The sequence below is a fragment of the Bidens hawaiensis genome, unplaced genomic scaffold, assembly GCF_021521415.1.
Source record: "Bidens hawaiensis isolate Kalapana, Puna unplaced genomic scaffold, B.hawaiensis_p1.1 tig00025843_1, whole genome shotgun sequence".
Lineage (NCBI taxonomy): Eukaryota > Viridiplantae > Streptophyta > Magnoliopsida > Asterales > Asteraceae > Bidens > Bidens hawaiensis.
In genome coordinates this window covers 10,414-136,709 of record NW_027494154.1, presented here as the reverse complement: position 1 = coordinate 136,709, position 126,296 = coordinate 10,414, and the positions used below count along the sequence as shown (strand labels likewise).

The 126,296-nt window shown below is 35.3% G+C and overlaps 9 protein-coding genes and 4 pseudogenes across 13 annotated transcripts in view; 8 read left to right on the top strand and 5 right to left on the bottom strand.

The window, feature by feature from the left end:
* The first annotated feature begins 4,949 nt into the window (after nucleotides 1–4,949).
* LOC143572429 (receptor-like protein EIX1) lies at nucleotides 4,950–7,926 on the top strand (annotated as a pseudogene).
* Nucleotides 7,927–40,323: 32,397 nt separating this feature from the next.
* On the top strand, nucleotides 40,324–43,313 carry LOC143572418 (IQ domain-containing protein IQM2-like). Its single transcript, XM_077057589.1, has 8 exons — nucleotides 40,324–40,947; nucleotides 41,032–41,146; nucleotides 41,237–41,302; nucleotides 41,382–41,470; nucleotides 41,578–41,668; nucleotides 41,756–41,995; nucleotides 42,087–42,188; nucleotides 42,568–43,313. The coding sequence occupies exons 1-8, from the start codon at nucleotides 40,562–40,564 to the stop codon at nucleotides 43,237–43,239; spliced, it is 1,761 nt and encodes a 586-aa protein (XP_076913704.1). The 5' UTR covers nucleotides 40,324–40,561; the 3' UTR covers nucleotides 43,240–43,313.
* Nucleotides 43,314–47,600: 4,287 nt separating this feature from the next.
* Nucleotides 47,601–50,585, top strand: LOC143572428 (G-type lectin S-receptor-like serine/threonine-protein kinase SD3-1). The gene has a single exon (XM_077057597.1). It carries the CDS (start codon nucleotides 47,797–47,799, stop codon nucleotides 50,206–50,208), a length of 2,412 nt encoding a protein of 803 aa, XP_076913712.1. The 5' UTR covers nucleotides 47,601–47,796; the 3' UTR covers nucleotides 50,209–50,585.
* Nucleotides 50,586–50,694: 109 nt separating this feature from the next.
* On the bottom strand, nucleotides 50,695–52,354 carry LOC143572427 (annexin D5-like). Its single transcript, XM_077057596.1, has 6 exons — nucleotides 52,233–52,354; nucleotides 51,973–52,118; nucleotides 51,529–51,747; nucleotides 51,211–51,426; nucleotides 51,024–51,113; nucleotides 50,695–50,940 (listed from the first exon to the last, which is right to left on the bottom strand). The coding sequence occupies exons 1-6, from the start codon at nucleotides 52,306–52,308 to the stop codon at nucleotides 50,737–50,739; spliced, it is 951 nt and encodes a 316-aa protein (XP_076913711.1). The 5' UTR covers nucleotides 52,309–52,354; the 3' UTR covers nucleotides 50,695–50,736.
* A 1,150-nt stretch (nucleotides 52,355–53,504) lies between these two features.
* Nucleotides 53,505–55,452, bottom strand: LOC143572426 (annexin D5-like). The gene is made up of 6 exons (XM_077057595.1): nucleotides 55,078–55,452; nucleotides 54,843–54,988; nucleotides 54,390–54,608; nucleotides 54,065–54,280; nucleotides 53,877–53,966; nucleotides 53,505–53,794 (listed from the first exon to the last, which is right to left on the bottom strand). Exons 1-6 carry the CDS (start codon nucleotides 55,151–55,153, stop codon nucleotides 53,588–53,590), a joined length of 954 nt encoding a protein of 317 aa, XP_076913710.1. The 5' UTR covers nucleotides 55,154–55,452; the 3' UTR covers nucleotides 53,505–53,587.
* A 2,321-nt stretch (nucleotides 55,453–57,773) lies between these two features.
* LOC143572417 (uncharacterized) lies at nucleotides 57,774–59,520 on the top strand (annotated as a pseudogene).
* A 4,490-nt stretch (nucleotides 59,521–64,010) lies between these two features.
* Nucleotides 64,011–65,698, top strand: LOC143572434 (uncharacterized). Its single transcript, XM_077057603.1, has one exon. It carries the CDS (start codon nucleotides 64,011–64,013, stop codon nucleotides 65,682–65,684), a length of 1,674 nt encoding a protein of 557 aa, XP_076913718.1. The 3' UTR covers nucleotides 65,685–65,698.
* Nucleotides 65,699–81,136: 15,438 nt separating this feature from the next.
* LOC143572416 (peptidyl-tRNA hydrolase, mitochondrial-like) lies at nucleotides 81,137–82,624 on the bottom strand. Of its 2 annotated transcripts, none has more exons than XM_077057588.1 (8): nucleotides 82,425–82,624; nucleotides 82,258–82,346; nucleotides 82,106–82,173; nucleotides 81,970–82,020; nucleotides 81,789–81,862; nucleotides 81,630–81,688; nucleotides 81,460–81,536; nucleotides 81,137–81,379 (listed from the first exon to the last, which is right to left on the bottom strand). In XM_077057588.1, the coding sequence occupies exons 2-8, from the start codon at nucleotides 82,325–82,327 to the stop codon at nucleotides 81,227–81,229; spliced, it is 552 nt and encodes a 183-aa protein (XP_076913703.1). In that variant the 5' UTR covers nucleotides 82,328–82,346; nucleotides 82,425–82,624; the 3' UTR covers nucleotides 81,137–81,226. The 2 variants fall into 2 exon arrangements, with proteins under 2 accessions (XP_076913703.1, XP_076913702.1); XM_077057587.1 differs by having other exon boundaries at nucleotides 82,262–82,346.
* Nucleotides 82,625–87,780: 5,156 nt separating this feature from the next.
* On the bottom strand, nucleotides 87,781–93,278 carry LOC143572425 (putative serine/threonine-protein kinase PBL3; annotated as a pseudogene). Its single transcript, XR_013142254.1, has 6 exons — nucleotides 93,029–93,278; nucleotides 92,641–92,948; nucleotides 91,288–91,422; nucleotides 91,071–91,207; nucleotides 90,840–90,963; nucleotides 87,781–88,379 (listed from the first exon to the last, which is right to left on the bottom strand). The product of XR_013142254.1 is annotated as a putative serine/threonine-protein kinase PBL3 (transcript).
* Nucleotides 93,279–99,362: 6,084 nt separating this feature from the next.
* LOC143572424 (uncharacterized) lies at nucleotides 99,363–107,679 on the top strand. 2 transcript variants are annotated; one of them, XM_077057594.1, is made up of 20 exons: nucleotides 99,724–99,873; nucleotides 99,932–100,816; nucleotides 100,988–101,191; nucleotides 101,991–102,095; nucleotides 102,196–102,261; nucleotides 102,350–102,514; nucleotides 102,652–102,726; nucleotides 103,128–103,282; nucleotides 103,350–103,485; nucleotides 103,561–103,630; nucleotides 104,012–104,139; nucleotides 104,457–104,513; nucleotides 104,639–104,824; nucleotides 105,076–105,168; nucleotides 105,273–105,425; nucleotides 105,499–105,565; nucleotides 105,678–105,814; nucleotides 105,897–105,988; nucleotides 106,067–106,133; nucleotides 106,957–107,679. In XM_077057594.1, the coding sequence occupies exons 2-20, from the start codon at nucleotides 99,950–99,952 to the stop codon at nucleotides 107,119–107,121; spliced, it is 2,988 nt and encodes a 995-aa protein (XP_076913709.1). In that variant the 5' UTR covers nucleotides 99,724–99,873; nucleotides 99,932–99,949; the 3' UTR covers nucleotides 107,122–107,679. The 2 variants fall into 2 exon arrangements, with proteins under 2 accessions (XP_076913708.1, XP_076913709.1); XM_077057593.1 differs by having other exon boundaries at nucleotides 99,363–100,816.
* An 8,033-nt stretch (nucleotides 107,680–115,712) lies between these two features.
* Nucleotides 115,713–117,201, top strand: LOC143572415 (ethylene-responsive transcription factor ERN1 pseudogene; annotated as a pseudogene).
* A 3,468-nt stretch (nucleotides 117,202–120,669) lies between these two features.
* On the top strand, nucleotides 120,670–124,072 carry LOC143572414 (uncharacterized). Its single transcript, XM_077057586.1, has 7 exons — nucleotides 120,670–120,728; nucleotides 121,559–121,629; nucleotides 121,721–121,826; nucleotides 122,495–122,680; nucleotides 122,865–123,272; nucleotides 123,574–123,663; nucleotides 123,740–124,072. The coding sequence occupies exons 2-7, from the start codon at nucleotides 121,582–121,584 to the stop codon at nucleotides 123,802–123,804; spliced, it is 903 nt and encodes a 300-aa protein (XP_076913701.1). The 5' UTR covers nucleotides 120,670–120,728; nucleotides 121,559–121,581; the 3' UTR covers nucleotides 123,805–124,072.
* Nucleotides 124,073–124,366: 294 nt separating this feature from the next.
* Nucleotides 124,367–126,296, bottom strand: part of LOC143572423 (tubulin alpha-5 chain) — a 2,412-nt gene continuing 482 nt past the window's right edge. Inside the window, exons 2-6 of one of the 2 annotated variants that reach the window (XM_077057592.1) lie at nucleotides 126,000–126,214; nucleotides 125,716–125,915; nucleotides 125,121–125,629; nucleotides 124,781–124,901; nucleotides 124,367–124,695 (exon numbers count right to left, since the gene is read on the bottom strand). In XM_077057592.1, coding sequence (XP_076913707.1) covers nucleotides 124,579–124,695; nucleotides 124,781–124,901; nucleotides 125,121–125,629; nucleotides 125,716–125,915; nucleotides 126,000–126,214 — 1,162 coding nt within the window. In that variant the 3' untranslated portion in view covers nucleotides 124,367–124,578. Of the gene's footprint in view, nucleotides 124,902–125,120; nucleotides 125,630–125,715; nucleotides 125,916–125,999; nucleotides 126,215–126,296 lie in introns of both variants that reach the window. The other variant, XM_077057590.1, reaches the window with a different exon arrangement.

Sequence of the window (126,296 nt, the reverse complement as noted above, 5' to 3'; positions counted from 1 at the left end):
ATTCATCCGAAATCAGTTCAAATCGGATAGGAACACCTATAATTCGAATCGGATTTCGGACAGGGTCCTAAAAAATTCAAATCCGAACTAAATAATCTATTATCTAATCTTATGAACACATATTCGCTCTCTCTCTCTCTCTCACACACACACATATGCCGCCATACCAGTGTCACCATCAAGGGTGTCCAAAATACCCTAACCCAAATAGCCCGATTTGAACCCGAATAAGCTAAATAGGGTCGGGTTTAATAGGGTCAATAATTATTAATCTTCTGGTTTTCCGAATTGTTAATGGGGTCGGGCTTCGGGTTCATTTTTGAAAATTTTGAGTTTCTCGTTTACCCGAATAACCCAATTAGTGGTGATACTTAACTTCAAATACAATGATGAAAATATGAAATAAGCATTGAAAAGTAAATACTGAAAGTGTAACAACTCGGTTTTTCCAAATCATATTACCCGGCCCGTTTTGTGTTCGGGAGATTTTACCGATAAAAATACATCGTTTATCGAGTCATTATTATTTTAATAATATACATTTTATGCCCCAAACTAAACTTTCATCTATTATTGTTTCCATTCCTAAACTTGAAGGACCAATCTGCAAATTTTAATATAACACCCATTAACCCACCAACCCTTTTACCCAAACCCGTAACCCGATGGTTTTCTTGGTCCTTAATCTTCTCATCATAACTGAAATTGATTACACAAAATCGTTTATATGTATATTATGACCTCACCGACGCAAGTAATTATGGAATCTCAATCATCTTGATCTCGTTTACTTGATTAACAAACCTGTTCTTACCTATATATCGATATACTAGTAAAAGGTTATTAAAACCCAATTAAACTCGTCTGCAGCTCTTCCTTCCCCTCGCTAACATAAGCCCTATGATTAACTGTTGTGTTATGGTCTGCCGGGGTCATTACTAATCGGGTTTTCGCCGTCGCTGTGGCTTTAGCCGTTCTACATCAACACGTCGTGATTTCTGGAACTCTTGACGTTTCCAGAAGAAATTATCTTTCTCACGTCATCATCATTTATATTTTCGTTCATCCGATCAGGTGAGTATCTCACTCTCCATTTTAACTCATTTTTAAACGTTTTGGGGACATATGCGTTCTATTTATCTTATTACTATATATTACTCAACTTGCAACTGTTGTCACTTGTGTTTAACAATTTATACCTTATTTGTTTATGTGCTTACTTGCTTTATATGCTTCCGCATTCGGAGAGGTCCAACATAATCTCAGTCTAGTATGATCATACGACCGTCGTAGTGGCCGGCGTTCGACGCATTGACAATGGTTTCACCGACACCTCATTTTTGGTAACCAATGCCCATTCACATGGCAACGGTTTAGCCCTTTCTTTATGGTTTGATTGATTTGTTTATATGCTATGGTTAAATTGCTTATCTCACTTGACATAGTTTGCTATCTTATTTGGTATTATATAAAATCATTAAAGTCTGGTGTTTTACTCACTCAACATTGTGTTGACAAAACTATTTTATTTTCAACACATATGCAGGCCATCGTATCATGTATTTGAATTTAGAAGATCGTTTAAGGACTTATGCTAGAAGAAATTTAATGAGACAAATAAATTTTATGATTTTAATTTGTGTTTGTTTTGAGATATTGTAATGAATAATTGTTTTCTTTGAAATTATTAAATAGATATTGAAACTTATAATGTTGCATGATAGTAACCTTGTGAGCTGTGACAATCAGCTCACGTCCCGACATTTCAGCCGTAGGTTGGGGTGTGACAGAAAGTTTTATAGATGGGTTAATTATTCTGTTTGTTCATGGCCGGAAGTTCATTTATGTTATGTTAATTTAATTATACGAACGAACATGAACACATGTTTCACTCGTTCGTCTATGTTCTTGATCGTTTGTTTATGATCGTTCATCTAAGTTTGTTTACGCGTGTTCATGTTCGTTTACATATTAATAGAAAATTATTAAATGTTATTTACATTGAGAAATTATGTCACCCTAATGTTTTATATTTGTTTGTTTGAGTTCATTTAAATTCGTTCATTTATGTTCGTTTATGCATGTTTGTGTTTGTTATTGTATGTACATACATGTTCCTTCATGTTCGCTTATGTTCATGAATTGTTCGTTTATATTTTAAATAAATGAACAGAAACGAACACGAACATGTTCTTTTTCTAACTAACGAACATGAACACAAATATTAGTTCAATTACGTGCTCGTGTTCGTATAAAGTTAAATAAACGAACACATACATGCCTTTGTTCAGATAATGGCTTGCCGAAGAGGGAAAAGTTATGGCAGTCGTGCATAGAAAAGAGGAGATGGGGAGGTGGGGTTGAGTATTTTGTTTGAATCAATCAATCAATCATACCCAGTGGAATCCCACCCATAACAAAGCTATAAGTAGGGTTTGAGGAGGGTGGGATGTAGGCACACCGTACCTCTATTCGATAGGATAGAGAGGTGGCTTCCAGTGAGACCATCAGCTCAAAGTAACATAGTATGTGAGAAAATAAGTGGCATCAACGTACAATAGTAGTAAAATTGATAATAACACTTAGTAAAATTACCAATACATGAATAGATAACCATATAGAACTATATGAGAAGATAAACATAATGGTGTGTGACCAAAATCATGTAAAGAAATAAAAAAACCTCTAAGGTATTCCTTTCTCCCTAAAAATCCTTAGCCTTAATTCTAAGTCTCCAAAAATTCTTATCCTCAACCATGTCCTCTGAGAGGTTTAAGTCTAGCAAATCATGTCATTTCTCTCGTCCCAAGTCAATTTAGGTCGTCCTCTACCCCTCCTCCCCCCTATAGTAATGTTTTCTACGGATCTAACAGGGTTCGTCAACTGTCTTCTCTTCACATGTCCAAACCATCTCAATCTCCACTCTCATATCTTGTCGGATATGTTAGCCACTCCTAATCTCTCCCGAAACACCATGTTTCTTATTCGGTCTAACCTTGTGTGCCCACACATCCAGCGTAACATTCTCATCTCTGCTACCTCCATTTTCCGCTCTTGTACCTTCTTGATGGCCCAACAATCTATTCCATATAACATTGTAGGTCCAAATGCAACCCTATAAAATTTTCCCTTTAAAATGTTCGGGTTTGTTTTAATCATTTATATATATTAAAATGTTCTGGTTTTTATAAAGTGACTTTTTTAAATGGTATTTTTATGCAGGCATGCCAGCTCAAGCATAAAACGTCCACAACAACATCTTAACTAACGGAATTTGGGTCCGTTAAGTTTAGGAGTGCCATAAACAAATAGGATTGAAGTTGAGAGTGGTGAGTAATAAATCAAAAGTTGAGAATGATATCATTATCAACCAATAGGTGAAAATTATAAGCATTAAAAACCAATATCCCCACTTTATAAATTCACACACATCCCTAATACCATTATTATGCTTGAAAACAAATTACAGAAGTGAAACAAACCTAACAAATTGGACATATATAATGGTTTGAACGAGTCAATAATACGATAACTTGACCAAGTATTTTACACGGTGTGGTGGAAATTAATGGTTGTGGTAACGGAGGCTAGTTTTCTTTACAAGTTGCATACACAAGCTTCTATATTATGATGATTGCGATATATCACTTTTAATTGAACCATAATTAAACTTCAGTCTTCATTAAAATTTATATTATTATAATCTATTAACCAAATAAATTACAATAAATTTTATTAGCTATGGACTCACAATTTGATAAATTTGATAGAGGTGCAAATGAGACGAGCCGTTCGCGAAATACTTGACTCGGATTGATAGAAAGCTCGAAAGAAACCAAGTTTTTTCGAGCTCGAGCCGAGCTTCAAATAAAGCTTGTTTAGTTATCGAGAATAAGCTCGAGTCTTATATGGGAGCTCGTTTAGACTTATCGAGCATTAATGAGTCTTGGGTATGTTTTATGTTTTTTAGTTTTACCTCTATTATACTTCTATGTATTAATTTCATACTATAGAACCAAGCTTAGGCTCATTTAAAGTTTTTCTCATAAAAAATATATAAAGAATTAAAAACTTATATAAATTAATTAATAAATAATAAACTAGCATGGGTATAAAAAACAGCTCATGAACTGAACTCGAGTTTTTAAAAAAGAGAGCCGAGTTCGATCTCGAGCTCGAGCTCTGGCAAGTTAAAACGAGCAGAGCTTGAGTCTAATTAAGCTCAGGTTCAACTCAGCTCATTTACACCCCCAATAGTCTACAGTCTACACGCACATGGGTTGTTGGCTATCAACATAGTTACATCATGTTTCTCCCGAAACACCATGTTTCTTATTCGGTCTAACCTTGTGTGCCCACACATCCAGCGTAACATTCTCATCTCTGCTACCTCCATTTTCCGCTCTTGTACCTTCTTGATGGCCCAACAATCTATTCCATATAACATTGTAGGTCCAAATGCAACCCTATAAAATTTTCCCTTTAAAATGTTCGGGTTTGTTTTAATCATTTATATATATTAAAATGTTCTGGTTTTTATAAAGTGACTTTTTTAAATGGTATTTTTTATGCAGGCATGCCAGCTCAAGCATAAAACGTCCACAACAACATCTTAACTAACGGAATTTGGGTCCGTTAAGTTTAGGAGTGCCATAAACAAATAGGATTGAAGTTGAGAGTGGTGAGTAATACATCAAAAGTTGAGAATGATATCATTATCAACCAATAGGTGAAAATTATAAGCATTAAAAACCAATATCCCCACTTTATAAATTCACACACATCCCTAATACCATTATTATGCTTGAAAACAAATTACAGAAGTGAAACAAACCTAACAAATTGGACATATATAATGGTTTGAACGAGTCAATAATACGATAACTTGACCAAGTATTTTACACGGTGTGGTGGTTGGCTATCAACATAGTTACATCAGACATTAAAACCCCTCTCATAAATACAAATGGACTACAGTCTACAGAATATAGACATCCAATTTGATTTTGGTTGCTTCAAACTTGAGCTTATCTATACAGTTTGAATCAACATAATGAAAAATACTATTTGCAAAAACAATCTGCATCTTGTTTTGTTTTTTTTTTTTGTCACTCTTTTTGTTATGGCTGAAGATTACAGCTGCCACTCCTCTTGGCCATCAACTGGTAGAAGAAGGAGGTGGAGCTACTAACTTTAAGTGCAGCAATAAAGAGAGAGATGCACTTCTTCATTTTAAATCATACATTCATCAAGACCCTAAGGATCGCCTCTCTACATGGACAACTGAAGAAGCAAACGATGATTGCTGTAAATGGAAGGGAGTCACGTGCAATAACCATTCCCGTGTCACAATCCTTGACTTGGGCTTTGGAGATCTTAGAGGTGAGATTAGCCCTTCATTGCTTAACTTAACTTACTTGCATCGTATTGACCTTAGTTCGAATGATTTTATTGGAACCATTCCCGTATTCATTGGTTCCATGACTCAGTTAAGGCATCTTGACCTTAGTTCGAATGATTTTACTGGAACCATTCCTCCAGAACTTGGAAACCTTACAAACTTGCAAGAGCTTTCGCTTGGATGTCTTGGAGGATGTACAGTTGAAAATTTGAATTGGGTGTCTCAAATGTCACATTTGGAGACACTCTTTATCGGAGATATTTCCCTATCCAAAGTAAATAATTGGGTAAATGTGATTCTAAGTCTAAAGAAACTATCAAACTTAGTTTTATATCGATGTAACCTTTCACACGTCGTGCATCCATATTCTTATTCATATTTTAACTCTTCTTCCTCTATTGCTAGACTTAGTCTCACCGACAACAATCTCAACTCGTCTATGTATTATTGGTTGTTCCCGCTAACTAGCAATAGACTTGTAAATCTTGATCTCTCTAGAAACAAGTTAGATGGGATACCCGAATATTTTGGGAATCTTTGTAGTTTGGAAACTTTACATTTTGAAGAGAACTCTATGCCTGTCATATTTTCTGATTTCATGAACAAGTTTTCTGGTTGCACGTCAGTAAACTTACAAGGACTGTCTGCTCGAAGTAGCCTATTGATAGGGGCTTTATCTGATGATATCCGAAAGTTTTCATCCTTACAAACATTAGATCTCTCTTATAATCAATTAAATGGAACTATAAGTGAAAAAGTGTGGCAACTTCCCAAGCTTCAATATCTTGATGTTTCTTTTAATTCCCTTACATTTTCCATATCTCAAAACACCAGAAACTTTGAGAATTTAAGCATGGATCTCTCCGAAAGTTCGCTCACATTTGTTATATTGAGTTCTTGTATTCTAGGGCCTGTCTTCCCCAAATGGATTCAAACACTGAAAAATCTTGTGTATCTGGACATTTCAAATACTGGTATTTCTGATATGATTCCAATGGAGTTTTGGAAAGTGTGGCCTTATCAGTTGGCATACTTAAGTCTCTCTTCCAACAACATCACTGGGAATGTAACAGATTTGTTATCAAGTTTTGAAATTTATGATCCGGTAATAGATTTAAGTTACAACAATTTTTATGGTCCTATACCGAATGTTCCTTCTAATATACAAATATTAGATCTATCAAATAACAAATTATGTGGAGGGATCTACTTTTTGTGTGAAATTGCAAATGGGTCTTTAACTTCTCTGGATCTATCCAACAATTCACTGACAGGACCAATTCCAGACTGTTTGTGGCATTTCGGAAGACTGCAAGTTCTCAATCTCGGACAAAACCATTTTTCTGGAAGGCTTCCTGCATCTATTGAGTATCTAATCAGTCTTGAGGCTTTGTATTTATACAATAACAACTTCTCGGGGGAATTGTCTTTATCTTTACAAAGTTGCACCAAGTTAACCTTTTTACATTTGGGTGCTAACAAATTTTCTGGCCCAGTGCCTATTTGGATAGGGGAAAAGTTTTCAGGGTTGTATGCTTTTAGCCTAAAATCAAATAACTTCTACGGAACCATCCCTTTAGAATTGTGTTATTTAGTAAATCTACAGATTCTAGACTTGTCAATGAACAACCTTGTTGGAACAATCCCATCATGTCTCAATAATATCACTACCATGGTTCAAAATGGATCTTCGATTGACAAAAATGTGCACCATTATTCGTGGGGTACCTTTATCAGTGAGTATGATGACCATGCGATGATCCAGTGGCAAGGTAGTGCACGTGAATTTAGTAGCACTTTAGGATTATTGAAGAGTATTGATTTATCATGCAACAATCTAGAAGGATATATCCCATTTGAACTTATGGATCTCCATGAGCTAATTGCAATGAACTAGTCAAACAATGCTCTACTTGGGGAGATTCCTCAGAAAATTGGCCAGATGGTTAAACTTCTAATTCTGGATTTATCTAGTAATAATCTTACAGGAAGGATACCATCAAGCATGTCTCAAATGACTTTGCTAAGTTACCTTGATGTGTCACATAATAACTTGTTTGGAAGAATTCCATCTAGCACTCAACTTCAGTCCTTTGAACCTTCAAGATACACAGGAAATCCAAGACTATGTGGACTTCCGCTGACCAAATATTGCCCTGGGGATAAACAGCCACATGTTGATCGAGGTGAGGGTGGAGATGATGACATGGAGGATCTTCGGAGATGGTTTTATATTGGCGGGGCTAGTGGCTTTGCAACTGGATTTTGGATAGCATGCTGGGCTTTACTTGTCAATCTCCGTGGAAGGATTGCTTTTTTTCATTTTCTAGATGGGTTGAAAGATTGGGCTTATGTAAAGACGATGACATCCATTGCAAAATTACAAAGGGCCCAACATCCATAGTTGTAGGTTGTATTTCATTCTTCGTTTTGATGTAAAATGTGATGTAAGACAATACACCTTTATGCTGGTCTATGAATAAAATTGTCACCAACACCATGGGTGGCCATTTCCTTGGATTGTGTAAAACCGGAGGATATCATGTAGCGTAGAAGCATGAGTTACAAGTTTAATTTAATGTGATACTTTTTATTCTTTTAACTAAGTATTTACAGTATCATGATTATTCTTTTATGATTCTTTTTTGACCTGGACTTTTTACATGATTGAAGAAACACGGATCTACTCTTTTTAACGGGTCTTAGATCCAATAAGTCCACAGGGTAGGATACGGTTAACTGCCAATACGATATGAACTCAATTCCCAAAGTCCAGTGACGTAAACTTGCAAAACAGACCACCGTGAGCTCGTTACGGGAAGGACAAGGTGGAGGGTCTTCCCGTAACCACCCTCCGGCGTGAGAATAAGTACAATTCTGACGAAGATAATGCACTTAAGTAAATAGTGATAGTACAGTGGGAGTGAATATGAATACCTCATGATGATTGAGAAGGTATTTATAGCCAAAGGGTGTGGGAAGGTGATTGGGCCAACTGTCTCCTTAGAAGATGCTCTTATAACCACCTGGATACGTGTCCTCCTATGATAGGTTCAATTTATACGTTGCATGTGCATGCATAACGACCTGGACACGTGTCCTCATCTGATAGGATGGTATACAACCTTGGCCATGTGCACGGTTATAACGGCCTTGCCAGGTGTCCTTTTCTGGTTGGTTGAGGGATCACGTATTGCTCAAGAAAGCATCTTGATAGATCTTCTAGAATGTTACCGGTTAATGACAGCTGTCTCGGGGCATTACCTCATAGTTATTTACGCGGACGAATGTTCCGTCTCGCGGATGACTTCTGAGGGTGCCAGGATGCTTCCGCATGCCTTGTGAGGGTGTTTCGTCTGCCAATAATTATGTGGGTGGTCCATATGTCCTGCTGGTGCCTTACGAAGGACTTCTGGTTGATCCGCGGGTAATACTTAAGGGTATTTTGGTCTTTTTGGTACCCTACCTCTATAATGATTAATTACAACAACTTTTTCCTCCACAATGCGCTGCTCCTTATTGCATATTTGCATAATAGCCCATATATGTATTTAATTTTTTAAATATTAGGGTGTGGAAATCATTGTTTAAAAAGCTAGACTTGAATTTTCTTGTCTAGTTACAAAAATACGTACCTAGCAACCCGAATAAATTATTTGGTTACAAATGTTTTAAAGATCAGTGGACTTAATGAGATGTCTTACCTGCCTGCATGACCCTCAATCTAAGATTCTCTTGCTTTACTCCTATATGAGGGTGGCTAAGTTTTTGTTCGGACTCCGAACATGCCAACCTATGTTTGTTAAAGAAGTTGTTTCCGTTTTTAACAAAGGGTTTCGAGCGGCGATTGAGGATATTGTGGTATGTGGGAGTACGTTTTTTTGGGGATTTTCAATAGAGACTAGTCTCTCTCCCTATCTGTTTGGTGGTTTAGGGTTATATTCAGCTGAGAACGTATCCACCTATGCTTTCGTAGCCTCGAGAGCACAATCTTGGAAGTTACAGGACCACAATTTGCGTGATTGTGGTGTTGACGGGTTAGATTCCGATTTTGGGTGTGCGTTGGATTGTTTGCACAACTTTATACCCGATATTGATCTTAGCGGGTTCGCTAATAAGGACACCAACCCCCCCCCCCCCCCGTGCCCCCCGAAAGTCCAAAATGCTTTGGCGAGTGACCTTTATAGTAAAACCATCCAAAGTTTGGGAGAAAAGTTTGGTATGTCCTCTCGTCATACAGCGGTATTAGAATGTCTTCAGGCTCCTCATGTTCAAGACTTTTTGACTGTCATATCAAAGGGCTAGGCCAGCACATGTCAGCAGTGGAGTATCCGGCCATTCTTAAATATCGTTTAGTGATCTCCCTATTTCCAGTTGATGATCCCCGCCCGGTCTGTCGTAAAGCTTGTTTAGATAATTTTTGTGAACATGCGGTTCATTGCAAAGAACTCCTAAGGTTTAAATATAGACATGATTTGATCAGGGATATCCTTTATGATGTGTTAAAACCGGGGGAATCTCAACCAAAAAAAAAGGCTTTTGTGAATTTCTTGTCGGATCCGCCGTCTGCGGGAAGGAAGGTCTACTCTCCGACCAGCGGACATTCTTGTGCTTGGATGGGGGGATCATGCTTGTGTGGACCTTACTGGGGTGTCCCCTCTTGTTGAGCTTAGAGATACCGGGTTTGTTGCTAGGCAGGTCGTGTCAAAGGCAGAATCATGAAAAATTGTTAAGCACGAGAAGGTGTGTGTTATGAATCAACACGCCTTCATTCCTTTTTCTTTCGATACATTTGGGTTTCTTGCTCCCGATGCTGCTACGTTTCTAAAAAGAGTTCAACGGGTCATGCACAGTAACTTAATGACGCCGAAGAAAGATAACTTTGTTTTCAGTATAATCGGTTTTGCCATTTAAAAGGGGGTGACGATGCAACTTGTTGTCCGCTTACCTGCCACTCTATTATAATTGGATCTTTTTATTTGAATCAAATCATTAATGGTCTTCATGTGGATAAAAAGAAGAAAAAAAAATCATATTATGCCTAAAAATGACACGAATAAAAGCAATCAAACAAATTATTTCACCCCAAACATTCATATAAAGTTAATTCTACAATAAAGATTTCTAAAGAAACTCATATATTCAAAACTAGGTTAGAACCCGCACGATATACGGGTTAGTAAAAAATATATAATAAAAAAAACATATGTAGTACACAGGGTAATAATAAAACAAACCGATAAATAAATGATAATATAAACAATTACAAACATTTTTGTTAATATCATAAAATTACCAATAATATGCGCGTAATAAACATTAGTGTTTTGTAGTAGTTAACAAACGTTACAAAAACTTTAAAGTTTCTTAATTGGTAAGCTTTCATGGAGACTATATATATATATATATATAGGTAATGTTGTACAAAGTTATATAAAAATCTGAATAGAACTCTTTAATTTCAAACCAAAGTAATAAAATTTGAGAAGTTCCATTTCATAAATTGAATTTAATTAAAGAACCAAAATGATATAAATCGAAACCCATGTTTTTACCAACGAAACTCCTATGAATGTTTTAATTTTGTGTTGCACTCAATAAATCGATACCCATGATGATGAATATCGATTGAAACACATATAAAAAGAAGAAATCAAACAAACCTTATAATTCCAATGCAGAAGACGAATGCAAAAGCAGACGGCGATCATTAATTGAATATGTATAGTCTAATCGCATTTATACTTTGAATTAGGGTATAATCATTATAGAATTAGGGTTAAGGATTACATATAATTGTTAGGTTTAAGCCTGAAAGATGAAATGAAATTGCTTTTGACGTAATCTGGTTGTTTACAGAACCCGTTATATGTAAATTAAATTTTAATTTGAATGAAAAATAAAAAATGAAAAAAAAATGCCAAAATGCCATGTGACAATTTAAATAGATTTGATAGAAAAATATTTTAATGAAAAAGAAAAAAAATGCTAAAATATCATGTCACAATTTAAAGAAATTTGATGTAAAATATTTTAATGAAAAGAAAAAAATAAAAAAAATGTCAAAATGTCATGTGGTAATTTCAAAAGATTTGATAAAAAGTATTTTAATGAAAATGAAAAAATAAAAAAAATGTCAAAATGCCATGTGGCAATTCAAAAAGATTTGATGAAAAGTAGGAAAAAATGGTTGTTGAAAATCCACTCTTTTATTATATTGTTAGATTAGATTAGATAATGAAATGTTCAAACTAAATAAAACGAATTTAAAAATTTCCGTGTTACTTTTTAGTCTTCTAGACCAAATGATAGCAATATCACCGTTAACGAATAGAAATTGAAATAGAAACTAAAACGGATAGTTCAACGACTGATTTCGGATACAGATTCACCACCGAAAACAAACCGTCGGGCTACGATCCTTAACCGAAGATACAGATTCACCACTCCGGATAACAAATCGCATCTAAGATCACCACTCGAGATGCCAAAATCGATCTAGCATAGACGAATCAATTTTACTCAAAATCTATTGAGAAAATTAACCAAAAGAGTTTTCAACATAAATCATCCGCACATCCATTCCTTGAGTTTGATTACATAGACAATAATGAAAATAAACTACCCACGTTCCTACCATTTAGGAAATAAACTGACTACTACATGCTAACCAACTAAATAGAAATGAAACAAACGAAAACTAAATTAAAATAATAAAATAAACAACTTGGAGATAAACGTGGGCAGAATGTGATGCATGAATGTATCCCTTAGCCACTTTCATGGGTATCCAAATGGGTAGTTGAACCAACCCGGTTGACCCGCATAAATGGACTGGTCTCACTTGTAAATATAGGCGTGTTTTCTTCGTCCCTAACGGCTAGTGGCTCGTCGCACATGAGGTTGCTATCACCAAACCTCCATTTTTGTCACCCGTTAACATTGATAACCGTTTCCTTCATGTTTTCGTTCACCGGCCTTATTCATACTCAGTTAAATTGGTTACGGTTTATTTTTATTTTTAATCTTAGTTGATTTTTCGTTAAGTCATTCAAAAACTCAATTAACCTAAATAGTTGGCATGAAGTAGGGGTATTGTATCCACGATTGATTATGAATTAAACTTGGCGTGAAGTAGGGGGGGTACTGTATCCACGATTGATTATGAATTAAACTAGTATTAATCTTAACTGCATATAAATTAAGAAAGATAAACAAATGATTGAAGATAGGACACTGCAATCAAATTCGGGTTAGGTTTGAAAGCACATTATGTAACCTGAATCTCTAAACCAGTTATTGAAATTCTATAGACATAACTTTGATTAAAGGTATTAATGAAGGGTGATAGAGACCAATTCAAGATAGTCAATCTCCCGATAGACGTGTAAAGTGAATTAGGCTCCAAAACAAAAGAAAAGAAGATAAACCAAAGTTGATACACTTTTCTTGATTATTTTTCTTATTCTTTTTCTTAAACAAAAATTACGATATATAGGAAAACTAGGACATAAAAATATGAAAAGATAACATTAAGGAAACACAATTGGAATATAATACGGAAACAAAATAATAGTTAAACTTTAATTAATATATTAGATTGTATCAATTCCCCACCCCTTCAAAACGTCCTTGTCTTCAAGGACGGAATGACGTCGCCACGATGGTCGCCACTCGCGTCTCTCCGTGAAATATGGAATCTGTGTTTTGACAACGAAGTATGGTGTCGTGGAAGCTATAAACGTTGAAGTTCTTGAAACCGAAACCTTGTAAGAAGCTGTGATGAAGAACAGGGGTAGCACTCTTTGAGTACCCATGTGGGGCATCATATGGATTGCAGATGCAACAAGAGTTGGGGGTGATGATGGCGATGAACTTTTCTTTTCTATGATGACCAAGTTCAAAGCATTTGGTAGCAGTTTCCTTGTCTTTTTCGGTCCACCAGTTGGGATGGGAACAAAGTGTTCCGGTATTGGTGTGAGTTTTGGGGCTGGTGCGGTCTTAGAAGTGATTGCGGGTGGTGGTGGCGGTGTCGGATTAGGGGTGTAAGGTTGGGGGTTATGCTGGAAATGTTGTTGAGGGCGGCGGTATGATTTGCGGTTATTTGGTTCGTGGTGGTAGAGGGAGTCAAACTGGAACTTGGCTTGGATGGCGCTAGATTCTTGCTGGATCAATAGCCGATCGATGTTGTCGACCAAGGCCATGATCAAGTCTTCACGCGACGAAGGAGGAATGAGGACGATTGATGAAAGCACCAACTAGATGTAAACTGATTCGAGATTTCCAATCCCCCGATATACCCGTAAAGTGGGTTACGCTCCAAGAACATATATGAAAAAGAGAGAACAAAGTTAAAGCAATTTTATTGATTATTTTTCTTATTCTTTTTTCTTAAACAAAGATTACAATATATAGGAAAACCAATACATAAAAATAGAAAAGATAAACAATAAGGAAACACGACTGGAATATAATACGGAAACTAAATAATAGTTAAACTTTAATTAATATATTAGATCGTATCAATTCCCCGCCCCTTCAAGACGTCATTGTCCTCAAGAATGGAATGACGTTGCCACGGTGGTCGCCACTCGCGTCTCGCCATGAAATATGGAATCTGTGTTTTGACAACAAAGTTTGGCGTCGTGGAAGCTATAAATGTTGAAGTTCTTGAAGCCGAAACCTTGTAAGAAGCTATGATGAAGAACAGGGGTAGCACTCTTTGAGTACCCATGCAGGGCAGCACATGTTTTGCAGATGCAACAAGAGTTGGAAGTGATGATTGCGATGAGCTTTTCTTTGCTATGGCGACCAAGTTCACAGCATTTGGTAGCAGTTTCCTTGTCTTTTTCGGTCCACTTGTTGGGACGGGAACAAAGTGTTCCGGTACTGGTGTGAGTTTTGGGGTTGGTGCAGTTTTAGAAGTGATTACAGGTGGTGGTGGCGGTGGAGGGATTAGGGGTGTTAGGGTTGGTTTTGGGTAGGTTATTGGCAAGGATATGCCAGGAATTTTGTTGAGGGTGGCGGTAAGATTTGCGGTTATTAGGTTCATGGTGGTAGCGAGAAAGTCAAACTGGAACTTGGCTCGGATGGCGCTTGATTCATGCTGGATCAATAGTCGATCGATTTTGTCGACCAAGGCCATGATCAAGTCTTCACGCGAAGGAGGCATGAGGACAATTGATATACCCGATATACCCTTTAAATGAAATTCGGGAACACCTCTTTTAAATTTTCCTTCATTTTCCTTTCTTAAATGAAACTTGGAAACACAACATATTTTTTCCATCCCTCCTTTTCCTTCCCTTTCCTCAGTTAAATGAAACTCGGGAACACAACCTATATAACTATATTTAAGGTTTTGTAAAATGATAAGCAATGATCAGACTCGATCTTCGCCGTGCCCAACGATTATGTGAACAGCCTTAAAGGGCTTGAGCCCCATTCGGTGGTAGCCCAATTCGTGGGCCTTTAGTTAATTCCAAATTGTGCATAGACGAATTACAATGGATGAATGGATTAAGCCGAACTATATAAACTAACCAATCAAAATTCATTAAATGACTAAAGGGTCATAACAAGAATAAATTGATTTAACTTGGCTCAATGAACTTTTATTTTCATTGTTCATAATTTTAAGTAGCAGTACACTCACGTATAATGCCACTTCATGCACGTATATTCATAAATGGTTAAACATATCCACATACCTTTCCTTATCATTTTGTATAGTGCCGTTCAAACTGCTCGTCGCTTGAACTCGCTCGCCGCTCGCTCGAAAATTGCTCGGTAAATGCTCGCTCGTTTTTTCGCTCGATTGTAAACGAGCCGCTCTGCTTGGTCCGGTTTGTAAACGAACCAAGAAACGAGCATAGGTCTGCTTGGTTCGGTTCGGCTCGAATATTTTTAATTAATTTTATATATAAGTATATATGAACAAATATATATATATAGAGAGAGACAAAACACATAAATATAAGCTTACAATTATTTCAACCCCTTTAAATTTTTCCTATTCCGTCAGTTTTATAGTTTTATTTGTTCGCTTCAAGTATTTAGAATACTATAAGTTTGTTTATATGATCATTAAATCTCACTTAAAACTGATTTTTAATAAACATTTACAATCTATTACACGTTTATCTTAAAACTACTAATTTTAATTATCTATACTATATATAATACACCAAACAAGGGTAAATTAAGACATCAATTTTTAAGTAATTTACAACACTTAAAGCATGAGGTACATGTGTTAGTAAGGGTAAATATGTCTTTTAAACATAATCTATTCAACTTACAAGTTTGGTTCCTCATCTTTAACCATATTATGTTTTTAATTTAACTTGTAAACTAACTTCACACCAATGATTTTTAAACGACTATAGCCTTTTCATACACTAATATTTTTATAAACAAATTGCACCATAAAAACGAGCATTTTATTCTCTTTAATTTGGATATAATATTGTTGTAACTTTTTTTCATTTTAAATAAATTAATATGTTACGTATGGGTGTTCAGTGTCGGTTTTGATGGTTTTTAAGTTAAACTTGTGAGTCCAACCGTTAATACTGATTTTTTGTCGTCCAAAACCAAACTCAACCATTGAAAGTTGAAACCGAATCGTTACTAACGGCATGGTTCTGTTTGGTTTCACAGTTTAAACTTTAATAATAAATTTAGTTTAAAATAATTAATAATGTAAATGTACCGTCAATGTTAACTAAAAAGCCAACATAATATGATACTTGATATGTTCATAAATAAAAAATGATAATTTTTGCCACATAAATGGTAAATATTAATGGAGATTTTGGACGTGAAACAATAACAACAAGTATTACAAAAAAATCATACTGCAATTAGGTTAATTTACAGTCTTTTATGATTTCATATGGCCAGTTGCCGATATAAACCGCGAACCAACCGTTCACTACGTTTTTAAAATTTTGAAACCGACCAACAAACCGAAAGTAAAAAAGAAAAAGAAAAAAGAAGTCAAACCAATGACCGGTTTAAACGATTTCAAAGTTTTAACCGAACCATAAACACTCATAGTTGTACGTGATTAATAGGTTCAAACACCCGCTGCATCGCGCGGGCACCCGTCTAGTAAAATATATAATTTACAACCTTCAAACTTGTTTTTTATTGAAAGGTTTAAATTGAAAAAGAAATAAATAATGCTCGAAATCGCTCGATATTCGATCGAAAAATGCTCGATTCAATTTTGGCTCGTGTTGGTTTTTGCTCGGTTCGAATTTCAGCCGTTCGGTTGTAAACGAGCCAAGAAACAAGCAAGCCTTCGCTCTGTTTGGCTCGGCTCGTGCACAGCCCTAAATTTTTGTACGACTTTGATCTTCTTTGGTTTTCAACCTTGGTTTTATACAAGACAAACTTGCCTATTGTTTCATCCTTACCCTTAACTATATTGATGTTCTAATTTAAGAATGACACTTATTGGAGTGGTAGTTGTCATGAGAGCCTAAAAGGTTAGTAATTGAATTCCCTCTTGTCGCCATTGTTTTAGTTATTTTAGCATGTTTAATCGAATAAGTTCCATTATTTGGCACGTTTTGACCTTTTAACTTTTTACTTGTTTAGACCACCCATTTTAGTTTTTTCTACCTATTTTGACTAACCATTTTTTTTACCCATTTTGAATGGTCCGTTTTTTCCGCAATTAGTGAAAAATCCTGGATCCGACATGGAATGGGCGTATGTTGTTTTTTGTGTAATCATTATTATACCATTCTAGCTATCCAGAATTTGAAAGATACCATGATAAAACTAAAGAGTTATTTTTGGTAGAACAGTAACATGAAAGGAATCTTACAATACAGGTTAAAAGACGTAGTAAGAATGTTAGATGAATGTGTGTTACCACTCGTATGAATCTATAAACCAAAAACTGGTTATTCGACCTATAATAATCAAGTTAATAAAATCTTCTTGACGTTACTAAACTGATTATTATGACTTAAAATTGTAATAATCAGATAAACCATCTATATACTTATTCAGAGCCATAAGCTAAAGTTCTTAATTTAAAGCATGTGCCATTGTATTAGTGTAATCAAATATGGTTGGTACTTGTAACTAATTTGGCGCATTTTATATGTGCATGAAGCATGCTTTCAACCAAAGTTTCACAAAAAGAATCAAAGGGTGATTTGTGTCACATGATAAAGGCGTATATGCCACCATGTATACACGGTGTGTTTTGACTTTTTAGAACCCACAACAATAGTGATAAGATTGAGTCATTGAACGTTATTTTCGAAAGTGGACCTAGTTTTACAAAAGCCGAAGTGGACCCCTGGTTCCAAAGGTTAAATGTCACACCTTACGTCACCTAACCATCTATAATTCGTCGGTGTACGGTGAATAGAAGTGTAGATTACTAGAATAGATATGTTTTGGTGTAAAGGAACTTAATGTATATTAAAAGGATCAAAAAGTGAATTGTATATAAATAGTTAAACACTAATTCGTTTTACGTTCAGAGTCAATGCATATTTATTCAAACAAATATATAAATAAATAAATTATAAAAATATATATACTTGGAAGCTTAATTAATTAATGAAACTTTGAAGAAATCTATAAATTAAAGGTGAGCAAATATATAAATAACTTATTCCAACAAACCAAACAAAAATAAATAAATTAAATAAAAAGGCAAAAAAGTACATTTTTATAACATAAATAAGTTGTATAATTAATTAACAAAATTTTAGTCATATTTATAAGTTAAAAGCAACAAAAATAAAAATAAAATGAATAAAGAAAAAAAACAAAGGAAACTTACCTTTTATAGCGTCATGGATCAAAACTGCAAACAAAATTAAACGTTATGGGCTAATTCACATGATCGGTGCCGCCGCATGCATGCCGCATCCACGTGAGGTAGGGGTGTGTTTTTAACCGTATCCGAATGAGAAATCCGAACTGAAGCGGCCCGAGACCCGAATAACCCAATCCGAATTCACCCGAACCGATTAAACTCCTAACCCGAACCCGAAATAAAATATTCGGGTCGGTATTTGGGTTGAAATACCCAAATTCGGGTTGACCCGAATAACCCGAAGTATGATACATCGATGTATGTATCCCTAATTTTTATAGGGTAGTTTAGCGGTGAAGTAACATAGTGACCATATGTATTCTTTTTCAGCTATTCTCAAGACTCCAATTAATATTGGATCTATCACATTGGATCCCAATGTATTAATTGTCATAAAACATGTTAGAGCATTCACATTCCGTTCTCCATCCCCATCTCTATAATTACACTACAAAACACTATATTTCTCTTTCCTGTTTAATTAAATAATACTTTTATCATTACAGTTTTCTCTCCCCCCTACTCACAACCAATCCAACAAATATTAAAAAATAAATAAGGGCAAACAATGTTCCCTAAATGTTTCCCCAAATTTACAAAAAATCACCACATTTCTCTCTCCACTCTATAATTTACACTCACAATCATTCAAAACTCATCCCTATAATTTACCAATCCCCTCACATAATTATGGGGGATGGGATGGGAATGCTCTTAGGAATGTATATTCAATTCGAAAACTTAAATAGTATAATATTTAAACCAATATGTATTGAGCATGTTTATTTAATTTACACAAGTATTGATCCACAGGTTACAACACTTCATCCCGACTCATGTATGCTTGTATGATAAATTTCATATTTTGCTAAATAATATATGTTATTGTTATATATGGTTGTATATTATGGTTTTATAACGGCTTGAAATATGGTTTTTTTTATTTATGATATTGTTAAAAGTGATAATTTTTTTTAATTCGTCAGACCCGAAACCCGACCCGAATATACCCGACCCGTTTAACCCGAAACCCGAACAAACCGAACTTATTTGGGTCGGTTCTTGGGTCAGTTTGTTTTAAGCTCAAACCCGAATAACCCGACCCGAACAACCCGAAACCCAAATAAATAACCCGAAGAACACCCCTAACGTGAGGTTCCACCAGCAAACAAATAGTTGGTGGCATCATTTTACTACTATTTTTTTAACACACATGTATTAAATAAGAAAAAATATTTGGATGTTATAAAATCTACTAGAGGTTTTTTTAACACCTGGTCATTCGTACACTATGACTAGCTCCATCTATTATTTTGACATCTGGCATACTCTCCTTTGAAGTGTTACTTTGACTGTTATTTCTTGAGAAGTTGTGCAGTTATCACCAAATGGTTTCCTCCCTAACGTGATTCCCACCTTCCACCCATAGTGGTTTTCTTTATGTATTCTCAACTCCTGAATTAACTATTCGTATTTTCTTTGAGATTTGGAAGTATTTGTTTGATAATTCTGCCTATTTGGTATGCATCTCATTTTGCAATTATATAGTCCCTTAGTTTATTGCTTAATTCAATATTAACTGTTTGATAAATTGTCTCAATGAACTTTGTGTTGCTATGTCATATGATATGCTTTAGAGGTTGGATGCTCCTATTTTATAGTTTAATTTATCGTTAGATTGTGTTAGTTTAAGTTATCATGTAAAATAATACGGTTTTTTTGCCTGATTTGTGCAAAATTCAATGTTAACTTCTAATTGATGGTCATTTTAGTTTATTGCGGTTTTTTTAGGGTTTGGTTTATTGGAATTTTAAATGATTTGTAAATTGTAAAGTTTAGTTTATTGTAATATTCTTATCTTTTATATTTCTTTTTTCATAATCAATTTATTCAATGAAACCACATTGATTTTGAATACAGTGTTAGCTCATTCTTGTCAACACGTATGTATAAATTTTGAACTTTATAACTTACAGGTGTCTAAGAAAGTAATGTCCGAAATAGTCACAAAACTTCTAGAAACTAGAGAATCTGGAGTGAGCATTTTGCTATTTTATGTTATGAAAGGATTTTCATCAAAGTTACACCCGGCCAAGTGCCAAAGTTATAACTCCAAAATCCAAATTGAAGTTATGGCAAATGGTGACAAAGACCCGGCAACTTCTTTTACCTTATTTATATTGTGTCACTTGGCTAATTAGTTTAATTTTAATATTTAACTCTTTGATCATGTATGATACCTAAATACACAATGTTGAGAATTTTTATGATATTTTCTCACTTTGATATGAATCCCTTGCAGGATATAACATGAGATTTCGTTGTTCTGAAATTTGGAAAGGCAAAATCTGCTCTGGAAAATAGTCTTATATGGTTCAACAAACTATTGATTATCAGGTAGTAACAAAATCTTAAGTTCTTGAATCTCTTCAAGGCAACTTTTGTGTTGAAACTTGAAACTGTTGATGGGGTAGATGTTCGGGTTGGATAATAGGTTATGTTTGAAATAGTCTTTATTTAGTTCACATGATCCTATTTGTGTTCATTTGTTAATTAAGTAAGTTGTGGGTTTCTACAGGTCAACGATTAGTTTTTTTACACACGAAATAATTTTGGTGTCAAAAGTATAATATTTCTAATAAAAAGGTTAGTGTCAATACTTATATTATGCTTGACCTTTTAAGTTCAGAGGTGGAACTGATGGTTGGGTTCTTGGTTGCCTTGGCGAGCTTCACAAACAAGCTCGAAACCCCGTTCCACCAACAACAACTATTCCTCTTCGTAAAGGGAATGATTTGTCCATGATGGGTAGTTTTGTCTTTTTCTTATATATCGATTTTCTGTTATTATTATTATTATTATTTTGTGTTTTTTAAGGTCGAATCAAACTTATTTTCAGGGTGGTTTGTTTTTTAGCTGAAGAGCTAAATTATAGTTATAAAAGACTCTTGATATGCCAACTCAAGCACCAACCAACTTAAGTAATTATTTTTTTACTTTTTTTTCCTTTCATATTTGTTAGTTATGATTTCTGAATCGATTTGGTTTAGGTTTCATTTTAAACGGGTTGAGTGGGCCAGTTACATCAAATGGTTCTAGGCCTAAGGCCTGTAAACAAATTAACAAACACAAACGGAAGCATGCTCGTTTAACTTTAACCGAACACGAACATATAATCGAAACATTTTTTTGTGTTCATGTTCGTTCATTAAAAACAGGCATGTTCGTGTTTCATTCGTTTAAAATTTTAAATTAACAACTCATGAACACAAACGAATAAAACAAATTTAAATGAACATAAAAGAATAACCATAAACGAACACAAATGAAATTAATTAACCAAGAATAACAAAGTATACACACACACATAATTTAAACAATCATCCTCTATGTTTATATTTATATAAATATATTATTTAAACGAACATAAATGAATGAATATAAACGAATGTTCATTAATATAAATGAATAGTTTGTGTAAATGAACAAAAAGAATCTGTTCATGTACGTTTGTTTATTTAATAAACGAATATAAACGAGCTTTCAGCCTAAGAGATTATGAACGTTTGATTCGTAGGCCTAAATTGGTCATTTGTGTTCAACGGATCGAAAAAGTTTTCCTAAGCCTATTGTTAACATAATTTGATTATAATTGTGATAATATTCATTTTGTTAAAAAATCAGATTTGTTATTATGATTTATGAATCAGTTTGATGCTATTTTATAACCTTAAATGGTTGAATGTTTCAGTTATATTAAATGAAAACATCGAAATATGTTTCAGTTATAGTGTGATTTCTAGATTACACATTATAAAATAGCAGGTTGTATAAGGGATATTATGAAATTCCTAATTCAATTGCGGATTGTATATTTTAATTACGAGTCATTTTTTTGGAATTAGAAATGCAGTTTTGTGATATTGGTTCAGGTCAGATTTTAGAGAAAAGTTTCAGGTCAGATTGCTTGATAATCACAGGTTTAATCAACAAGCTTGCTCTGTCGAGTCAGTTTAGCATCATAGTGAGAAAGGTTTAAGGGTTATTTTTTCAAGCTGCAAATTTCGGAAATATCAGTTAGAACTGAAAAACAGATCAGCAGCTGGTTCTACTAAATTTGACACCAAGGGGCAGTTTATGAATTTTGACAGTTTGACGTTTCGAAAGTCAGAAGCAGCAGATTAGTAATCCTCAGTAGTTCACAGGTCAACGAGTAGTTTGGGCAGCTTTAAAATTTTTTGGTATTGGACTAGCTTTTGGCAACTGGTCACAGGTTGACTTTTAAAAGTCAAAACGTAGCTTTAAAAGAAACAAAATACTGGTTATTAGAAAATATGCTTGAGATAATTGTACCATTAGAATAATTCAATTAAGTACATGCATATTGTATATTTGCTACCAAAACACTATGTCAGATGACTGGTAACATTTTATATCTTTACTGAAACTTTAATAGTCAATTTTGAGTTGCAGATTTTCCTTGATCTTCAAAATTATTTAGACACATCTTTTGGTTCACAATTACAGTGGTCTGCTTTTCTTTTCTTTTTGTATCAGGACTTTTAATTACCATCTATGTTATATATCATGTGTATTTGTGTTTTAGTAAACAATCTTTATACACATATTATATGCTATTTAGGTGATTGCATAGTTGTTATTTTCAACAAAAAAAAGGAAAATGTTGAGTCTTAACTAAGGATAACAAAGCATCACATGACGATGAATAATGTAAAAGGATATAGTATAAGGTATAATCAAGTTTGTGAATATACCATACACTTGTATGTGAGTTTTTTTTTTTTTTAAACTGTGAATTTCTTTTGACTTTCGTTGTCTGTGGCCCAAGACCTCCCAACCCAACATTTATATTGTACTAAGTACTAACAATATTGTCTATTGTAGTAATATTTGAGGAACTATACAGTTATCGTATTTAGTTTATCATTTCCTTAGTTGTTTTAACAAATTCAGGTGGTCAACAACAATTAAATGCCATGATACGCTTAATACTGATGATGTGGTTACACAGAACCCATCAGCTTAGTGCCATGATCTGGGTCCACAAGCAAGAATCCGGGAAGTTGTCGAAATCGAGGAAGAGTTCACATAAGCCCAAGCATATTAAGTATTAACTTTTATAATTTGAATTACATTAATTTTTAAAATTCGAACGGTACCGGCACAAAAAGGATTCTTGAATTGTTGAGAATTGGTTGTAGCTTTCATTAATGATAATCATTTCTCCATGTTACAAAATAATTTTTATTTATATATTTTAACTTTTACTTATGTGTTACTCAATCATGTTATTAAATGGTTTGTTCTTGTCAATGAATCTTATAGATGGTTGTTTATTTCAAATTTTTTTGTATCCAATCCCGTGTATCACACGGGTTTATAACCTAGTATATTTAATACACAATAAGTTTTTTACTAAACTAGTGTAGTTGGTAAAATTATTTACCAAACTAATTGAAGAAACACTAATCGACCCCGGGCAGATTACGGATAATCTGGGGGTTAAATAGATGTTTCCCACGAGGGGTTAGGTCCGGCAAAGATGGTTCTTCTGATGACCTGCAAAACAGACACCGTGAGCTCGTCACTGAGAAGGGGGGTACCTCCTTGTGACCACCCTCCGGCGTGAGAATCAGACTAGATTGCTCTTGAATATAAGTGTATATTAAGAGATTGCTAGAGAAGATAAGATAATGAGATATCAGATAATGTAAGGTAATGTAATGTGTCCATACCATTCCAAGGTGTTGGAGTATTTATAGCCGAAGGTAGGTTTCCAAGAAGGTACAGCCGGCTGAATAGTATTCCTGTTCTGCCAATTGTGGGCTACGCACATGCCATGCTGGTAGTTGGTGGGTAGGCAGCGGCTGATAGTGACCAGGCCGGCTGTGTACTATTCTTTTCCACCAACTGCAGGCTATGCACGTGCTACGACAGGTTGGTGAGTAGGCAGCGGCTAATAGTGACAGGGGTTGGTGAGTAGGCAGCGGCTGATAGTGACCAGGCCGGCTGTGTACTATTCCTTTGTCACAGTGAGCTGTCGCTGCTTTGGTCAGACCTTTTGTCCATACCTCGTCAGGTACAGTACAAAAGGTCCTCCAGTAGCGTACGGACTGGCTCATTTGGGCGGGAGTATTCCCGGCTTTGGGCGGGAGTGTTCCTGGCTTGCTCACTCTTTCTTCAGGTGACATTACTGAATTATTTAAGAGTTAAGTGCCTTGTGCGTGTAGCCTTGCTGCGCGGTAGCCTTCCCTGATGGCTAGTATCCGTTACTGCGGGAACAGGCGGAGTGCGTCGACCATTGGGAGGCTTTTCCTGCGGGAACAGCTTGCGTACTGCGCGTAAGGACGTCACGTCTCTGAGCATGGTGGGTCCTGCGGATCCAGTTGGTTTCTGCGCAGACGTCTCTCTTCAAGGTGAGTCTTGCGAGTTTAGCCTTTGCGCAGACGTCCCTGTTGAAGGTGAGTCTTGCGGTTTCAACTGCGCAGACGTCCCTCTTTGAGGTGAGTCTTGCGGGTCCAACTGGGCTCTGCTGGAACCTACCTCTTCACTAATGTAATTTGAAACTTAATTATCAAAATAGATATTTTGATATTTTTAGTGGGACTCACCACCCACTCATCCACTTCATCTTCTTCCCTCTAACCACACTTTCTCTCTCGACCACCGCCGACTTTAGTATTCACAGCCATCTCAGGCGGCCACCGATACCTCTGCCGGTAATACGTGATGCAGTGATGAAAACATTACACAAAAAACACAATGAAGTTGATATATTATAAAGAGAGAAAAAGAGAGTAAGTACCAGCTGTAAATTGATATGACTTTCGTGGCCGATGTCTAAAAATAAATATATACATTGCACACCGCCTTTATCTTCATTTTATGTGTGTTTTTAATTTGAGGGGTCAACTCCGGTTAAGCTTTTTTAGAAGAATTGGAACGACCGTATGTATGTATGATTTCGGAGGATTGGAACGCCCGTGTTTTTTGTGTGATGTTTTCACCACAGCATCACATATTATCAGCAGAGGTATCGGTGGCCGCCAGAGATTGTTGTGAACATTAAAGTCGGCGGTGGTCTCGAGAGAGAGAGAGTGGTTAGAAGATGAAGTGGGTGAGTGGGTGATGAGTCCAACTAAAAATACCTATCTTAGTAATTAAGTTTCAAACTACACTAGTTTAATAAATAATTTTATCAACTATACTGGTTTAGTAAAAAAAACTCTAGTTTTTATTGTTACAAAATGCATTTTTCTTAACCTTAGCTTGATATTATTATTACCAAAGTCTGATATTATAGGTTATTAATATACTTTGTAGCCGATAACAAATGCAAAATTGATAAAAATTTTAATCTATGCAGTTATCTACCAATATAATAAAAGAGTGATTTTCAAGCAACAATTTCATACTTTTCATCAAATCTCTTTAAATTGTCACATGGCATTATGACATTTTTTTTTATTTTTTTCTTTTTCATTAAAATACTTTTCATCAAATCTTTTTAAATTGTCACATGCTATTTTGGCATTTTTTTTTTATTTTTTTCTTTCATTAAAATACTTTTCATCAATTATCTTTAAATTACCACTTAACATTTTGACTATTTTTTTTAATTTTTTTATTTTCATTAAAATACTTTTCATCAAATCTTTAAATTGTCACGTGACATTTTTTTTATTTTTTTACTTTTCATTAAAACAAAAATTGAATTCACATATAGCGGGTTCTGTAAACAACCACACTATGTCAAAGGCAATTCCATTTCTATCTTTCAGGCTTATACCTAACAATTCTCATTGGCCGATGCTCTTCTCAATCAAAATTCATTTGTAATCTATGTCGTCAACTTTAATGGTAATCATTCACCCTAATTCTTTGATGACAATCGGAATTAATATGTAATCCTCAACACTGATTCTATGATGACGAACGTTAATCGTATTTTGATGTTATCCGATTGGACTATACATATACAATTTACAGATTCTATTGGAATATACATATTCATATGTAATCCTTAACCCTAATTCTATGATGATTATACCTTAATTCAAAGTATTAATGCGATTAGACTATACATATTCAATCAACGATCGTCGTCTGCTTTTGCATTCATCTTCTACATTAGAATTATAAGGTTTGTTTGATTTCTTCTTTTTTTACATGCGTTTCAATCGATATTCATCAACATAGGTATCGATTTATCGAATTCAACATAAAGTTAAAACATTCATAGGAGTTTCGTTGCTAAAAAACATGGGTTTCAATATATTAGTTATATCCTTTCGGTTCTTTGATTAAAACCAATTTATGAAATGGGACTTCTGATCAAATTTTATAACTTTGGTTTGAAATTAAAGAGTTATATTAAGATTTTTATATAACTTTGTACAACATGGCCTAAATTTGACTCAGTCGATACGATGATGCAATGGTTTCAATTCATCAAAATTTATCATGTTTATCTAACTCCGTGCTATAAATTAATCAAATAAACTTTTGATTGTTACAATTCTTATTGGTAACGTGATTTAAAAATTTATGCAGTTTTTAAAAAACAACAGGGTTTATTAATCAAATAAACTTTTGATTGTTACAATTCTGATTGATAACGTGATTTAAAAAGGTTGTCAAAAACAATAGGGTTTCGATTTTGAACAAATAAATGAAGAGTGTTGAGGAATTCGTACGTGGCTATGGTTCAAACTTGCTCAATAAAAGGAATTCAGTTTTAAAACCAACTTTATATCATTATGATATCCTTTTATGGGTATTATAGATCCAAGTGATATAAGTATGTTGGTAAGTTAACCATTTTATCCATTAAATGTCAATTATGATTTATGCATTATAAAGTTTTGTAAGTTTTGTAACGTTTGTTAACTATTACAAAATACTAATGTCTATTACGTGTATGTTATTGGTAATTTTATGATATTAACAAAAATGTATTTAATTGTTTATATTATCATTTTTTATCATTTTTATTTTATTATTACCATGTGTATTATATGTGTTATTGTTTTGTTTTTTTTTAATTATATATTTTTATTAACTCGTGTATCATACGGGTTCTAACCTAGTAACTTATAAAAGATGGCGTTCTACAACGTCTTGTAGTTAACAAAGGAGGTAAATCATTTATTGTCAAATAATATCAGACTGATCTAACCTTTATAAAAATGTATTTATAGAAAATCTTTAAAAATATGTATATGCTTTTAGTTTTTTAGTGACACACTAAAAAATGCTTTTCTTAATGATAATAAGCAACTTCCAAATAACAAGTAACTTATAAGAAAAAATAAATTTAACTAAATCCAAATTATAGTTGAATAACTAGTAGTATTAACACCACCCGCGTTGCGGCGGGGTGTAAAACCGTAAATTTACATATCCACTCAACTCGAAAGCATGAAGTTACCATCATTACCAACACTGCAATTTGGTCACCTTCCCATCGCCAACGGTGAGTCACTTTCATTAGCCATTATGAAAACCGAACAAAAAGTAGAGGTAATATTGAAGCACGCACGCTCATTTGCGTCGTAAAATTAGACTGAAGCATAATATATAGAAAAAAATAACCAAGTCAACTTAACATCTACATGTTGTGACGGGACCTTTAAACGGGAAAAATGGACATAAAAACGATGAACCACACACACACGTTGCAACGTGTTAACTCGTTAAATTTAGACCAAAATATTAACAAAAAATTGTAAAAAATGAAAAGTATATGAGACAAATGAAAAATGTTAAGGATTAAAACTAAAAATATTATGACATATTTGAAAACTATGAAAATTGTTGTGGTTAAAAATATAGAAACAAAAAATTTTTATTAACATCACAACAAATAGGATACAACAATGTATGCATGAAGAACAAATTTTAAAACACAATACTCCCATTTTTATTATTATATAAATATGCACCATACTCAGTTACTCAATCTGTGCTCTCCAGCTTGCAGTTTTACTTTTTCTTTTAAATTAAAATCAAAGGAATAAATATAAATTTAAGTATTCAAAATGAATATAGTCAAATTCCCGTTAACTTCTAAACAACTTCCATGTCGCCACCTCCTGCTTCAAGAACATCCATGAAAAATCACTCTTAATTTTATAAATTAGTTTGTAAATTAGATACGGCAATGGTTATTCATACACCCTTTTTGGTTATTCACACACCCTCTTAACACACATCAAATCTATACATACACTCTATAAAGGGTGTATGAATAACACATCCCTTATATACTTTCTAATGATAATGAATCTCAACTATTTACGATTCACATGCCCTACAACCATTTTTAAATTCTTTTTACGCCTGAAAATATGACAGGACTTGTTTTGTTTTGTTTTTTTACGATTTTCTTTATACACGTTACACATATAAGTTAAAAATACACAATCACACATGTTAATGTTAAAAATACACAATCACACATATTAATGTTTAAATTAAAACTAGACAGGTGCCCGCGCGATGCAGCGGGTGTTTGAACTTGTTAATCACGTAACAAATATAAGTGTTTATTGTTCGGTTAAAACCTTAAAAGCGTTTTAAACCGGTCATTGGTTTGACTTTTTTTTTCTTTTTCTTTTTTTACTTTCGATTTGTTGGTAGGTTTCAAAATTTTCAAAACGTAGTGGACGGTTGGTTCGGGGTTTATACTGGCAACCGACCATATGAAACCAGACCAGACTGTAAATGTTGAATGCATTTTAATGTTTTTTATTATTAATTATTAGATATGTTTTGTAATATATATTAGATATAGTTAAAATTATATTGAACATAATATTTTTATTACAAATAACTTGGCTATACAATTTCAAATTAACCTAATTGCAGTATGATTCACTTTGTGATCTTTTTTTGTTATTATTTCACGTCCTAGATATTACATTAATATTTACCATTTATGTGGCTAAAATTATTATTATTTTTTATCCTCTCAAGTATCATATTATGTTGATGTTTAGTTAAATTTGATGGTACATTTAAATTAATAATTATTTTAAACTAAATTTATTATTAGAGTTCAATCTGTGAAACCAAACTGGAACCAGGCCGTTAGTAACTATTTGGTTTCAACTTTCAATGGTTGAGTTTGGTTTTGGACGACAAAGAAATCAGTATTAACGGTTTGACTCACAAGTTTAACTTAAAAATCATCAAAACCGAAATTGAACACTCCTACGTAACATATTAATTTATTTAAAATCAAAAAAATTATAACAATATCATATCCAAATTAAAGAGAATAAAATGCTCGTTTTTATGGTGTAATTTTTTTATAAAAATATTAACGTTTGAAAAGGCTATAGTCGTTTAAAAAGCATGGGTGGGAAGTTAGTTTACAACTTAAATTAAAAACATAATATGGTTAAAGATGAGGGACCAAACTTGTAAATTGAATAAATTGTGTTTAAAAGACAAGTTTACCCTTACTAACACATTGACACCATACTTTAAGTGTTGTAAATTACTTAAAATATGTGTCTTAATTTGCTCTTGTTTGATGTATTATATATAATATAGATATAGATTATAACTTTTTAAACACACATATGAGTAACTGCTACTAATGCACGTAATGTACTTAACAAATGAACATGGATTTCATCGGTTACCTTCAAGGCTTCATATAATTACCCTTCTCTATCATTATTTACTTGGATATTTTATTTGACAGCAAGTAATTGATACATCTGGAGGGTAAGTCTTTTTATATATCAATCATCACACACTTTTGCTTTCATTTGATCTCCTCGTCATAATAAACTGTTCAACTTTTTGAGCCGACCCCCAAACAGATTTTCACCACCACCGCCGTTGCTACACCTTCGCCTAAAGAACAACCTGCAGTCACACATCAGTAACCAGCATCATCTCCTCGTCATATCATCGTCATCTCCTCACCACCACCCCTACTGCTATTTCAATTTTGCCTTTAATCCTCGGTTTTGGGTCTGCCCGCCAGGTGTTCGATAAAATGTCTCAATGAGTTAATCGTTTTTTTTGGGTTTACGGAGGGGAGAGCAACTGGCGGTTGCTCTCCTTTCTCCTCTTAGTTCGGGTTTTTACTCCCAAAACTCAGCTCGAGTTTGTTTGTTGGCCTTTTTGTCGTGAGGGGTTATGACAACGGCTCAGATTGTCAAAGGAGCCCCATCTGGGGAGGTGGGCACGGGAGGTGGACATGGTTTTCGGTTCGACATCATTTCTCGTGGTGGATTAATTGATGAGGGTGCTATGTCTAAGACCCTAGAAAATAGTGTGGGTTCGGTGGGTGTTTGGCCATGTCTTTTTAGGGGGTTCCATTGTTGCCCGGATGGACGGGCGGGGTCAAGGGGGATCTCTCGGTTAATGACGCATATCAAACGACTTCATTTGTCGTTGGATGAGCGGAAAGGGACCCTACGGGACGCCATTTCCACGGATTGTGATTTATTTATTTCGGTTGGGGAGGCTTTTAAGGCCTCGGACCGGTGGCTATGTGGGGTGTGTATGCGTCCAAATGCTCTTAAACGAACGTGTCATCATGCTGATGGAGTCACCAAGTACAACGAGGGTGTGGGAGCTGTGGAGGAGTTTATTGTGGGGATTGATAAACCACATGTTATGAGGGATGTTGCTCCCTTGGGAGGGATAGTGGTGGATGAGGTGCTCCTTGACCGCGTCTTCTCTCTTCCTGTCACAACTGTTAAGAGCATCCCTCATAGTTGTCGTATGGCATTTGCTCAACCGTTAACTGCGGCTCTGGGTAAGGTGGTTGCTATGCCAGACTCTGTTGAGGCATGGGTGAAACTTTTCTTGTTACCGCGGTGCACGCTGCGTGTTTTCAGACCTTCTAAACGTCAGGAGCGCAGGTCCGGTAATAGAAAGTCTTTGCAATGTCAGAGTATTCAACAAGCACTAGCAGGTTGGGGTGCTAAGGATGGTTTTGATGCGCTTATTTTATCCCTTTTTGCCACACCTATAGGGGTGAACTCGAGTCATGGGGAGCCTCTCGCTAAGCACGATGATGTTGCGGTATGCGCTAATGTGAAACAATGTTTACAAAAAGTGGCGGACGGGCATTTTACTGCCGCCATTAAAGTATGCTCTTCAGGGGTTGCACCTTTCGGCAATGACACTTTGAAAGCGTTAGTGGCTAAGCATCCCAATTTGCCCCTGCCGGTTATGCCTGCTTCATTGCTTTCTGAGCCTCCTCTTGTTGTTGATGAGGATTGTGTGCTTGGATGCATTAAATCCTTCCCTAAAGGGACGCCATGCGGACGAGATGGATTGAGGGCACAACATATTTTGGATGCATTTTGTAAAGAGGGGTCGCCGATCGCTATTGGGCTACTAAAGGCTACTACTGCGATGGTTAATTTATGTTTGGGGGGAGATGCCCAAGGGTTTTGGCAGAGGTCATTGCGTCGGCTGCTCTCACACCGTTGCTCAAACCGGACAATAGGATTAGACCTATTGCCGTAGGTGCCATATGGAGAAGATTGATCTCTAAGGTGGCTATGAGGGGTGTTGGGAAAGACATTACTAAATACATGTGCGACTTTCAGTTTGGGGTGGGAGTCCCTAGTGGTGCAGAGGCCGTTCTTCATAGCGCGAACAGGTTTTTAAGTAATTTCCATTATGGCGGGTCATTGGCTATGCTTACTATTGATTTTTGTAATGCCTTCAACTTGGTGGATAGGACTGCCCTTCTGAATGAGGTTCGGGCCCGATGTCCATCTATTTCCTTATGGGTGAACTTTTTATATGGGCAACCGGCCAGGCTATATGTGGGGGATGACCACATTTGGTCCACCGGGGTTCAGCAGGGGGACCCTTTGGGACCTCTTCTTTTCGCCTTAGTTCTGCACCCACTTATTCATCTAGTCCAGAGTTCCTGTAAGCTTCTCTTTCACGCTTGGTACCTAGATGATGGTACAATTATTGGGGACTCTAAAGAGGTTGCCAAAGCTTTAGATATTATCAGGTCGGAGGGTCCCCGCCTGGGCCTTGAACTTAATATTAAGAAAACCGAAGTATTTTGGCCGTCGTGCAATGGGGTTAAGGTGCAGGAGGGGGTGTTTCCCTGTGAGATTGGAAGACCGGTGCTAGGTGTGAAACTCCTCGGGGGAGCCGTTAGCCGGGATGCCGCGTTCATCAGTAAACTTGCTATGAAAAGGGTTTCGCGTGCTGTGGAGTTGATGAGCTATCTCCCGCATTTGCGCGACCCTCAATGCGAGCTCCTTTTGCTCCGCTCATGTATGGGAGTTGGAAAGTTGTTGTTTGGTCTCAGAACATGCCAACCTGTGTATGTAGGGGAAGCAGTTTCTGTGTTTGACAATGGCCTTCGGGGGGCGATTGAGGACATCGTGGTTTGTGGTGGTCCCTTCTTTGGAGATTTTCAATGGAGGTTGGCATCACTTCCGACTCGTTTTGGAGGTTTGGGTTTATGTTCAGCTTCAGACGTTTCTACTTATGCGTTTGTGGCCTCGAGGGCCCAATTTTGGGAATTACAAGACCACATTCTTCGAGGTTGTGGTATTGATGGGTTTGATTCCGATTATGGGAGTGCGATAGATCGGTTGCACATTTCACTTCCCGATTTTGACATTAGCGGTTTCTCTAATAAAGACACCGCCCCCCCTAAAGCCCAACATGCTTTGGCGAGTGCCCTTTATAGTGGAATCATCAAGAGTTTGGAAATGAAGTTTGATTTATCCCCTCGTCAGAAAGCGGTGTTTGAGTGTCTTCGGGCTCCTCGGGCTCAAGATTTCTTAAGTGTTCTCCCTACTGAAGGATTGAGCCAACATATATCGGCTTTGGAGTACCGGGCCATCCTGAAGTATCGGTTAATGATCCCTTTGTTTCCGGTAGATGAGTCGTGCCCAGTTTGCCGTAAGGTTTGTTTGGATTCTTTTGGCGAGCATGCGGTTCACTGCAAAGAGTTGCCTGGGTTTAAGTACATGCATGATTTGGTGAGGGATATTCTATGTGATGTTCTTAAACGAGCCAGAATTTCGGAAACTTTCTTACGGATCCTCAAGAAGGAAGATCTACATTACGATCGACCGATATACTTGTTTTTGGGTGGGTAGGGGGAAAACACGCTTGTGTCGACCTCAAAGGAGTGTCCCCTCTTGTTGGGATTAGGGACACTGGATTTGTAGCAGGCTAGGCAACATTGAAGGCGGCATCGGGCAAGGTTGCTAAACACGAGAGAGCTTGTTTGGAGAATCAACACGTGTTTATCCCCTTCGCCTTTGACACTTTTGGTTTCTTAGCTCCGGATGTCGTGAACCTTTTGAATAGGGTTCAGAAAGTTGTGTATAGTAACGTATCAGCCCATAAGAATCAAAACTTTATTTTTAGTCGGATTGGGTTTGCTATCCAAAAGAGGGTTGCGGCGCAACTTGTTGCCCGCTTACCTGCCACTTCATTGTAAATCGTTTGGATGTTTCTATGACATATAAAATGAGCCAACAAGAGAATTATTATATAAAATATATTATGTTTCGAAAAAAATTAACCGACTATGAGTAGTCAAGGATAGAATAACTGAGGGACTGTTATGAAGAATCTTGTGAGAAATGGGTGGCAAAAAATGCCATACATAAACGATTGTTAATTGTGCTCTCTCGTAACGAGCAAAGTGGGAGGCATAAGTATCTGAATGAAGAATCCAATGAGTTCAAGTTTCAGACTTTTGATGGTTTTTGTGTTGTACCGTTGTAGCATGGATGTCGATCGGCATTGTTGGTCATCTGGTGGTAGCAATTCCGACAAAAAATGAGAGATTGAGAGTTGAGTCTATAGTGAAAGCATAGGAAGAATCAAAGATATGGCGATGCTGGAATCAAACATAGCCAAACTCCAGGAAAACTGAACGTTCTTAAATACGAGTCTCTAAGCATCCACTTATTTTTTTAATAGTCGAGTCGCACCTAGCGATTCATTTGCATTAAAACTAGTATTACAAACCTTTGTTTGTATACTAAATCCTAATTGTAGAGTTTTCTGCATTCATTTTAACTACTTTCTTAATGACAAACTAAAGGATAATACTATAAGAAAAGAATTTACCGTTAAGAAAGGTTAACATATCCTCTTATGACCTCCTAAAAGTTCCACCAACGATTACATAATTTATGTATAATTGAATTTTGTTTAACAAACTAAAGTACTAATAAATTAAACTTTATAAAGTTTGAAATGTAAGTTGTCTATGTGATGGCATTTATATTGTTTAATTAATAAAACAAATTGTTTTAAAGTTTTACGTATTTAAACAAAAGTTGAGGAAGCACTTGACACTTGTTATGAAAAGGTGGAGCGGTGTGAATAGAAGGTAGTATTAGCTGGGATTGATTTAACTTTTGCCAGCAAATTGGTCAAAACTACGAACATACAATTTGGAGTTTAATTTGACCCAATAAATGCTACAGAAAATAAGTGTGTGTGTGATGAACCATATTAGTCGTAACCGACCCGACAACCACTAGCTTGATCTAGCGATAAAGATATATGACGTTCAATTAAGTGATTGTGGGTTATAGTCTCACTTGAGGCATATGAATGAAATAAGGTGGAAAAAATATAGTCGTTAAAAAGAGTTGTAACCGACCCAAGTGGCTTCACTGTGTAATGTGTATGTGTTTTCAGAAATAATTAGTCCAAATAGTCGGTTTTTACTAAAACAAGAAGAGTGATCCAGAATAACCATATTTATTGAAGAATATAAACGACCCGAAAAAATAACCTGAATATTCATATATTTATATTTCAAATAGGTTTAGTTTGTAAAAACTATGGAAGCGAGACAAGTGTCTATTAGTTGTGTTAAGATGGAATTTTGGGTAGTTGGTATCCTAACGGGTAATTTTTAACCATATAAGACCATAAATGTTCGTACACTATACGTGGGATATACATACGATAAATAATTAGTAACAAGTACCCTATGATTATAATTGCGATAACCAAAATCCATTTTATACCCGGTCTAACTCTGTAACTCATATTCTCTAATAGGGGCCTTTGATCCGCCAAATTTTATTGAATTTAGATTGATTTCGAACTCTGTTCAAATTCTTTAACACGTTTTCTTGTGTTTTTAAGAAGATCATAATAAATAAATAATTAAAACTTTATACATGAAATGAATGATACATTTCATCATAAATTCGAGCTTTTGCATTTTCCGTTTCTTCGGATGATATGACGGGTCAATCATTTGATTCATAGTTTGAAAATTCATGATGTAACAATTTAGTGTCTAAATTGTTATTTTATAACATTTTGGGGGTTATATTTTACTTAATACATTTATTTGGATATAAATTATTGTGTTACAATTTGAAACTGTAAAATATTACTTTATAAAATATAGACCGATACCGTTTACAACTAGTTTTTTATAAACTTATTCACAAGTCAACCTAAAATTGATTTGAGATAAGCTGATTATCTCGTATAGTTACTATACACTTCCAATGAGAGTCTCACCTGAATTTAATATAAGCTTTGATCATTGATTTTTATTTTCTATTGATAGTTTAGCATTTTATTGTTTGCGATTTATATAATTTAAAAATTTTGTAACCGATTATTTAAGAACTTTTATAAAACAAAATTAAAGAAAATCATCAAAAAAATAATCAAGCGTGCTCATAAATTAGAAACAAGCTAACTCAGTTTACTCGTTAAACGGTGTTATCATTTTTTTTTAATTTTGTAGTATGATAATGTTTATACTTGTTTTATTTATCCATCTACTTCTCTTTCCGTACACATCAACACACTCACTTTTCTACTTTTCTATTATTAAAAAGAGAATATTTTATATTTGGTTTAAAGGTTGGCATTTTGACTTGCCCATGAATAGTTATACTAAAGAACGAATTCAATATTCATTTAACACGTAAAGTAGTGACCCCAATTTCAAAAGGTGTTCAAAGGTTTTGTTGTTCAAATCTCTCTTTTTAGATACATTCAAACTTGGAAATTGTTAAAACAAGTCTTTGCAAGGAAACTTGTAAACTTAGTATTTTGTTAAAATCTCTCTTATGAAATACAATTTTCTGATATCCAATTTTATAAAATAATAAGAAGAATAAGAATAATAATAATAATAATAATAATAATAATAATAATAATAATAAACTTTGTACGGTGGTTAAAGAAATCACGGTTTCAACTTTCAACCCTACATCTTTTTCATTCTTAATCGAGTTCTTATAGATATTGAACAATATGAGAATGTATGTAATACGCATGTCTAGTGCTTTAAGTATTTGTGTTTCTAAAGCTAGCCAAGAATGTAATGTATGTACTTAGTTGTTGCATATTATATCAATTATATATTTGCACAACGTACTACAAAAACGAGCACAGGTGACCGAAACCAACGACCGGAATATTGAGTGACCAAATTAGCGAAAAAACGATGCGGTTGTAAATTTGTGATAAAAACAAATGTTTTGGATATAAGTGCTTATCATTGTGTAAAGAACATGATTAGTGGATAATTTACCAATTTACGCTGATCATATCCTATGGGAAAACTCTTTTATAAAGATTATAGATAGAAACACGTACATTGTTGTTCATTGTATATTGTAACCGTATGTTGAGTTGATTGACAACACAAGTATATAACATCTTTCAGAACAATATTTTAACTTTTGAAAATATCCTTAAAACGTTATTACATAATTTAATTATTATATTGTATTAACATACAATTTCGTTGAGCTTATAAATTAAAAGAATAAAATTTTATTTATAAAAGTTTAGAACATATATGTTAATTTAGTAAATCATAGAAATTTTCTAGTAACTACCCGAAAAAATAAGAAAAATAGGTTTACCAGTAGAATAAAGAATAAGAAATTTCCTTAAGTAAAAGTCAAACATCACCACATTAAGTTTATAATTGACTTGTTCGAGTCGTCGCTAACGTGGGGACTGAGGAATGAGGATGTATATTCCATTGTCCTTGACTAGTTGAGTAGTTGTATATGCTTTGTTTATGGTTTTATAGTAGTAAAAAAAAATTACCTTCAATTCTCTATATATACACCTCATCACAAGGAACAGTTTAAACTCTAAATCTAATATATCTTCTACAGGTGAAAATGAAAGTCAATATATAGACATATAGTTGATGAAATCAGGTATAGTATTAATATGTATGTTTTTTCAATGGATAGGTATATTGTTTAATCACTCATGCATTTTTTAATGAAGTTTATGCACTTTTATTTATTTTCTAGATTTAAATATATGAATTTAGATATATATTAAAAATGAAAAATAAAAAATACCTTCATGATTCTCCTTGAATCTCCATCCGCCCTTAAAAAATCTTCATACACTTTCTATTAGAAAATAATTAGATTTTCATATATATTAGAGATATGGTATGTTTTGAAGATGTTTAGAGATACCTTATTATTTTCAATTATCTTATCGAGATCTCTTTGTATTTCTTCCCCTTTATAATGGGGTTTAGATTTTCAATAATAATCATGAAATCATTGTATACCATATACATTGGGAGAAAATACTAACAGATCTCAATTAGAAATGATAAGATATCTCTAAATATCTTCTATACATATCATTTATATCAAAATTATCTATATATCTATAATAGGTAAATGCTAGACTATAGAGGGAAACAAAAGTAAGAAGTGTGATAAAGAATAAGAAGTGTGTGAAAGATTTGTGGCACAAGAAAAAACCCTAAAAGAAAGTTAAAATATATATATATATATATATATATATATATATATATATAAAAATCATAACTCAAAATATAAATAAATAATAAAAAAAGTAAAAAAAAAAAAACTAAAATGTTTCTCACGTCTTTCTCGTTCAAAAAAAAACCATAAAAATAGACAATGTTGAGAAAAAAGATACGATGAAGAAAAAAAACAAAAAACACAATTACAAAAAAAAAATACAACAGACCGCAAAATATAGCACAAAGTTGAAAAATAAAACACAATATAAAGAAAAAAACAATGTTAAGGAAAAAAGATACACTTAATGACGAAATAAAAAAACACAATGATAAATAAAAAACACTATGATATTTCTCTCAATAATCTTTTTGTGAACGAAGAAGACGGGGGAAACATCCTTGTTTTTTATTTTTTTATTTTGAGTTATTATATTTTTATTAATTTATTACTATTATTTTTTTAGGAGGTTTTTTTTTGCCACACATATTTCTCATCCTTCTTTCTATTGTCTCATTTATAGAATAACTTGACACATCTCTAAAATATATGAATATCTTACGATACTCTCAACTTTTAATATAGCATTCTTTCATTAGTTGACCATTCTTCATAATTCTCCGTAAATGTTCATACACCTGTATACCCTTACAATTACAAATGCATAATAAAGCCATCATCAATGAATGCAATGCTTTTGGTGAGTGAAAGGTGAGATGGTTGATAAGTTGTGAAGGAGAAATGAGAGAAAAGAATTTTGCACTTAAGTAAGAAATGTATAGGAAAGTGATCATAGAGTGAGAGAGAGAAAACAGAGAAGGTGGATACGATGATCTGCCCAATATCCTTTTATAAATTTTGACTGATTATTATGTATTGGGCTTAAGGTATAGCCATTCAAAAAAATAAAATAAAATTGGGTTTAAGGTATTTTACATTTTTACGTACACATTTTTGTAAGCACTTGTAAAAGGTATTTTATGTAAACACTCTTCACTTTAAGGTTCAAGGTATTTTATTGTAGTTTTGTAATTTTGACCTCATAAATATAATAATCAATTTAAGACATATACTTGTAAACTTAAAAACTAGCATTTTTTCAAAGACGAGTGTCAAGATAAAAATATATTAATTTGTTTATAGGCTTATTGGATAATCAAAGGTTATTGTTTTTGTTAACCAAGCTAACAGCCTACAAAGTCTTTATTAGACAGACTCATTTTACCTCATAGCTAGTCGATAAGATCATAAATTGTTAAAAAGAAACCCACGAGACTTTTAAAATAGTTATTTAATATTTTGGCCAAGAAACAAAGCATAACAATCATATATTCTTTCCTTTGTTGTAAAACCATGGTTTAAAGGGTTTTGAAGCCATTTCATCAAGAATCTATGTATGCGAAGTTCTAATTGTGATTCATGATGACTTTGGGGTGGCTAAACTTGAAATATGCCTATTTGTTTAGGTGACTTGTCATCTCCGGCTCTCCATATAAAATAGAAGATGACTCCGACTTAATTAGTAGATGCATATTCGAATATTCATTTTTCTTTAATATTCTTATGCTTTATCTTTACAATACTTTCCCGTTAATGTGTTGCTTGGTTTCCTCACGGCCTTATGCTTCTTCACCGCTACTTTTACCATTGTAGTATATACCAAAGTAAGGATAATGGTAAAATTGAGTGTCCGACTAGTGACAGTATTCCTCACTTTTTCACTAATGTTTTTGAGTCTAGAGTTCTTTTAAGTGTGACACGTCTTAATATTTGCAATCGAGATTCATTGTAATTCAAAAACGTGCACAATTCTTTTATTTAAACACGGTTTTGTTTAAACAGATTAGCATATTGAGCTTACTAACCCCAAAAATTATAAGTAATAATCTGTTCCTCAAATACAATTTATATATAAAAAAAATCTTTATAAACACCCACCAAAAACAAACTTAATATTATTTTAATTTCTTTTTCAACCCCTTTAAAACTTTGTTAGTAAACACACCCCCTGGAAACTGCTTGACCCCTTCTATTTAAGATGTCCCTCATTGCCTTCAAATTGTGCATTGCATTCAGTTTCACAATTCCACAATTACACAAAATATTAATAAAAAACTAATCTTCATATCTGCAAAGGTAGCCTGTTTTGTATTTATTCTATATCTGCATTATTTGATTTAATGCCTGCAAGGTGTTCGTTGAAATGCCTCAATGGGCACTGAGTTTGCAAACTTCACTGTCAAGATTTTATTTTTAGTCCCATTTTGCAAAAAAAAAAAAAGTTTTCTTGAATTTGTTCATGCTGTGTAAATTAGCCACATTTACTGCTTTATCTGATCACTTAGTTTAACTTTTGTCACAGCTCATTACAATTCATATTGTTTGCTGTTTGTTTGTATTAGGTGTCACTTCTAGCTAGTTTGAATTGAATAATATCAAATGTGTTATAATCAACAAGATCTTGATCAACTATAGTTATAAACTAATGCATATTATTAGCAGGAAAATCAAGCCTTTTGGAGAACTTGCATGGGGTTGTCGTTTTCGTGCCCGTTTGCTGTATACGCCGATTTAGAATCAGCCCTGAAATCCATCAGTTTAGAGGATGATCATGAAGTTAAACAGTTGGGATTATCTTGTAGTTTTAAGATCGAATATTATAAACCATCAGCAATGCAGTTAATGGTATCTCAAGAAATGAAGATGGAAGGATCAAGCTTCAAACTTTCTTCAGATAAACATGTTGAAAAGACCGAAATGCCCTCGGAATCCTTAAGATCTGATAATGTGTTGGAAGATTTTGAACAACCAGGGAGCCCCAAACATGAGGCAGCCGTAAAGTTGCAGAAAGTTTATAAAAGCTTTCGAACGAGAAGAAAGCTAGCAGACTGTGCGGTTTTAGTCGAACAAAGCTGGTATGCGTTTAAATTGTTTTATCTCAATATAATTACTGAATTCATGTAAATTATAGTGTTTTTGATTCATTTGTATTTTTTTAGGTGGAAGGTGTTAGATTTTGCAGAGCTTAAAAGAAGTTCTATATCGTTTTTCGAACTTGATAAACAAGAAACCGCTATTTCTAGATGGTCTAGAGCAAGAACAAGGGCTGCAAAGGTAAATTAATAAACTTTATATCAAAATTTGAAAAGGGTATAACAAAATTGTTATTTTGAAAAAAAAAATGTTATTTTCTTGATTTTTCAGGTTGGAAAAGGGTTATCAAAGAATGGTAAAGCTCAAAAACTTGCCTTGCAACACTGGCTTGAGGCAGTAAGTTAAACTATCTTCAATTATTTTTTTTAGAATGTGACTGATATAATTATTAATTACTAATTATAATTCTAAACAGATTGATCCAAGACATCGTTACGGACATAATCTTCACTTTTATTATGGAAATTGGTTGCATTCTCAAAGCAAAGAACCCTTCTTTTACTGGTAATAACTAATAACCTTAACTCATAGCAATATTATAAATTATAATTATAATACTAATATACATAGTTCCCATATTTAATCTAATATTATATTCTATAAAAACTCAGGTTGGATATAGGAGAAGGAAAAGAAGTGAACCTTGTTGAAAAGTGTCCAAGATCAAAACTTCAACAACAATGCATCAAATATCTCGGCCCCGTATGTCACTTTTTATTTTATTTTTATTGTTTTTATCAACACGAAGAACAAATGCTTACCATATTTTTGTTTTTATTTTTTTTATAGATGGAGAGGAAGGAATACGAGGTTATGATAGAGGATGGAAAACTTTTATATAAACAAACCGGGGAGTATGTCGATACGACTGAATCATCAAAGGGTTCTAAGTGGATTTTTGTTTTAAGCACATCAAGAACTTTATATGTTGGAATTAAAAAGAAAGGTTTATTTCAACATTCAAGTTTTTTAGCTGGTGGTGCCACGTTAGCAGCCGGGAGATTCGTGTCTGAAAAAGGTGTCTTAACGGTAATTAATTTTAGCTTAATTAACGTATTAATCGATTTTTCTAGCTTCAAAATGGTATGCTAATTTTAAAATTTTTGTGATTGTTTTATAGGCAATCTGGCCTCACAGTGGCCATTATCGTCCCACACAAGAAAACTTTCAAGATTTTGTTTCGTTTCTTCAAGAAAACGATGTGGATACTACTTATGTCAAGGTAAAAACAAATAATTTAAGGTTTTTCATTCTTCTTTATTTAATATTATGATAGAATATAAGGATCAATATTAATCAGATTTTCCAAATAATTTAAGAACCTTAAGAACTTTTAACTTTATGTTTATTTTATATATTTCATATTAGTTGAGGGTAATTTTGTCTTTTATTATATGTAAACGTGTTATTACATATGTGTAATCACAAAATTACATATAATAAATGACAAAACTACCCTTAAATAGTATTTAATATATAAAATAAGTAAATAAAATGATTGGTTGTTAGGAAGTATTGAAGTTCTTAACTTTTCTCAAAGTTCTGAGGAGATACAAACCCTACAATATAATGCTAATTAACTTTTTGTTTATTGCTATCAGATGGATTCAGATGAAGACGATAATGAATCATTTAGCAAGCAAACCAGTAGCATTCACATAAGAACTCATTCTTCAGAAGAAGACACAAGTGAAAAGGAACACTTTGAAACAGAAGACGCGCGTGTAGATGATCACACCTCAAAAATGAATATTATCATGAACAAAATTACTTATTTACCCCAAGAATCACCAAAGAAATCAAGATTGTCAAGATCTTCTAGTAGAAAACTAAGCACTCTCAGAATACCAAACAAAGATGACATTTTTATGACCTTAAACACCAAGAATCAAGTCGTTGAAGCAAACGACTCGATTGGGCCCCCCAACATTCACGCCACTCCAGCGCCTGACGTGTCAGAGTCAGACGATGAAGAAACTATTCCTAGGGAATTAATTCTACAAAGAATCGATTCACGTAAAGGAATAAAATCTTTTCAACTGGGGAGACAGCTGTCGTGCAAATGGAGCACGGGAGCTGGGCCCCGCATCGGGTGCTTGAGGGACTACCCTACTGAGCTGCAATCACATGCATTGCAGCAAGAAAATTTGTCTCCAAGAAGTGATCCTTGTAATCTTAAGTATACAAATCAGAGTTCTTTTTCAAGAAGCTGTGGGCCCTACCGAACAAGATCTTCCCCGGTCCAAATAAGTGAATTTACAGAGATTTTTTGATTAATTTTTAATCTTTTTTAGGATGAATATGAAATTGACATAGGCATTTTATTCATTCTTTTTGAAAAGTTCATTTTTTTATATCTTGAAACATTATACGGATGGAAAAGAAAATTGTAGATGTTACTTACATGTGTATTTATTTTTCAATAATATATCCTTTTTATAGTTGAATCAAGAATTGCAGAAAGTTCAATTTTTTGGTTGGTTTGACCTTGTAAAACATATTACTTTCCAGGCTGTACTTTATGCACGGATGATTGTACTTCACAGTACACACTTTGTCATACACATCACTTTAAAGCCCACCAAGAATAAACGCGTATTGAACTACACTTGCAGGATGTTCATATAATACATGACTGCAATTCATAAAAGTAGGGAGTTTGACTTTTTATTAGTCAAAGTTTCAAATATCAATGCATTTCTTTGAGTTTACTTGGATATTATAAAGAAATGGAGGTCTCATTTGCTTGTTGAAACCGTGTAGAAAAGTATACAAACTTGTGTTTACTAAATGTTTTGGATATAGTTTAATTTAAAGAAAATGGATTAAGTCAATAAGTTAAAAAAATTGAGGATTTAATCCGAGTCATGTTTAAAGAGTATTCTACATCTTGCACTAAACTTGCATTTTATGATTAAATCCCTAGAAAAGTTAAAACTTTTGGTAACATCCGATCCTCATACGGTCATACCAACCAGAATTATCCATTTTTCGTTCAAGGTATTATTTAACATAGAACATTTCTTATAAACTCAGTATCTCTCATGTTCACAAGCGATAGATTTTCGCCAAAGTTTGGGACTAATTACTTAATTGTTATTAACTATTCTATAAGTAATATAGGTGATGTGTCCCTTGATGAAAGTCTATGTATCTAAAATTAAAAATAAAACAAAGATCCATGATGACCAAATATTCTTGGCCCTATGTTTGGTACAGCAATATTATAAAGTTGTTTAATCAATAATCATAGATATCTGCAAATGGCAGTTGTACTTGTCTGTAGTACCATCTTCAAGGTCCCAGATTTCCTTTGAACAATAGAACATGGTGGCTACATGTGATATAGATGGACAACTTTCATTTTAATATTTTGAAGGGCTTTGCATTAATTGCAACTCCCTTGAATGGATCTTCATGTTTTCACACTATGGATTCAATCAAGAAATTTGATTTCTAGTTGCACATACTTGTTTACATTAAAAGAAAATCTGATCACTTTTTTTTCCTTTGATCTAAATTGTTAACTTCCTCCGATAAATTTAGAAGTCATGAATTTGAATCTCGTATTCATATAGATTGATGAACTCTAGATAATATTTACTACATACATTGTTAATGTTTGAAGTTTTGAACATCCAATAATAAATAAATAAATAAATAAATAATAAAACATGAATATAGTTTAATGTATAAATAACTTTTATGTAATACCAAACAAGTTTTATGTTCAACTAAGGTAGCTCAATAATACAAATATAGAATTAAAAAAATGGTTTTATGTATAACCTAAGAAGCTCATATAGAACTTAAGAAGTTATATACTTGTTTGTAGTATGCACAACCAAACTAGGGAAAAATAATATTAAAAAAAAGTCAGCACAAAGAAACAAATTAGACAACAAGCCAAAAAAGATGAGAACAAAAGTTAAATAAATCATAACCATATGGGTTGTGTTTGTGTTAAGAGGTTAACTTGACCCTATTTAATTTTATAATGAGATGTGTTTTTATGGAGGTGAGTTTCTCAATGGAGCTAAAGGTTGGTTATAGAGGCTACTTTTTCTATTACATGATTACTTTTTGTGTATTGGAAGATTGGGTATACATGCATCAAGTTAGATTCAAATAGAAAATCTAAGTTATTTGAACTAAATGTGTACGGTTCAACAAATACAATACAATCAAATGGTTACATATATGATGGTTGCACCTCATGGTTCAAAGAACAGGAAACATAAAACATTAAGGTACTATGTTTATAAATTTGTTTAAGATTGTTGGTTTATGTTGTTGAGTTCATGCATGTAGTACAACAATGGTTGTTCAATGATGGAGTGATTGGTTCTTGTAGTGAGTAGGAAGAATCTTATCCACTTTAAAGTGGCTAAATATATGATAATGGGTAGTTGATATTTGGTTAGAGAATCTTGTTGTTAAGTTCAACCATTCAAACATTTTTGTCGAGTCGATGGAGACTAGTTTAGAGATTTTAAATACTTAAGTTTAATCAAGAATACGACAATACAGAAAATTGTTAAATTTCATTAGACAAAAACAAACTTTTATATTTTATTATGTTATATGCTATATGTGTTATAATGAAACTTATTCTTTGAACTAAGACCAAACGTAGTAGATGAGGAGGAAGCGCTCACTCCATTAATTCCATTGGTTATCAGCTCAAATAGTCTCACTCTTAAAATTTTGGGGCGCTTTGTATAAAGCGATGAGAGAGATTTTGAAGCCCAAAGTGCCCCATAGCGTCCCGGGAGACGGTGTTTCCGGCGCTTTGGAGGCTTTTTGCACCCTCATGGCGCCCCACTACACTTGGTCTAATAACATATAAATTGATTATGTCATGCCTTTGTCTTTTCTTGTTCTTTTTATTCACCAACAGTTTTTATCTAAGATTATATTATGAAAGAAAGAAGTCAAAAATTAGGACATCAACCACCGACCACCACTGTTCGGTCGACACCAATCACTTCAATCTCTTTGTTGGTTGTGATGCACACTTACTTAAGCTATATCATCTAATTTGATTATGTTAAAACTTATATAAACATATGGTTCAAATAGTATTTAACATTTTAAGCATATGTCTCTATCCCTTGCTTAAGATAAGTACCAAAATAAAATATATGGTTTTGTTGTGAATTAAAGATATCTATATTTGAGACATAAAATCAAGATAGTGTAATAGCGGATCGATCGACCTCTGGATTGTTATTATGAGGTGGATGATTGTTTTAATTATACTTCGTCTCATATCTCCGTAAAGAAGCATTGAACGACTAGTCTTGAAAAAAGACATGAACTTTCAAAGACATGTAATAACATTGACAAGGCGTTGGTACTCATCGGAATACCCAGTAGAATTTGAAAAAGAGTTCTATCAGTTATGAGATGATCGACTTCGACAACGTCAATAACGTCTTTGTATTTATTGACATTATTGGGTGATACTAATAACGTCTTTGTATTTATTGACATTATTGGGTGATACTTTTAGCATTTTATGGTGATGGTGGAAAATTGTTGTACAAGTTGTAACTTGCAAGGCCCAAGTTTAATTATTATTGATGACCAATTGCTTAATAGCATTTCAAGATAATATATATGAAATATCCTAAAACAATTTATAAGTAAAATTCTTTCTAAGTATATTTGTTTTAATTAATACCAATTATCAAGAACGTGTTTGGACCGTTCTTCTCTAACAAACATATGGTTATCGAATCGAGAGTTTTGTTATGTTGTAGTCAAATTACAAACAATAAACCAAAAAAATTGCACGAGTAAATTAAGGAGCGAAGTAAACAAGGTTCCGTGATTAGTGGAAATAAAAAAAGAAATGAGTAATCATACTCCTTCCTAAAAAGTATATCATTTTTTGTTTTCTTCCCACATGCATCATCTATCTCCTCAAGATTCAAATCTAGTCACCATCAAAATATAAAATATATATATACATATTTTTTTAAACCTAACGTGTAAACTTACACTTTCAGAGTCATATTCAAGATCAACTTCTTGACTGCCGTGACATCGTACCCAGAGGTGTATCTCCGTTTTTCGCTCGATAGTGTAAAGTTATCATTTTTCAGCCGAAAATTTTTATACGTAGTGTAAATTTACTCGTTTCCGACCGAAATTTTAAGTCTGACCCCCTTGGTTTTTTGCTCGGTTATGTAAATTTATCCTTTTTTGTCCGAAAACTTTCATACATAGTGTAAATTTATTCGTTTCCGACCAAAATTTTGAGCCCGGCCTCCTCTTTTTTTTGCTCGGCAATGGAAATTTATTCCTTTTCAGCCGAAAATATTTACACATGGTGTAAATGCACTCGTTTCCGACCGAAATTTTGAGTCCCCCCTGTAGTCTGAATTTCTTTATACATATTGAGTCTGTCTCCCTTGACATGTATGTCCAAGCTTCGCCACTGATCGTACCTCCGGGTGCGCGAGAACTTGACAAATTCCGTAAACCCTCGTCCTTGTCGGGTTCAAACACAAGATTAATGCCCTGATTCGTTCTTTAACCCAGATGTCCTTTGAACCGACTTAAGTGAGAATCAAACCCGCGAATCCATTTACAGAGGGCAAGCTTCTTACCTGATACCACCATCAAAATATTTAAAATAATAATAATAATAAATCTTTCTAGTCTCCACAACACTCAACATGCTTCTTCTACCCCACTTGGCAATCACAGTGACACCACAAACCCTTCAAATTAAGAACCACATCTTCTGCCATCAATCATATTATTATTAACCAACCAACCCAAACAGGCAAACTCAGATTCCTCATTCTTTTTGCTTAAACATGTTGGATTCTTTCTTTATTCTCTTCAAAGGTAACACCTTTTCTTCCCCTGCTTTAGCTCTTGTACTCTTCTTAACTCTTGCTCACTCTGTATTATCTAAACAACACAACATAGGTTCAGCTCCATTAGGCTTTGAAATTTCTGGGTCTAGTATTAGTTCCCATAAAGATGATGTTAATACTCATAAAGTTAACAACTTGGTGTCTGAAAATGGGGTTTTTCAATTTGGGTTTCTTGAAAAAGATGGTGGTGAGTTTGTTGTTGTTGTTAGGTATAATTTAGGCCCTGAGTCTGCTAATTTGCCTGTTTGGACTGTTGGTGGTGGAGTTAGGGTTTCAGTTAATTCCACATTTAAGCTTTTAATGGATGGAAGATTAGTCTTGTTCGAAAACCGAAGCAATTCGATTATTTGGAGCACTGATACTTTAAATTTAGGTGTTGAAAAAATTACCCTTTTGGATAATGGGAATTTGGTGTTGATGGGAAGTCGAAACCGAGTGATTTGGCAAAGCTTTGACCGGCCGACCAACACGTTGCTCCCAGGTCAAACCCTTAGTTACCCTCAAAATCTTAGAGCGCCGTCTACGAAATCGGTTACTAGTTACTATACGTTAGTGGTTGATCGCGAAGGGTTTGCTTTAATGTGGGAGAATAATGTCACTTATTGGAAAACATGGAAAACACGTTTGGTGTCATCGTCTGCAACGGTTAAGAAAGTTAGGTTTAATGCGAACGGTGTTTTGGAACTTTATGATGATATGGAAAAGATTGTGTGGTCGGTATCAAGTAAAGATTTTGGTGAAAGTTCGGTGAGTTTGAGGCATTTAAGGATGGATCAAGATGGGAATTTAAAGATTTATTCGTGGGATGATGATGTGCATATTTGGAGAGTCGGTTGGCAAGCAGTTGAGGACCAATGTAATGTGTTTGGTTCTTGTGGGTTGTATAGTGTTTGTCGGTATAATTCAACCGGGCCTGTTTGCGATTGTTTGTATTCCCTTGATTCAGGGAACGCGTTTCTGTCGCCTGATTCGGGTGGTTCGGGGTGCAAGAAATCGGTTGATTTGGAAAACTGTAAAGCCCATACAAGCATGACGGTTATGAAACAAACGGTTTTGTATGGACTTTATCCGCCTAATGACGTTGATATGATGTTAAACGAAGAGGATTGTAAAGATTATTGCGCTAACGACACCACTTGTTTTGCGTTGACTTCAAAAAACGACGGGTCGGGTTTATGTACGTTAAAAAGAACTGCCTTTATAAGTGGATCTACATCCCCTTCGATTCCTTCCACGTCTTTCTTAAAAGTTTGTTTAGTTCCACAGGCGGTTGCTACCAAGGGAGCAAAGCCTAATCCCGCCTCGAAAGCTGTATCGTTCCCGTTTCGAGGTAGTTTTAGAAAGATTATAAGTGCAGTCGTGTTTATAGTTCTCCTCACGGTATTGATCATTGTGGTGCTGGAAATGTTTATCGTTATGTTCGTTTATCATAAAAGGCGAAAGAGTTCTCTAAAACGAGCTATAAAAGGGGCTAAAACGAATCTTGAAAACAGTGCGTTAATTCGGTTATCTTACAAAGAAGTACACGAACTCACGTCGGGATTTTCGAACCAACTCGGGTTTTTCGTGTTCAAAGGTTTGCTTTTTGAGGAAACGGTTGTAGCTGTGAAGGTACTCGATGTCAGGGGTTTACCAGAAAGGGAGTTTATAAAGGCGGTCTCGATCTTGGGTGGGACCCACCATCAAAATCTAGTGTCTTTAAAAGGGTTTTGTTATGACCCGAAACACAAGATTCTAATCTACGAGTGTATCCCGAACGGGTCGGTTGATAAATGGTTGCTAGATGATAAAAAGGAAAAAACTTGGCGAAAAAGAGTTGATATTGCAGTTGGTGTTACGCGCGCACTCGCGTATCTACATACCGAGTGTCAAGTATGCATACCTCATGGGAATTTGAAGCTTGAAAATGTACTGATTGATGAAAATGTAGTCCCGAAAGTGACGGATTTCGGTATCAAGAGTTTTTTACAAAGTGAAGGCGTGTGTTCTTCGTCCAAGGAGTCTCCATCCGAGAAAGATATTTACATGCTCGGGAAAATGTTGATTGAAATTGTGGTGTTAAGTAGGGAAACAGTTGGAGATAGTTTGGATCAAGTGATGGAGAAAGTGATGCAAGAACAAAAGTATTTAGACAGTGAAGACTTGAGAGGGGTTGAAAGAGTGGTTAGAATATCATTGTGGTGTATGCAAAATCAACCATTTTTAAGACCTTCTGTTGGTGAAGTATTGAAGGTTCTAGAAGGTACGCTTTCTGTTGATCGACCTCCGTCTAGCTTTGCATACAGAAATGATGAAGATAGTGAGATAAAAGCTGTAGGTGTCGTCGAAGATGTAAAAGCGGGATCGTGAAGGATAGTTTGGTAATTTCACACGACCTTTGTAGTCTGTCTAAGTATAAATGGTAGACTGGTAGTTCACTAGCTTTTCACTGCTGAGGTTCCAAATTTTCACTTCTTTTTTCATAGATGAATATGAAGCTTGGCTGATTTGTATATTTCTTGAAATCCCTCAATCAAGGTTAGTTTCGTAATTTCACATGGCCTTTTGTAGTCTAACTCTAGATGGTAGTTGACTAGCTTTTCACTGCTGAGGTTCCAAATTTTCAATTGTTTTTTTCATAGATGAATATGAAGCTTGTATCTTTCTTAAAATCTCTCAATCAAGGGTAGTTTTGTAATTTCACAGTCTTAGCACCCGCACGCCAAACACTCCAAGACATAATTTTGAAACACAATGCCGAACACACTTTAAATTTTATACAAACAAACAAGAACATTGTAGTGTACAAGTATACAAACAAACACACAACACTTAAATTTCTGGCATATACAAACAACCACAACAACAATATTTGGAAATGTTCAACCGATCATCAACTTAAGGATTTGGGCCGAGAAGAGAGAGAAGAAAGGTCCGGTAATGGCTGGATGTTTCAGAGTGAACTGCACCATTCAAACTCTTTTTATACTTTTTATGGTACTCGGCCTTTATATACTGCATATCAATCTCAGTTCTTGTCACACTCACCCTTATAAGTGTTGTGTCATTGGTCCCTAAGCCCGCCATTGACTTATGTAACACCTACAAGCATTTTCAAACACCGTATGAATATAAAACTCATCATATGGTATTGTTAAACTGAATTGACCAAGTAAAGATTTCACCTTTGCAAAATACTTAGCAGGATTTTCAGCGCATTGTAAGATTGTCAAAAGTGCAGTTTTAAATAACCCTGACGTTTCCTTCTTTACAGCCTGCAGAACGTACAAAAACGCGTGTAAGTCATTGGTTTGCAAAATCTTGGAAACAAAATGAGGGAGAACACAAAAGCTTTCATCTTTTAGTGACAACCTTTTTGAGTGATCCACCATACATGTCATGGTAACACGTGTTTACAGCGACCAAATGCGCTCTACTTCTTTCACTAAAGATTTGCACAAAAACCTTCTCATCGGTTCCAAATTTCTTTTCACCGGCTTTGTACAACTCTTTTGCGTCTTTTGTAGCCATTTCCCTATCGACTTCCATGCCTTCATAACGCGGTTTGCTTACACAAGCAAGCAAAATCTGCACAAGAAACTAAATCTTGATGATACAATGTCTTCCTACCATCCAAAAGATTTAGAACTCGACACAATATGCAAGACTGAAACTTGTTAAAGATTCGACCTTTTCATGATCCCCAGAAGTTTGATACTTGATGTCATGTTCAAGATGAGTTCCAAAAGTCGAGTGGTAAATTTGTGTGAGCGTTTTCAACTGGGACGACATTCGAGAGCATATGATTTCGGTTACCGCTTCAAGATTAATAAAATCTGTAGTCAATCCTTGTTTCAATATTATAGCATCCCTTCCTGCTGGATCATGCATCCAAAGCAGAACTGCAGTCTGTGACATGATTTTGACCAGTCAAACACACCACTTTCCAAATCCAAAATTTACGTACAAAATTTAATATTTTCCGGTCAATCTTTTTCCACAAAGTAACTATCTTTATAACAGACCATTACAAACTAAACACGTCTTTTTAGTTGCAACTATTCTCATCTATTTTGAAATTCAAAACTACTATCTTTGACTTAAAAAAGTCAAAATTGGTGTATGTAACTGTACCTCTAATTTGCCACTAAGTTCAGAAGACAAACGTTTAAGGATGTCTTCGGAATACATTGTCTGGTATTCATGTCGGATATACCCGCGTTGCGTTGCATCTCGATGAGCAAGAATATTAATCACAGTCGCAGTATCGCACCCGATTCCTGATTGAATTAAAAAACAGGGGAATTGATCATATTGAATCAAGATCCGATCAAAATGATCAGTTTATTATTTAAATTGAACAATGAATTCAATTGGAAGTTAAAAGTGGTTACCTTTAAAAGCTTTGTATAATTGAATTGCGTCGTCTTTGGGAGAAATTGGTACCGGAGGAACAGTCAAAGTCGTCATGATCAATCAACAGACAGAAACACAGCATTTAAATTAAATAGAAATAATTAAACTAAATCGAGTGATCGATTAAAAATACGGTTGCCTGTCAAGTACGCGATGTTGCCAACGTGTTATTTGGTAGTTAATTGAGTCATCGAAAGGAGACTAATAAAATATATTTGAAACAAATAAATACATATATTACGCGGGTCATGGATATCATCACACGGATAACATCTAATTTATTTGCGAAATAACCTCTTAATCATCAAACAACAATTTTTGTGCGTTATGAGATTTTATCAAACTCGGATAACCATTAAACGGGTTATAACATATTATTTATTTTTTAAACTCATTTATCATCAAACATTAATTTAATTTTTCTTCTCTACATATTCCCTTTCGCTGGTCTATCCTCTCAATCATTAGTTAATTTTCAATAGCTACTCACCATCGTCAACCTCACCTCTTATGTATCAACCACCATCGTCACCTACATTGACAGTCCCTTTTTCCTTCCTGCTTACACGTCCCCTTCAATCTGCTCTTCTCCTTTATTCCCTTTTTCTTTTTCTTCATGCTCCCTTAGTAGGAAATTCGGCGGGGAGCTCATGGCGAGGAGACCCTTTTTTCATAAGACAATATTTGTGTTCATGTTTGTTCGTTTAAAAAATAACATGTTCGTATTCGTTTATGTTCGTTCGTTAAAAATCTAAACCTTACACATCACAATTGAAAGAGCCCGTTAAAAATATAATGACCGTAACAATCTAAATCTAGTATATATGAATTAAATATTAACAAATAAACAAATTATTACAAAATATAAAAACATAAACAATTAAAAAAAACCTAAATAATCTTCCATAACACGGTAACTCAGACTATTTGTTAATATTTATTTATTATAATGTCATCCTGTGAATTTTCTGCTTTTTCTCTCTGAATAAATTGTATTTCATATTTTGTTTATTTACAATCATGACAATCTCTATAAAAAACTTTAATATGCTAGATCTAACAATTATACCGTTTCTCTTGCATGCACGCATCTCCTAATAGTTTTACTTGCCATTTAGTCTGGTTCATGCGATTATAGTTTAATAATAAACTCATTTCAATATCAAACATTCAATTTTTTAAGCCCAAACACTTTTTTAAAATATCACTATGACATAATAATCAAACAAGAACAATTTAGCGTGCAAACATTCAAACAAGCACACATCTTAACCTCAAATAGTACATTACACAAACAAACACAATAATAATTCAAAAAAAGTGCAACCGATCATCAACTTAGATTTGGGCCGAGAAGCGAGAGAAGAAAGGTTCGGTAATGCCCAGACGTGTCAGAGTGAACCGCATCCTTCAAACTCTTGTGGTACTTTTTATGATACTCAGCCTTTATATATTGCATATCAATCTCAGCTCTTGTCACAATTATTCTTATCAGTCTTGTGTCAAAGGTCCCTATGCCCTTCATTGCCTTATATAACATCTACAAACATTTTAAAACTCTATATAAGTACGAGACCATCACTTTGTATCGTTGGGCAAAACTAACTGTATAAAGATTTCACCTTTGCAAAATACTTTGCGGGATTTTCAGCACATTGTAAGATGGTCAAAAGTGCGGTTTCAAATGACCCTGACGTTTCCTTCTTTATAGCCTGCAGAATGGTCAAAAAAGTGAAAAACGCGTGTAAGTCATTGTTTAGCAAAATCATGGAAATAAATGAAGTAATGCTTTTATGTATCACGGGATAACCTTTTTGAGTGATCCACCATACATGTCATGGTAACATGTGTTTATAGCAACCAAATGTGCTCGACTTCTTTTGCTAAAGATTTGCACGAAAACCTTCTCATCGGTTCCTAATCTCTTTTCACCGGCTTTATACAATGCTTTTGCATCTTTTGCAGCCATTTCCCTATCGACTTCCATGCCTTCATATCGTTGCTTGCTTATAAAAGCGAGCAAAATCTACACAATAACCGAAAGTTTAGTCAAATTATGTTCATACCGTCTAAAAGATCAAGAACATGACATTATAATAATATATGCAAAAATGGAAGACGAATAAAGATTCGACCTTTTGGTGATCCCCGAAAATTTGCAGCTTGATGTCATTTTCAAGATGAGTTCCAAAAGTCGAGTGGTATATTTGTGTGACGGCTTGTAGTTGGGAAGACGTTCGAGAGCATATGATTTCGGTTACACCTTCAACATCGAGGAAGTTTTTAGTCAACCCCTTTTTCAATATAGTGGCATCCCTTGTTGCTGGATCATGCATCCAAAGCTGAACTGCAATCTGTAACATGATTTTTCATTTTTCAAGAGTCAAACATTACAATATCCAAATACAAATTTCACTTTCACAGTTTCGTATTTTCCGGTCAATATTTTTTTCCAGGGATAACTATCTTTGTATCACATCATTATAGTATGAAAACATATCTGAAGTCACATTTATTCTCCTAGGTTTTGAAATCCAAAAGTTGTATGTTTGACTCACAAAAGTCAAAGTTGAACTCAGTTTCTGTACCTCTAGTTTACCACTAAGTTCGGAAGCCAAACGTTTGTAGATGTCCTCGGAATACATTGTCTGGTACTCTTGTCGGATATGTGCGCGTTGAGTTGCATCTCGATGAGCAAGAATACCAATAACCGTTGCAGTGTCACACCCAAGTCCTGTTTGCATTAAAAAAAAGTCAAATGTTAATCAAGACTTTAAAAAGTCATTATTTTGATGAATTAATCATTAATATCAAATAATTTACCTTTGAAAGCTTTATATAACTGAATTGCATCATCACGGGGATTAACGGGTACCGGAGGAACAGTTAGAGTCGCCATTATCTTGATTAAGAATTTGAAATAGAAACAAAGAGAGTGAGTTCAAAGAGATAGAAACAGAAGAATTAAATAGAAATTAGGGAGGACTGACTGTTTCAAAGGGTCAAAATCAAACACAGATAACGGGTCATCTGGAGAACACTAATTAAAACATATTATCAAAGTGGGTAAGAATATGTATATACAAGAAAAGGATTGGTTCAAATTTGGAACATGTTTTCTTGACTTATTCACGTTTATAGTCTATTGTTGACAAGACTTGTAAATTATCTGGAGTTAATTTGTCAGAGAATCAGTCGTGGATGAAAAGGACAAATCTTTATTCATGCAAAGTTTCATTGTACGTATACGTACATTTAAATGAAAGGATTTTTTATTTATGTTATACATATATTTGTATGGATTATGTTGGGTAATTTTCAATGGTTTAGTTTCAATTTTTGGCGACCAAAAGCCGTTAATAATGGCTAGGCTCATGGTTTAATTTAAGCCCATTAAAACCGGACGACAAACGGCTAGATGTAAAAAAAAATTTTAACTGAAAAGAAACTATGACAATATATACTCAAATTAAAGAGAATTAAATGCTCGTTTTAATGATGCAATTTTTAAAAAATAATATTAACGTATAAAAAAGTTATAACCGTTTAAAAATCGTTGGGGTATTTGGGTTAAAAATGAAACTATGAAGAATAAATAGTTAAAAGATAAAAGACCAAAGTTATAACTATTTCTTAAATTTGCAAAATATGATTAAAGTTAAAGAGTCATTTTTGTAACTATTTTGGAGAATAATGAAGCACAAGTGAGATTTAATGTTAGAATGACCAATTTGCCCTGATGTTAGGTTGTACCATGTGCTTGAAAGTTTGTAAATCCCTTAAAAAACCACCGTCTTAATTTGCCCATCTTTCACTCATTATATATAGTATAAATATAAAAAATATATTCATATGTATAACATATTAGTAAAAGTATTAAGATATGTATTATTTGACCTATACATGACCGAAAGCGTACCGTTCACAATATAAATGAACCAGTAAAAAGGTTGTTTATATTCGTTCTTTCAACTAAATGAAAACCTTGCTCATGTTTATATATTTAATAAATAAATGAACATAAATAAATTTTTCTTCCCCATTTGGGATTGAGATGAGAGTATTAAGCGTAGGGCATGTTAGTTATGTGTGTGATCGATTGTTTTATAATTAACTGAATAAGTATGAACTCATAAACGATATATCGAATAAATTTTCTTTATTTTGTTAAGAAAACGTTGTATTTCTTTTCATTTAATAGACAAGGGAACGTTAACGTACATATTAAATTAACGTGTTATTTGTGCTATTCAAGTAGTATAATATAATTATACACACAAGTAGTGTAGTGATGTAATTACATCGTAGTGTAATTACACTATAATTACACTACTTTGTTTGTACGATTACTATGGTAATTTAATTTGTATTTGATCCACACCTTTAATAGATAATCATAGATGTAAAAAAAATATGTTTATAAAAAGAATGGACTATCAAAAAAAGTAATGTAAAAAACATACATCATATTAACTTTTTAATGGTATAACGAGTCGTACCCATATCCTAAAAGACCTAAACCCGCCCTGCCTCAGATACTGCATGCATGAGTTTGCTTTAGCCTACTGAATTAACCCTCATGTGGCCATGCTTTATTCTAGTCCGGCCCAATTACTTCGAAACAGTCCGTTGTTCAAATTTGGGTCTGCTGCAAGCCTGCTATTAGCCTATGTACTCATACAACAACAACAACAATAATAATAATAATAAATTAATTTACAGAAATGAAAATTTAAACCAACTAAAGATTAATAAACCATATCAAATAAGGTTATGGGGTATACTCTAACCTATACATAGGTTAAAGTGACATGACACTTTAAAGATGGATTAAACCACTCCCCACTTGTGTTAAGTGTGTTAAAGTGGCCCATGGGTTATGCTTTTAACGGGTTAAAAAGAACGATATAAATTAATTATGTATTAATTACTAATTGATTTGTTATATTAATTATGTGTTAAATGAGGGTTAAACCATTTCATTTGGATGACATAAAGTGAAAGAGAAAAAAATGAATGATGTGAAACTTATGTGGAGTTAAAATGGGTTAGAGTATACCCCATGACCTAAGATCAAAGATAATTTATGATTTATCTTTCAAATATTTTTTATTGGAATATAAAAATAAAGAAAATTGAATGTGGTCCATTTGTAGGACACCTACATTTAGATTCTCTTTAAATATTGTCGTAGTAGTTATTATTTTAAAACTATTACTGCTACACAAACAAAAAGTGTTATGAAGACAAACATTGTAAATGATATAAATTTTATGTAGAGAGTAAAATCAGTAAAATAGTTTCTAGTTATCTAACAAAATGGTAGGTCTAGTTAGTCTTGATGTACATTAACCATGATAATTTAATTTAAGAGGTTTATCTAAGTCTGGACATTGGATCCCAGTCATACCAGATAGGCAGATACCACTGCCCAATAAAAACACTAGTTTAATTAAATTACTAAAATAAATACCAAAGATATTGCTGTTGGATCTGTATATTATATAGTTTGATTTTTGCTTGATTTTCAAGTATTCAACAACATTCGGTACAACATCTCCATCTTCCATCCTTCAATGTTACTCCACATATTTAATTACATTTGTTAATCAACACAACACAACACAACAGATACATCCTATGTTTCATTGTTAACATGAAAGATAATAATCATTCACCAGATTTAATCGGCCAACACGCCATCAAACTCATTAGCAATGTAGGATTCTCAGTATTCATATTCTCAGTACTCACATTCACCATAATAGCCATCACATACCAACCTCCAGACCCATGGGAGTCATCTAGAGCCATAACTAGAGTTTTCACAGAAGTCTCAAACGCCACATTCCAAATGGACACTTCAGTCATCAAAACCGGAGATTGTATAGACCCCGTCTCCATTAACCCGTCCGCTTCCCCTGCGTATGCGCCCATAGCCCAGCCCGACCCGTTAAGCCCGGTCCCAAACTTGGTCTTTAATAGTTGTGATGATACTAGTTTGATCAACTGCTCTGCACCGGGAGTCTTGAAATCGGTCAAGAAGTTTAATTCAAAACATTTTAAATCGATCGTGTTTGTGGAGTATCAAAAGCCCGTTAACGGGCCCGGCCCGAATGAGTGTGATGTGTCATGGAGATTCAGAAACAAGAAGGATAGATCTTGGAGGAAGTATAGAGATTTTAGAAGGTTTAAATTCGGGTATGACGATAATTGTAGTTACAAAATCGTGCGTGCGAAGGGGTGGCATTCGGGGTCAACGCGAAACGGATACAAAGTCAAAGTCAACAAAAGTCAAAGGATGTGATGATATCTCGTGACGATGAAATAAACGCGGGTTTAAGAAACGGGAAGTATCTTTATTATTCGCGAGGCGGGGATTATTGTAAAAACATGAATCAGTATATATGGAGCTTGTTGTGTGCACTTGGTGAAGCTCGGTACTTAAACCGCACGTTTGTGATGGATTTAAGGATATGTTTATCATCAAACCATGCTTCAAGTAACCGAGACGAAGAAGGAAAAGATTTTCGGTACTATTTTGACTACGAACGTTTAAAGGAAACCGCTTCGGTTGTTGAAGAACGCGAGTTTGTTAAAAGCTGGAGGAAATTTGAGAAACAATATAAGAAAAAGGTCGCGGTTCGGAAAGTTGTGTCTTACAAAGTGACACCGATTGAGCTTAAGAACGATACAAGCACGATTATTTGGAGACGGTTTGATGAACCCGAGCCTGGAAAATATTGGTACCGGGTTTGTGAGAATCAATCGGGTAATTATATTAACCGGCCTTGGCGGTCTTTATGGAAATCGAAGAGGATTATGAACATAGTTTCGGAAATTAGTGGGAAAATGGATTGGGATTATGATGCTGTTCATGTGATTAGAGGCGAAAAGGCGAAAAATAAAGTAATGTGGCCTCATCTTAATGAAGATACATCTCCTGAATCTTTGGTTACAAAGCTTCAAGGGGTTGTTAAACCATGGAGGAATCTTTATATCGCGACGAATGAACCGTTCTATAACTATTTTGACCGGTTAAGGTCGTATTATAATGTTCATTTGCTTGATGATTATAAGGAGTTGTGGGGGAATAAGAGTGAGTGGTATAATGAGACTATGGTTTTGAATGGTGGTCGGGCGGTTGAGTTTGATGGGTATATGCGTGCCGAGGTGGACACCGAGGTGCTTTATAGAGCGAAGAAACGGGTAGAGACGTTTTATGATTTGACTAAAGACTGCAAAGATGGTGTAAGATGGTGTTAATTCGTGTTGATTTGAGATAGATTTTGATTGTTTATTTGTTTTGTAACTTTTGTTGATTCATGTTTTGATCTAAATTGTTTGTAAAATACTAAATCATAAGATGTCCTATGATATGGTATTAGGGGTTCAACGATTGTTACCACTAGATGAATTGATTCGAGTAAAGAGAACATAAAGTCTACTGTCACTAAGACGATTGTGGTATTGCAAGCATCTAATGTGATGTGATATAATAGTTATTTGGCTTGATACTACCTCATAGGATTACCATCATCATTGAAGTTCTTGTAACCATCATGCTTGGGTTAGAGGAACCGGCGCATGTATAGACCGACAGACAAAGGTACATACACAAATCGGTGGGTGTCACAATGGTTGAGTGATATGTGCCTTATGTCTAAGGCTTGATGCAAAACTACTATCGAGTTGGGGGTCTCACTGGAAGCAACCTCTCTATTCCTACTGGTAGATGTAAGGTTGTCTACATCTTAATCTCCTCATGCCCTACCATAGTTTTGCTATTAGTGGGATTTACTGTGTATGATGATGATGATGATGATGATGATGGGGATGAGAATAGGTTGAGAATGCTCTGAAAAGGTCATTGACACTGCATTCTCGGGTTTAAAATACAAGGAAAAAATGATAAGATTGGATAAAGGAAGAAAGAAAAATAAATTATATATTTAAAAGACATTCTCGAGTTAAAATAAAAAGAAAATAAAAGAAAGTGTTTATTACATTCTTGAGTTAGATTGAAAGGAAAGGATAGGAAAAATAATTGTAATTTTACAATTATGTTCTCAGAACAACATGGAAAAGAGAATTAAGATATGGTAAATTGGAATATGGTAATAAGATATAAACATTCCTTCACAATCCGGCCATATCTGGCAGGAAAGTTTTGAATGAAAAAGGCTTAACTTTTCCTTCCATTCTCCTTCTTTTCTTTTACGCCTTGTTCTTGAGTTTTTTAACCAAGGAAAGAAAAGGAAATGAGAGGGAAGGATAAGAAAGGGAAAGGAAGGGAAGGAAATTTTTTTTAATTAGGTGTGTTATTGAGTTGGAAGGAAATTAGAGTAAAGGAAAGGATAACTATGTTAAAAAATAGTTATTCTTAGTAATCATCCCATTTTTTGAAGGATAACTTATTGGAAAAATATATTAATTTAATTTTTCCTAACTCCTCCTACTCCTTTCCTTTACATCCTAAAAAAAACTCAAGAACACCCATTTATTAACTATCCTTAGTTTTCATTTCCTTTCTCTCATTCAAAAAAACTCAAGAACAGGACGTTAATGAAAAAACTCAAGAATGAAAAAAGAAAAATTTTCTTATTTTTTCTTTTCTAATCCCTTAAATAAAAAACTCAAGAATGCATAGGGGTGAGCAACATAAGGGTCGGACCCTTAAAACACGGTTACCCGACTCGTAAAACTCTTAATTAGACCCGAATATATATTATGGGTCGGGTAAAGGGTATTTAAATTTCACCTTAAAAGGTAAAAGGGTTTCAAGGGTCCGACCCTTTTACAAACAATTGACCCGTTTACTAGTTTCTAGATAGATATACATCTGATTCGTGATTAATATGAAATTTATGAGAGGTTTGTATTTCATATATGATTCATCATAACTTCCCAATTACTAAGAAAAATAAAAACAGAGGGTTATACTATTGATTGGAAACATATATATGAAAATCACTTAATTTTTCTCTACATGTAATTTGTGAATGTGAATATTATTTACATCAGTTCAAATTGCTGATAAACTTTCGAAGTTAGACTTTACTATGTTATTAAACGAAAGAATAATTGTTCAAGGATTCATATATTGAAGTCATATATGAAATATGCAACTAGTAAATGCAGAAAAGGAGATATCATTAGTTCATTACTGTCTTAAAGGGTAAAGGGTTGAACTATTGAAACCCTTATTTATACCCGACCCTTTTATTATTTAGAGGGTAGGGTCTCGGGTCCACGTTTTCTTTCTAAAATGGTAAAAGGTCCAGATAGGGTATTAGATAAAAGAGTCAGGTCTTACCCTTTGAACAGTCCTAATTGACATTACCCTTTTATTATTTAGAGGGTAAGGTCTTGGGTCCACGTTTTTTTTTCTAAAAGGGAAAAAAGTCCAGATAGGGTATTAGATAAAAGGGTTAGGTCTTACCCTTTGAACAGTCCTAATTGACATTATTATATGAAAAGTTAACAAACACCCACATTTTTATGAAAAATGGAATGGAATTTATACGCTGCTTAGTCATTATTTTTTTTTGGCTTCGAGAATTATGATCATCATTCTTTTATTTTGTATATTTGGATTTTAATAACTAATTCTTTACTATTTACATAGTAAAAGTTAACGTATAAATAAAATTAACGTAAAAAACGAAAAGAATTTTATGTATATATTTAGAATTCTTAGAAATGATAGATATTACATGTATAGGAAAATGGAAATTAACTGCTAAACGAAATTGAAAAAGAATTTTCATAATAAAAGTTTAAAATTATATGAAGAGAAATAAGAAGAAGAATCCCAAGATGTTGTATCTCTTGATGAATTTAGATCATTATGGTCTAAAGCGCGGTCTTTAAGTCAAAATGACTTTGAATCCGAATACCTATAAAATGACTTTGATAAAACGAGCATGTGGCTCTGATACCAACTACGAAAATCTTTTAAACCGTTAAGCAATTTATAAATGTCGGAAAACCATTTTTGGAAACCGATTTTATTAAGCGCTAAACTCAATTTGTGTATGTTTATGGTGAAAGACATGTAGAAAAGACATAGAGAAAAGTCACATGTGAATCTATCGATGCATCTTCTGAACATTAAATTCAATTTATGAAAACGAAAAGAATTTTATGTATATATTTAGAATTCTTAAAAATGATAGATATTCCATGTATATGAAAATGGAAATTAACTGCTAAATGAAATTGAAAAATAATTTTCATAATAAAAGTTCACAAATCATGAATGCTTGCAGACGAGCCCAAGCCACACACCACCATTGTATTTTTATTGTTGCAAACGTGTTTGTGAAGAAGTTTGTTTAGGAGGTGGGCCCAATCTCTCTATCTCTCATATACACCCCCGCATTATTATATATTAAATATTTTTTTAATTGAACTTGTAGAGGTTTGGTGTTATATAAAAAAGTGATGAATTTTGAAAAAAATGTTACAATTTGATATTGTGACGATTTGTATAGGTTTTACATTATCATGCTCTAATAAATCGTTACTGCAAGAAACCAAAAATACATACACTAGGGCTTTTTAACAAATCCAAGAAATATATCTATATCTATACTAGGGTGTGGTTAAAATAAGAAGTGAAGTGTGTCTAAGAAGTGTAAGAAGTAATCTGGTGCGTTAGATATGTTGATCTGATGGTGGATATGGAAAATGTGTTTTGTATGCGGTGTGTTTAATTTTAGTTGCGGTGTGTTAATTGTGTGGTGTGTTTTATTAAATCTAATGGTGAAAACACACTTACTTTTTAGGAAAAGTCTACTTATTTTAACCTTGCTCTCTATACTATATATAATATAGAATTGAGGGAACTCTTAAATTTTAAGAGGTACCACACTTGTTGCATATTGTCCAAGTAACAATACATAGAATTTTAAAAATGTAGGAGTAAAATAGTCTTTACATATCGTACAAGTAACAATAAAATAGTCTTTGCATATCCAAATATAATATACAATAGCGGTCCATCAACTTCAATCAAGTTTTGTTAATACATTAAATAGTTACATACCCCCCCTCTAATTATTAACCAACTACCCCACGATATTTAAACGGCAGTAACTTTTTCAAACGTTAATATTTTTTCTAAAAAATTACACCATAAAAACGAACATTTTATTATCTTTAATTTTAATATGGTATTGCTATAATTTATTAATTTAAAAAAAATAACATTTTACAAAATTACCGGTTATTACCGGCAATAGGTCAGGCATGTTCGACTAATGGTGTTGGAACGGGTTAATACAAAAAGGGTTAATTTAGTTCATGTCGGGGTGGGTTTAGATCGAAAGGGTTAATGTCAAAACGGGCTTCGGGTTAAAATGTTTTCGAGTCGAAGTTCGTAAAAAAGGATTTTGTTAAAAGTAGTTTATTTGAAATTATTGTACATTTCATATTTGCTTCTTGCTTGTCGCCGCTGTTATGCGCGTTCAAGCATCAATTACATGGATACATTGTTTATACATACCGGGTTGCTCGCGCATAGGCATTATATGGGGCGCTTACTGGCACCACTTACACGCCCGATGCCACGTTAAATGCATACCACAATCGGGTTACGCACGTACCGTTGCGAGGTTACAAACATACTAACACCAGTTGTGTTTGTACGTACACCGCTGCATTACACGGGCAACTGGCTAGTATATATAAATTGTGAGAAAATCCATTAAATTTCAACAAGTTATAGAACTTAAACATAAAAAAAAACAAATATGTCGCCGGGAAAATCAGTTACCACAGTACCACTGGGCTTCCGGTCAACAATCAACTGGTCTTTCCGGGTTCTGATCTTATCCGTTGTTCTCGGAGTCATGATCTTCTGGGGCATTAACGATACTTTCAACCTCAACAATGATTTCCTCACCAAATTCTACGTCAAAACCATCACAAATCTCACCACCACCGGAAAACAACTAAACCCCAACTGGGTTTACGCTGACCTGCAACCGCATTACTCCTCGGACTTACTCGCACGGTGGACGGCTCCCGCCGGAGACCCATGCAAAGACTCCACAACCGAGGATATCTTTATCCAGGGTTTGGATAATAATAATAATAATAATAATAATAATAATCTTGATCACAAAATTGAATTGTTTACTAGAGATATCCACAAGTATGTTATCCAGACACTGGATACGTCCGGCATTCCCCGCTGTTCGGGTGGCGATTACTTCGAAACCGACTTATCCGGTAAAGCATGGAAATCTCGTCCTCCGGTTCAAGATTTCGGTAACGGTAGTTACTCAATTTCCCTCCAAATTCACCCCGATTTCACCGGAGAGTATAACCTAACGATCATTCTCTTGTTTAGACGCTACGAAGGGCTAAAATACTCGCCAGAGCGGTTCGCGGTGAATAAAACCCTTCGGGTGTTTACAATAATGTTTAAAAACGAAAATTCGAGTGTTGGTATGCTCGAAATAACTCAATGTAACAAATCCGATTATGTTCGGGATGTTTGGGCGGGACGGTGGACCCGCCACGGGAGAAACGACGAGTGTGTGATCAGTAATGATGGACGGTACCGGTGCTTGAGACACGACTACCCTTGTAAGCGTCCGTGGTGTGACGGACGGTTGGGGTCGTTGGAGAGTAACGGGTGGGTTTATTCGGCGCATTGCTCGTTTAAACTGTTTGATTCGGGTTCGGGTTGGGATTGTTTGAACAATAGGTGGCTCTTCTTTTGGGGGGATTCGAATCACTGCGATAGTATTCGAAATCTTCTTAATTTCGTCTTGGATTATGAAATCGGGACCGTTCCACGGGTGTTTGATACGAACGTTACGAACCCGAGAAACCGGTCTCAGTCGGTTCGGATCAAGAGCGTGTTCAACGGTCATTATAATGTTACCTTGAACTACCAGGGTTTAAATTCGCTAAACGACTTCGTTTATCGCGAGTTTTTAAAGTCGTATTTTGGCGGGAAAACTGTTCCCGATACGATAATAATGAATTCGGGGTTACACGACGGGGTTTACTGGCCGAATTTGAGGAAATTTGTGAAGGGGGCTAGGGACGCGGCTGAATTTTGGGCGGGGGTTTTGGACGGGGTGAGGCGGAGGAATGCGGTGGCGCCCGAGGTGGTTTATAGATCGACGGTGGCGACTGGAGGGTATGCTCGTAGGCTCGCGTTTAATCCGAGTAAAATGGAGGCTTTTAATGGTATATTTGTGGATAAGTTGAGGGAGTTTGGGGTGATTGATTATGTGGTGGATCATTTTGATATGACTTACCCTTGGCATTATGATAATCGGTGTAACGACGGGGTGCATTACGGTAGAGCTCCGGCGAAGATGCGGTGGCGGGATGGGGAGATTGGGCACCAGTATTTTGTGGATTTGATGTTGTGTCAAGTGTTGTTGAATTTAATGTGTTCAAGGTAGTTACTTAGGTGATCATAGAAGAGGGTGTGTTGTATAATATTGTATGTACAGTAAGTAGATCATGTGTATTTTTGACCTTTAAGAAATAGTGAAAAGGCTAGACTATACATAATACATTCCATCTACTTTTACTCATGTTTCACTCGGCTCATATACAGACCGATAAAATAATACAAGTTTACACTCATAATACTTGTACTTGCTCCATCAAAATTGGTTTTTTTCTGAGACTACTTCATCAAGTTCAAATGCTCCACTGATGAATCTAGACCTCAAAAAATGTAACTATGTAGCAATATCATACAGTAGTCGAATCTGGTTCTATATAAAATAATATGTATATAAAAGACTAGTATAATATAACTAAAATTAATTTTATTTTATTTTTAAAAAACAAAATATATTGAAAAATGCAAAATTACATTTAATAAATTAAATTAAAAAACGACAGAATTACAAATTTTGTCCTTTAAAATAAGACGAATTACGGTTCGTGTCCTTTTCTAAGTTTCCTTGCAGGCGGTGTACTTTAAACTTTTTTTTCCTACAAGTTTTGTCCTTTACGCTAACTGGGTTAGAAAAAGTCAGTTAAATCCCATCACGTGAGGCGCATGTGAGGGTACTTTTGTCCTTTCATATATCTCTGCAACTAAGCCCTGTATCACTCTTCCCCCTCCCTCTCAATCGAATCAATTCCCGGCGATTAAAAACCCGACAGTTAAACCCTAAACCCTCGTATCCGACTCGACTCAACAACCCGACAGTTAATACCTTAAATTGCACATCATTCTCAGAACTTAAACACGTAAGATGGATGATCCTCCTCCTCCTCGATTCTACATTCGTGAAGCTGATGAACAATCAAATGCTGATGCGTTTTATGGTAAGTTAAAACTTTAGGGTTTATAATTGGGTTTATTTAACTAACAGCTGTTTAATCTTGTTTGTGTAGTAAATAATCCACATTTGTTCACGATCAAGATGCACCATGGTGGCAGTTTCACTAAATTTCCTGGACGGGTTTATAACAGAGCTGTTGTCCATTTTGTTGACATGCTAGATATTGACAAGTTTTCAGTTCACGAGCTTGATCGAATCTTGCTTGAATTATCCTATCCTACAGATAAGGTTAGATTCTACCATTATGTACTACCGGGTTCAGAATTGGATTGGGGGCTTAGAGCTTTGGGAAGTGATGATGATGTTAGGGGATTTGCTAAGTATATTAGAGCTTTTAATCAGTTAATGAATGTGTATGTTGAGCATGAGTTCACCTCTGTACACACATACTTCTGCTCAACCTCAAAGTTTACCATTGAAGAGATAACAAATGAGGAGTTTCTTGCAAGCGAGGTCGTACTAGATAAAGCAAACTCAGTTAAGAAAAGGTTGTTGTTGGAATGGCAAGATATCACAAATGAGGTTGTTGTTCAAAAGGTAGTTGTGGAACAAGACAAACAGGATGCAAATGTGAATGTTCAAGAAGAGAATAATGTTGGTGTTGTTGAACAACAAGACCAGATTGATATATGTCATGAGGATCCAGAATTTGACCCTATGTTTGGAGAGGATGCTTTTGGTGTGCAACCTACAAATGAGGTGGAGATTGATTACAATGGTGATGTAGATGGAGGTGGGGATGGAGGTGGATATGGTGTGCAGCCTACAAATGAGGTGGATATGGATTACAATGGAGGTGGGGATGGAGGTGGGGATGAAGATAGTGAAGATTCTTCAATTTCAGATGAAGAAAGTGGAGATGAGTCTTCAAGTTCAGATGAAAGTGGAACTGATGATTGTAGGGATTCTAACTATGAAATGAGAGATGAGAGTTCTGATGATGATGAACATCTAGAGGGTTGTCCAGTTAAGAAACCAAAGAATGTGAAGAAATCTAAGAACAAAAAGAAATCTAAAAATGTTAAGAAAACTAGGGATGGTGATGAAGATTCAGAAAGTGATTCAGATAGTGACTTCAACTATGAAGATGGTGAAACACATGATGTAGATGTAGATATGAGGGATTTCAGACTGCATACTGATTTTGAAGTTGAACAGCAGGATGCAAATTGTAGTTTAGAGGTTTTGGACATAGAAATGGATGATGTGATGTTGGATAATGATAGGATGTATAATGAGAAACAAAGAAATGAGGGAGACATGGATTATCTTTTCCATGTGGGACAAGTTTTTGGTACAAAAGCAGAGGTGAAGGATATGATCAAGGCACATGCAGTTGAAACAAGAAGACAAATTAGGATAAGAAAAGATGATTTGGTAAGGGTCAGGGCTGTGTGTGAAGGAGATATGGAAGATGGGTCCCACATGCAGGGGGTTGGATCTAGCAGTGCTAATAAAGATGAGGGACCAGTCCAGAAAAGTATTGGGGGTAGGGGAAAAAGGAAAGACCCACTTGCTATAGATGCCCTTGGGTACTGTTGTTGTCATACCAAAAGAGAACAGCTTCATGGAAAATTACAAGGTTGATAAATGAACATAAATGCCTTCAATCTAGGGAAATTTATGCTTGCACAGCCGGGTTCCTCTCAAACCATTTGGTTACTGATCTTCAAGATGACCCAAAGCTGAAAGTTAAATCCATCAAAGAAAGGTTTCAAAGGAGGTTTGAAATTGGTGTGTCTGAGATAAAAGCTTATAGGGCAAAGATGTTGGCCAGGGAACATATAATTGGAAATTTCAGAGGCCAATATGGGTTATTGAGGGATTATATTGAAGAGTTGAAGAGGACTAATCCAGATACAACAGTGAAGCTTGAATTAGAAGAATGCTCAGATCCAACATCTGAGACAAGACAATTCAAGAGGATATACATCTGTTTGGGGTCTTTGAAAAAGGGGTTCAAAGCAATAGGTAGGGATCTGTTGGGACTGGATGGGGCTTTCCTTAAAAGTGCTTGGCCTGGTCAACTTTTAACAGCAGTTGCTCTAGATCCAAACAATGGATACTACCCTGTTGCATATGCTGTAGTTGAAGCTGAAACATTGAACTCTTGGGAATGGTTCTTGGAATGCCTTGGTGATGACTTGGATATAAACAACAGATCCAAGTTTACCTTTATGAGTGACAGGCAAAAGGGTCTTATACAGGCTGTAGATAAGTTGTTTCCTTCTGCAGAGCATAGGTTTTGTGTGAGGCACATTGAAGATAACCTAAGATCACTCTTCAAAGGAAAGCTTTTAAGGGATGCTCTTTGGAAGCTGGCTAGATGTACATCACCTACACAATATGAGAGAGAGATGAACAACCTAAAAAACTTGAACAAAAGGTGTCATCTTTGGGTATCTAAGATCCCACCAGAAACATGGTCAAGGTCACACTTCTCTGGTAAGTTTTTAATTTTGTATCCTTTATTCTCTCATAACTTTCAAGTTTTGTCCTTTATCTGTTGTGTTTTGTTATAATAGGTAGAGCAATGTCTGATGTGTTGACCAACAACATGTGTGAATGTTTCAATTCAAAGCTGGTAGATGGAAGGGACAAGCCTATTATCACATTGCTGAAATACATCAGAGAATATGTGATGAGGAAGATTGTTACTGTGTTGAAGGTAATTGATAGGTCATCAGGGTTACTAACACCATATGCTACACAAATTATGGAGTCAGTGAAGAAGGAAGCAAGCAGGTGAGTTGTATGTGAATATTTACTTGTCTTGTAAATGATGTGAATGGTTTACATATTTGGATGATAGGTACTCTGTGCATTGGAATGGTGAGGATCATTATCAGGTAACAGGTCCATATGGTGATCAGTGTGTAGTGAACATGAGCACAAGTACATGTGCATGTAGGAGATGGGAGATAACTGGGATACCTTGTAGACATGTGGTGGCATGTATTTGGGTGAAGGGTGCACATGACAGATCTGTTGGCAGGCCAGAAACATTTGTCAAACCAATTTACACAATGGATAGGTGGAAGGCAGTGTATAGCTACAAGGTGTATCCCATCAATGGTATGAGTATGTGGCTCACATCACAAGTCCCAATCCAGATCACAGCTCCTAAATTAAAAAAGCAAACTGGAAGGCCAAAGAAATCAAGGAAAAAGTCAGCAGTGGAAAGGGAAGATGGTGGTTCAAGGAAAAAGTCAAAGGTTGATGCAAAGGGCAAGGGAAAGGCTGTGGAGGGTGAAGGCCAGAAAGTGAAGGCAGTGAGAAAGACAAAGCCAAAAGGATCAAACACTTGTGGGACATGTGGTCAAAAGGGTCACAACAAGAGATCATGCATGAAAAATTTTGCAGATTAATGTGCCTACTGTTTGACTGTTTTTGTAGTTTTTATGACTTTATGGTATGGATATTTTTATGACTGTTTTTGCAGATTAAGTTGTTAGACTTTTTTTGAAGTTTTTCATGGTATGGATGTGACATCTGCCCCGATCCGACCCGACCCAGGTACCCGTTTCTCTGACCCGATCTCTTTCTTTTATGATTTAATATTTATACTTATACTTTACTTTTAATAATAATATATATTTTCCTTCCCGCCTCTTTCTCTCTCTCTCTTTCCGCCTTCTTTTCCCTCTTGTCGCCGTCCCGCCCTTACGCCTGGTTTCCCTCTTTTTCTTCTAACTCTTTGCTTGTCCTTTGTTCCTTCCCGCCTAAGGTTGTCTGCGCAGCTCCACGCGCCAGACCCCTTACAAGGAATCCTGCGTGAAGACCACCTGTTACAGCGATACGCGAGACGAACTCTTCTCGCAGCGCGCTAAGAATTGTAATTCTTCTCGCAGCGCGCTAAGAACGGTAGTTCTTCCCGCGACGCGCTAAGGATTTATAGTTCTTCTCGCAGCGCGCTAAGAATCGTAGTTCATCCCTCGACGCGCGAAGAATTATAGTTCTTCCCGCGGCGCGCTAGGAATTTTAGTTCCTCCCGCGGCGCGCTAAGAAATGTGATTCTTCCCGCGGCGCGCTTAGAAATGTAGTTCTTTCCGCGACGCGTTAAGGTTGGTTCTGTCTGCCTTCGCGCTCGCGCTCTCTTGACCTTCTGTGTCTGCCTTCGCGCTCGAGCCTTCTCGCGCTAAACCCTTTGAGTTTTCTTCTGTTGAATCTAGCCGTTTGCTTTTGTGTTGTCTTATCTTTTGAGCTGTTGACCTAATCTGCTTTATGTCTGAAAAGTTACTTTCGGCGCAGCATGCGCACCAACCCCATTGGTTGGCAGAAAAAGTGACTGACATTATCTTTTGAGATCTGCTTTTGCCATGCTTGACCAGTACCTTTAACTGACCGGCCCATGCCTTTTTACTGTTCCCTGTCAGCTTTATCTTGCCCCCTGCAGCTGCCATATCTTTTGATATCTTTTGCTTTTGGAATCTTTTACTTTTTGAGATCTTTTCCCCTTTTTCTAGGGATTGTGTTCCCTAGGGTTTCCCTATAAATAATAATCTTATTTTTCTTAACACTACACACACAAACACTTATTATCTCTCTTCCTTTGCTCTCTGCCGATTGTCCTCCTGCCGCCTCCTCTCTTGCCTCCGTTTTCTCCTCTCCTCTGCCCTGATTTTCGGTAATATATATATTATATATAATAATTTACTTATTAATTATGCTAACTTATAATCAAGACTTAAAACCAATCATTAAAACAATAATCTTATTTATAGGTTAACTTGTGCTTGTTTAAAGTTGGTTCTTGCTTTATCTTACACCGCATCGTTTATCAAGTGAGTAATCTCGTACCTAATCCCTTTTTGCTTTTAATGTTTTGGGATGTTCATGTGTTCATACAAACTTAGAGTCTTAAACTGTTTATGAACTTTAGTCGCGCAGTATCCCATGTGTTGAGGACGTAGACTTGGCTGTTTATTTGTATGTGTGGATCATTAACCGTCTTGTCGGTCTATTCCGCAGTTCTCATGGTACCATTAGATGAACACGGGAGAACTATCGTTTATGATTTTCTCTTTTGTTTACACATGCACAGTTTGTCTTGTTTGTGAGCTCAATTGTGAGCACTGGCAGTCTTATGAATCTTAGAGTTGGTCCCGATCAGATTACACCCTTGTTGAAAACCAGACATACACATGTTGCGCGCAGAATTATTGTTATCTATGTATTGTATTAAACTTGATTTCTCACCAACACGCAAGTGTTTGACGTTTATTTTAACACATGTTCAGGTTTGCAGTAGCTGTTTTGGAGCTTGTGGACACGTAGGAAGTTTTCTTTATTTTGGACCTAGATTAAAATGTATCAAGACAAGTTTTTGCTGTTCGAATATTATGATTTATAATATATTGATTTATGATGATTTATGTTATCTTGTGTTTACTCTGCGCGTGCGCGAATGAATGTATTTATTAAATATTGACACCCAATAGTGTCACGAGTAATGAAACAATATGTGGCGCCCCGATGTATAATCCGCCTTTGGTCGGGGTGTTACAGATTGGTATCAGAGCTCGTTGACTTTAGGATAGGTGGTTAGACGTAACGGCCTAGAATACCTAAGAGTCCCTTCTCGCGCATGAGAGAAATCTCATGTTTGCGCGCTTATTGTTAATTACTCGTTATTTATGAATATGCTCGCGCTTGCGCAGTATATGATTTTATGTTTTATTTCGCGATATTTCGATTTTTGTTGAATTTCGATTTTTATTGATTTTCTTACATATTCGTTTGTTGGGTTTGAAAATCCGAAAAGTCATGGTGATACATGAATAGTTGATTTTCAATTTCCATTTACGATTATGTTCTGAGGTTGGAGGCTTGAAAAGTCATGGTGATGCATGAATTGTCAACCTCCAATACTCATTTTCTTGTGTATTTTATATTGAAGATTGAAAAGTCATGGTGATACATGAATCGTCAATCTCCAATACTCGTTTGCTCGTATATTTTAAATTGGGAATTCGGAAAGTCATGGTGATACATGAATTGTCGATTCTTGATTCGAATTTGTTACCTTTATTAAGTCTGCATTTAGGGTCATTTAATCTACTTTAACTTTTGATAGTATCTAACTCTGCGAAACCAAGCTTTATAAAGTTATGCTTTGCGATAAAACCAAGATATTAACTAAAATTAAAACTTTTATAGAATGCCTCCGCTATCTCGCCGATTTCAGAGAAGAGAAGCCTCGCGCATGCGTAGACAACAACGTTCCCAGGAAATGGCCGCCGCAATAGCCCAAGCCTTGAGCCAAAATAATACCTCCAGTTACAACATTAAATCCTTTAACGCGGGTAACCCTCCAAAGTTCACAGGTCTTGAAGGAGCCACCGTGATGCTCCAATGGCTCGAAAAGATTGAAAACACTTTCCTCCACACCCAATGCCCCTCAGACAGACGAACCCTATATGCTTCCAGTGTCCTGGAATCTAGAGCGCTTACATGGTGGAATGGAGTAGCTCATGCGCGTGGCGCAGAAGCTGCTTCCAGCATGCTCTGGGAGGAATTTAAGGAAATTCTGACGCGAGAATTCTGCCCTCTCAACGAAGTTAAGCGCCTGGAGGAAGAATTCTGGAACTTGAAGCAATACAGCGGTGAAGCGCGCGAGTACGCGACGCGCTTCCACGAGCTAAGCTTACTGGTCCCTCACCTTGTTACCCCTTCACGCCGAGCAATCGAGAAATTCCTTGGGGGTCTCCCCATGGAAATTCAAGATTCTGTATGGGCCAGAAACCCAGTAACCCTCTCTGACGCCATTGAGTTGGCCGCTGTGCTCAGCGACAACCATGTCAGAGCAGGAACCCTGTTCCTGCGGGGAGCTGAGAAGACCAAACTCACCAAGACTGCCACTGAACCAACAGAAACCAAACCTGAACCCTCAAACCGTAACAACCTCAAGCGCAGGCGCAAAGCTTACGCGCTTACCAACCCGCCCATTGTCCAGCAACCCATTTATCAACCTCCAGTTTACGCGCCTAACCCTCTGTCAGCTTACCCAACACCTCCTGTAGCCCACAACTATGCCTTAACCAATCCAGCACTCCCTGCCCCGCCAACTAAGAAACCTTACACAGGAAACCATCCCTTTTGCCCAACCTGTAGATTTCACCACCCAACCCAAACCCCGTGTCGACTTTGTAACCGATGTGGCCGTACTGGTCACACTGCTGAAAACTGTAGAGTCCTTCCCGCCAATCCAATTGCGCCAACACCACCAGTCTACCCGCAGAACCCACAATCAATCTACCAAAACCCACGACCCAGATCGTGCTTTAACTGCGGTGATCCCAGTCATTTCCGGAACGCGTGCCCAAGGCTACAAGTGCAAATCACACAAGCGAATCCGGTGAACCAGATTTCAAACCAAGTGACGCGTGGACGAGCTTTTAACATAACCGCGCACCAAGCGCAAGCGAATAATGACGTAGTTAATGGTACATTTTTGCTTAACGGATTTTATGCTTCTATACTTTTTGATACTGGCGCCGATCGAAGTTTTATCTCTCGCGCCTTCGAGCAGAAGCTTGCGCGACCGCGCAGCGATTTAAAAGAAGATTTTTCAGTTGAATTGGCTAACGGTGAAACTGTTTTAATTAACTCAGTGATTAAAGATTGCACACTTAACCTTAACGAAAACGATTTCCTGATCGACCTCATCCCCATGCCTCTTGGAAGCTTTGATGTTATTATTGGTATGGACTGGCTCTCGAATAATCGCGCCGAAGTTATTTGCGCCAAGAAGTTGATTCGCATACCTCGAGAAAATGGTGATCTTCACATCTACGGCGAAAAACCCTCCCGCGGTCTTAAACTTATGTCTTGCGCCGAAGCCCGAAGGCTCATGCGGAAAAGGTGTATTGCATTCTTAGCCCATGTGGTTAAACCTGCTGAAGAAAAGAAGCTTCGCGATATCCCTGTTGTGCGTGATTTCCCTGAAGTTTTTCCTGATGATCTTCCTGGTATCCCTCCCGCTCGTGAAGTCGAGTTCCGTATTGATCTTGTCCCTGGTGCTTCCCCCGTAGCTAAATCTCCTTATCGTCTTGCACCCGCTGAGATGCAAGAATTGGCAAGCCAACTTCAAGAGTTGACTGCTAAAGGATTCATTCGCCCTAGCTCTTCGCCCTGGGGTGCTCCGGTGTTGTTCGTTAAAAAGAAAGATGGATCGTTTCGCATGTGTATTGATTACCGCGAGTTGAACAAACTCACCATTAAAAACCGGTATCCCTTACCGCGTATTGACGACCTCTTTGATCAACTCCAAGGTGCCTCTTATTTCTCGAAGATTGATCTCCGCTCTGGTTATCACCAGTTGCGCATCCGCAATGAAGATGTTCCGAAGACTGCTTTTCGAACTCGTTATGGCCATTTTGAATTCTTGGTCATGTCCTTCGGTCTAGCCAACGCACCCGCCGTTTTCATGGATCTAATGAATCGGGTGTGTAGGCCTTTCTTGGACCGTTTCGTGATTGTGTTTATCGATGATGTTCTGGTGTATTCTAAGACCAAGGCCGAGCATGAGCAACATCTCCGGTTGGTGTTGCAAAAGCTTCGAACCGAGCAGCTCTATGCTAAGCTTTCCAAGTGTGAATTTTGGTCTGATGAAGTACAGTTTCTTGGCCATGTTGTGAACAAGATGGGTATTCATGTCGACCCATCCAAAATTGAAGCAATCAAGAACTGGATTACGCCATCCTCTCCTTCCGAGATCCGTTCCTTTCTGGGCTTAGCTGGTTATTACCGGCGCTTCATTTCGAACTTCTCGAAGATCGCTTTGCCTTTAACAGCTCTAACGCACAAAGGTAAACCGTATATTTGGGGCTCGAAGCAAGAAGAAGCCTTTCTGACGCTCAAGCGTTTGTTGTGTGAAGCTCCTGTTCTTGCGCTACCTGAGGGTAATGATGATTTTGTCGTGTACTGCGATGCCTCCAACCAAGGTCTCGGTTGTGTTCTTATGCAACGAGGCAAGGTTATCGCTTACGCATCAAGGCAACTTAAGGTTCATGAAAAGAATTATACAACTCACGATCTCGAACTTGGTGCAGTTGTTTTTGCCTTGAAGATCTGGAGACACTACCTTTATGGTACTAAGTGTATCCTTTACACTGACCATAAAAGCCTTCAGCATATCTTTGATCAAAAGGAACTTAACATGAGGCAACGCCGATGGAACGAACTCATCAGCGATTACGATTGTGAGATCCGGTATCATCCTGGTAAGGCTAATGTGGTAGCCGATGCGCTCAGCCGAAAACCCTGCCAGCTTAACTGTATCTTGCCGCGCACGCATCTTCACTTTGCGCTGATTCAAAGCAACCTTGAATCGCGTATTCGTGACGCGCAGCGCGCATCCATCAGTAATGGTAACCTTCGCGCCGAGTTAGCGTGTGGCGCGGAAGCGCACTTTGTCCCTAATCTGAGTGGAATTCTCTGCTATCTTAATCGCATCTGGATTCCTTGTGATGAGAATCTTCGCGCTGATATCCTGAGTGAAGCTCATAAATCTCGGTATTCCGTTCATCCCGGCGCTGATAAGATGTACAAGGATTTGCGCATTACTTATTGGTGGCCCGGTATGAAAAAGGACATTGCTGTGTTCGTAGCTAAATGTCTGACTTGTTCTAAAGTAAAAGCTGAACACCAACGCCCATCTGGTTTGCTCGAACAACCAGAAATTCCTACGTGGAAATGGGAATGTGTAGCGATGGACTTTATTACCAAGTTACCTTTGACAGCAAGCAAACATGATAGCATTTGGGTAATAGTGGATCGTTTGACTAAGTCTGCTCACTTCCTGCCCATTCGTGAAAACTACCGTGTTGAGCAACTCGCGCAGCTTTATGTCAAGGAAATTGTCTGCCGCCATGGTACTCCTTTGAGCATCATATCCGATCGCGATGGCCGTTTTATATCCCGCTTTTGGAAATCTCTCCAATCTGCGCTAGGAACTCGCTTGGACATGAGTACGGCATATCATCCTCAGACTGACGGTCAGTCTGAGCGAACTATTCAAACTCTTGAGGATATGCTCCGATCTTGTGTTCTTGATTTTGGAGGTAATTGGGATTCGCACCTGCCTTTGATCGAGTTCTCTTATAATAACAGCTATCATTCCAGCATTGGTATGGCCCCATTTGAAGCACTTTACGGTCGTAAGTGCCGCTCCCCGATTTGTTGGAGCGAAGTGGGTGAAGCTCAAATCACAGGACCCGAACTTGTTCAAGAGACAACCGATAAAATCGCCAAGATCCGTGATCATCTGCTGACTGCTAGAAGCCGACAGAAGAGTTACGCAGATCGCAGACGAAAGCCTCTCGAATTTCAAGTTGGTGATCTTGTTCTCCTCAAAGTGTCGCCTTGGAAGGGTGTTGTCCGCTTTGGGAAGAAAGGTAAGCTTGCTCCTCGATATGTTGGACCATTCAAGATTCTCGCGCGTGTGGGAAAAGTTGCCTACAGACTTGACCTGCCGCCCGCGCTCAGTAATGTGCATCCAACGTTCCATGTATCCAATCTCAAGAAGTGTTTAGCCGACGAGAACCTTCACATTCCCCTTGATGAAGTTCAAGTTGATGAAACTATGCATTTCGTTGAGAAGCCTGTTGAGATTATGGATCGCGAGGTAAAGCAAACCAAGCGCAGTCGTATCCCTATTGTTAAAATTCGCTGGGAGTCCAAGCGCGGAGCCGAGTTTACATGGGAAAGGGAAGATCAAATGAAGATCAAGTACCCGCACCTGTTCTCTGCGCAACCTACTTCGAGATAAATTTCGGGACGAAATTTCTTAAAGTAGGGGAGACTGTGACATCTGCCCCGATCCGACCCGACCCAGGTACCCGTTTCTCTGACCCGATCTCTTTCTTTTATGATTTAATATTTATACTTATACTTTACTTTTAATAATAATATATATTTTCCTTCCCGCCTCTTTCTCTCTCTCTCTTTCCGCCTTCTTTTCCCTCTTGTCGCCGTCCCGCCCTTACGCCTGGTTTCCCTCTTTTTCTTCTAACTCTTTGCTTGTCCTTTGTTCCTTCCCGCCTAAGGTTGTCTGCGCAGCTCCACGCGCCAGACCCCTTACAAGGAATCCTGCGTGAAGACCACCTGTTACAGCGATACGCGAGACGAACTCTTCTCGCAGCGCGCTAAGAATTGTAATTCTTCTCGCAGCGCGCTAAGAACGGTAGTTCTTCCCGCGACGCGCTAAGGATTTATAGTTCTTCTCGCAGCGCGCTAAGAATCGTAGTTCATCCCTCGACGCGCGAAGAATTATAGTTCTTCCCGCGGCGCGCTAGGAATTTTAGTTCCTCCCGCGGCGCGCTAAGAAATGTGATTCTTCCCGCGGCGCGCTTAGAAATGTAGTTCTTTCCGCGACGCGTTAAGGTTGGTTCTGTCTGCCTTCGCGCTCGCGCTCTCTTGACCTTCTGTGTCTGCCTTCGCGCTCGAGCCTTCTCGCGCTAAACCCTTTGAGTTTTCTTCTGTTGAATCTAGCCGTTTGCTTTTGTGTTGTCTTATCTTTTGAGCTGTTGACCTAATCTGCTTTATGTCTGAAAAGTTACTTTCGGCGCAGCATGCGCACCAACCCCATTGGTTGGCAGAAAAAGTGACTGACATTATCTTTTGAGATCTGCTTTTGCCATGCTTGACCAGTACCTTTAACTGACCGGCCCATGCCTTTTTACTGTTCCCTGTCAGCTTTATCTTGCCCCCTGCAGCTGCCATATCTTTTGATATCTTTTGCTTTTGGAATCTTTTACTTTTTGAGATCTTTTCCCCTTTTTCTAGGGATTGTGTTCCCTAGGGTTTCCCTATAAATAATAATCTTATTTTTCTTAACACTACACACACAAACACTTATTATCTCTCTTCCTTTGCTCTCTGCCGATTGTCCTCCTGCCGCCTCCTCTCTTGCCTCCGTTTTCTCCTCTCCTCTGCCCTGATTTTCGGTAATATATATATTATATATAATAATTTACTTATTAATTATGCTAACTTATAATCAAGACTTAAAACCAATCATTAAAACAATAATCTTATTTATAGGTTAACTTGTGCTTGTTTAAAGTTGGTTCTTGCTTTATCTTACACCGCATCGTTTATCAAGTGAGTAATCTCGTACCTAATCCCTTTTTGCTTTTAATGTTTTGGGATGTTCATGTGTTCATACAAACTTAGAGTCTTAAACTGTTTATGAACTTTAGTCGCGCAGTATCCCATGTGTTGAGGACGTAGACTTGGCTGTTTATTTGTATGTGTGGATCATTAACCGTCTTGTCGGTCTATTCCGCAGTTCTCATGGTACCATTAGATGAACACGGGAGAACTATCGTTTATGATTTTCTCTTTTGTTTACACATGCACAGTTTGTCTTGTTTGTGAGCTCAATTGTGAGCACTGGCAGTCTTATGAATCTTAGAGTTGGTCCCGATCAGATTACACCCTTGTTGAAAACCAGACATACACATGTTGCGCGCAGAATTATTGTTATCTATGTATTGTATTAAACTTGATTTCTCACCAACACGCAAGTGTTTGACGTTTATTTTAACACATGTTCAGGTTTGCAGTAGCTGTTTTGGAGCTTGTGGACACGTAGGAAGTTTTCTTTATTTTGGACCTAGATTAAAATGTATCAAGACAAGTTTTTGCTGTTCGAATATTATGATTTATAATATATTGATTTATGATGATTTATGTTATCTTGTGTTTACTCTGCGCGTGCGCGAATGAATGTATTTATTAAATATTGACACCCAATAGTGTCACGAGTAATGAAACAATATGTGGCGCCCCGATGTATAATCCGCCTTTGGTCGGGGTGTTACAATGGATGTATTAAGTTGTTGTCTGGACTTATTTTAAGTTTTTCAAACACTTGTATGGATGTATTAAGTTGTTATGGATGTATTAAGTTTTTCATGTTTTTGAAGTTTTTCATGGTATGGTAATGGTTGTGCATAACTGCAGATGGATGGATCAGAGTTACTTATTTTAAGGGTTTGGACATATTTGCCCTTGGATCAGATTTTACATAATTTAATGGTTTGGCAGATGGATGTTTGTGCAGATGACTCATTCATCTTTTTGTGCATATGGATCTGCAGATGGATGGATCAGATGATACTTATTTTAAGGGTTTGGACATATTTGCCCTTGGATCAGATTTTACCTAATTTAATGGTTTGGCAGATGGATGTTTGTGCAGATGACTCATTCATCTTTTTGTGCATATGGATCTGCAGATGGATGGATCAGATGTTACTTATTTTAAGGGTTTGGACATATTTGCCCTTGGATCAGATTTTACATAATTTAATGGTTTGACAGTTTTTACTTATTTGCCCTTGGATCAGATCAGATCAGATCAGATCATATTATGCAGTATTCATCTCTTGGTTTATGGATGTTGTAGATGGATGTGTAGATAGTGCACAATGTGCAGATTGTGCATGATGTGCAGATTCTGCATGATGTGTAGATTGTGCATAATGTGTAGATAGTGCACAATGTGCAGATTGTGCATCATGTGTAGATAGTGCACAATGTGCAGATTGTGTATACAATCCATCCAAAAGTCCAAAATAAACTAACCAAAGATCCAAATTAAATCCAAAATAAACTGATGATACATTGCTTAAAAGGGAACCAAAATTACATCCAAAATAAAGTCAAAATACATAATACTTAAACTGCATAAAGTCCTAAATTAACTAATAAAGTCAAAATACAAATAGTCAACAACTTCAAATTCAGTCATCTAGTTACATTTTCATTGCAATTACAATTGCAATGAAAATGATCCAACTAATGACCAATCTGTTCTTCATCTTCCTTGCTTGTTCTTTATAACTCTCTAAACTTTGTTCAACCATGTTTTTCGATTTCAATAAGCCCGGGATAATCTCCAATGCCCGTTCACACATTGGTGGGTCACGCCATCCAAGAAAGGGGCAATCCGATGTCTGGAAAAGAGGAGAAACATGAAGTATAAACAATTGACTGGAACTTAAATCGAATTACACACTTACCATGTCCGGACAAGAGAAAAACCGACGACCTGGATTTCTATCAGTCCATGAAGTTCGAACAACTGCTACCTTGCCACAAACACAGTAAGCCATCATCAATTGAGCCCTGGTATTTGAATTTCGCATCGAGCCCTAATTGATTGAAGCCCTAATTGAGTCGCGTCGGATACGAGGGTTTAGGGTTTAACTGTCGGGTTTTTAATCGCCGGGGAATTGAATCGATTGAAGGTGGGGTTGGGTTAAAAAGAGGGGGAAGAGTGATACAGGGTTTAGTTGCAGAGATATATGAAAGGACAAAAGTACCCTCACATGCGCCTCACGTGATGGGATTTAACTGACTTTTTCTAACCCAGTTAGCGTAAAGGACAAAACTTGTAGGAAAAAAAAGTTTAAAGTACACCGCCTGCAAGGAAACTTAGAAAAGGACACGAACCGTAATTCGTCTTATTTTAAAGGACAAAATTTGTAATTCTGTCTTAAAAAACATCAAATTTAATTGAGCAGTTTCCCATCACACACCATTTCATCACTCAACCCCAAAAGTACAAAAACTTCTAAGCATAATCATATATACAGTACAACATATTGAAGCATGGCCGAATAACTAATCAACTAATCAAATCGATTTAACATTGTATCGGCATTATCTGCAACTTTAATGTGTTTGTATTTCTGCTCTGCGTTGAATCTCCCAACCCACTCATCCATACCCTTTGCCACAAGTTCTTTCAATGCAACAACTCCCTCTTTCAAACCAACATTAATCTTGCACATACAAAAAATTATGTACAAAAATGAAAATTTATCTAAAATAGAAAATTTGAGATAAATGGATTTTATCTTACTCGTTCTTGAGCGGTTGCATTGAACTTTTGAAGCAAGAAGGCTTTGGGATCCATCTGACCAGGCGGCTTACCAATGCCTACACACAAATCGTAAAACGCAATCAATTATAAAAAGCTATAAACTATAACATAAATAAATAACTCGATTAATGAAATATGTTTATGCATACCGATTCTTAATCGTACAAATTCCCGATTCCCACGAAAATGATGGATCACACTCTTCATCCTGATAAAATAAATAAAACATCTTACAAATAAAACCTTAACTGCTAATTGTGATAAGCTAATAATGACATTATATTAAAACTTCACAATATTATTCATACCCGTTATGGCTCCCGTGACCTCCACGGGGCTGAATCCGAAGCACCCCACATGGTAGATCCATATCATCATGAAACTAAAGCCACAGCAAGCAAAAGAAACACAAAAGCTGACAACTTCTTAATAGAAGTTTAAACTATTACTGAAAGAATATAACTTTCATAATCAAATTTAAGTTCATACCACCACTACTCGGTTTAAAGGGAGTTTGTAATAGGCAGCAAGTGGACCACTCTGCAGTCGATGTACAAGTTAATACCTTAAATCATTAAACCGATAATTAGCAAAAAAAAAAATAACAAGATAATTAAAACTTTACCGATTCACCGCTTAAATTCATGTATGTTTGAGGCTTTGCTAATAAAACCGGAACACCATCTACCATGCCTAATACACATCAATCAAAATTCTTATTAAACATAAACTACGTTTCAAAACATGAAAGCAAATTAGAAACTGAGAGAAGATTACAAGCCTTTTCCGAAAATGGCTTTGCAGAAAACAGTGTCCATAGCAATCCCTTGTGATTCAGCAAAAGCATCGATCATGTTAAACCCGACCTAATTTCCGAAAACACACAACGAATTAGAATAAGATATAGCATCATCTATGTTAATAAACAAACAACAAAAACATACATTGTGTCTTGTTCCTTTAAATTTATCCCCAGGATTGCCCAACCCGACGAACAACCATGGCTTCGGTGGTTGAACCGATGTGCAGAAACCACGATTTGGATTCAAAATCCTCCTTAGCATTTCTTAATAAATGTTTAGCTATGGCTGCATATAATTCAAAAGTGAAGCTTATATATTATATATTAGTATAAGTGTATAACACAGCATTTAAGCATCCTATTCCATAATCAATAAAATAAACTATTCAAATTATTAAATTCAAATTGGTGGCTGGATGGAATTTAGGTTTCTTCGAGTTCAATTGAAAATTAAAAACCCTAATTTATACAGAGACAAATGTAATTGCTAAATTGTAGTAACAGAGGTGTTGTTTAACGAAGTCAGTTTAGGAAAACGAAGAGTTAGAGACTTGCCGTTCAGGATTTCAAAATGTACGGCGGAGATGCAACGGTAGTTGCCGGCGGCGTGAGAGAGAACAGAAGCAAAATCCGGTTGAGATATTTGATCGGTTAACAACCGGGTCGGTCAAAAAGTTAAGAGGCTCGTACCTTGCTCAAGCTAAGCTGGTTAAAAATTACTTATTTCAGACTATGTGTTTAGCCTAGCTTTTTTAACCAAGCTTATACTTGTTTTAGCTTTTTTTTACAAAATAAGCTTAACTTGGTGTTTGGTTTAGCTTTTTAAGCTTATGCTTATTAGCTTATATAAGCTCATTTGAAGAAGCTTATTTGAAGATGATTTTTTAGCTTATATGATAGAAGCTTATTTGTTTAATGATGTAAATTATTCATTTTTTGTCCTCGAATGGTGGTGGTTAGTAATTATTACTCTAACAAATTAAAGAATGTTGGATTTAACAACTTATTAAGACACATAATTAACTTGTAGAATATAAGCTAATCCAAACACTTAAAAAGAGCTTATCAAATAATAGAAAAAAAACGTTATAAACTAATTTTATATATAAGCATAAACTTAAAAATAAAAGCTAGGCCAAGCACCCCCTGAGTTAAGCACTTAAGCTACTTGAGCCGATTTATTTTTAGAGGTAATAGAGGGGGGTCAAAAAATTGTACGTTGAACTACTCCATATATTATAAAAACTTAACCCACTTATTTGACTGACAGAATATGAATGCTCTTAAGCGTTAAAGGAGTAAAGAAAGATATTGAACTATTAAACTATGTAACTTTTCTTTTTTTAAAGTTAAAAATTCCTAGATGAAAAACAAATATAAATTAATTTACACAAACAAAATAATCAACACACTTAAACAAAATAAATAAAATTACAATCTATAATTGTATAAGTATATAAGAGAAATTAGGTTAGAACTCGAAAATTGATGTTTGTTAACTTTTTAGGGCATACAGTTGATAAACCTGAACATGGTTAAGAAAAAACTAACTTTCATCATCATCATCATCATCATTTTTAAAATCGCCAATGTCAACGTCCTCTCTCCAATCAATGTGTTGATTTTCGGTTTGTTCTTCAAGTAGTGTTCATCTTGCTCTTGTTGTTGGCATGAGACAAATAAGTCATGGGTCGTTCAAAAGAAAATTGATAGGGCACTTGGGCTAAAGCCCGCTAACTAACACTAGTAATATGGAATGTACGGCGGGCATGTGCCCACTACCCTTATTCTTCTTTAAATGTGCCTCTAATAAGGGGCATAATAAGAGCCGTACGTAACGATGTTAATGGTAAGGGACTCATAAGATTTCAACTAAAATTTCCATAAAGTGATAAAGATAGGTTTTTTTGAAGACCACGATTTTGATAGTACAAATATAGATGTGATAAAACGTATGTGGATACACAATAGCTTAAGACATTACATCTATCTAATTTGAATGTTAGCTTATCGTTTGATTGGAACTACTAGTAAAAAAGTGAACTATTTTGTTTTAAATTCTAGACGTTTACTTCAATTATCTCAAAGAGGGGTCATCTTTGAAAATAATGGCCCAAGTCAACATTTTGACAGCTCGTTCAAACACAAACCACATCCCAAACATGAACACATTTAGTATTCTTCAAACACATGACAACTCATGACAACTCAATTAAACTGATAAGAACATATACAACACTTGATCTTAGGCAAAAGACCGAGGAAGGTATTACAAGAATTATTAAGTATCCTATTTATTTTATTATTATTAAATAGTATTTTAAATATTTCAAGTATATTATTAAAGTAACATCCTATATCAGTTGTTATTTTGTAAAACTAGTAAACTCCAAAAGCAGTACAAGTAAATAAACGTGTAAACAGACATGACTTTTAAATCAAAAGATGTCAAAAGTGGCATCTTATTTATATTTTCTAGTTTATTGTACTTGTTTTAAATTTGGTTGCAATTGTTGATTGAAAAAATAACAGAAAAATATGACAACATTCAACTTATATACGACAATTTTCAGTATCATAATTATATAATGTCATTTTCTAGACTTTTGAACATTGAAAACATATCAGGACTCACGTATATTTATTTGATTTAACCTTAGACATTTATTATCAACTAGGGTTCTAAACCGGCACATACACATTCCCTGAACGGCCAACTAAGTAACGCCGGGTATCCCGTACGCGGCCCCCATTGGCTAAAGGTAGCCCGAGCCGGCCACTAGTCCGGACGGACGAAGCCCCTAGCGGTCCACCTGTTGAGGGATTCACCGGATAAAACCCAACCCCACACTCGCCAAACGGCACGACAGCGAGGAGCCGGTAAAACCGGGTGAGATCAGGACTCGAACCCTGGCAAGCCAAGGTCATCCCTCATATCTCCCATATAAGTTGGTGGTAGTGAGGTTTGATCCCCTACATTTCACTTGTAAAGTGAGTGCTCTACCATTAAGCCACAACCAACTTATCCCTTACCAACTTAACCACCCAACCAACACCAATACATTTATTTTCTTTCAAAACCATTAATACATATATAAAAACAAAAAGTACCCACTTATGGCACCAAATTTCTCATTTACTCTATATAGATAATAGTCATTGACGGCTTCTTAGAAGGGTGTGTATTCGGGTGATACGTGTACATTGTGCTTTATTAATTATGATACAACAACTCGTTAATAAAACATATGAATATTTTTTGCGTGTTTGTGGTCTGTATAAAAAACATGATAGTCTGAATAAATTTTACCATTGATTTGTAGCTGCGACCATAGCTTGTGCTATCTTTCTTTAGACGCTGACCATCTAACCGTGTGTTGATAATTATAAAAAAAAGACCATATGTTTTGTTAGAAGTAGTTTAACCCATTCCATCAATTTTCCTTCAACATTACCACCCCGACTCTCTCCATAGCAATTGCTCGTGATTCTAGCAATAAGTTTCATGTATGACAACATAAAGTTCTTCTCGGTCCATATCACATTTAGATCTCCTTAATATTCAAAAGTTTTCATCCATTCAATATTTTGAAACTTCCTATAAAGTATAAACTGTATAATTAGATGGAAAATTCTCAAACTGACTCGTTTATAGAGTTTGATTCTAAATGCCCCCGCCCCCCAGTTCAAGTTTCCAACTTCGTCCTTTCGTATCTCATCTCCGGCGACATGATAGCGAACGTCGATGACGTTTTACTGAACAAACCGGATACCGACATGTGGCAGGAATCTGGCGGGAATAGGTCGTCCACGATGTGTTCTCCAACCCATTTCATCGCAGACGATATGTTATACAAGTTCTTGTTCACAACGTCAACGCTGGGCTACCATACCCGACACCCATGTTTAGTATTATCAAGATTTGAAAGGTCATATTCATATTTTGAGTTGAACCCGGTTTTAATACCTAACGCATCGTCTACTCTGCGTTAGCACCAGAAACGCATCGTCGATCCTCTGTTAGGTAATTATGTCAACAATTGATATATTTTATGAATTTTCCGTCATTAGAATTTCCAGTGAAAAGGTATGACAACTACCCAAGCTTTTAAGTTCTAGATACGTTTACTCCAATTATCTTAAGGAGCTAGCCATATTTGAATTTGACTATAGATCCTTCAAAGTCTTCATGTAAACGTCACATCCCAAACATCCAAACATTGTAGTATATGTTTCAAACACATGTCAAGACTCAAGATTCGATATCGTTTCCTCCAATTGATTAACTGAAACATCTTTCTCAACGTATGTTCTTTTTCTTATAACCAACTGTTAACAATTCAAAATAAGTCTCTTTTGTTGTATTGTCATTTATTAACATTTTAATATTTAATTTATCCAAGTATAGTATTAAATTTACATTATATATTATCGTAATGTGGAAAGCTTGGAAACTCCGATAGTATAGGCGTATAGCATTGTAAATAATAAGTAAACACATATGATTTATAAATAAAAAGATGTCAAAAGTAGCATCTTATTTAGTAGTTGCTTTAAATTTAGTTGCACTTGTTATGTTGAAAATGACATAAAGATATGAAAATCATTCAACTTAAAATAACGTCCTAACATTTTTGAACATTATAGCTATATAATATGTCCTTCTCGAGACTTTTGAAGCATTGAAAAGATGTCATGAGTCATTGTCACGTACATTATTCATCTTGAGTATTAATTGATAGGCGGCTTCTTAAATGGAAGGGTGTCATTTCGGATTACACATGTACAACGTTGTTTATGATACGAGGTCTTACACCGTCTAAGTAATCTTCCACTTTTGTATTTCAATTGTTTATATGTTTTGTTTTGATACATGGATGAGTTGTCTTCCGTTGTGCATAACATTTATGAACTACCTTCATAGAAAAAATTGTCACACACAAATTTGTTTGATTTTAAACTATTCAATCTCTGTCATAGTTATTGATTTTTTTATTAATAAGCTAATAATAGTTTTTTCACTTTTTATTTTAACGATAACTCACACACTCTTTACTTTACTCTTAAATTACATTATTTTTACAAAGATGGTGCACAAACCCACGCCACTTGAGAAGGCAACGATAAAATTCATTCTTAAGTATATCAAACTGGATTATATAACTAAATGTTTGTGTGTCTGACTGATATGTTTGCACGTGTTCGTGTAATCACTTGTATGTTTTTGTGAATTCAAATGTTCATGTAGATATATGTTTTTAAAGTGTAGCAAACATATTATTTGTAAAATTGACCCCATATTTTTAAATTAAATTTTTAGAAACAATATGTTTGTTACAAAATGAAAAATAGCCAATATGCACCTATTTTTTAAAGGGTAATAATTTTTATCAGCTACCTATTTTTTAAGAATAAAATCACATTCATGAACCAATTTGGATCCTTTTAATTTTTTTCACTTATTAAATGCTCAACCAACAAAAGCTATCTACATCAATATCAAAACAAAATATCTACCATCAACATGTCAGATATGGTCTAATCACTCCTGTAACTATTTTATGACCTTAACACAATGAATTCATTGTATTTGAAGTTTTGAACAAATATTATTTTAAAAAAAAACAGCCAAACCAAGGGTATTGTTTGACATTTTCACTAGCCGATATACACGATCTATATCAAGATTGTAGCTTTTAGGCTACTTATGGTAGCATTGTTCAAGATTTCTTGTTTTACCGGGACCGGGGGCTTAGCACGGACGATGAAACATCAGGAACATTTTTGGGCGCGTTTGTGATTTCTTCCAGAGATGCGACAACCTCAGCCATTGTCGGCCTGTGTTTGGAATCTTTATGGAGACATTTTAGTGCAAGTGAAGCGACGGCTTGTGCACCTTTCTTTGAATATTGACCACCTAACCGCGTGTCCATAATTCTAAAAACCCCTCTACTTTCATTTAGAAACGGTTTCACCCATTCCACCAATGTTTCTTCAACACCACCAGCTCTCTCATCAGCAATTGCTCGTCGTCCTGACAATAACTCTAGTAAAACCACTCCAAAGCTATACACGTCGTTGTCTGTAGTCAAGTGTCCTGTAAATAAAACATATCAGTGTATCAAAAGCATTGATACAAACATCTTTACCTTAAACTTATCCATCACGTGGTCAAACCTTAAAGTAAACGCCAACATTTGTCAAACATTTAAACCTTAAAGTAAACGCCAACCCGTGTCAAACATATAACTAGGCTTTAGGCTGAGGGGTGTGGAGCGCGAGAGGGGGCGCGTGAGCCCATCCGCTCGCGCCCCGGGGCGCGAGCACCACACCACCGAGGCGCGAGAGGGGCGCGAGAGGGGCGCGAGCACGCAGACCAAGGCGGGCGCAAGGCCAGTCACGGCTGAAAATGGGCGTAAAGTTGGCTTGGGAATGCGTGAAGAGCCGTTGGGGCTTAGAAATAGAGCCGTTGGCTCTTTAAGTTTATTAAAAAAAAAAATTTTTTTCTCTATAAAACCAATATCACATACCACCCAAAACCAATATCACATACCAATATCACATACCAATATCACATACCACACCCAAAACCCAAAATCACCCCATCTTCCAAACCTTTTTTTAAAAACATGGCTGGAAATTGGTACCCAAACCTAGATTCAGATTACAGTTACGACGATTTATGGTCGGCACCGGACCAACCGATGTTTTATTCGGGGTCGCAACAATCATCCGGCTTTCAACCATCCAACATACAACCGTCTCCTAACTTTGTTGTTCCGGAGACACAAGAACCAGAAGGTGAAGCTGCGGGACAAAGAAGACGCGTCCACCGGAGAAAACAAGTTGCAACGGACGGGTCGGGTTCGGCTTCGACTGGAAGGACGAAACGGAAAACCACTCCGTGGTCATCGGATGAGAAGGAAGCCCTGTGTCGGGCTTGGATAGTCATTTCTGAGGATCGGCGTTGCGGTAATTGTTTTAACGTTTTTAAAAATGATTTTTAATAAAAAAGTTAAATAAAAAAGTTAAATGACTTACAAATTTATTTATGCATTTTGCAGCGGACTACCAAAAGAGCAAGGTCTTTTGGACAAAGGTTAGGGAGACGTTCTATTCGCTCGTTGGGAGTACAGAGCGGAACGCCGATATGATTTCGGGTCGGTGGACCGAAATCAGAAAATTTGTCGGCTTGTTTACTAATCTGTTCAACAGGAACGCCGGTCGTATGAGACCAAGTGGCAGTGACGATTTGGCGGTTTATAATTTCACTGTCGAAGAGTGGAAGCAGGAGTGCCTGCGGAGGTATGGGACGGTGAAGACGTGGGACGATGTAAAGGTGTGGGAGAGGTTGAGAAGGTGTTCTAAGTGGGTTGAGCTGGTGGCGCCGGACCTTGATGCGGAAGTAGGGCCGAAACGGACTAAAACTAGTTCGTCTGGAGCGTATAGCACTTCCGCCGGGTCGGATTGCCGGGTTGGATTCGACCTAAACGTTGCGGGGGAGGAAACGTCTTCACCGCCGAGGAGGCGGCCATTGGGAAGGGACGCCAGGGGGAAAAAACCGGCTGAGGGGGAAGCCGTAAACATCACCGATCTTGTTGAATCCCTCAATAAATTCAACAAAACCATGGAGGTGGTCTCTAATGACAAAAAGGAAAAAAAAGAATGAGAGATTTGGACTTCCTTACAAGAGACTTCAGTAACCTAAATCCGGTCGACCAAATGCTGATGGAAAAACAAAAGGAACGTATCCGGAAGAGGTTGATCGAAGAAGACCAAGCCGAAGAATAAGAATAATGTTTTTTTTAGTACTTTAATTTTTTTTTTAGATATTAATGTGTTTTTTTAATTAATGTGTGTTTTTTTAAACAATTTATGAGTTTTTTTTAATAATACGTTTTTTTAATACATTTATAAAAAAATAAAAAAAAAACCGCTCGCGCCCCCTCTCGCGCCCCTCCACACCAGGGCCCGGGGCGCGAGCACCACAACCAACACCCATCTTATCAAGTTTCTCTCTCTGCCACACGTCACAATATTATTGGCTGGAGCCCCCACTCGCGCCCCCTCTCGCGCCCCCCACACCCCTCAGCCTTAGACATGCCAATTATTTTTCATCTAGAATTTGACTTTTGTGGTCAAAGTAAGAACTCTTCAACATTAAATTGGTACTTAATAATACCAATAATGTTCTTAACAATGTCAAAACTCTAAAGCGAAAAGTACCACTAAAGAATAAAGATCATTAGTTGTTCACGCAAAAAGAATTACAACACACGTTGACTTCGCGGTTGAAAAGTCATCGATTTGACCCAGTGGCGTAGCCAGAAATTTTTTCCTACGGGTTCGAAATTTTTTTAGGGACAAAAGACCGATTGTTTACCACTTAGATTTGGGTTTTCTACGGGTTCGATGTTGAAATTTCTACGGGTTCGATGTCAAAATACACATATATATATCACTAAAACAAAATTTTGTACGGGTTCGGCCGAACTCATTCCCCTAAGGCTGGCTACGCCCCTGATTTGACCTGAAAAGTCAAAGCGTAGCTTTTTACCTGTCGCTACATATTCTGGAGCAGCATAACCGCTTGTCCCAACAACCCGAGTTGAAACATGCGTGTTGTCTCCTACCGGCCCGTTTCTTGCTAACCCGAAATCAGAAAGTTTTGCAGTAAATTCCTGCATTTTTTCAATAAAGGATCTAAAAATAAAAATACTAATAATAAAAATAATAGTTTAAACTTTTATGCAATTTTCCTAAAAATATATAAGCCATTTTAACATACCGAACTTAGGAGGATGTTAGAAGCTTTCAAATCACGGTAAATAACACTGGGTTCCTTGCTGTGCAAGAAAGATAATCCTTGAGCTACATCAATGGCAATGCGCATCCTTGTGGCCCAAGGAATCGGTTCAACACCTTCTGCACATAACCAGATAATCATGTTAAACAAAGATAAAAGTTTTAGACCTGGTGATTCATGGCTGCAGCCATAAACTTACTTCTAAACAGGTGGTTTCTAAACTCCCTTTTGGCATGAATTCATATACCAGAAGCCTGCTTTCGTATTCCTGACAATATCCGATAAGTTTAACGAGGTTTTTGTGACGAAGCTTTCCCATGTAATCAACTTCAGTCTGCAAATTATAAGAATTGAAGAAGAATTGTTACTTTTTTTGCAGCATATTATTTTTTGCTTCTAATGTTTGATATATCAAGCAACATACTTAAATTTGTTCAGATATAGTTTCTTATATCTTACTCGAAACCTGAATAGAACTGTACCGTTAATTCAAAACGATAATAATAAGGTGGCAGGCAAACGAGCAACAAGGGCAACCCCCTTTATTAAATGTACATAATAAAATGTCATAATATCAAAATATTTATCTTCATAATTTTAACATAAATACGCTAAGAATCTAGTTAATGGTAGTTTGAATTATAAGAAAAAAGAGAAAGTTAATGATCATGTATTAAATTATTATACTTGATGAAATGAGTATATAAGGTATTATTGTAATGCATCATAGGTAGTGTTGCCAATTTATATAAAGAACAAATTTTTAAATAGAAAAACATAAAGAACATACAAAATTACAAACAATTATACTTGATGCATGCAAAATAACCGGATGCAGATTTTGCGTGAAAAGAGACGGTTACATATATGTAAATAACATTCTGTGTGAAAAGTGACTGTTACATATATATAAATAACATTTTGCGTAAAAAGAGACCGTTACATATATATAAATAATGTAATATATGTAACCGTCTCTTTTTAACTGATTTTCATAATTTGACTATATAAAGTACTTTATATATGCGATTTTAGTTTTTTCTTTTTTTAAAATATAAAATTTGAGCAATAGTAAAAAAAAAGATTCTTCATCTAAAGTCCTTAAACTTTTTAAGTATTCCAATTCTATTTAAGTTTTTTAAAAATGTTAAAAACAATAAAACTAAATAAAACAAATTAAACATGTATAAATCTGGTTATCACTGAGTAATTACTTTTATAATTCGACTTAAACTGAACATTTATTATTGAGCTTATAATTTGTTTTTACTATTGCCTCCAACTTCAAGTTAATTAAAGAAAAAGCTATCACTCATTAGTAACTAATTAGTAATCATTATTCTTTCACTTATCACCCTTAATTTAAAAAAGAAATTAAGCATAACTAAAAAATTACATAGTATTAAGTGACTTAAAAAAACAAAACTTTAAATGAGTAAAAACTTTAAAGCAACATTTTCAAAACTTACTGAGATAAATAAATTTATATAAAGAAAAAACAAAGTAAGTTACGTATGACACAAGTAAAGTAACAAAAGAAACTTGTACTTGCAAGCCACTCTCTATGACCTTGATGACTTTCAGCCTTCAACACTTTAACGGCAATCACTAGTCCGGTGCCGGGTTTCGCCGGAGCAAAAGTGGTCTCATCAATCCACCCTTTATACACTCTCCTAAACCCGCCTTCTCCGATCAAACTATCCGTCCGAAAATTCTTCGTGGCCGCCTTGAGATCGCCTAGCGAAAACGCCTTCAAATTATTCGGAATTGGAAAACTTTCATCCGCGGGTGCTTTCGAACCTTTTTTTAAACTCTTCGCACCCGATTCTTGACTCCTTTCCCTTCGGCTAATCGCCTCCTCTATAACACAACAAAATTTAAATAAAATGATTAAAATTGTAAACAAAATTCATTTTTTGTACAAAGTTTAGAACATGTACTCATTAATTGTGTGGAAGAAACATGAGCAACATTTGCTGGTTTTCCAACACAAAGACCCATTTGAGGGATAAGAGTTTTAGTTTTGAGTTTATGTTTTTCAAACATGAATAGAAAGTAGTAAGCAAATTGGGGTATAAATTGGTGGCGGTTTTGGTTGGCAGCTAAAAGGATTTCTTTTTTGAATATTCTAAGATGTTAGTCAAAGAGTAATAATATATCTTGAATATTAATTGTGGATATAACATTACTTCATTATGTTATATACTTTATATTATATTGTCTATCTTGACTACTACCCGTATCTTCGGTTTTTTGCATTTATTATTATACTTTTATTTATATACGGTTTGTTGTTGGTCATAAGTTGAGACTTGTGGGATTGATTGTGGATAAATACATGTAGGTAAGTTATTGTTTTCGTCGTCAATTTGGTCAAAGTCTTTGGTTGGGATTAATCTTTGTGTGATTTAATATAATAGTTGTAATTTTTGTTTCTTTTTTAGTTTTAAATTGTTATAAGATTATGTGTAATGAAAAATGGTTGGGACGTCAAAATTTAAATGTGAGTGACGGGTGTTAGAGGTGGATTTTTATTTATTTATTTGATAATAGTTAAAATCACTACGTTGGTATGAAATGAACATTAGTTAAAGTTTTATTGTCTATATGATAATAACATGATACTTTAACGTGTTTTATATTTAAAACCAACATAGATAGACTAATGTAAATTATTAACTTTGTAATATGTAATGGATAATCTGCAATTCGTGTAAATTAAAAGAAGACATGGACCGACAATGACCCTTTGACTAAGAATACGAAACAAAATAATATCCATAGCATAAATTTAAAATAGGGATGTATTTAATATTTTGATTTATTATTAGTGAGTGCCATATTGTGTATTTATAAAAAGAATACATGTAATTATTAATATGTATATGGGCACACACTTGTATTTGTATGTATACCAAGAATGAATTATTGACCATCAAACTAACTTTGTAGGAATATACTTTTACGTATTATTAAATATATTTTCATTTTTTATACTTAAAAAAGTTTAGGGAAATTTAGAGAGTAAAGAAAGGAAAACTTTTAAGAAAATGAAGTGATATGGTAAGGAAAATGTAGAAAATGTGAAAGATGTTAAAAAAGTTAGATATCACAGCCTATAAACCAGGGATGAACAAATGGTATTTGGTATCAATATCGAGTTGATACATGTATTTAACCATGTCATTTCGGTACTAATTTTCTATCTATAATTTGTGTTTTTTGGGAATGTACTTACCAGTACCGCTATTTTGGGTTGATTTACCTTTAAGTATCTGTATCATACCTAGCATTTTCGGTATCGATAACAGTACCGATCTTTATAGTTTTTAATATTGATAGTATTGATACCTATACCGAGCTCATATCTGCTACATATTAACAATAGAGTTTCATGGTTACGTGTGTTACACGTCGACAACATCAATTTGAAAACGTCACGGTGATTTTGTTATTTTTATTTGTTTGTTTATTTTTTTAAGTGTAAAATACACATTTATTCATCACACATAACGAACGTCGTCACAGTCTACCGCCAGCATTCACCACACATTGTTCACCTGCTCATCATTATCATTTCCACGTCACCATACATCCACCACTAAACACCAAACAACCCCCACCGTTTAGACTTTATTAATGCACCACATAGTTTTAAATGATATGAGCGCATTATATATCTCTATACAAGGATGCGTTAACGTACGATAAGTGTTTAACATATATTAGGTAAGTGAATACATTTAAGGTTAAAACACATAACTTATGTTCAAGCCAAATTCCCACCTTAAAACGTTAAAAGATTAAACCTTAAAACGTTCAGGCTTAAATTATGATACATTCAAGGTTAAAACTCATCACTCAAAACTCAAAATTGATCAATTGAAGTTTCAAATTGATGAATAATTGAATCGATTTAAAAAATTATCCGATTAGTTGGCTTCAATTTCAATTTCAATTTCATTTTTACAAAAAAAACTAAACAAAACCGATGAAACAACGAAAGTGGCGTTCGTGTTTTTCTAGAGAGTTGCCGAACCCTCGTTGCCGACTCCGGTGATGGTGAAGGAGGTGTGTTGATGCCAGCGAGTGGTGGCGGAGACGGATTGAGGGAGAGGGGCGGGCAAACGAATGTTATTGTGATTTAAGGTTTCTGAAAATCAACGTTAGGCGGTGTCGCGTACGCAATGTACAATAAAGAATTATTGTATTGGATCCTTAATCTTTTCATTTTTTATATAATAGTAACACAATAAATAAACAGTGTATTTACTGGCTGTAAACTTAAATTTATAGAGCTTTTAGTTGAGTATTTAGGTTAGTTTAAGGTGTAAAGGGTATTAGAGAAGACGGGGCGCCAATATAGGTAATGTGTATGACTTTCAAACCACATAGCAACACCGATACCACCCCATATAGGTAGGGTGGCTTCATTCCATGACACATGTTTGTCACACAAAATTGATTTATTTTGTACATTTTTATACTTGAAGAACTAAAAAACAAACAAAAAGTTACAGGGTATGTGATCACCCCGGTAGGCTTGAAAAATCAAATTTTGTACCTAATTTGAATATTTTTTTTCTAATCAAGTTACAAACTTACGAGTTTTTGAATCGTATTGCATCGAATTTGAATTATATATATTTTACATAGCGTTTTGTTTGAGTCAACATGAAAACAAATTATTGGATGCACAACAACTCGACAAGGAATTCAAAGAAGTTTTTAGCTATGGGTGGAATAAGTTTTTCGACTTCGTCCAAGTTGTAAGGATTTATAACAAGTTGAGACTTCTTAAAAACATGCTCAAAGTGTAGATTAAAGACAGAGAAGAGACACTAAGAATAGTATGAAAAAGTGTAAAAGAATAAATGATACTGACAAAAGGTTGGAACATTATGCTTCACCTTCTGATCAAGCGTGAGCCCGCTATGGTGCAGGGCTGTAGGCCCATTTCCAAGGGTGGGCTTGGCTGTTCAGTCTTCATCTCAAGTCCAACATCATGTGGCGCATGGCCTGGCCCAATATATTTCAGCCGTAGCCCGTAGGTGAGGACGTGAGGCAAGTCATGTGGCCCTTGTAAAAGATGTTAAATAACTATATACTAGATGCCGGATTCAAAAACATTTATACCTTTAAATATTTGATCAAACGATCGTAGCATCTAAAGGCATGTTTGGTTTGTGAAATTCAAATGAATTAGATGGAATTGGAATTTAAATCTCTTCTATTGATGTGTATAGTTCAAAGAACTTGTTGTACTTGGAATTTAATTCCATTTTCAACGGGTTTGGTTGACAACTGAAGTGAAATTCATATTTGAATTTATTTAAGTCAAATTCATTCACTTAAAAGATTTCACAAATCCTAACAATGTGAAGGATTTCATCAAAAGTAAATGGAATATCCGACCCCAGATACGTTTCGTTCCATATATGGTCGAATACCCATTCCAGATTGTCATCCATGGTCTAAAGTTACGTAGGGATAATATTAATGGATAATAACATTTGACAAGTTTGAAGAATTTTCAAATTCTTTGATTTCTTTGATTTCAGATTTCCAGTCAACTTTTTAAACCTATATCGGTCTTTTATTTTAACATAGATGAAATAGTATTTGTATAAATATAAGTTTATGATAAATTATTATCATAAGCTTATATTTATACAAATAATATCCATGAAACATAATCCCTGCTTTGGGGCCAAGTATTCATTTGTTTTCTTTTAAGTCATAAAAAGCTCAAATGATCCTCAACCCATATGATGATATAAAGCCTTGAAACAAGGTGGAATCCATTCAACACTAAAATCACAACCTGCTCCCTACTTATCATTTAACTTTTCATTACACCCCCTTTTATATTTAAAAATATTCTGATAGGCAATAAAACAAATCTTAACGTTTCAACACATGATTCGTAGTTGGAATCTGTTAAGTTTTCGGTTGGTATGCGTTAAGCTCGTTAAGAAACTGATACTAAAATATGCCAGTTAAGAAAACATAGCGACACTCATATAATTTATACTAAAAAAATTAACATATTAAAAAGTTCATAACGGTAACGACGCTAATTTTAGCCCGAGCTTTGGTTATGAGTTGACAACAATTTGACCGGTATTGGTTACGTCGTTGCGGTACCATAACTAAAACAAAACGGTCGGTAAAACTCGGGTGTTGTTGGTGGCAGATGTTGCGGTAGCGAGTAGGTAAAACCCGGATCTGGTAAAACCCGAGTGTTGAAGCATTGAGTTGATGCGAATTTCGGCCGGTTTTCCGTTATGTTTGTGACAATATCAAAATTAGAATGAAAAAAAAAAACCAAACAAACAAATTGGTGTGGCCTAATATTCCGCCACTTGGCCCAATGAGAGTCATTGCGACACCGAAATTGCCTTTTAGTCTATGTAGATAATCGATAATATCTAATTCCATTGATATTTTTGGTTAAGGGGGTGTTTGGGATTGCTTCTTAAAAGTGCTTATGGCTTTTTGGAGATGCAAAATATCCAAAATGTCTCTCCAAAAGCACCTAAAAGCTCCAATTTGAAGCTTATTTGGAGCTTTTAGGTGCTTTTGGAGGGACATTTTGGATATTTTGCCTCTCCAAAAAGCCATAAGCACTTTTAAGAAGCAATTCCAAACATGCTCACTATTTTTAACGACCAATTATCTTGTTCACTAGTACATGCTAGGTTAAACTGGTATCTTAAACATAGTTGATCTAAATAATAAAAATAAAAAAATGTTGGCTCAATCATCCAAACCATCAAGATTATTTTATTTGGTTTAGTGGTTGAACTAACTAATTTTTTAAACATGTTATTAAAGCTTTAACAAATTCTCAACACACCTAAAAGCATATCTAAACGTGCTTAGGTTACTAATATTAATTTATTTTTTTTATAAAAAAAATCGAATCTCCCATAAGCATTCCCATGTCAGTTTGGGTTATAGTGTGGTGACTATTTTGGGTTAACACTTTAACTGTTAACATATTAATAATGTGTTAACCTACTCTATGACCCAAACCGATAATTTTAGATTACTATTTAAAACATTTAATAATCTACCCACACAAAGGGACGAAAGGCATGTTAAGAGTTCCTAAAATATACAAACAATACTTTTAAGAATGTGATTTAATATAAACTAATCCCCTTTACAACCAAGCAAATGTGTAATATGATATGTCATCCATATATAGAATGTATTATATTATTTGGTATTCCATTGATACATTTGAAGACAATAAAATGAATGAATTTTTTACAAGTTCAATTTTTTTTAAACATTTCTAACACAAACTGATTAGTTTGTTGTGATGTAGTCATCTTCACAGCCAAATTTCACTAACACTATTGACAACACACAACAAATTAACATAGATTCAGTTTAATTTTAATAATTTTTCTTTAAAGTATTATAAGTATTATAATTAAAATTTCAAAAATAACATTAGATGGGAAACTAGATTTTAATGATCGAAATTATGATTAATTGGCCGATAGTAATCTGCATACGCATTGTGAAGTGTACACCAAGGACACATGAAGTTACTCTTATGTTAAACTGAAACTGTCTTTGTCAACAAAATTATTTAACATTGTTTGAAACTACCCCCAATACCCAAGCGAGCCTTATTGATACGAGATATCAACAATCCATATTGATTTTGATGCTTCAAGTTTGACTCACTCAATAACACAATCAAGGAGAAAAGTAAACCCATCACTATGAGAAAACCCTTTAAGTTAGACTTCGAAATTCACTTTCATGTAATTAAACCAGAAGACCAATTTTATTTGGCATCAAACATAACAATTAGGAGTGCCACTGAGTATATTGTCATATAAGCTACTACCGACCAGTAAGTTATTGAGTGTGACCAGACAATCAAAAACTAGACGATGACGGAGCGACCTCTAATTCAGGATTGATCGACACCAAAGGAACGCTCTACTAGAAGAATCAAGGCTTTAGGTTACTAGATCCTGGACACAATCTCCCCAGAGACGAAGAGCCCCTACCTTTTATAGCCTCTTCTTCTTGTTTGCTTACCTAGCTATTGTCTAGCGAGTGATCCCAATTCACGGTAAGAAACAAGACAACAAGCGAGCGCACCTCTGTTCACTTCTTCTCCACCAAGCACATAAGTTTAAGGATAACTATAAATCGGTGGCTACCCAAAGAAAAGATTCGATCCGCCACCGATCAAAAGGTTGTTCACTATGACGGGGAATTGTTTTGTCTATAGACTAAAAGACAAAGGAGTAGAATAAACCATTGGACAATACCCAAAGGGCTATTATTGCAACAACCTCCCGCAATATATTTCCCTCTAATATTCGAGCTTCAATCAAACATTCAACAATTACTCTTTACCCTTTTTACCCCTACGACCTTTTGCCCTAATTAGTCTCCAGCCCTAATCTCCAATCCCATTCCATCGTAACCGCCACCGTCAATCCCACCATCACCGGCAACCGTCAACTTCTCCGGCGATGGATCCTCAGGTTCAGCAAGCACAACTGGCGGCCATACTCGGCGCCGATCCAGCGCCGTTCGAAACCCTAATTTCGCATCTCATGTCATCATCCAACGACCAGCGTTCGCAAGCCGAGCTTCTGTTCAATCTCTGCAAACAAACCGATCCGAATTCGCTGTTTCTGAAGCTAGGTCAGATGCTCCAGATGTCTCCTCACATGGAGGCTCGTGCCATGTCAGCAATTCTGTTACGGAAGCAGTTAACTCAGGATGACTCGTTGATTTGGAACAGGTTGTCTCCCGCTACTCAGTCCTCGCTTAAATCTATATTATTGACTTGTGTACAGCAGGAGGAAGCCAAAACTATTATGAAGAAGTTGTGTGATACGGTTTCGGAACTAGCTTCGGTTATTTTGCCTGATAACGGTTGGCCCGAGCTTTTACCGTTTATGTTTCAGTGTGTGTCGTCGGATTCGGTGAAGCTGCAGGAGTCTGCTTTTTTGATATTCGCTCAGTTGTCGCAGTACATCGGGGAGACGTTGATTCCGCATATTAAGCATTTACATGGAGTGTTTTTGCAGTGTTTGACTACGTCTGGGAGCGCGGATGTGAGGATTGCGGCGTTGAGTGCTGTGATTAATTTTATTCAGTGTTTGAGTTCCGGTGATAGAGATAGGTTTCAGGATCTGCTTCCTGCAATGATGACGACTTTGACGGAGGCTTTGAATGGCGGGCAGGAGGCTACGGCACAGGAAGCGTTGGAGTTGCTGATTGAGTTGGCTGGGACGGAACCGAGGTTTTTGAGGAGGCAGTTGGTTGAGGTGGTTGGGTCTATGTTGCAGATTGCTGAGGCGGAGACATTGGAAGAGGGGACTAGACATTTGGCTATTGAGTTTGTGATTACGCTAGCGGAAGCCAGGGAGAGAGCGCCGGGTATGATGAGAAAGCTGCCACAGTTTATTAGCAGGCTGTTTGGGATTTTGTTGCAGATGTTGTTGGATATTGAGGATGAACCTGCTTGGCATACTGCGGAAAATGAGGATGAGGATGCAGGGGAGTCTAGTAATTATAGTGTTGGTCAAGAGTGTTTGGATCGGTTGGCTATTGCTCTAGGTGGGAATACGATTGTCCCTGTTGCGTCTGAGCAGTTGCCAGCTTACTTGGCGGCTCCTGAATGGCAGAAGCATCATGCTGCGCTTATTGCTCTTGCACAGATAGCCGAGGGATGCTCAAAGGTAAAAATGTTATTTGAAGTTATATGTTATAGTTTGGATTATATTAAATTTTAAGTATGCTATATAAATAGATGGTATGCTTGTGTTTGTTGTTTTCATGTTGCTTTGGAAAGTTATATTGTCTTCACTGCTGTTTCTGATATTTTGAAATTTGAATAACTCGTGATGCAGGTGATGATCAAGAATTTAGAGCAAGTGGTGACGATGGTATTGAATTCATTCCAAGATCCTCATCCACGTGTGAGATGGGCTGCAATTAATGCAATTGGACAATTGGCTACAGATTTGGGCCCAGACTTGCAAGTCCAGTACCACCAAAGAGTGCTACCAGCTCTAGCTGCTGCAATGGATGACTTTAATAATCCACGTGTTCAGGTATGTTCTGTTTATTAATGCGTATATGTTGGTCTCTCTGAGTTATTGAGGCATGTATGGACTTATGTAGACATAGAAGTTACATGTAGATGTTGGTTTAGCATTGTATTCTCGTATTCATGGACTTATGGAGACAGAACTTGCATATAGCTCTAGATACTGCAATTGTTGCTTCAAGTTATTTGTTGTATAGCTTTTATAATTTGATCAAATTGATATGGAACTTGCTTCCTGCTATTTGGGATACTAAATTTTTGATTGAGTTAGCTACAAAGCCATGTGTGAATATAGCGAGCTTAGTTTAAATTAATATTCATGATAGGAGGGATTTTAGGTGTCCATTAAGTATGCTTTATACTTCAGGCAAATTCTAGTTGTAGCTTGATATGCTAAGTAAACAAGACTAGTTTGAATAAACAGTGCTAGTTGAACAACAAAAACCATTTTTACTTTGTAATGCACCTTAAACAAGGGTTGATCTCATTTTTATTTCTAAAAGTTTATTAAAATGTCAAAGTTGAGTTACACCTGACTTGAGAAGTAAGCGACACTGGTTTTGAATATATGTTTTTTTGCTCAATTACAAATTCTACATTTTCGATCGGTTATCTTTCTTTCTTTCTTTTGTTTTTTGGCACTATCACACTTTTTGTTTTATTTTTTACTTGTATATTCTTATGGTGAGTGAGCATGATATATTAATCAATGAATATAGCTTACCAAATATCTGGATGACATCTTACATCTTGAGTACACTTTCATTCTCTTTGTTATTATATATGTTATTTTTGTTCTGCAGGCGCATGCCGCTTCAGCGGTGCTAAATTTCAGTGAGAACTGCACCCCTGATATCTTGACGCCTTACTTGGATGGAATAGTGAGCAAGTTGCTTGTATTGTTACAGGTAAATTAGTGAAGGGTGGATGCCGCAATTTATATGAGCAAAAATGCAAATATGTCATTAAGTTTATTTTAAATTGAACTAATGATGCTTTTTTATGTAGAATGGTAAGCAAATGGTACAAGAAGGGGCCTTGACTGCTCTAGCATCTGTTGCTGATTCCTCACAGGTAACTTACGCATCATCACTTTTAGTTTCTACTTTCTAGAATTAGAACTTTACGCTTATTATTTCACTCGTATTTTGTGAATTAACAGGAACACTTCCAAAAGTACTATGATGCGGTTATGCCGTATTTAAAAACTATATTAGTTAATGCAAATGATAAAGCCAATCGTATGCTTCGAGCTAAAGCAATGGAATGCATTAGTTTGGTTGGAATGGCTGTTGGGAAGGAGAAGTTTAGAGACGATGCTAAACAGGTATGCTACTGTTTGTTTGATAGTCGCATTCTCATTATATATATATTTGTGTGTGTGTGTATAATATTTTTTTGCATCGTTATCTTGCTTCTTATTTCATGAATAATTATGTTCATCTTTTCTGATTGTGTGTTAAGGTGATGGAAGTGCTGATGTCATTGCAAGGATCTCAAATGGAGACTGATGACCCCACTACCAGCTACATGCTTCAAGTAGGTGTTATTTTTTTTGTCAAAAAAGAAAATAGAAAATACTATAAGAAACCTTTTGGAAATTTGCTGAGTGTGTACATGATTAATGTTATTTTGAATGAATAATATTTCCCACTTTAAAATTTTTTTAATAAGGTTATTTGATTTATTTGTTTTCTAGAAGTTTTTTTTATAGGCATGTTTGAATCTGTAAACTTTGTAAAAAATAACAGAGTATGGAGAATTTTGTTGTTAATAATAACTTAATGTTTTTGAACCTGATATAAAGGATAATTTATTAATCTTTAAAAGTTTAGAGAATTAGTTCTACAAGCTAAATTCTAAGGACTTGTGTGCAAATTCAGCAAAAATCTATATGGGTTTTCAACAATTTTTCATTCTGTCACCCTTTGTTACTGTAGGCGTGGGCTCGGCTATGCAAATGTTTAGGGCAAGACTTTCTTCCTTACATGAGTGTTGTCATGCCTCCTTTGCTTCAATCTGCTCAACTGAAACCTGATGTCGTCATTACATCAGCAGATTCAGATAATGAGATTAATGAATCAGATGACGAAAGGTATTGTATTTTTTTTGTATTATATATATATATATTTGAATAATACTGAGAGTTGCATGCCTTGCAGTATGGAGACAATTACACTTGGTGATAAAAGGATAGGGATCAAAACTAGTGTTTTGGAGGAGAAAGCAACCGCTTGCAACATGTTGTGTTGTTATGCTGACGAGTTAAAGGAAGGGTTTTACCCATGGATTGATCAGGTTTAGAACATTTAAGTTTTTTTACACACGTTATTGTTTTTTTATGAATAAATGCTAATGTATTTACCTCAATAGGTTGCACCAACCTTGGTGCCACTTCTCAAGTTTTATTTCCATGAAGAAGTTAGGAAAGCAGCTGTTTCAGGTATTTTTTATATGATTTCTATATGGTTGTAAACAAACCAAATGAACATGAATTGGCTTGTTTATTAGCACAACAAACGAGTTAACATGAACATATATAATAATAAGCTTGTTCATGTTCATTAATGTTCACTTGTTTAAATGCTAAATGAAATGAAGAAATGGACTTAATCAAACAACGTTATTGAAAAACCAGAGAAAAACAATCAATTTAACCATTTTTAGCCTTAATGTACAAATGCATTTTTTGTTCTTTTTAACTAAACACACCCAAAGTCTTGTTCATTTATTTAGTAAATGAACAACGAATAGCCTTAATTTCTTCATACTTATACGATTTCCCATATGCATAAATTGTATTTAATGGAATTTATTTTTTTAGCCATGCCGGAGTTGTTGCGATCTGCAAAGTTAGCCATCGAGAAAGGACTTGCTCAGGGTCGTAATGAATCTTATATAAAACAGCTGTCTGATTACATAGTTCCCTCTTTGGTTGAAGCTTTGCATAAGGTAATGTTATCTTCTCACAGAATTTTGGGGTTTGGCAATCCTGATCCATTTACTTTGAATGGGTTGATTGGGTCATGCTTTACCTTTAACATGACACGGGTAAATTTTTAAAATGTTAGGTAGAAAGGGAACAAGCCAAATGAGTCACTAGTCAATAATTAAACGTTTATTTCCAATGCATACACCTCCTAGATCTTTCTATTTATAAAATCAGATTGTTCAAATAGCATTATTCTATAATCATATTTGTTTCACTAGTTTTTTATGAGAAATTTTAAAAGTTATAAACAAAAAACATTCTGGTTTAATCGTTGCAGGAACCTGATACAGAAATCTACGCAAGTATGCTGGATGCTTTAAATGAATGTATACAGGTTAGTTATAATCTATATCAAACTCGTGAATTAAAATTATATAATCTTTATAGCTTTACATTGCACCTAGCTGCATATAGATCATAGAATGTTGAATCCATTATCGTGTTTCAACATGGTATTAGGTATCTGGACCACTGTTAGATGAAAACCAGGTGAAAAGCATTGTGGATGAAATAAAGCAAGTAATCACAGCAAGTTCAAGTAGAAAAACCGAAAGAGCCGAGAGGACAAAAGCTGAAGATTTTGATGCTGAAGAAGGGGAATTGCTTAAAGAGGAAAATGAGCAAGAGGAAGAAGTTTTTGACCAGGTTCTTGTTCAACAACTCTTTTCCCCTTATCGACCTTAATTAAGTTAAGACCTTTACCAAACATAAATGGCACTTGAATCACCAACAAGGCTACGCTTAAGAGTATACCAACATTATTAGTTATAATAAGATTATGGGATGGTATATCTTTTGGTTTTCCTAATTTATGGTTAACAAATTTTATTTATTTTTTAATTTAAACGTGATCCAGTTTTTTAGGTATTTGTATTTAAACTAATTTGCTGTTTCAGATTGGTGAGATCTTGGGAACATTGATAAAAACATTCAAAGCCTCGTTCTTGCCTTTCTTTGATGAGATGTCATCATATTTGATGCCGATGTGGGTAAGTATGCCAATTTTGCTTTTGATGCAATAAATATGATATTATGAAGTTTAAAGGGTAAAATAAGAAATTTGTTGACGATGAATACACTTAATCATTTTTAGGGCAAGGATAAAACAGCTGAAGAAAGGAGAATTGCAATTTGCATCTTTGATGACGTGGCAGAACAGTGTCGTGAAGCAGCTCTAAAATATTATGACACATATCTTCCTTTCCTTCTTGAAGCTTGCAATGATGAGAATTCAGATGTTCGCCAGGTCAGCATCATCACTGTCTGATTGCTTTCTGCTTTCTTGTGAACTGAACTATATACATTCTTTAAAAATTCAGGCTGCTGTATATGGACTTGGAGTGTGTGCAGAGTGTGGTGGTTCTGTCATAAAACCACTTATTGGAGGTAAGCATATCTGATATAACATTATGACAACTGGAATGATAAATATGAAACGTTGAACTTTTGCAAGGGTGTATGAGACAATTAATATTTATTTCTGCACTTATTTTTACAGAGGCTCTTTCAAGGCTAAATGCTGTAATTAGACACCCTAATGCTCTCCAGTCTGAAAATGTGATGGCTTATGATAATGCTGTTTCTGCTTTGGGGAAAATATGTCAATTTCATCGTGACAGTATTGATTCCGCTCAGGTAGATCATACTTTGTATTTTATATTATTTTTCTGATTATAAGTATGTCCATTTGTAAATATTATGTTTTGTTGTCTGGCAGATTGTTCCTGCATGGTTAAGCTGTTTGCCAATCAAGGGAGATCTTATTGAAGCTAAAGTTGTTCACGAGTTGCTTTGTTCTATGGTTGAAAGGTAAATATGAACAATGCTTTAATTTTTAAAACATTGTTTTTTGGGTGTGTCTAACAAACTCTACTGTTTATATTACAGGTCAGACGTGGAACTTTTGGGTCCCAACAATCAATATTTGCCAAAAATTGTTTCTGTGTTTTCTGAGGTTAGTTGTCTTTAATCTAGTTTTTGTCAGTTATTTTTACTAGATGTGCAAATTTTAAGCAGTTTGTTTATAAGTGGGTTGATTTGAGCAGGATGAGGTTGAAATAAAATGGTTCTTCTAAGTTGTAACCATATTACTATAGTAGACCCGCTAATGGTTATAATATAGATAGAAACTATGGGCCAACTTACTTGATCCAACCCGTTTAGATACATTTATTTTTTACTATACAGTTTATTTCTTTATTATAATTATAAATTAAAAAAACGGCCTTTGATATTAAAAGTAGGGGTGTGAACCTGTCTATCTGAGTTTAATATATGACAGCTCAAGTTTGGCTTGTGAATAGTGTTTTAAGTTTGAACTCGGCTACTTTATTTATATTCATTGGTTTACTATTAACCATATATATATATAGTTTTAATTTTCATTATAACATTAAGTTATTTTGTTATTAATATCATATATAATGAGTATTATGTAAATATGTATTTGATATATCGAAACAATCATATCATATATTGGTTCGTTTAGGCCTGCAAGCCTACTCGAGCTCGATAAATGAAGCTCAGGCTCAGGATTGTTTTTTGAGCTCAGGCTCGGGCTCACTTAAGATCGACTAGATTGGCTCATTTACACCCCTAGATAAATGTTTAAAATGGTTTTGACTATTTTTATAAAATACAACTAATATTACTCTTTTTATATTTTCAACAACCTTGTATTTGTCAACTTGAATTCTATTGGATGTATATATGTCAACACTTGCATCTGCTTACTTTTTCAACCTTGAATTTTAAAACTTTGTTTTTGTGGAATTTAGATTCTTTCTGCCAGCAAGGACCTTGCAACGGAAACAACTCTTAACAGAATTGTTAACTTACTGAGACAACTGCAACAAACACTGCCGCCTGCTACCTTTGCAGCAACATGGGCATCTTTGCAGCCACAACAGCAACTTGCAATACAATCTTATCTTACATCATAACATCATTATCCATCACACATACACACAAGAAGCCTCTAGAAACATTGTCGGCTGGCTACTTGTTCTTTTTTGTGGAAATTCATGTTGGTTTTTAAACGTGTCAGTGGTGTCTCGCCCATTCTTTGCGCCATAAGATGTTCATTTTTTCAGTGTGAAGTCATGTAACAACCTCGGATGGGTTGTTTGGTTGAGTGTGAACAAGGAAAGTTGCATATTTGGTATTTTGTTGGTATATTGTACAACTATTGTAGATGTGGGTGCATCTATTGTTGTGAGGTTTCTGTTGGTCACCAATAGTTGTTTTTAGCAAAGCAACTCTTATCTGAGTTTTGGGGCAATTTTTGTGTTTTTGGACATAAATTAATCAACTTGTTTACTTGGTATTTATCACTTATTTGGTTTGTTCTTTGAAGACAGATGGATTTGCTGTTTTGAACTCTTGTCTTGTTGGTTATCTTGTTCTTTTGCAGCTATTGTTTTTATCAACCAAAAATATAAAAGTCATGCTTTTCTATGAAAATTTATAAGTTTTATAAAATACACATTAAGTTTTTGACATTTATAATTTATTGTTGTGGCATCGTTGATTTATACTTTTATATATCTTTTAAAAATTTGGTGAATGCTGTGTATGTACAAAAAAAAACATAATATAAAAAATATACTCATTTTCAAAATTACGACGATACAAACAGAGGTGCACAAACTGGGTATAGCCGGGTGCTTGACCGGGTTTTGACCTGTTCCATCAGGTTTTTTTCTGGTAGGATAGGGTCGGGTTTTGACCGGGTATTGGTGGAACCGGTTCCATCGGGTCCGGGTCGGTTCTGGTTACGGGTACAGTTCTTAGGGGAAACCAAAGCCCGGTTCGTACCTGCGGGTCGGGTCCGGGTAGGACTCGTCGGGTCGGATCTGGAACCGGTTTTTTTTCACCTCTAATTGTCATATTAATGTTTGTGTTTAATGAATTGGGTATATAATAGTCTTATTAAATGTTATATTATTTAACATACTATATAAAAAAAATTTTATTTACAAATTTTGATATCATATATGAAATTGTTTGAAAGGTGTTCAGGGCCTATTTTGTTATAATATATATTTAATACTATAATTATAATTAAGTAAATATGATGATATATAAGACTTTAAAAAACAAATAAAAATATACAAGTGGTTTGTTAAAAACATTTTAGGCTAAATATTTTAAAAGGGTATAATATGAATTTGGGTCAATCATATAGAAGAGGGAAATGGTGACTGCGTGTGTTCCGACAACACGAATGTTTGGGAGAGGTAGTTAAACTGTTCCGACAACCTTGTATATGTTTTAGCCTTTTAGGAGCTGCCACTTGGCATATATTCAGAATCACCACATTATTTTTTAAACAAAATAAAGTCTTGCTACTCGAATTAACCTAATATTAAAAGGTGACTCCATACGTTTGCGATTGTAGACAGCGTTGTGACGTGATACTGGTGTGAAAGAGTGGAGTATACTCGATAGCTAATCAACATTTTATAGATTTTATATTTTATGATCGTATTAAGGTATATGATTTGATGAAGTACGATTTGGGTCTATGCTCGTATAGGGATTTGTATGAAATTTGAATTATTCACTTTAGCTTTCCTTAAAATTTTAAGGATAAGATACAAAATTGAGGAAAGAGATGGAGTAGTTAGAGCATTCTTATCCCATTTTCTATAATTATGTGAGGGAAGTTTGTAAATTATAGGGTGAGGTTGTGAGTGATTGTGAGTGTAAATTATAGGATGGAGAGAGAAATGTAGTGATTTTTTGTAAATTTGGGAAAACATTGTTTCCCCTATTTATTTTTTAATATTTGTTGTAAGTAGAGCAGAGAGAAAACTATAATGATAAAGGTATAAAAAATATTATTTAATTGAACAGGAGAGAGAAATACAGTGTTTTTTAGTGTAATTATAAAGATATGGATGATGAACGGGTTGAGGATGCTCTTAGTAGTATTTTTAGATGATTTTTTTTAAACTTTGAAGATAAAAATAGAGAGAGAAAATGCAATGCTTGATCTATACACACCCGTATTTTAAAAGGGAAAATTTCTAAAATGTTTATTTTATAGAGAGAGATTCTGTTTATGTTCTCACAAATCAGGAGTTTCATAAATGTCCTCTCCAAATAGGTCACGACTTCTGTTCTTCTTACTCGCCCCACGTGTTTTTCTCCAATCATTTAATGCCACATTACCCCAAATAGGTCGTCTCATACGAGTTTGTAAACAGGTCATCCGAACAAGTTTGTTGAACAAACATGCAATCTTGACGAGTTTGTAAACAAGTCTTCACGATCGAGTTTAGTGAACAAGCTGGTTGTCCCAGTCAACTTTGTTGAACAAATCGATCATCTGGATGAGTTTTGTTAATAAATAAGTCGTCTCTTGAGTTATTGATAACATGTGACGTCTACTTATTGGTCTACAAGCACGTCGTCCCACTTTAAGCACATGTCGCTGACGACGTGTTTAGATGGTACATTTATAAAACTATTAGTTTGTGTGGACTACGAAATCTCTCTTGATAATAGCGTCATAAATTTTAAAAAGAATTCATGTTAAATGTTAGATTGTAGCTTTTAATTGGTAGGAGAAAATAAATGCTCTAGCACAGGCGTGACTCAAAAAGATTCCTTTTTTTTTGACGTCACGCAAAACCTTTCATTGAAGTTTTTATAAAAATCAAACTAATTTATTTTACATAGAAAATAAATCATCAAATTATTTAATATATTTGAAGAAAAGGCATTTTTTTGTCTTCATGTGGGCAGGTAATCATCTCGGTTATATTCCGTAAGCCCCTTAATTTTAATAACTGGTTTAATTAACAATTCCAATAGACCAATAGAAAAAAAAATTAGGAACAAATGAACAAGTGAAACTTTCTAGAACATTAAATCAATAATTTCATTCATTCAATGATTTTTAAAAATGCATTTAATTCCAAAAATATGGAAGTAATGATGAGTTAATATATGATTTCATGGATGTAAGCTCATTAAAAGATATATCAAGCCCATAAAATACAATGATAAACACCAAATCATAGAAAATATAAATTAGTTTTGTATGTTATAACTCAGTGTTGGATCATACCTGTTACATGTACCGGTTTCTGTTAATAATTTAACATGGTCACCATTATCATACACCGACAAGAGAAAAATGTAAATAACTTCGAATGAAACGTAAAACTCAAAACCCTAGCATATTCAAAGACATCAATATCACCTTGTAAGATCTTTGAACACACTTCTAATCATTCGTTTGTGACCATCAAATTCCAGTTGTAACTATTCTCACCTCATAACTGTAGCTCTTGAACAACCGTGGTGGGGAGGAGGAGGAGGAACGAAGATAGAGCGATACTTGGAAGTAGCTCAGAAACAAACAATTATTTATTTTCGAAGCCAATTGACCAAGTTTCACATTTGATCTGATTGGTAGGTATTTTTAAAGTGAGGATAGATTAAGAGTTATCATCGGTACAATTAAGTAATCAGGTGCTCATATTGTTTTGATGACGTTTTATAAAAAAAAAACAAATTTAGTGATGTCTTAATTATTGACATATTTTATTATTTGGTGGAAAAGGCATTTTTTGTCCCCAAGTATGATGTTTCAATCTCGTCAATATCCCCATTAGTTTTATAAAGTTTGGACATGATCAAATTAAAAATAACATTAGTTTTCATTCAAATTGGGTTTATTTAATATGTACAATTCTAAATAGATTATGAGGACCAAATGTGTATCAAGTATTAACATGTCAATTTATTTGTAAATATGGCATAGTATTGATCACTTGTAAAATCTAATTATGTGACTAAAGATATCAAACAGTTATCGTGTAGTGTTAGAGAATCTTTTACTAGCGTTAATTGATCTGAAACATGACCAAACTGTCTTGACCAAACTGTCTTGTACATACCCACAAATAGAAAGTGACATAAATGTTGTAATCACGACACTAAAATTTCTACATCATAACGTATGTGGATTAAAAATTCCTAGGTGGTCCGGATGCACATGATACACCAGTATGTATGAGCATATGGACTTGATCATATGATATGCAAGACAGAAGAACGTTGTAAGCCTCGCCACGAGAGGAAGTTGCTTTAGTGACAAACTCGGGCTTAATACTAGATATGCTTTCAATAACAAATACTACTTTCTTTCATGGTTCACCTATAATTGCTTTAGGGGTATAGAAGACTTACTCAAACTGAAATCTAACACTGTTTTTTCATGGTTCACCTATAATTGTCGTTTTCTCACACCTAAACTGATTAAATACATCACAAGGTTCACTAGTGTAACTGGAGGGTTGTGTACAATAGATAAAACGACAACATATAAGACTTTTGAGTGACTACAGACAAAACAATATTTGTTGAGTTTTAGTAGGCTGGCTTTTCCTGTAATTCAACGCATGTACATAAACTAACATGCATGTTATTTTGACCGACGCGAGACATAGATGTGTCTTGGTATAGATTGAATAATCGAAACGTTTAAAAACTCATTTTGGCGATTGGATGAAAGTACAAGTATAATGACGAGTTATGTAATTATTTATGTATTTATAAAAAGTCCAAAAAAGCATATTTATTCATTTTGGTGCAAAAGGTGTTTTTTGTCCACAAGTGGTTGGTACTGGTCTCTATCGATAACACATCACTAACTTTTTACTAAATCAATAACAAATTATTTCAAATTTTATTGACAACACAGAACCTTTTAATCAATCAATCAATCATATCCAGTGGAGTCCCACCAATAATAAAATTATAAGTAGGATCTAGGGAGGGTGGGATGTAGGCACACCGTACCTCTATCTAATGGGATAGAGAGGTGACTTTCAGAGAGACCCTCAGCTCTTGATTACATATGTGTGCGGCAATATAAAAGGAAATCAAAGTACAATTATAGTATCATTGATAGTAACACATAGTAATAATGATAATACTATATATATACACACACACACACACATATATATTGAAAGAAAATATCATAATAGAGTGTGACCAAAAAAAGGTAAATATAGGCCCCTAAGGTATTCATTTCTCTCTAAAAATTCTTAACTTTAATTCTACTTCTCCAAGAATTCCTATCCCTAACCATGTCCTTTGAGAGATTTAGGTCTATCAAATCATGCCTAATCCTCTCATCTCACGTCAATTTAGGTCGTCCTCTACCCCTCCTCCCCTCTACAGTAATGTTTTCTACGGATCTAGCCGGGTTCGTCGCCTGTCTTCTCTTCACATGTCCAAACCATCTCAATCTCCACTCTCTAATCTTGTCTGATATGTTAGCTACCCCTAATCTCTCTCGAAACATAACGTTTCTTATTCGGTCTAACATTGTGTGCCCACACATCCATCGTAGCATTCTCATCTATGCTACCTCCATCCTCCGCACTTGTGCCTTCTTGATGGCCCAACAATCTGTTCCATATAGCATTGCAGGTCTAACTGCTACCCTATAAAATTTTCCCTTTAGTTAGTTGGGAAACTCTTGTCGCATAAAATACTTGTGACTGCTTTCCATCTACACCATCCTACCTGAACTCGATGGGTCACATCACTGTCTAATTCCTCATCGCTCTGAACAAATGATCCTAGATACTTAAACTTCGTTACCTGCGGGACCGCTTGCCCTTCAATGGTGATCTGGGCGTCCTCATTGTCATTTACTCCACCGAAATCACAGTGGAGGTACTCCGTCTTAGAGCGACTAATCCGTAGACCTTTTGTCTCTAAGGTTGTTCGCCACTCCTCTAACCTCCTGTTTAGGTCTTGTTTTCTCTTAGCAAGTAACACAATATCGTCTGCAAACATCATGCACCATGGGAGCGGCCCCTGAATCGACTTTGACAACTCATCCAAGACTACTGCAAAAAGAAACGGACTCAACGCTGACCCCTGGTGAAGTCCTACCTCTACGGGGAAGAAATTAGTATCCCCCACGGGCGCACGTACACTTGTTGCACTCCTGGTATACATATCCATAATTATCTCTATATATTTTCTCGGGACTCCTCTACCCTCCAAGCACTCCCAGAGCACTTGTCGTGGCACGCTGTCGTAGGCCTTTTCTAGGTCAATAAACACCATATGCAGGTCACGCTTCTTCTCCCTATACTTTTCCATCAATCTTCTTAAAAGGTGTATTGCCTCTGTGGTGGAACGCCCCGGCATGAAGCCAAATTGGTTCACCGTAACCTGAGTTTCTCGTCTAAGTCTAACCTCAATCACTCTCTCCCATAGCTTCATAGTGTGGCTTAGTAGTTTGATTCCTCGGTAGTTACCACAGCATTGGGCGTCGCCTTTGTTCTTATAGATAGGAACTACAACGCTGCTGCTCCACTGGTCTGGCATCTTACCAGATTTGAGGATAATATTGAACAAAGTAGTTAACCACATGACTCCTTCCTCCCCCAAACACTTCCACACCTCGATGGGTATATTGTCTGGGCCAACCGCCTTAGCCCTTCCCATCCTCCTAAGTGCAGTCTGCACCTCTTCCCATGTGATCCGTCGGCAATAGCAGTTATTCGGTTGTTGTCGTTGGAATGTTGTGTCGTCATAATCTTGTTGGGAAGCTCTCTCATTGTTAAAAAGATTGTGGAAGTAGGTTTGCCATCTTAGCTTGATGTCCTGCTCCTTGACCAATACATGCCCATTTGTATCCTTTATGAACTTCACAGGCCCTAGATCTTGCCTTCTACGTTCCCTAGCTTTGGCAATCTTAAACATAGCATGTTCCCCCTCTTTTGTTTCTAAACGTTCATACATACGTTTATAGGCCGTGTTCTTTGCTTCCACCACTGCCTTCTTCGTCTCTCTCTTTGCCGTTTTGTAGGTCACCCTCAATTCCACTCGCTCCTCCTCATTCGTGCACCTCATAAGCTCCCTAAAACATCGTTGTTTGTCCCTTATCTTGACTTGTACGGCCTCATTCCACCACCAAGACTCCTTATGGCCACCTCCCTTTTCTGATGTGACCCCGAGAGTCTCCTTTGCTACTTGAATGATCTTTGTCGCCATAGCCTCCTATATATGAGTTGAGTCCTCATTTATTCGATCCAGGGTCTGCAGTATGAGTTTATCCCTAAACAGTGGGACATTTTCGTCCTTCAAATTTCCCCATCGAATTCTAGGTGTACCATTCCTCTCTCGAACAGTCAGCTTATTTCTGAAGCCTATATCTGCCACCAGTAGTCGATGTTGAGACACAACCGTCGAATAAACAATGTTAACATAACGTTAACACAAAGGACACCAAATTTTCATTCGAGTTGATATATAAAATAAATATAGTTCTAGATGGATGGATTTAAATGGAAACTAATTATTTAAACAAACTGGAAATCAACGAAACCTTTTAACCGTTAGACAAAACGTTCGTTTAATTATTTTATATTAACCACTAACAAGACGATGTACATCTTTACAAATCCGTTAACAACTACAAGATTTATGTTTTTATGTTCCAAGCTATGATTTGCTCGAAAGCTAAGGGTTACAATATGATATAATTATATGTCCTCTCTAGTTAAGAGTTACGAGGGACCCGTAGCTTGAAACATAAAGACATAAATCTTATAGTGATTGTCATAACTTAAAAGTGTTTTACTTTCATTACAAAATACAACCTTAGAACTAAGACCAAGTAAGGGAGACTTTTTCATAACTTTGATCCCACATTAAAAAAAATTAACTTTTATTACTAAATCACAACCCTATTAGATTTCTTGCTTTTAATAACCCAGTCATTATCTACAACATGATGAATTAATTTTAATTTTCAATCCATGCTATTTTTCTATATACAACCATTCATGAGATTTGATCCCTCACTACTTGAAAAAACAAAGCCTTATCTTGACATGCTTTGAACTCTACTAATGATGATTCCTAACTTCACCAGTGTTATACTTAAAGAAGTAAATTTTATGTTGTTTAACGATTGATAAGTTTGAAGATAGTACTTGACATGTAATTAGAAAAGTTGAATAGGCGGACTCTAATTTTCGTCCAAGGTCACCAGGTGCAGTCCAGTCGGTATCTCTTGATTAGGGAGTATTGGATGGGATTGTTACCTTTCACTAAAGGTTATATTGTTGGTAATATAAAAAAAGTCTAAGAAGTATGTATGTGTGTTTTCTTTTCATGAAAAAATTGTTCAGACACATACCAAGGAGTGTGTTCTATAAAAAAAGAATCATACAACATTTCGTGAAGTGGCGTAATGTTTCATCCAATAGTGTGTCGGTTTGTTGGTTAAAATAATTGTCGTTTGATTCTAGTAATCAGTTGCTGACGGTTCCCTTAATTGACTTTTGTTAGTAGGAACTAGGTTACTACTCATGATTATCGTCGGCAGAATACCAATTCCCACGATTCGCACAATTCATATTGATCACCTAGAGGATCCAACTTCTATCAATTACATAAATTAGAAGCCAGTTTCGGATTATTTGAACTCTGATTATTTAGTAAATCTTGTTTAACAACTAAAAATTTGTAAAATTGAATTGGACCCTAAACTTACCTTATACAATCATTTTATATAATTAAATGAGTTGAGTCATATTTACATAACTTATTAAAAATTAAGTAAAAGGCAAGGAGTGGGAGGCAAGAGCAGGCCTTCGTGATGGCAACTCATGTTGTTAATGTTAAGTTGACCACAACTTCCATGGATCATACAAATATATCATCTTAGTGTTATGCCGCTTTGAGACTGCATTAATATACTATTATAATAACACGTTGACCATGGTTTGATCGTAGTTAACCCGACAAAAGATTTTCGTACAACCAAAATAATTGAACCGAATCGACTCATTCTATAATACTATCCTCTTATTAAAGAATGTAGACAAGTACCAATCATAATGACGTTAATGACATAGCCTCCACTCCTAATCCAAAAGCCTTGTTTTGTCAGTCAACCACTAACCACCATCCAAAAAAGAATTCAAACGTTCATAAACTTCCATTAACTAAAAGACGAGCCACCCATGAACATTTAACCCCTATTTAAACCCCTCATCTTTCATCACATCAAGTCAAACCCAAAAAATAAATTCCATCTTTACAACCAAAAAAAAGAATAATAATAATAATAATAATAATACAAGACATGGAATTGAACTTCCAAAATTATAGCTTTTCTTCTTCATCAACATTGGCAAAAAAGGCTCAATTTCACGGTCGCGGTTCGAATAAAAACAAATTTGTCGGGGTTAGACAGCGCCCATCTGGAAAATGGGTAGCGGAGATCAAAAACACCACCCAGAAGATCCGGATGTGGCTAGGGACTTTTGACACGGCGGAGGAAGCTGCCAGAGCGTATGACGAGGCGGCTTTTTTGCTCCGTGGGGCCAATGCCCGAACTAACTTTATCCATCACGCGCCAATTAATTCCGCACTCTCTCTCAAAATCCGTAACTTATTTAACCACAAGAAATACCTTAGACAAAACTCCCTCACCAAAACAAAAACCGAAACCAAACCCAAAACCGACAAAATCAACACCGTCTCGACCCCTGCATCAAAGACTTGTACGGTACAAGTCAACAATGAGAAAACCGAAACTTTTTCATCTGGGTGTCAAGGAATTGAGGTGTTTGATGATGGGTATAAGCCGGATTTGACGAATTGTATCCCCAGTGTCGAGATTGATGGTTCGGGTGGTGGTTCTTGTTATGATTTGCCTTTGAACATTGGGGATGAATTTGCAGGGTTTGATTTTGGGGTGAGTTCAAGAAAGGATGATGAAGATGATGTAAGCACAAGTGATTTTGAGAGGATGAAGGTGGAAAGACAGATATCTGCATCATTGTATGCCATTAATGGTGTGAATGAGTACTGGGAGAATGTTCTTAGTGATTGCAGTGACAGCAGTTCTTATTGGGATCTTCCAATGTTGTCTCAGATGTTTTGTCCAATTACTTAGATTATTATTATTATTATCAGATTTCTGTTATTTGTTGGAAAGTTAATGACATGAGTACAAGTTTGGTTTGATTTTAGACCAATTTGTTTGGATTTCATTTGTTAAGGTTAACCAATTTGGTAAAAACAACCCCATATAATAGTTGTTTTTATATATTGTTTAGTATTACCATAAAATGTTTTCTTATATTAAGAAAGTTAATGAACCAAGGTGTTTTGAATTTTAATAAACAAGTTCGTTTTTCTCGGTCTTAGGTTTTTGCGATTTATAAGGGGCTAGACGAGGTTTTGATGATGTGACAGGTACTAGAGGGGGATACCAGTAGAAGCGGCGACTCAAGAACGGGTAATAATATATTTTTATTTAAAACTTAGTGTCAGTTTCATGTATACATTAGAAACTTGTGTTTTGAGAATATATTATAGCTTTTGTAATTTTTCTTCTCTTTTGGTTCACTTGTATTGTTTTCTCAAGCTTCTTGCTTGCGTTTGGTTATAAAATCATCTGACGTTCAAAAGAAAATTGAATGAAGAAATATCATTGAAGTTCAAAAGTAGTTATTTGATAATTGAATTTCTTACAACATGTAACAAAATTAATATGATTCTAAAAAGTAAATTAATTAAGTAATGTATATATGTTAAGGAAAGTAAGTATGTAAGTAAAACTGTGAAAGTGAGAGTAATAAATTTGTGTCAGTTTGGGTAAGAAGAAGTGGTGGACTGGTGGTACCATGTATGGGCCTGTGGGCCTACGGGGAAGGTGATCATCAGTAACTGCTTCGGATCATTTGTAGGCCCGAGTAATTTAAGGAGGTATGGTATGGTATGGTATGGGATTTTAGCCCACGTTAACAACTAAAGCCTAACTAGGCAAATTTTGATTTGGAGATTTTGACCGTTTATTCTAAAATAAATTGGTGTAATTTGAAACGGGCTGTGGGCAGTGGCGGACCCTAATTATTTTCTTGGGGGGCGGCATCGGGACTTAACACTAATTTTATGGGGGGCGATCGGAATTTTCACATACAAATAACACTAAAAAAAAATTTAAGGTGGGCGGCAGCCCCCCCTTCCAGCAACATAGGTCCGCCCCTGGCTATGGGTCGGGTTTAGTATTCACTTCACAAAGACCATGTCTCGTCCGTCTTTATGTGTACCCTCTCCCTTCAAGAAAACAAAAATAAAACAAAAGTCATAGTACATAAACGAAGAAAGATAAATAAAGTTTGGAAGAACATAAACAAAACCCTTATTCATTCACCTCTCTTTGATATTTCCTACTCCGTTCTTAAAGAAAACCTCAAAAATTAAATTAAAATAACATTATGGTTTCATTTTAGAACATTTGATGTGTAGAGATTGTGGTCAGAGACAGCGCGGGGAGATTATGAATCCATAAGTCAAGCTGTTTATGAGTTACCCAAAATTAACTTGCATAAACTTGAACTAAGTTGAGCTTAACCTAATTCTCGCTAGAGTTTATACCGAGACTCATTCAATAAACGAGTTTGAGCCTTAGCTTCACCCGTTCCGACCTTGACCCGTTCTGACCTGAACCTGTTGACCCTAACCCGTTCCGACCCAAACCAAAACAACCCTTTTTTTAAGTGACCCATTTCGAACCTAACCCGTTTCAACCCTAACCTGTTTCGACCCATGACCCGTTTCGACCCAACCCATTTGCCACCTCTAATATAAACAGAGCGAGCCAAACTCAAGTTTTCTTAAGTTAAACGAGCCAAGTTCGATCTTACACAAACTACTTGAGAATGCCATGAATGTTGCCCATGGTTTCGAGAGGAGTGGTATATATATAAAACAAGGGGCTCATTAACACCAAATCAGTTATTAAGTAATCATCTATCTACCTATTCTAATAAAGTAAAATAATTGTGACACATGTCAGTTTATGGTTAAACCTTACCACTTTTTTCCCTCCAAATCTTAATTGACCATAATATATGTTCATATTCACTTTCTTTTTACATTTTATTTAGATTATATTTATTTATATATTATAAAAATAAATATTAACATATTATTTTACTATATATTCCAAAATACTTTGTGAAATCCAAAAATTAACAACAAACCATGTTTGTTAAAAATTGAAAAGAATATGTAATTTAAAATGTCATAATTAACATATTTACTATGTATATTGTTGAAAATTATAAAGAAAACTAAAACTCGAACATGCTTTCATTTTACAAAGTAATTTTTTAATTAATCATAAATCTATGCTTAAAAGTTGATCCATTTTTTAAAAATAATCTATTTACCTACTATTATTATTATTGTAAATTGTCATATAAATTTATAAATTATAAATATATTAAATCTATCAAATTTTATTTGGTTAATTTAGTAAGCGATATATTTTTTTGGTTAATTTAGTAAATATACACCAATCACTTTCATATATAACAAAGTTTATCATATTTAATTTCTTGATTTTTTTATAAATGATTGTTTCGTGTTTTGTAAAACTTAAATTTGGTTTTTACAATAAAAAATTGGTAAATAGATTGTTTGGTATAAATTTTCAAAATTTGTTATGGGTCAAAAATAAGAAATCCGAATATTTTTAAAAGTTTGAGAATGCAAATAGATTTATTCAAATTTGTTACGGGTTCAATGGATGTAACTTAGAATTTTAAACATGATTTGGGTTTCAAAGTTATTTTCAAGGACATTTTTGAAAAAACTCAAAAGGTTCGGGATTTGGTAAATTGACTATTTTTCCCTCGACTATTAAAATTTAAGAATAGATGGTGAACACTTACGACATGCAACCCCTTGACTATCAATGCTTCTAACTTGTATCAAATTTGAAACATTTGTGTCAGCATTAACTTTTTCTTCAATGATGATCATAACATTGTATGTAAAGCATGTCATGCAAAACTATGCTCAAATGAAGCAAAATATTCACAAAATTAAATGAGTTAACATATTATTTATGTTGTCAAACTTATCAAAAAAAAAAATTCATGGTTTAGTTTAGAAAAACATAGTTCTTGAATCACATTCGTCGTTATAATTTAATGTTCTTCTTTCTTTCTATGGGATGTAATGTATATCAATAACGGTAACGCCCCTTTAGTATTTAGGCTGAGTGGTCAGAACTACTATTGTATGACTATTGTATAAGAAGTCTTCTTCCTGAATTCTTTCAAGTATACACATATGATACTGACAATGAAAGTTTCAATAAAAGGAGCGTTCTCGAGTACGTTTTTGCACGTACATTTTTTTTATTTAGTTCATTTAAAAAAATCATTTTTGTGATATAAATAAAATCAATTTATATACACATAGTATAGATACGAGTATAGATGTAATACGTTTTTTCATGTACGCTATATAATTATATTCTTTACTTGTAATTTTATAATTTGGATAATCCGTGTAATACACGGGCTATGCAACTAGTTTAATAATAAAAAAGCATCGTCTGATGTGGATCTCAGTGTCCACCTCCAGCTCCATTAATATTCATTCATTGTTGTTGCAGTCCAAACACAAACAAATCACTCACTCATTCATTCATTAAAAGATTCTCTTCACCTTTATCCATCCATACATCCATCCGGTAATTAATCTTCTTCTTCTTCTTCTTAATAATAATAATAATAATATGATATTAATTCCTTCAATTTACCTTATCATATCATTCATTACTTCTTCATTTCTGTCCTATCTCTTCAAATCTTTCATGGGTTTTTCAAATTACCTTTAGGGTTTGTAAAATTTGTTCATTTTCTGTTGTTTTTCATACTCTTGATTCCAGTTTTTATGTTTCTTGAAAAGATAACCTGGATACCATGTTATTTGATCACTTAATATGATGCTGTTTGTATATTTGATTGTATGGGCTGTTTGTTTTTTAGGGTTCTTGCTCTGTTTCAAATGTATTATTATAAGTTTTTTTTAATTGTTTAGTAAGCTTGTAAGTTACAAGAAAGCTTGTAGAGTAAGCTTGTAGAGTCTAATCTTATATAGTTACATGTAAGTTACAAGAAAGTCCATTTTTTGTTATGTTTATATGTAAGAGTCCATGTGAACAATTTAGTGTATCATTATAAATGCCTTGAAATGTACAAACATATCATTTTTATGAAATTCTCATTAATCTCCCCGTCGTAGAAAGGGTAGAATGGTAATTTGTCTTACTGCAACTTGCTTAATTGTACATTCCTAAAAATAAAGTTAGCTTTTTTTTTGTTGAAAATTATTTTGGACCACAAGGGTACCACAAAAAGAGGTTCTTGTTTGAATTTTGACTTTTGAGTGTCAAATGATTAATCTTTTGACTTTAAAGCTGACTAGAAAGAACTTTTAAGTATTAAAAAAATGTTAAGTATGTTTAATTTCGTAAACGAGTATGTGAAAAAAATGTGTTTTTTGTGATTCTTGAAACAGGTAATACACGTTTCTTCAAGAAAATGTCAGGTGGAGAGGTTAGAAACATATCTCCAGATGATATACAAATGGTAACGTTTTTGAACCGCGTGTAATTTTGTTTAATTGCACGTGTTTTTTAGTTTATAATGTGATTAAAAGATTATAATCATTTGGTTACAGGTTCAAAATCTCATAGAACAATGTCTGCCATATTACATGACTCAGAAACAGGTTATAGATATTCTATATCAGCAAGAGAAAATTGAGCCAAGCTTTACCGAGCTTGGTGTGTAATTTATGACTTTAGTTTATTTAATTTCATCATACAATTTACACACGTAGGCCTGTAAACGAACCGAACGAACCTGAACCGAGCATGTTCGTGTTCTTTAGTTTAACTTTAACCGACAAATTGGTCGAATATGAATAATTACCAGAACGAGGATTTCTTGTCCGTGTTTGTTCGTTAAGTAAGTGTGTTCGTGCTCATGTGTGCTTGTTCATTAATAGTATAAATGAATGGTTTAAGAACATAAATGAACATTATTGAACATCGATGAAAGAACATAACTGAGCGAACACCAATTGAAACTAAACAAGAAAATAAATTGGTTGGGCCTAAAAATTTATCAAAACTAGACTAAATTGTAATGGTCCTAAGCATTAAAGTGAATATGTAAATGAAGTTCATTTAATGAACAAACTCAAACAAACATAAGTTAACGAACAAAACGAATTTTCACAAACGTGAAAGAACGAATGAGAAATGTGCTGATCATGTTCGTTAGTTTGACAAATAAATGAACTTAAACAAACTTCCCGTCAAACGGCTCACCAAATTTTCGGTTTGTTTACAGGCCTATCTATGCACACGTTTATGCTAATCCTCTCTTTTTTCTCTCTTTTTTTGTGCTTTTTTTTTCTTTTCTTTTTGTAGTTTGGCACTACTTTGGCTTTGGCAGAAACTTGAAGAACAAAATCAAGATTTTTTCAAGGGATATCATTTGAGATTAATGGTGAAAGATCAAATAATGGAATTTAATAAGTTGCTTGATAGACAAGCTGCATTGATGCAGCAGTTGGGCCCCACAGGAGTTGGTTTCCAACCCAAGTCGTCTAACGGGTCTCATTTGCCACCAAGTAAGCATTTTTACGGCTCACACTTTTACTTAGCAGGATTCATGTGAATAAAATTTACATTCTTGTTGATTATGAGACGTCGGAATCACTTTAGTTTGACTTTCCATATGTCTAGATGTATGAAATGTTGACTATTTAAATATTTACGTGTAAAATAACTATTTATTATCGTCTTTTTTTTCAGTGCATCAAAATCCAACATGTTATGTACCCGAAAATACCGGTATTCCTCTGAAGACAGAAACCATGACCAGTTTCTCAAGAGGATTTAACAGTTGCGGACTGCCAATAATACCCTCACGGGACCCACAACCTCCTCCTAGAAGGATTGATGGTCCACCAAATATTATTGGAGTAACGAACAGTGTCTCGGTGAAAGCCGAATCAAGTTATTTGGGTAACTCGAGGTTTATGTATGGAACTGATGGCAATGTTCTAGAAGCACGGCCCACAATCGGTGAAGCTTCTGTTTCGTCTTTTAGTTGTTTGGAATCTGACCCGCTTAATGATGGATCTTTGTTTGGTATGTTGGGTCCCATGCCTCAAAACTTTGGTCTTTCGGAGTCGACTCCCGACTTCACCAATAGCTCTGGTACGACCCTCGACTTGTAAACTGGTTATTTCTTGTATTGTTTTAATGGAATGGATAAGTATGATATTTTAACTAGTTTTTAAAGGCGTATATGGTATTTTAAGGCGTACATGTTTACAAGTATATATATGAAATTCTTAAGATTTTTTTATTTCAATGCATATAACCTCTTAAATCAGTTTTATTCAAATTACTATTTTGCTATTGTTATTGGAACAATATTGTTTTTTTTATCTTGATTAACACATTAACTATTGTTATATATATATATATATATATATATATATTTGTTAATTTTCAGATATGCTAGACAACTTCTCTAGGTCTGCTTTTCTATCATCAGATAGAGACAGTTTCTTGGACTCTCATAGTAGTACCTTAGAGCATCAAGGTATTTTATTTATTTATATTGATCACTTTTATTTTGATATCGAAAGCAGTCAATTAACATTGATTTTGTCTCTCAGGTGAAAATAAGAGGTTGGAGATACCAGAAAACTTAGGTTTTGAAGATTTCAGCAGTGAATCGTAGAACAATCAAATGGTAGTATTCTAAACCTTAAAACTTAAATTAATTGAATATTATGACATTATGTGATTGTTGTGTGTTGGTGCAGGCTAAACTATGTTATAGGGGGGCATAAATCTTGTAAATACTAAATAGTTTATGAAATGGGAGGCTTCAGAATTCTCAAGTGTTGTGAGTGGTGAATGTGTGCAATGAGGAGGTAATAATTAGTTTTAGGATGGTGGTTTACAATCATAGGCATTAGGAATGTGTGAGGAGGTTAATATATCAAAAACAATTGTTATAGCAAGTTAAAATGTAACATGAATTGTCTTAGAAACTGATCTATGTGTACTATCGTACTCGACTTGGGTTGTTTTTTAATTTTGTCTGTCGCGGTGATATTATGAAATTAAATGATTTAAATAAGTTACATTGGTGTGTTCTGTTTACAAATTTTAGTATCCCAGGATACGGTCCATATATTTAACACAATAAACGTACCATCATTCAACCCGTCACGATTTGTAACACCCTTTTGTAAAACAACTTTTCAACTAACAAACATCAAATTAGACATTACCACTAGCAAAACATAACTCTTTTCATCCATTAACATCGACTTATATACTTAAACCACATACTACCACACCATATTATAGTTTTAATCAACTTTTATGTTCATAGCAACATGATATTATGATAATAACAATAGTAACACATGCACAATTAAGTTTAGAAATCACTCCACAAAAGAAACTTTCTCCACATAACCAAAAGTAACAACCAGCGGTTGAATCACTTAATACTCTTCATCCTCGCCTTCACCTTCATCATCAACACCTTCAGCGCCAACTTCCTCATAATCCTTTTCAAGAGCCGCAAGATCTTCACGGGCTTCGGAGAATTCACCTTCTTCCATACCTTCACCAACATACCAATGAACAAAAGCCCGTTTCGCATACATCAGGTCAAACTTGTGGTCGATGCGCGAGAAAACCTCTGCAACGGCTGTGTTGTTGCTTATCATGCAAACTGCTCGTTGCACCTTAGCAAGATCGCCACCTGGCACCACTGTTGGTGGCTGATAATTGATCCCACACTTAAATCCAGTTGGACACCTGTTATCAATTTAAAATTAATTAGTAAATATTAAATAAAAACGACAGATTCAAGGGTGTTTGGATGTGTGTTTTGATATTTGATTATTAAACATTTTTTTGGTTGTTACTTATTAGAGGAAAGGTGAAGTATGAAACTCAATGGGGAAATAATCAGAATCAATAAACACATCCAAACGCCCTTTAAAAATAAATAACCAACCGTAATTAATTTCTTACCAATCAACAAACTGAACGGTCCGCTTGGTCTTAATTGTAGCAACAGCAGCATTAACATCTTTAGGAACAACATCGCCACGATACATCAAACAACACGCCATATATTTCCCATGTCTCGGGTCACATTTGGCCATCATGCTAGCAGGTTCAAAAACCGCATTTGTAATTTCAGGTACCGACAGTTGTTCATGGTATGCTTTTTCAGCTGATATCACAGGGGCATAAGAGGAAAGCATGAAATGAATACGCGGGTATGGGACAAGATTTGTTTGGAACTCTGTGATGTCAACATTAATTGCTCCATCAAAACGTAATGAAGTTGTTAAAGATGATATTATTTGTGAGATGAGTCGGTTTAAGTTGGTGTAAGTAGGTCTCTCGATGTCTAACGATCTCCTGCATATGTCATAAATGGCTTCATTGTCCAATAAGACGGCCACATCTGTATGCTCTAGGAGCGAGTGTGTAGAGAGAACACTGTTGTATGGCTCCACAACTGCAGTTGAAACCTACAGACAAACAAAATGCGTTTTTGAGTGTTTAAAAACTTTATTTAAGTAATGGATGATGAAATAAGGGTATACAAGGAAATCACCTGTGGAGAAGGGTAAATGGTGAACCCGAGCTTTGACTTTTTACCATAGTCAACCGACAAACGTTCCAAAAGCAAGGATCCTAAACCAGAACCGGTACCTCCACCGACAGCATTAAACACTAAAAACCCTTGCAAACCGGTGCAGTTATCTGCTAACTTTCTTACTCGGTCAAGGCAAAGGTCAACTATCTCCTTCCCAACTGAAACAATTACCAAAACAACCCTCAGTCAAAAGAAAACAACTCGTTTATCTTCATACAAAAACAATTTGACATTACAAATACCTGTATAGTGACCCCTAGCAAAGTTATTAGCAGCATCTTCTTTTCCCGAAATAAGTTGTTCAGGGTGGAAAAGCTGTCTGTAAGTCCCCGTCCTCACCTCATCAATAACAGTCGGTTCAAGATCAACAAATATGGCTCTTGGCACGTGTTTTCCCGCACTGGTCTCGCTAAAGAACGTGTTGAACGCATCATGTCCAACACCGACTGTTTCGTCACTGCAAATTTATTAACAGTTTAGCTAAAACCGACATCTCAGCAGTCAACACAATAACAACGCATTTAAATACTAGTTTAATT

Excerpts from the sequence above, each read along its gene's own strand:
- LOC143572418 (XM_077057589.1), top strand. The coding sequence starts at position 40,562 with ATGGGGTTGTCGTTTTCGTGCCCGTTTGCTGTATACGCCGATTTAGAA. Across the intron at positions 41,996-42,086 it reads CTGAAAAAGGTGTCTTAACG|GCAATCTGGCCTCACAGTGG; the intron begins GTAATTAATTTT and ends ATTGTTTTATAG. Across the intron at positions 42,189-42,567 it reads TGGATACTACTTATGTCAAG|ATGGATTCAGATGAAGACGA; the intron begins GTAAAAACAAAT and ends TATTGCTATCAG.
- LOC143572416 (XM_077057587.1), bottom strand. The coding sequence starts at position 82,544 with ATGCTAAGGAGGATTTTGAATCCAAATCGTGGTTTCTGCACATCGGTT. Across the intron at positions 81,537-81,629 it reads ATTTGTACGATTAAGAATCG|GCATTGGTAAGCCGCCTGGT; the intron begins GTATGCATAAAC and ends ATTTGTGTGTAG. Across the intron at positions 81,380-81,459 it reads ATGCAACCGCTCAAGAACGA|ATTAATGTTGGTTTGAAAGA; the intron begins GTAAGATAAAAT and ends TGTATGTGCAAG.
- LOC143572424 (XM_077057593.1), top strand. The coding sequence starts at position 99,599 with ATGGATCCTCAGGTTCAGCAAGCACAACTGGCGGCCATACTCGGCGCC. Across the intron at positions 105,169-105,272 it reads CATATTTGATGCCGATGTGG|GGCAAGGATAAAACAGCTGA; the intron begins GTAAGTATGCCA and ends AATCATTTTTAG. Across the intron at positions 105,566-105,677 it reads CATAAAACCACTTATTGGAG|AGGCTCTTTCAAGGCTAAAT; the intron begins GTAAGCATATCT and ends TTATTTTTACAG.
- LOC143572434 (XM_077057603.1), top strand. The coding sequence starts at position 64,011 with ATGTCGCCGGGAAAATCAGTTACCACAGTACCACTGGGCTTCCGGTCA.
- LOC143572414 (XM_077057586.1), top strand. The coding sequence starts at position 121,582 with ATGTCAGGTGGAGAGGTTAGAAACATATCTCCAGATGATATACAAATG. Across the intron at positions 121,630-121,720 it reads CTCCAGATGATATACAAATG|GTTCAAAATCTCATAGAACA; the intron begins GTAACGTTTTTG and ends ATTTGGTTACAG. Across the intron at positions 121,827-122,494 it reads GCCAAGCTTTACCGAGCTTG|TTTGGCAGAAACTTGAAGAA; the intron begins GTGTGTAATTTA and ends CACTACTTTGGC.
- LOC143572428 (XM_077057597.1), top strand. The coding sequence starts at position 47,797 with ATGTTGGATTCTTTCTTTATTCTCTTCAAAGGTAACACCTTTTCTTCC.
- LOC143572427 (XM_077057596.1), bottom strand. The coding sequence starts at position 52,308 with ATGACGACTTTGACTGTTCCTCCGGTACCAATTTCTCCCAAAGACGAC. Across the intron at positions 52,119-52,232 it reads ATTATACAAAGCTTTTAAAG|GAATCGGGTGCGATACTGCG; the intron begins GTAACCACTTTT and ends TAATTCAATCAG. Across the intron at positions 50,941-51,023 it reads CTGCTAAGTATTTTGCAAAG|GTGTTACATAAGTCAATGGC; the intron begins GTGAAATCTTTA and ends AAATGCTTGTAG.
- LOC143572426 (XM_077057595.1), bottom strand. The coding sequence starts at position 55,153 with ATGGCGACTCTAACTGTTCCTCCGGTACCCGTTAATCCCCGTGATGAT. Across the intron at positions 54,281-54,389 it reads TTTTCGGGGATCACCAAAAG|ATTTTGCTCGCTTTTATAAG; the intron begins GTCGAATCTTTA and ends GTTATTGTGTAG. Across the intron at positions 53,795-53,876 it reads CCGCAAAGTATTTTGCAAAG|ATGTTATATAAGGCAATGAA; the intron begins GTGAAATCTTTA and ends AAATGTTTGTAG.